This window comes from Pelobates fuscus, chromosome 5 (assembly GCF_036172605.1).
Source record: "Pelobates fuscus isolate aPelFus1 chromosome 5, aPelFus1.pri, whole genome shotgun sequence".
Classification (NCBI taxonomy): Eukaryota; Metazoa; Chordata; class Amphibia; order Anura; family Pelobatidae; genus Pelobates; species Pelobates fuscus.
The window spans coordinates 1,932,084-2,076,262 of record NC_086321.1 but is presented as its reverse complement, the minus strand read 5'-3'; the positions used below and the strand labels follow the sequence as shown (position 1 = coordinate 2,076,262).

At 44.8% G+C, this 144,179-nt stretch overlaps 1 protein-coding gene across 1 annotated transcript; it reads left to right on the top strand.

Moving 5' to 3' along the window:
- The first annotated feature begins 22,699 nt into the window (after window positions 1-22,699).
- Window positions 22,700-125,675, top strand: LOC134610551 (inter-alpha-trypsin inhibitor-like). The gene is made up of 7 exons (XM_063453525.1): window positions 22,700-22,729; window positions 38,347-38,557; window positions 76,361-76,558; window positions 88,306-88,482; window positions 118,797-118,850; window positions 121,970-122,048; window positions 125,333-125,675. The coding sequence occupies exons 2-7, from the start codon at window positions 38,482-38,484 to the stop codon at window positions 125,382-125,384; spliced, it is 636 nt and encodes a 211-aa protein (XP_063309595.1). The 5' UTR covers window positions 22,700-22,729; window positions 38,347-38,481; the 3' UTR covers window positions 125,385-125,675.
- The last annotated feature ends 18,504 nt before the right edge of the window (window positions 125,676-144,179 follow it).

Sequence of the window (144,179 nt, the reverse complement as noted above, 5' to 3'; positions counted from 1 at the left end):
ATACTCGATATGGCCACTATGAATATACTGTTATGCCTTTTGGGTTATGCAATGCACCAGCTGTATTCCAGGATCTGATAAATGAGGTTCTTAGGGAATTTCAGCAAGATTGCGTCATTGTATACCTAGATGATATACTCATACATTCTAGTGAGATTGAGACTCATCACAAGCAAGTCAGGAGGGTTTTGCACAAGCTTCTCCAGCATGGCTTGTACTGCAAGTTGGAGAAATGTAGCTTTGATCAAACCCAGGTAACCTTTCTCGGCTATGTGATCTCTGGGGAGGGATTTAAGATGGATCCGGATAAGCTCCAGTCCATTCTAGAGTGGCCTTTACCCAAAGGTCTTAAAGCCGTACAGAGATTTATTGGTTTTTCTAATTATTATAGGCGCTTTATTAAGGGCTATTCTTCAATTATCGCACCTATCACTAATATGACCAAACAGGGGGCTGATACTAAGAATTGGACTACTGAAGCTCTTCTTGCGTTCAAAACTCTCAAGGAGCTTTTCGCTTCCGCTCCAATTTTAGTTCACCCCGACACTTCCCTGCCTTTTCTACTTGAGGTAGACGCATCAGAGACTGGTTTAGGTGCTGTCCTATCTCAAAGGTTGGGTGTTGATAAACCAATACATCCATGTGGATTTTTCTCTAAAAAATTGTCCGGTACTGAGAGCAGATATGACATTGGTGACAGAGAATTACTAGCGGTTATCAAGGCTTTGCAAGAGTGGAGACATTTATTGGAAGGTACATTACATCCTGTTACCATTCTAACAGACCACAAAAATTTGTCTTATATCGGAGAGGCCAAGCGTTTGTCCTCCAGGCAGGCTCGTTGGTCGTTGTTTCTTACCCATTTCAATTACGTTCTGACTTACAGACCTGGCTCAAAGAATTCTAAAGCCGATGCGCTATCTCGCCAATATGAGCCTTCTGCTTCAGTTGAACCACTTTTGTCCTCCATTGTACCCAAATGCAATATTATTGCTAATACCAGTCTCAAAATTCATTCTCCGCTACTTGACCAGATCTTGAAGTCACAACATCTAGCTCCCGGAAACACTCCTGAGGGAAGAAACTTTGTTCCCCCTGAACTCCAACTGGAGCTCTTACAATGTTTTCACGAAAGTAAAGTAGCTGGTCATCCTGGTATTCGCAAGACATACTCTCTGATATCCAAGGATTTCTGGTGGCCTTCACTACGAAAAGATATTGAGGAGTTCGTCGCAGCTTGTGAGACTTGTGCCAAGACTAAACAACCTCATGCATCTCCATGTGGTCTGTTACACCCCTTGGACATTCCTGAGAAACTTTGGTCCTGTTTGTCCATAGACTTTATCGTTGATTTGCCTGCTTCCAAGAGACAGACTGTTATTCTCACGGTGGTGGATAGATTTACTAAGATGGCCCATTTCGTGCCATTACCTAAACTTCCGACTTCTCCTGAATTGGCGGAGATTTTTGCGAGAGAGGTTTTTCGCCTACATGGGATTCCTTCGGAGATTGTTTCTGATAGAGGTTCTCAATTTGTCTCACGTTTCTGGAGATCCTTTTGTTCTCAAATGGGTATCAAATTGAACTTCTCCTCTGCCTATCACCCTCAGTCTAACGGAGCTGCTGAACGTACCAATCAAAAGATCGAACAGTATCTACGTTGCTTTGTTTCCGAACACCAGGACGATTGGGTCGGTCTGATTCCTTGGGCGGAGTTCGCACACAATAACCTTGTTTGTGATTCAACTCGCTCTAGCCCTTTCTTCATGAACTATGGCTTTCATCCTTCAATTTTTCCTTCGGTTTCCTCTTCTCAGGGGATACCGTCGGTTGATGATCATGTCGCCAACCTGAAGAAATTATGGGATCAGACTCGGCAAATTCTGTTACATAATTCCTCGTTGTTCAAGAAACACGCTGACAAGCATAGAAGAGCGGCTCCTGTCTTTGTTCCTGGGGATAGGGTGTGGTTGAGTACTAAGAATATTCGCCTAAAAGTTCCATCTATGAAATTTGCTCCTCGCTACATAGGCCCTTACAGGGTTCTCACTCGTATCAACCCGGTTGCGTATCGCCTTGCTCTGCCACCTGCCTTACGCATTCCTAACTCTTTTCATGTCTCCTTGTTGAAACCTCTTATTTGCAACAAATTCTCCTCTAAGGTTTCCTCACCTCGTCCTGTTCAGGTGGAGGGTCGGGAAGAGTACGAGGTCAGCTCCATCATTGATTCCAGAATTTCAAGGGGAAAATTGCAATATCTGGTCAACTGGAGGGGATATGGTCCTGAGGAGAGGAGTTGGGTACCTCAGGAGGACGTTCATGCTTCTCGCCTTCGCAGAGCATTTCACCTCCGCTTCCCATCTCGTCCCGGTTCCTTCCGCCCGGTGGGCATATCTGAGAGGGGGGGTACTGTCAGGGTACCTGAGGTCTCTACCTCTAAAAGAGGTAGAGACTTAGTAATTTATCCGTCCAAACGAGCTGTTTCCTTCGTTCCTCGCGGTTCATCCAGTCACTTAAACACCGACCGCGAGGAATCCACGTCCTTTTCTAGCGGGACGCTCAATACGTGACGTCATGGCGCTATCACGAGCGACCTGCCACTCAAGTGTCCGATATCCAATCGGTACTTGTCAGAGGCGTGTCCATCATCCGGAGCCAGGGTATTTAAGCTTACTTCTCACTTCAGCTCATTGCCCTGTCGTGGTTCTAGCTTGTCTAGTCACTCAGTGCTCTGGTATTCTAGTTTGCTCATTTGGTTTTGACTCGGCTTGTTGTACTACCCTGCTTCTCTGTTATCCCTTGACCCGGCTTGTCTCTCGCTTATCTGTCTTCTCGTTCCCTCGACCTCGGCTTGTCTCTGACTATTCTCTATTACTCTCGGTACGTTAGTCCGGCCATTCTAAGGCCCGGTATACGTACCTTTCCACTCTTTGTACCCTGCGTGTTGGATCCCTGTCCCGATCCTGACAGCGTCTGACAGCTGGCTTGTCCGAACTATTAGCCCGCCAGCTTTTACCATACAAACTGGTATGAGTCTGAGGCGTTCAACAAATTTGTAGCTATTGGGACACCGCAGTGGAAGGTACCCGGCCGAAATTTCTTTTCACAAAAGGCAATCCCCAACCTGTACTCGATTGTGCAAAAGGAAGTAATGGCATGTCTGGCACACAGTGTTGGGGCAAGGGTCCATCTGACCACTGATACCTGGTCTGCAAAGCATGGTCAGGGCAGGTATATCACCTACACTGCACATTGGGTAAACCTGCTGACGGCTGCCAAGCATGGAATGCATGGCTCTGCAGAGGAGTTGGTGACACCGCCACAACTTGCAGGCAGGCCTGCTGCCACCTCCTCTACTCCTCCTACTCCATACTCTTCCATAACCTCCTCGGCTGAGTCCTCTTCTGCTGCTGCGTCTTGCTCCACATCAACGGCACCCCCCAGCTCCCCAGGTACTATTCCACATCCCGGATACGGCAGTTTCACGCCGTCTTGGGTTTGACTTGCTTGAAAGCAGAGAGACACACCGGACAAGCACTCCTGTCCGCCCTGAATGCACAGGTGGAAAAGTGGCTGACTCCGCAGCAACTGGATATCGGCAAAGTGGTTTGTGACAACAGAAAAAAATTGTTGGCGGCATTGAAGTTGGGCAAGTTGACACATGTGCCGTGCATGGCACATGTGTGTAATCTGATCGTACAACGCTTTGTGAATAAGTACACAGGCTTTCAGGACGTCCTGAAGCAGGCCAGGAAGGTGTGTGGCCATTTCAGGCGTCCCTACACGGCCATGGCGCAATTTGCCGATATCCAGCGGCGAAACAACATGCCAGTGAGGCGCTTGATTTGCGACAGCCCGACACGTTGGAATTCAACACTCCTAATGTTCGACCGCCTGCTCCAACAAGAAAAAGCCGTTAATGAATATTTGTATGACCGGGGTGCTAGGACAGCCTCTGGGGAGCTGGAATTTTTTTGCCACGTTACTGGACGCTCATGCGCAATGCCTGTAGGCTCATGCGTCCTTTTGAGGAGGTGACAAACCTAGTCAGTCGCACCGAAGGCACCATCAGTGACATCATACCATTTGTTTTCTTCCTGGAGCGTGCCCTGCGAAGAGTGCTGGATCAGGCCGTAGATGAGCATAAAGAGGAAGAGTTGTGGTCACCATCACCACCAGAAACAGCCTTATCAGCATCGCTTGCTGGACCTGCGGCAACGCTGGAAGAGGATTGTGAGGAAGAGGAGTCAGAGGAGGAATGTGGCTTGGAGGAGGAGGAAGACCAACCACAACAGGCATCCCAGGGTGCTCGTTGTCACCTATCTGGTACCCGTGGTGTTGTACGTGGCTGGGGGGAAGAACATACCTTCATTGACATCACTGAGGAGGAGGAACGGGAAATCAGTAGCTCGGCATCCAACCTTGTGCAAATGGGGTCTTTCATGCTGTCGTGCCTGTTGAGGGACCCTCGTATAAAAAGGCTGAAGGAGAACGACCTGTACTGGGTGTCCACGCTACTAGACCCCGGTATAAGCAGAAAGTGGCGGAATTGTTACCGAATTACAACAAGTCGGAAAGGATGCAGCATTTGCAAAATAAATTAAAAAGTATGCTTTACACAGCGTATAAGGGTGATGTCACAGCACAACGTGAATCTAACAGGGGGAGAGGTGGAAGTCATCCTCCTCCTCCCACGACCACGCCGGCAAGGACAGGACGCTTTAAAGACGTGTTGTTGATGGAGGACATGCAGAGCTTTTTAAGTCCTACGCATCGCCACAGCCCTTCGGGATCCACCCTCAGAGATTGACTCGACCGACAGGCAGCAGACTACTTTGCCTTAACTGCAGATATCGACACTCTGAGGAGCGATGAACCCCTTGACTACTGGGTGTGCAGGCTTGACCTGTGGCCTGAGCTATCCCAATTTGCAATAGAACTTCTGGCCTGCCCCGCTTCAAGTGTCCTGTCAGAAAGGACCTTCAGTGCAGCAGGAGGTATTGTCACTGAGAAGAGAAGTCGCCTAGGTCAAAAAAGTCTAGATTACCTCACCTTTATTAAGATGAATGAGGGATGGATCCCGAAGGGACTGACACTGGGCGATACATTCGACTAAAAAAGGCCTGATGAGATGAGCTGCCTTGGGCTAAAAATGGTCCACACGCTGCTGTATTTTAGCTCTGAATGCCGGTTGACTTGCGTGACTTATCCGCCACCAACTAGGGTTCAAGCCGCAATGTTTTAGGGCACTTTCTGCCTGGGAAACAAACATACATTTTTCTGGCCGCTGCTACAATACCTAATTTTTCAGGCATGTGTACATGCCTAATTTTCCGGCCCTCTGGTGCTGCACTGTGGCTTTGAAAACCAAACCAAAAAAAAGGCACATAGTGACCCTATGTAGGGGGAACAGTCCCTATTCTGCTCTGTGTCAGTGTGTATCAGGGATTTGACTATCTTTATTCAGATTCCAAAATTACAATTCCAGGAAAAATGTAACAAACATTTACAAGAACATGTTATGCACATCATAGAAACAACGTGAACCTCTTTAAAGCCACAAACTTAAGACAAAAAATACGTACACACAATGTGTAAGGGTTTGAAAGAATATTCTGAATCCTTACATGTTTACTTTATCGTTTGTTTGATTTTTGTGAACCATATATAAACTACAAGCAGCGTGAAAACTATAAAAACTCAAGTGGCCATGCTGATCAAATTAAATAGTATGATTTACACAGCGTATAAGGGTGATGTCACAGCACAACGGGAATCTAACAGGGGAAGAGGTGAAAGTCATCCTCCCCCTCCCACGACCCCGCCATATCTGCCAAGTGACCCTATGTAGGGGTAACAGTCTCTATTCTGCTCTGTGTCAGTGTGTATCATGGTCTCTGAGGACGGAGAACAGTCTCTATTCTGCTCTGTGTCAGTGTGTATCATGGTCTCTGTGGACGGGGAACAGTCTCTTCTTCTCTGTGTCAGTGTGTTTCAGGGATCCTTAGGATAGGTGTCAATCCATACCTGCCAAGTGACCCTATGTAGGGGGAACAGTCCCTATTCTGCTCTGTGTCAGTGTGTATCAGGGGCTTTGAGGACAGGTGTCAATCCATAACTGCCAAGTGACCCTATGTAGGGGGAACAGTCTCTATTCTGCTCTGTGTCAGTGTGTATCAGGGATCCTTAGGATAGGTGTCAATCCATATCTGCCAAGTGACCCTATGTATGGGGAACAGTCCCTATTCTGCTCTGTGTCAGTGTGTATCAGGGATCCTTAGGATAGGTGTCAATCCATATCTGCCAAGTGACCCTATGTATGGGGAACAGTCCCTATTCTGCACTGTGTCAGTTTGTATCAGGGATCCTTAGGATAGGTGTCAATCCATACCTGCCAAGTGATCCTATGTAGGGGGAACAGTCCCTATTCTGCTCTGTGTCAGTGTGTATCAGGGTATCTGAGGACAGGTGTCAATCCATATGTCAAGGTGTCAATATGTCATATGTCAGGTGTCAATCCATATCCATTGTGATTTAGGAATGTTAGGTGATTTCTGCCCTTTATGGATTAAAACCAGACTCTGCATCAACTGTGTAATTTTCCATGGGAGTTTTGCCATGGATCCCCCTCCGGCATGCCACAGTCCAGGTGTTAGTCCCCTTGAAACAACTTTTCCATCACTATTGTGGCCAGAAAGAGTTCCTGTGGGTTTTAAAATTCGCCTGCCCATTGAAGTTAATGGCGGTTCGCCGGTTCGCGAACGTTTGGATTTTAGGTTAGGTTTGGATTAGTAGGTTCCGAGACATTTGAAGCTGACCACTAGTGATGTACCGAACTGTTCGCCGGCGAATAGTTCCCGGCGAACATAGCGTGTTCGCGTTCGCCACCGCGGGCGAACACATGGGCGGTTTGATCCGCCCCCTATTCGTCATCATTGAGCAAACTTTGACCCTGTGCCTCACGGTCAGCAGACACATTCCAGCCAATCAGCAGCACTCCCTCCCTTCCACACCCTCCAACCTCCCTCCCAGCATCCATTTTAGATTCATTCGGAAGCTGCATGCTTAGTGAGAGGAGGGAAAGTGTAGCTGCTGTTCATTAGATAGGGAAATTGATAGCTAGGCTAGGGTATTCAGTGTCCCCTACAGTCCTGAAGGACTCATCTGATCTCTGCTGTAAGAACAGCACCCCAAAAAGTGTCTGCTGTTTTTTTTTTTGTTTTTTTCTGTGTAATGTAGTTGCAGTTGCCTGCCAGCTTCTGTGTCAGGCTCACAGTGGATACTGTGCCCATTTGCCCAGTGCCACCACTCATATCTGGTGTCACAATAGCTTAAGCTTGACATTTAAAAAGAAAAAAAATGTTTTCTCTGTAATAGATTGAAGAGCAGTTAGTTGTCTGCCAGCTTCTGTGTCAGGCTCAGTGGATACTGTGCCCATTTGCCCAGTGCCACCACTCATATCTGGTGTCACAATAGCTTAAGCTTGACATTTAAAAAGAAAAAAAATGTTTTCTCTGTAATAGATTGAAGAGCAGTTAGTTGTCTGCCAGCTTCTGTGTCAGGCTCAGTGGATACTGTGCCCATTTTCCCAGTGCCACCACTCATATCTGGTGTCACAATAGCTTAAGCTTGACATTTAAAAATATTTTTTTTTTCACTGTAATAGATTGAAGAGCAGTTAGTTGTCTGCCAGCTTCTGTGTCAGGCTCAGTGGATACTGTGCCCATGTGCCCAGTGGCACCACTCATATCTGGTGTGACTATAGCGTGCCTTTAAAAACAAAAAAAGTTTTTCAGTGTAAGCTAATAGCAGTCAGTGTCCTTAAAGCGGGTGTCAGGCCTTCAGCGTGTGCTCTGCCAACCTCAGCAAGTGTAATTTGCCACTCATATCTGGTGTCACAATAGCGTGCATTTAAAACCCAAAAACTTTGTTCACTGTTATAGATTGAATAGCAGTTAGTTGTCTTCAAGCGGGTGTGTCAGGCCTACAGCGTGTACTCTGCCGACCTCTGCCACTGCACAGTGCCACTCATATCTGGTCTATGTCTCAGGCAGGCAGCATTACACACATGGACGTACGGTGTGATGATGATGATGTTGTACCCGCTGCTGCTTCCTTTGCTGAGTTGTCAGATACAAGTGAAGCGGTTGATGATGACGATGCGTCCATGGATGTCACGTGGGTGCCCGCTAGAAGAGAAGAATAACAGGGGGAAAGTTCAGATGGGGAGACGAGTTGGAAGTAGGGGGAGGTCGTCGCAAGGAGCTAGTGGCATAGTCAGACAGCATGCATCGGCACCCGGGGTCAGCCCGACAGCACGCCAATCAACGCATGCTGTGTCCACCACCAGAATGCAGTCATTGCAGAGCTCAGCAGTGTGGCATTTTTTTTGTGTGTCTGCCTGTGACAACAGTGATGCCATTTGCAACCTGTGCCAAAGGAAACTCAGTCGTGGGAAGTCCAACACCCACCTAGGTACAACTGCTTTGCGTAGGCACATGATCGCACATCACAAACGCCTATGGGATCAACACATGAGTACAAGCAGCACACAAACTCAAAGCCGCCATCCTCCTCATGGTCCAGCATCTTCAACCACGTCAACCACTGCTGTCCTCCTTGCCCCCTCTCAACCATCCGCCACTCAGTCTCTCGCCTTGAGCAGTTCCCGCTCATCTGCCCACAGTCAGGTGTCTGTTAAGGACATGTTTGAGCGTAAGTGTTATGGTACCCTCAGCATGAAATGTACATCCCGCCGTTTAGTGAATGTTCCCCGTTCGCAATAATGTAGACTGCATGCATACTCACTACAATCATGCGAACCGTAAGTAAGGGAACATTCCAAACTCCCGAACGGTCCTCGTATGGTCTCTTCCCTCCACGAGCTCTAAGCTCACGAACCGGCAGTATCAGCCGAACGCCAATATCTCCCAAGCGGCAAATAAGTCCAATGAGCAGTCTCTATTCGCTGGTAATAGCAATCCCCCCAATAACGAGACCAAGCTCCGCATTGAGGGTAAAACACGAACTGAGTTTACTGTGGGCTACCCGCCCGTATTTATGCAGGTCTCCCACTTGGTGGACACTCCCCTAGGGGACCAAATGGGAGACTGAAATAGCAGAAGGACATATGGTATTTCAGGACATACAGTCACACAATATTCCCAGCATACATCACAGTTTCCTCCCCTCTGCTTGGGAGATAATTGGGAAGTAATTCAATTATCTCCCAAAGCAGAGGCAAATCACCATTTTAAATGTAAACCACAAAATACATAAAAATGCATAACTTTATAAATGCCGATTATTTCTCATTCGTGTAACACATCCCCAGATAGCCTGGATCTGAGTGCATATTATTGGCGAATAGCGCTCAGATCCCATACGCATAGTTCAATCGCCATGGAGTCAAAGTCTTTTGCAGCTCTTCGGTATGCGATTGACTCCATGGGACGGTTATCTAGGGTAAGTCCATTTGTGTCTTTAAATCTCCCGAACAGCCGGTCTTCGCACACTTCTGTCGACTGAGAAGGGAGGTCGACGGCTTCAGCGGTGTTCGGTTGAAAAAGTGTCCGTTTTCAGTTCCATGACTTTAGTACCGAACACCGCTGGTCTTTCACATGGTTTAAAATAGTCGCCGCCTCGTGGTCGACATACGAACGACGACCGCCCTGTATTCGGTTTTAATTGAGAAGTGTCTGTGGTTAACCGCAACATTCTAATTGGGCTCAATAGGTTAACCAGCAGCACACTTCTCTTCTGGGTGGCCGTCCGTTCGGCAGTTTTGTTCGTTAACAAAGTCAATTCCATTAGATCCAGGCATAAGAAATAGGCGAGTTTGTGAAACAAGCAAACAGATGAATCCAGCAATCTTAGTCCATACAGATGGGTCTGTCACACGGCTCCCCCTTTGTGGAACACTCCGGCAGACCCGGCTTGACCCTTTGGCGGGTCAACTTGGGGATGACCGGACTAGGAGGGAATAGGGACGTCTGTTTGCCGGGATAACCCATCTGCATTCCCGTTCTGCTTACCGGGTCGGTAGCTGATGGTGAAGTCGTAAGGCTGTAGTGCCAAACTCCACCTCGGCAGCCTGCCATTATCCCCTGAGACCCGGTTAAGCCAGACAAGGGGATTGTGGTCTGTTATAAGAGAAAATTCTTGTCCGTACAAATAAGGGCTCAGTTTCTTCAGTGCCCAGACCAGGGCTAAGCACTCTTTTTCCACTGCCGCATAACTCACTTCCCGAGGTAGTAACTTTCTGCTGAGATATGCGACAGGGTGCTCTCCTCCATCGTCCCCAACCTGGCTCAGCACAGCCCCCAGTCCATACATGGAAGCATCTGTATGTACGAGAAAACGTTTGTTAGGGACTGGGGCAGCCAGGACAGGTGCATTTACAAGAGCTTGCTTCAGGGCCTGAAACGCGGCTTCACAAGCTGGAGACCACAGGACCTGCTTAGGTAGGTTCTTCTTAGTCAGGTCAGTCAAGGGCTTAGCGACAGTACTGTAGTCGGGGACAAAACGTCGGTAATACCCTGCTGTTCCCAGGAAGGCCAGCACTTGGGTCTTGGTAATAGGTGTGGGCCAGTTAGCTACCGCTTCCACCTTGGCTGGTTCTGGTCTCTGGCTCCCACATCCTACCCGGTGACCCAAGTACTGCACTTCTGCCATGCCTAGATGGCACTTGTCCGGTTTCAAGGTCAGGCCAGCGGCCCGAATCTTGTCCAGAACCACCCCTACGTGTACCAAGTGTTCTTCCCAGGACTCACTGTAGACCGCAATGTCGTCCAGGTATGCACATGCAAATTCCTGGAAGCCATCGAGGAGCCTATCCACCATGCGCTGGAAGGTAGCCGGAGCATTCTTCATCCCAAATGGCATGACCTTAAACTGGTACAGACCAAATGGGGTGACGAATGCCGACTTAGGGATAGCATCCTCGGCCAGGGGGATCTGCCAATAACCTTTACACAGGTCGATGGTAGTCAGGTAGCGCCCCCTGGCAATGCGGTCTAATAATTTGTCTACCTGGGGCATCGGGTAGGCGTCAGTGGTGGTCCGCTCATTGAGTCGCCTGTAGTCCACACAGAACCGGGTGGTCCCATCCTTCTTAGGCACCAGGACTACAGGGGAGGCCCAAGGGCTGTCTGAGTGTTCGATGACACCAAGCCTAGTCATCTCCTGGATCTCCTTCCGCATTCCTTCTCGGACTGCTTCAGGGATACGGTAGGGGGGTTGTCGTAGGGGATTCTGTCCGGGTGTCTCTACCTTGTGCACAGCTAGGGTAGTGTACCCGGGTTCTTGGGAGAACGTCGCCTGCTTCTCCCACAGAAGCTGTCTTGCCTGTACCTTATCCACGGGGCTCAACCGGACCCCTAGCTGCACAAGACTAGTAAGGTCAGTCTGGGGATCCTTCTCTAATAAGTCAGGCAAAGGTAAATTCTCGGGGTCATCAGCGGCCGGGGCACATACTGCCGCCACATCCTCTGGTCTCTCCTGATACTCCTTCAGCATGTTCACATGAAAGGATCGCTGAATCCCTTCATCTGAACAGCTGGCTATAAGATAGGTAGTATCACATATCTGAGCTAACACTTTATACGGGCCCTGCTTGCATCTTGTTTGCCTTCACAGGCTTGAGCACTAGAACCTTTTGCCCAACCTGGAAGACCCGCTGTCGGGCATCCCGATCGTACCACCTCTTCTGTCTCCCCTGGGCCGCCTGGAGATTCTCCCTTACCATCAGGGACAGTTTCTCCATGCGGTCCCGGAGTTCCTTTTTTTCTTTTTAAAGGCACGCTATAGAGACACCAGATATGAGTGGCACTGTGCACTGGCAGAGGTTGGCAGAGTACACGCTGTAGGCCTGACACACAGACGCTTGTAGACAACTAACTGCTATTCAATCTATTACAGTGAAAGAAATGTTTTTGTTTTTAAATGCAAGCTATTGTGACACCAGATATGAGTGGTGGCACTGGGCAAGTGGGCACAGTATCCACTGTGAGCCTGACACAGAAGCTGGCAGGCAGGCAACTGCAATTAGATTACACAGGGAAAAAAAAGCAGACTGATGTTCTAGCCCTAAAAAGGGCTTTTTGGGGTGCTGTCCTTACAGCAGAGATCAGATGAGTCCTTCAGGACTGTAGTGGACACTGAATACACTAGCCTAGCTATCAATTTCCCTATCAAATGAGCAGCAGCTACACTTTCCCTCCTCTATCTAAGAATGCAGCTTCAGAATGAATCTAAAATGGATGCTGTACAGGAGGTGGGAGGGTCTGGAAGGGAGGGTCTGCTGCTGATTGGCTGGAATGTGTCTGCTGACTGTGAGGCACAGGGTCAAAGTTTACTCAATGATGACGAATAGGGGGCGGATCGAACCGCGCATATGTTCGCCCGCCGTGGTGAACGCGAACACGCTATGTTCGCCAGGAACTATTCGCCAGCGAACCGTTCGGTACATCACTAATCTGGAGATACGTTGAATGTGGGGGTTCCATTTGGTATATTTGGAAATATGTATTTTAATGTGTTTTTACTATTATTGTAAAATGGGGATATTCTCTATCCCTGGAGGTAATTGAGTTAGTTCAAGCACTTAACCCAATTATCTCCAGAGTAGAGAGGAGGAGTTGTATGGTTTGTGTGGGAGTGTTTGCATTCTGTACTTGTAGATGATGGTTACTGTAAAAACTGTCTCAGTCTTCCACAAGGTTCCTATGGGAGTATCCCTTGCTGGAAGACCTGCATAAAAGGCTGACATGTAGCCCTCATTAAATAGATCCTGCTTGACCCTCAATACAGAGCCTTGCCGCGTGTTTGGGGGGGATAATTTGTACGATTCCTGTTCGGCGCTTTGGAGTGTTCGGTAGCTGACTTCGCATTCGGGAAAAAGAACAGCTTTGGCGGCGTTAACCCCTTCACCTACTTGGGGTGCTGTTACTGTGTGTGTATAGAGATAGAGAAAGAGAGAGATACATGTATTTATAATGTCATGTCATTCGAAATGTATTTTGAAGTAATATGTATATTAATATCAAAATACAGTCAGAACAAATTAAAAATGGTATATACTTTAAAAAAAAATTTTTATATATTAAAATATACACTTATTAATGGTTTGTGTACGTGCATATAAAAGTACTTAGATTTTGCATTAGGGGAACTGCCTAAGAGCTCAGGCAGGCACTGCATAAGCTGGTTATTCCAGCCATCTGATCACAAAGACGGAGGGGCCCGGATTGGGCTGCTTGAGCTCCTAGGCAGACCCCAGGACCGCGACCGCTGGCGTGGGATCGGCAGGGACGTTCTACGCTGCCCACCGGAGTTTAGGAAATTAGAGATCGGTTCAATACCAATACCTTCCGAGAAAACCTGCAAGTCACCCAAGGATGGCAGAAAAGGTGGTATGACTGTAGCGGAGCTCCGATACAATGACTAGGTACCTCTGCTGTTCCTTCCGGTAAGCAGTAAGAAGCACTGTAGTGATTAAAGCCTTTCCCACAGCAACTAGATGACACATTGTTCTGGGAGTCAACTGATGTTTATTTGGTCTTCTTTCGGGGGTTCCCATACGAACACCGTCTAATGTTTCCCCTGGCTTTTAGGGAGCGAATGCTCCCCATGTTTGGTAGTTCCTTTTTCCCGAATGCCATTCTCCTAACTGGTCGGGAAGTTGAACAAGCAGCGATACAAGTTTCCCAGGTGTTCGCGTAGCTGGCATACAGTTCCATACACTCGACGACCATGTACCGCTACCTGCGTTCGGGAGACAAAATGGCTGCCAATTCTTGAAGCACGTGTGTTCGGTTATACAAAAGGCGGGCACACAGGAAAAGCACTTGAACTAATTTCTCATTTGTGGTAAACAGCCAGGGGTCGTCAGTGATTATGAGCTGTTAACAATGGGACCACACAGAGTTTGTTCGGTAAACGAATAGATGGTGTACAAACAGCCGAACAAAGGAATAAAAGTATATTAAAATGGATCAATTCCACTACACTGCTCCCCCTTAACCACAAGTTGGCATACACAGTCTGATCCGGCTTGGGGATGTCTGGGGAGTACTCACGGATCACTGTTCTAGTTCAGTTTTTTTATATAACCTGTCGGCATTGCCATTACGTTTCCCGGGTCGATAAATTTAGTGCACTGTGGCGGGACCGCTGCCTGTTCATGAATTGCTAGGTTATTCCCCGTGTTTTCCCCTATATGGTGTTCTATTCCTGTGTTTTACTTGCTCCCCATTCGGGAGAGCCAATACGAACGAGTTCCGTTCACCTCCTGAACGTGGACCACCACGAAACCTAATTTAGAATGTTGTCTTATAACATTCACACCTCGTAACGAGGGTGTCAAAACCACAAACTGCAAGGGAAGCCTTGGCATGTTTTGGTCCGTTCGTTAGATGAACGCCATCTAGTGGGAGCATTCATGGATTGCTTCCCACCTCGTTCGGTTCCCAAACGAGGACCTCCCCAGTGCCCCTTTGAATGTTCACACCAATCAATTAGAACATTGGCAACTTGCAACATAAGTGTAAAACTGCAAGGGAAGTAATTAATGAGTGCTTCGCTGGGCGGCCACCATTCGTATAGACTGCCAATGGGAACATTTGTACCCTGGTTTCACCCAGGGACCCCATGAGCGGAGGCAGTTACCATTCTGGGGGTCCCTGAGGTTGATGGGGACAATGGCAGTTTGGTGGGTTCTCTGTAGCTGGTAGTCAGAGGCGGGAAACATTCCCGTGCTGGACTCCCACTTACAGAGGCTCATGGGATAAAGAATCCCTGGTTCCCTCGCCACTGTGCACTGGAGAAGCCTGCTTGCCCTCTGACTATGGCCCGGGAAGATGTGGCCCTTTAATTACAAGATTTGGGCATAAGGGATTTTTGGTGTGCTGCTGCTGGCCCTTTAACATCCAGAGAAAGGGTTTGTACTTTTAAATTGGCACTTCGAATGCAGTCGAAGTCCTGAAGTAGTCGAAGTCGCCGCCATTCGAAAAACGAACACGTGGCGGCGGCCATCTTGGTTCAGTCCATGCGGTCAGCGGTATGTGTAGCCAAATTCATGGAACTGAAATCGGCTACACAGTTCCGCGAACACCGCTGAGCCTTACCGTCTCCCACGGTGATTTTGCAGCCGCAGAGACTAAGTCCCGTTCGGCAATTCGAACGCTCGTTCGAATGGGACTTAGTAATTTTTTCAGCCTGAAATAGACCGACTGCGCAGCCCAAATATATGGAACTGTTTTGGGCATGAAAATGTGCTTGCGGTCGGTCCTAAAGGACTTCCATATAACTTTTTAACCCCTGAACCGATTGCCCTAATTTTTTTAGTATGTGTTTATTTCTCGCATGCGGATTATGAAAATGTATGTTTTATGTTTGTGACATGTATATTTTAGAAGTTATAAATATTGTGTAAAAACTGTATTTCTCTGCCTGTGATAATGAGATTACCCATTGTGTTCAGTAATCATATCACAGGCAGAGGGGAGGATTTTGTGTGGGAGTCTCTGTGTGTATTGTACGGATTGATTGTTCTGTAAAACCCTGTGGGCTGTACTGTGGTTGTGGATTGGGAATAAAAGAGACTGTATGTGCCAGGACAGTCAGATTCTGCTTGACCTCAAAATGAAGTGTTGTCTCGTTATTGGGGGAATTGGATTGTATGCTGACTGCCAGGAGTGTAACCCTTTCGTATGGTTTTCCTGTTCAGATATTTCCAGGGTTCATGTGTTTTCAGTTCGGGAGATTGGTGCTTTTAGTAGCTGTCGGTGTATCTGGAAAGGGGAATGTCGCCTAAACAGTTTTTAACCTCTGGTGAGCAAAACGGTCCGTTACAGTGGGAAACCTTGAGAATGGGTGGCGGGAACTGGTGACAAAGGTACTGGAGTTCCGGTCACATGCACAGGCCCCTGGGTGGGGGAGGACCCTGGGAGGGAACCTTGTCATTGTGTGTGATCCACCGCTTGCATGCAGAAAGTATAAAGTTGGCCAATAAATTGTCGTCCGGTTACTGGGTGGGAAATGGGTCTCTGTATTATAGCTGTTTCCTGTCCAGGGAAGCTGTTTCCTGTCTGTGGCTGAGCAAGAACAACCGGTCAGGTTGTCGGCAGGCCCGCTACATGGACCACGGGTAACAAGACCGGTTACCTTCGCTAACTTCCTTCCTTCAGCTGATCAGGAACCATTTAAAATACAAAGAGACCCATCTTCCCCCAGTAACTGGACGACACAGTCCTGGAGGTACAACAACCACTTTATTGGCCACACACGGCTTTAATACATACCCCATGCAAGGGGTGTATCATACCAACATCCAGTGTCCCATCCCAAGATCCTCTCCCTCCCCGGGTCCCAAGAGCAGGAAGGGACTCCCTTCCCTTTGTCCTCTAAGTCCACCACTATATCCCCTGGGGTTCCCACATCAACCGCCAGGGGTCTTCTTCCCAAGATCCTCTGTGCCTGGGAGTAGAGCTAGTCTCTTTGTCCCTTGGGCTCATGAGAGCCCGCCAAACTCGCCAGTGCCCCAAGAGTGCCTACACCAATCTCAGGGACCCTCGCCTCTGTCCCTCGCTTACTGGTCTTCGTTCGTGAGGTCCTGGTGTAAAACCCAGACAAGGGAAGCATCTCCTTTTGGGGTATGAATGCTCACCCTGGCCGGCGTTCATCTGTACTAACAGCATCCACCCGGGGAAGCACCCATTATTTACTTCCCTTGCGGTTTCACACCTATGTTGCGAGTGCAAAAGTTCTGATTAATTAGCGTGAACGATCTAATGGGGCACCGGGAGGGCCCACGTTCGGAATACGAACGAAGTGCGAACCAATCCACGAATGCTCCCCTTGGGAGCGTTCTCCTGTACGAATGGCGGCCGGCCACCCAGAGAAATAATTTTTTAATCAAACAAACACATCTCTAGTTTACAATATAAGCCATTGTTGAGAAGTGTTCGTAAGACCTTGGAGACGTGTACAAGTACACTATCACGAACAAATGTATGACGTCTCTGAGGACGTCATTGATAAAATCTTGGAAAACCGCCAGAGAATTACATAGGCCAAAAGGCATGACTACATATTGATAATGCCAACTTCTGGTGTTAAACACGGTTTTCCATTTATGCCCCACTTTTATGTGTACTAAGTTGTATGCACCCCTCAGACCCAACTTGGTAAAGACAGAGGCAACTTTTAACCTGTCACAACACTCCGTAATAAGGGGAATAGGATACGCATTTTTGATCGTGATCTTATTCAACCCTCTATAGTCTATGCAAGGGCGTAGGTCTCCCTCTTTTTTGTACACAAAAAAGAAACCAGCCCCAGCCAGAGAGGAAGATCTATGTATAAAACCCTTTGCTAATGAATCTCTTATATACTCCTCCATGATGGTACTCTCCTGGGAAGACAAGGGATAAACCCTTCCTTTCGGTGGCATAGTACCAGGTAGGAGATCTATGACACAATAATAAGGCATATGAGATGGTAATCTGTCTTCTCCCTCTTATCAAACACCGCCTTAAGGTGTATGTAAGAGGAGGGTATGTCTGTAGACAGCGGTGGGGCAGTAGAGACATTAATGAGACGAACAGGAGTGACTTTTTTTTTTATACACATCTCCTGACACATATCACTCCATGAGATGATCTCACCCTGTCTCCAATCAATAGTAGGGTTGTGTAGACATAACCAAGGATAACCCAGTTCTACTGATGAAGAAGGGGAGGTTGTGGCAGACCTCTCTGCCTTTGGATTATTATTTAAAACCTGATTTGTCTGTTTGTTTGGTTATTGCCGGTTGTTCGTATGTTTTCTGTTTGCATTCACGCAAATACGAACTGTAATGATCTTACCTTGAGAGTGGGAGTCAACAAGCAGAGTAAAGGCAGCCTTTGCAATTTTACACAAACCATAGGGACTCAAGGTAGAAATCCCCAAGGCTGTGAAATAGTGCACTGGGGCTGATAATAACCAGTGCTTCCAGGAACGAGGTACAGGCAGGGAAATCCAAAAGCGTAGTCAGGGACGGAACCAATAGTCAGGACAGGCAGCAGACAGGCAAAAACGAAGGACGAGCAGAGGATCAAAAACTAGGAGTCAGATGAACAGCAGTAATACCAGAAACAGGAACAAAACGATCTGACAATCTGCAATAGCCAAGGCGGGGTTTATATAGGAAGGTATCAGCTACATATAAGGAGCAGGTGTGCATAGTCCAGGCGGGGAGACATGCGTATGGCATGATGACAATCGTGACACCATCCTCCCCTCAAAATCACCATAGGCGAGAAGAGGAAAGCTCACACACAGACCGGATGGTTTCTTTTTGTACTTCTTGGATTTGGAGCTAGCAGCATGAGCGAATTCGATGGCTTGCAGTCCCCTTTCAAAGTCTTGTAAGTGCTCTGTAAACACTAGAGTCCCATCAGATCCGCAAGTGTAGCAAGGAGAAGGATCTTTCTCCACAGAACAAGTAGCAGAGGTGGCATATTCCTTCTTAGAAGCTGATTCTTCCATCGGTATAGGTTTATCAGGTTTCACCGTGACAGGTTCTTGTAGGACTTCAGGAGCAACAGCCGCAGGAGTGTGAGGAATGGTCGGGGTGCCCAAGCACGGACAAGTAACATGTCGGCATACAGGCCTCATAGGGTACGTGTGTGTAGCCAGAGGTGTATTTTGGATTTGTGCACGACTAAATTCGGGCACCCCCAAAATCTAAATATGCCCCCACCCCCAATTCGTGTCAAGGCCATTTTTTTGACTGATAGACACATGCCCTCATTGATACATGCACTGATATACACTCACTGACAGATACACAGTCATTGGCACACACATACAGTCATTGGCACACACTGTTTTACCAACACACACTTTCACTGACAGACACACACTGACACACCCACTCACTGACAGGCACACACTTTCAGATACACATAAAATGACATACACACACTGACACACACTCACAGGCAGGGGCATATTAGCCGCGAGGCAAACAAGGCATTTGCCTTTGGCGGCATTTTCCAGGGGGCGGCAAAAAAAGACGCCCCCAAATGCCCAAGGCAAATGTCTTGTTAGCCTTGCGGCTAACAGACATGCTGGGCTGCCGGCGGGCTGCTGGGCGGTCGGGCGGCGCTGGTGGGTGGCTGGCGAGGGAGCACTTTCTCTGAGCTGTCTGCTCAGCTCCCTCGCGCGCCGCAGAGTGAGGCTGGGAGCTGGAATATGACGTCATGTAAAGTAAAGGCAGCCTTTGCAATTTTACACAAACCAAGGGGAAATGTTGGGGAAAATATTATATATATCTGTTTAATATGTGATTGATTAAGTCTGTGTGTATGGAAGGTCAGGATTTATCTTCAAAGGGAGATTCTGTTTAGATAGTTGGACATTCTCTAGGCCTGGAGGTAATTGTGTTACTTCAAGCACTTAACTCAATTATCCCCAGGATAGAGAGGAGGAGTTGTACTGTTTTGTGGGAGTGTTTGCATTCTGTACTTGTACATGATTAGCTAATGTAAAAATTGTCTCAGTCATCCACAAGGTCCCTATGGGAGTGTCTCTTGCTGGAAGACCTGCCTAAAAGGCTGACATGTAGCCCCCATTAAACAGATCCTGCTTGACCCTCAATACAGAGCCTTGTCTCGTACTTGGGGGGATAATTCATATGATTCCTGTTCGACGCTTAGGAATGTTCGGTTTGGGGAAAAGAACAGATTTGGCGGCGTCAACCCTTTCCCTACTCAGGGTGCCGTTACAATTGGTGGCAAGAGGCGGGATGATTCTCCCATCCCAGAAGGACAGCTACAAGGCGACCTAAGCAAATGGAGGCACAATATTAGCAACTAAAGCGATCTACCCTCAAGGATTTGCTGGAGAACTGGGGTCGACCGGCTAGTAACCGCAAAAAGAGGGATATTATTGCTGAATTGCTAGAGATGGATCGAGACGAAAGGATTGCCAAACCAGAGAGGACACCCGATGAGGCGAGTTTTGACCAGGCCGTTTAAATAAGATTGGCACACTATGGACCGAATCCCCCAAGTCATAGCGGCCATGGATGCTAACTGGCGCCAGACTCAGCAAAGAGGAGGACCCTGTGACTACTCGTGCCCAGACCCGTGCTGCTGGAACCGGCCCACCTGCTGCAGAGACCCAGGTAAGACCACCTACCCCGACGATTACCTTAGAACAGGCCCCCTAGGCTGGGATACCCCAGAGGCATTTGGGAAAGAGACCCGGGAAGATCCAACCCTGCAGAAATATAGGGCCAAGGCATACACCCAGGAGAGGGGAGCAGGTGGGGTACTCTATGAGTGGGTGGGGGGATAGGTTGTATCAGATCCCCCAAAAAATCCACAACAGGTAAGACCCCAGGTAGTACCTAAGAAATACCAGCTGGAGATTCTGCGAATCGGGCATGATGTCCCCCTAGCAGGACATCCTGCACACCCAGTTTTAATAAGGACGTGCAACAATATTGTAGGACTTGTGACATGTCAACGGGTAGGAAATTAGGGGGACCACCCTAAGGCGAGACTCATGTCAATGCCTATTATTGGGGAGCCCTTCTATCGCATAACTGTTGCCATTGTGGGTCCTTTAACCAGACCTAGTCCATCCGGGAAGAAATACATACTTACCGTGGTGGACTATGCCACACCTTACCCAGAGGAAGTAGCTATGTCCAACATCGAGGCAGAGACTGGGAGAGATTCCTGCCTCATCTGTTTGCATACAGGGAGGTACACCAGGAGTCTACAGGGTTCTCGCCCTTCGAGCTGCTCTGTGGGAGAAGGGTGTCACGGGTGGCGGTCCGGAGACCGGGACCCCTGAGTGCCTGATAAGTGGGAGTCTTCAGCGTGAGAGTGGATTTATCAGGGCCTGGTGCAGGGCAACCGCACGCCCCCTGGTGTTGAGCACCAGCGTTTGTGTGGCCACATACCAGGTCCCTGATACAGCTACTGCGGATCTCAGGAACTAGAAGATATGCAGACCTCCCAGGAACTGGATAGGGAGGCTCTGCAGCAAGAATGTATCCAGTACAGAAAACAAGGCAAGACTAGGATAGTCACCAAACATGAAAACAAGACAGAACTAATAGAACGCAGAACCAGAGAAGGATAGGAAGCTAAACCCAGAACATGTACACAATACATAAGGGAACCATTGACTAAACAGGGGCAGGACAGGACTGTACATGGACTGGGTATTACAAAATAAAACAAGACAAGATAGAATAGGCAAAACAAGAGGAGACATAACTAAGCACTATATATGAAAAGTATGGGGATTTAGTTACACTATATGATCATACATTGCATAAGCCTGCCAACAACGGCAATGTACCCTATATCTGGCAGGACCTACACTGCCTAATGTATACTAAAAGAACCATACTAAACCACAATAGCACTAACCTGCAAGAAAGGGCAGAGACTTGAAACACTGCTGCAGGTCCAGACTGAAACAAACGGGTGTGGCAACATAACACAAACATATAAATTAATTCAGGAGACTGTGAATTCCAGGGACGGATTACAGGAATGAACCCAGAAACCCAGAAAAAGAAAACCAGACATAGAATAGAAAACCAACAAAACCAAGAAAAACTAAACAAGAATTGTAAAAAGAGTACTGGATACCAGAAGCCAAGGTCAGACATCTCCACAGAACAGGACATGATGTGACAAAGGGTCCGCGGGCCCTTAGAGCTCATTAGTGGACACTGGGAGGGAGAGACAGAACTGGAGTGGAACCCCCATTGTGCCATACATGCTGGAACTCCGGGACCGCATGGAGCAGCTGTCTCTGATGGTAACAGAGAATCTCCAGGCAGACGGGGGAGACAGAAAAGATGGTACAATCGGGGTGCCAGACAGCGCACTTTCCAGGTTGGGCAAAAGGTCTCGGGCATCTTGGCAGGGCCCCTATAAAGTAGTGGCCCAACTCTGTGATACTACCTATGTTATTTCCAGCTGTGCAGATGAAAGGATCCAGTGATCCTTTCATGCGAACATGCTGAAGGAGTATCAGGAAAGGCAGAAAGATATCACTGCAGTATGTGCCCCTGCTACCGACGACTCTGAGAGCTTAGCCCTCCCTGACCTATTAGAAAGGGATCCCCAGACTGACCTCACTTGCCTAGTAAAGTAAAGAAACCGAGCAAGCTAAACAGCTTCTGTGGGAAAAACAAGCTACCTTTTCCCAAGAACCGGGTTACACGACCATGGGGTAGAGACCCCCGGACAAGCACCCCTCAGACAGCCACCCTACCGTATCCCTGAAGCAGTCCGAGAAGGAATGCATAAGAAGATACAGGAGATGACTCGGTTAGGAGTCATTGAGCACTCTGACAGCCCCTGGGCCTCACCTGTACCTAACAAACGTTTCCTTGTTCACACAGACACTTCCATGTTTGGACTGGGGGCTGTGCTGAGCCAAGTCAGGAAGGATGGAGGAGAGCACCCTGTCACATATCTCAGCAGAAAGTTACTACCCAGGGAAGAGAGTTATGCGGCAGTGGAGAAGGAATGTTTGGCCCTGGTTTGGGCACTTAAGAAGCTTACCCCATATCTTTATGGACAAGAATTTTCACTAGTCACCGACCACAACCCATTGGTCTGGCTTAACCGGGTCGCAGGAGACAATGATGGGTTGCGGCGGTGGAGCTTAGCCCTGCAACCCTATAACTTCACCATCAGCTACCGACCCGGTAACAGAATGGCTATGCCGGTGGGTTGTCCCGGCAAACAGAAATCACGCCAGCTTCCTAGTTCTGGACATCCCCAAGTTGACCCGAGAAGGATCAAGCCGGGTCTGCCGGAGTGTCCCACAAGGAGGGAGCCATGTGGCAGACCTCTCTGCCTTTGGATTATTATTTAAAATCGCATTTGTCTGTTTGTTTGGTTATTGCCGGTTGTTCGTATGTTTTCTGTTTGCATTCACCCAAATATGAACAAACTACCGAATGGCAGGCCCACCCAGCCGGGAAGTGTGCTGATGTGTATTAGAGCACACCGTGTATAGAGGATGTGTTACGGATTTTATTAAAGACCCGGAGGCTCCTATTATGCTGCACTCTTTCTTTATTTCCCTCAGCAGCAAAGAAACATTATTGAAAAAAAACATTAAAAACAGGTATGAACTTCATATAGGCAATGTCTGTCTAGCAACATGACCATCCAATCAGTGTCATCCTTTCCATATAGCAGGCGGAGCGTTGATGACCATTTCCTCTTTCTTTGCTGCTTTCCTTCAGATAATTACAACCCTCTCAGCTTCTGGCTGTTGGATTCTGTATTTATTATGATTAAATGCTCACTATATATATTGAATGCTAATTTTTATATGTATGCTAATTATTCATGACATTTTTTTCTATGTCTGCCATCCTACTGTAATATAATTGTTTTTGCCTTACTTCTATTGTGCTACGATAGGCACATATGCTTTTCAGTTTCAGACTTTATTCTGACCCCAATGCTGAATTTCCTTTTGTGTCTGCTACTCCCTAGGATTCTACAAGTCCTAGGGAGGTTTTTCCTGTGAAACCGCCGCGGTCGCGGCTCCCGGTACTGCCCCAATCAGCCGTGCATGCGCATCCCGTCAGGGACGCCTCCGGCGGCCATCTTGCGGATAGGCTGCTGTGTCCGCGCTCGGGATTTTCGTTAACCGAGCGCGGTCTCAGCCGCAACCAACTGGACAATTACTCTAAAGAGCAACATATTCTTCTGCCGCCTCGCGGCCAATGTTTGAAGCCGCGGCAAGCTTTTCAGCCGGAATTTCACCGGCGGCCATTTTAAATGGCGCTTTCGCGCCCTTTTCCTCCGCAACACGCCCACTCCATCCCTTGAATCGGAGTTGGTGTCCAGTGTTGTGGCGGACGGTCCCCCCTTTCTCCTGCTCCCATAACTTTGATATTAATTAGTGAGTACTACTATTTGCCTGCTTTTCTACAATAAAACTTGTGTTCTAAAGGTCCTTGCTGGGTTACTTAATCCTGCTTACCACTTCTAATAAAAGTTGCCTTTGCCAATTTTGCCTGTTATTTTAATTATAGTATGCAATCCTCTAGTGACTTGCCTGGTCCCTCAGGGACACAAGCTAACCCTCTAACTGTCTTGGGTATTCCCCCTGTAGCTTCTGGTGATGAGGTGTATTTCCCAGCATCAGAGGAAATCCAAGCCATCATGGATACTACTGTGTCCAAATCTGTATCCAAAGCCTTGGCATCTGCCATGGACATTATATCCTCCTCTATTTCCAAATCATTTACCCAAGCACTAATACAGGCCCAATTAATGGTCCCTCCGACCGCTACGCCAGTCGCGATACCATCCATTCATCAACCCCCATGCCCCAGCCGCAAAGCCTCGGCAAAAGTCAAGCACTCCTCCTGTGGCGAAACCAACTTCGCCACTGTGAACTGGAGAAGCCTGGTTGCTCGCCTGCTGCCTTTGGATTATGGACCGGCAGCTAAAGGGTTAATTTTACTGTGCAGAAGGATTTATTTCTCCCTTTCTGCACAGCAGTTCGGTAGATTTGCAGCCGTTCACCAACCTCCCCAGAGCCGTGGGAAGCCGGCCGGCGCGGTTAATTGGCCACCCAGAAGCTGGAGTGTGCTGCCAATTTACCTCCCTGAAGCTGCGGTTAACCACAGTTTAATTGATTGTTACTGGGTGGTCACGGTTACACTTAGCGGCCACTGGATGGCGGTGTTCTGGAGCTCCCCGGGCAGCCAGCGCTTTTCTGCCCGGCTTTCATGCACCAAACCCGGACACTTTTACGTGCAGGCACCGCTGAACCTCCAGCCCCTGGTTCTAATTCGTATGGATTTGGTGAATGCATGGAAATTCGGTAGTTTGTTTTATGTGAATGCTTTAACCCAGATAGCTACGAGCCTGTTCGTGTAATTAAAGACTTTGGCTCCATGGCAATTGAACTGTATTCATGTGGTCTGAGTGCCATTCACCTAATAATGTGCACTCAGACCTGGGCTATCTGGGGATATGTTACATGTCTGTGTTTTATGTATAAAATGTGTCTTTATGTATTTTAAAGTGATAGTCTGTCTTTGTGTCCCCACGTGTGTAATGGAGTTTTGCATTGTCCTGGGAGATAATTGAATTACTTCTCTAATTATCTTCAGGACAGAGAGGAGGAAGCCAGGGTGCATTGTGGGAAAGTATTGTGGCTGTGTGTACTAAAGTGATGCATGTCTGTGTGCTGTTTCAGTCTCCCATTTGGTCCCGTAGGGGAGTGTCCACCAGGTGGGAGACCTGCATAAATACTGGGCAGGTAGCCCTCAGTAAAACAGTTCCTGCTTAACCCTCAAAGCGATGTATCGTCTCGTTCTTTGGGGGAATTGGATTGTATGCTGACTGCCAGGAGTGTAAGCGGATTGTATGCTTTTCCTGTTCGGCTGATTCCAGGGTTCGTGTGTTTGCAGTTCGGGAGTTGGTGAATTCGTACAGTTTGCAGTTCGGGAGATTGGTGATTGCAGTAGCTGCTGGTCTATGGGAACCTAAACGGTTTTTATCCCCTTCTGAGCGAAATGGTCCGTTACACCTCCAAACTAGTGATGGACAGCATAACACCTGTCATAGATGGCGCGAATATTGAACCACCGCGCAAAAGAGCCTCTAGCCGGGCAAAAACGGCTAGACACTGGAAGACCTGATACCACTGAGTCAGAACTCAGTTCAGATGAGGAGAGTTCCCTTACCCTAGACTCAGATCAGTCTAACGATTTGTCTGACTTAGATTCGGAGTACGGAATGGCTAAGGAGTGTAATCCCTCCAATAAAATACTTACCACTGGCATGCCCAGTTCTGACTTACACAAAGAGGGTAAAATCCTTGACCCACAGGGTGAACCGTTGTTCGGACCCGATGACTTACGTCACCCCCGCTCTGCGGAATGGTCACCGGCTGAGCAATACGTTGCATCCCGGGTCCGTAAGCCTTTGGACAAGGCAACACGTAACAAGCTAAGGGTCGAATGCCCACGCCCCACCGTACCAGACGAAGTCTGTAAGGTTAACCGCAAAATCATACAATTTTTAAGTAAAACTGGTTGGAAACCTAAGAAAGGTCTAGACTTCTCACTCTATAATTGCTTGGATATTCTAGGTCCAGCGACCAAAATTTTTGAAGCCGTAGAGGAATCCTTGGCGCAAGACGAAGCCTTAGATCGCCTCACTATTAGAGGTTGGATTCAGAGAGTGATATGCCTCATAGGCAATGCCAATACAGCTCTTGCTACAGAGCTCCGTAAATCTATTTTAATTAAAATAGAACCCAAACTTGAAAATATGGCAATTACTGAGCCAGGAGCCCAAGCAAAAGGGTATCTTTTTGGAGAGTCTTTTGTAAAACACCTGGGCTCCTATGTCCAGACATTCACAGCCTTGGACAAGGCACAATCAAATCTAAAACGGGTGTTCCACCCAAAGGTTTTTGATGGGGCCGGCAGAGCTAGGGGCCGTCTGTCCGGCAGAGTCAATAGAGGTTCGCGCCCGAACCGAGACTCCTATATGGGGATACCCCCCTTTCCCGACCAGAGGTCCGCTCTGACCTTCTTCCCCCATCGAGGCAGACCTTGGGTGTCGAGAGGTGCACGAGGCACTCCTTCCGGAAGACGTCCTTACGGTAAGCTACCTTTCTCAATTTTCTTCACATGTGGCGATAGGGGGCACATTTTTCCCATGTCTGGGCTCTAATTACATCAGATGCTTGGATTCTCATTATTATTCCTGCAGAGCTCTGTTATACACTCAGACACATTACTCGGAGTATTAGTCCTGTGGAGCTCTGTTATACACGTAGACACATTATTGGGAGTATTATTGCTGTGGGTCTCTGTTATACACTCAGACACATTACTGGGAATATTATTGCTGTGGAGCTCTGTTACACATTATTGGAGTATTATTCCTGTGGAGCTCTGTTATACACTCAGACACATTACTGGGAGTAGTATTACTGTGGAGCTCTGTTATACACTCAGACACATTACTGGGAGTATTAGTCCTGTGGAGCTCTGTTATGCACTCAGACACATTACTGGGAGTATTAGTCCTGTGGAGCTCTGTTATGCACTCAGACACATTACTGGGGGTATTATTGCTGTGGAGCTCTGTTATACACGTAGACACATTATTGGGAGTCTTATTGCTGTGGAGCTCTGTTACACATTATTGAAGTATTATTCCTGTGGAGCTCTGTTATACACTCAGACACATTACTGGGAGTATTATTCCTGTGGAGCTCTGTTATACACTCAGACACATTACTGGGAGTATTATTCCTGTGGAGCTCTGTTATACACACAGACACATTACTGGGAGTATTATTCCTGTGGAGCTCTGTGATACACTCAGACACATTACTGGGAGTATTATTGCTGTGGAGCTCTGTTATACACTCAGACACACTACTGGGAGTATTATTAATGTGGAGCTCTGTTATACACTCAGACACATTACTGGGAGTATTATTACTGTGGAGCACTGTTATACACTCAGATACACTACTGGGAGTATTATTAATGTGGAGCTCTGTTATACACTCAGACACATTACTGGGAGTATTATTACTGTGGGGCTCTGTTATACACAGACACATTACCGGGAGTATTAGTACTGTGGAGCTCTGTTATACACTCAGACACATTACTGGGAGTATTATTACTGTGGGGCTCTGTTATACACTCAGACACATTACTGGGAGTATTATTCCTGTGGAGCTCTGTGATACACTCAGACACATTACTGGGAGTATTATTGCTGTGGGGCTCTGTTATACACTCAGACACATTACTGGGAGTATTATTGCTGTGGGGCTCTGTTATACACTCAGACACATTACTGGTAGTATTATTACTGTGGAGCACTGTTATACACTCAGATGCACTACTGGGAGTATTATTAATGTGGAGCTCTGTTATACACTCAGACACATTACTGGGAGTATTATTACTGTGGGGCTCTGTTATACACTCATACACATTACTGGGAGTATTATTGCTGTGGGGCTCTGTGATACACTCAGACACATTACTGGGAGTATTATTGCTGTGGGGCTCTGTTATACACTCAGACACATTACTGGGAGTATTATTGCTGTGGAGATCTGTTATACACTCAGACACATTACTGGGAGTATTATTGCTGTGGAGCTCTGTTATACACTCAGACACATTACTGGGAGTATTATTGCTGTGGAGCTCTGTTATACACTCAGACACATTACTGGGAGTATTATTGCTGTGGAGCTCTGTTATACATTCAGACACATTACTGGGAGTATTATTGCTGTGGAGCTCTGTTATACATTCAGACACATTACTGGGAGTATTATTGCTGTGGAGCTCTGTTATACACTCAGACACATTACTGGGAGTATTATTGCTGTGGAGCTCTGTTATACACTCAGACACATTACTGGGAGTATTATTACTGTGGGGCTCTATTATACACTCAGACACATTACTGGGAGTATTATTACTGTGGGGCTCTGTTATACACTCGGACACATTACTGGGAGTATTATTGCTGTGGGGCTCTATTATACACGCACATTACTGGGAGTATTATTACTGTGGAGCTCTGTTATACACTCATACACATTACTGGGAGTATTATTGCTGTGGGGCTCTATTATACACGCACATTACTGGGAGTATTATTGCTGTGGAGCTCTGTTATACACTCAGACACACCAACAATATGGAGAAAAGAGGGACATTAGGAAGAAAAGAGTGGCAGAGGGATTTGTGAACAATAGAGGGACTTTCCCCCTAAACAGGGACACTTGGGAGGTATGCACACAGGTTGGTCATTTCCAGAAAGATAAAAGCTGCCTCCTGGACAAAAGACACACCTTGAAGATAAGAGGTTAATGATACCGCTGAGGATTCCGGGTAATGGACAATCTCTCCCATTTCTTATCTTTGTGTAAGCTATGGGTGTGTTGACTTGTTCTAGGCTCCTTTGATCTGTGTCACTAGGTTCACTATCACCTGTTGGGATCTACTGAGCAAAGTTTAATGTAAATAAAGTTGTAATTCACATATCAGTTTGAGTACGTATGACTATTAAAATATATGAATCATTATGGAATGCTCAGAAAGGCTGCTTGAACCAGCCCTAGCTATGCAAATCAAATTTTTATCATTGCTCTATGATGGGTGGTATCGTATCATTGCCCCATAATGGGTGGTATTGTATCATTGCCCCATAATGGGTGGTATTGTATCATTGCCCCATGATGGGTGGTATTGTATCATTGCCCCATGATGGGTGGTATTTTATCATTGCCCCAGGATGGGTGGTATCGTATGATTGCCCCATGATGGGTGGTATCGTATCATTGCCCCAGGATGAGTGATATTGTATCATTGCCCCAGGATGGGTGGTATTGTATCATTGCCCCATGATGGGTGGTATCGTATTATTGCCCCATAATGGGTGGTATTGTATCATTGCCCCATAATGGGTGGTATTGTATCATTGCCCCAGGATGGGTGGTATCGTTTGATTGCCCCATGATGGGTGGTATCGTATGATTGCCCCATGATGGGTGGTATCGTATCATTGCCCCATGATGGGTGGTATCGTATCATTGCCCCATGATGGGTGGTATCGTATCATTGCCCCATGATGGGTGGTTTCGTATCATTGCCCCATGATGGGATGTTTCTCTTGCACTGGAATCCGTTAATAAAGTGGGCTTACACACTGGCCACCATTAATGTCCTTTCCAAGTCCACTCAATCCTTCTGCAAACTCTGTAGAGTCTGTTTAACATCAACAAGCTTTCCCAAGTCCCTTCTATCTAAACAGTGGGCTTAATACTAAACCAACACAGATACACAATAGGGATGGTTCGCCATTAACTCCTTCATTACCAAACACACGTTTGCATTCTGTCAGCAATCTTTAATTAATAAATGCCTTCCCGTGCACACCATTTGTGCATTTACTCTCATTGCCCAATGATGGGTGGTATCGTATGAGTGCCCCATGATGGGTGGTATCGTTCCATTGCCTCATGATGGGTGGCATCATTTATTTACCCCATGATGGGTGGTATTGTATCATTGTCCCATGATGGGTGGTATGGTATGATTGTCCTAGGATGGGTGGTATCGTATCATTGCCTCATTATGGGTGGTATCGTATCATTGCCCCATGATGTGTGGTATCGTATAATTATCCCATGATGGGTGATATTGTATCATTGCTCCATGACAGGTGGTATCGTATCATTGCCCCATGATGGGTTATATTGTATCATTGCTCCATGACGGGTGGTATCGTATCATTGCCCCATGATGGGTTATATCGTATGATCACCCCATGATGGGTTATATCGTATGATCACCCCATGATGGGTGGTATCGTATGTGTGGCGAAACCAACTTCGCCACTGTGGGCTGGAGAAGCCTGGCTGCTAGCCTCCTGCCCGCTGACTATGGCCCCTGGACATATTGCACTCTAAAGACTATATTTGGGCATGTAATAATTTATATTGCTGCTACTGGCCCTTTAAAATCAGCGATGGACATTTTGGGACTAATGTCCCTTTAAGACTTTGTAACATATCACAGTAATACTATCTTAAATATTATGTAGGTATTTATGTGTTCAGTTAAACTGGGGATATGTAGAAATGTGTGTTTTATGTGTTAATTGTATCAGTATGTAATTTTATGTCTTTTACTGTCTTTTTGCAACCATGTGGTTAATGGAGTCTGACTCTAGTCCTAGATAATTGGATTACTTCTCCAATTATCTCCAGGGCAGAAGGGAGGAAGCCGGGATGCATTGTGGGGGATGTTTTACTTCTGTTTGGGCCAAGCAGGGCCCAAAAGATACTTTTAGTAACTTTTAAACCCCTGGTCGGATTCATGCAATTTTTTAATATGTTGTTCCCCTGAATGGATTGATTGTGGATATGTATTTTTATGTGAATGTGATGTATGGTTTTAAAGTTATGAAAGTTGTGTAAAAGTATATTTTACTCTGTATGCATAATGGGATTATGTGTCACACTAAGGGGAGGGGATGTGTGGGAGGTAACATCTATGTCATTGGTTCTTTTATGCCTCCCCCTGGGTGTGGCCTGTATGTGTGAGTTGGAAATAAAAGCCAGACTGGGTGTCCCAGTCTAGAGTTCCTGCTTAACCCTCAAAATGAAGTGTCGTCTCGTTCTTGGGGGGGATTGGATTGTAAGCTGACTGCCAAGAGTGTAAGCCGATTGTATGCTTTTCTTGTTCAGCTGTTCCAGTTCGGAGTGTTATTTCGTATCCAGATCGGGAGTGTGGTGTTCTGCAGTAGCTGTGCCTGTATCCAGAAAAGGGGATTATCGCCTAAACGGATTTTTCCCCTTTTAGGCTGAAACGGTCCGTTACAATTGGTGGCAAGCGGCGGGATCGTTCCTACAACCAGAGGGACAGCTACAGACAACACCATTCCTGGATTACAAAGTGAGGGCAACGCCAGTACCCGTACAGCGCCCCTATCTACAAGGAACCAACTGCAGCAGAGCAAGCATGGCACCCAGCTACACTCAAGAGGCGTATGACAGAGAGGTCACCAAGATACTGGCTTTATGCGGACCCAACCCCTCAGAATATAGAGTGCAGCGTGTGAAGCAAGCAGTGCGAGAGTACTTGCCGTGGGAATCAGAGCGGGCCAGGGGGTTTGCAGACCTCCCTCCCCAGCGGCAATGTGTGCCCCAGGGAGCTGATGGTGTCGTCTATCCTCCCCAGCAGCCGTGTGTGTCCAAAGGAGCCGAAGGTGCAGTCCTTCCTCCCCAGCGGCAGGCTGAGTTACAGGGGGCAGAGGTTGTTGTTCCTGCCCCCCAGCAGCAAAGTGATATGCCAAGAAGGCAGTGTGAAGGGAAGGGAGAGGAGAGCAGCGTCCTCCCTCCCCAGCGGCAATGTGTGCCCCAGGGAGCTGATGGTGTCGTCCATCCTCCCCAGCAGCCGTGTGTGTCCAAGGGAGCCGAAGGTGCAGTCCTTCCTCCCCAGCGGCAGGCTGAGTTACAGGGGGCAGAGGTTGTTGTTCCTGCCCCCCAGCAGCAAAGTGAGATGCCAAGACGGCAGTGTGAAGCGAAGGGAGAGTAGAGCAGCGTCCTCCCTCCCCAGCGGCAGTGTGTGCCCCAGGGAGCTGATGGTGTCGTCCATCCTCCCCAGCGGCAGTGTGTCCTGCAGGGAGCAGAGACAGTCAGTCTCGCACCCCAGCAGCCGGACAAGAGAATGAAAGGGGAGACAGCTGGTCCCCCTTTCCACCAGCAGAGAGAGTGGCAGGGAGAGGAGCCTGCTAACCCCCCTCCCCAGCGGCAGTTTACCGTCCAGAGAGAGGAGCTTGTTACACCCTCTCTCCAGCGGCAGCCTAACCCACCAAGGGGAGATGTTAAGCCCCACATCTGTGCAGATGGGACCGTAGTCTCTGCACTTACAGCACAAGGGATAGGGACGGTCGGTCCTGTCCCCCAGCCACAGAGCGATATATCTAAAGGGGAGACAGTCGGTCTCCAGCAGCCAGGCTCCCACCAGACTACTCCCGTGGTAGTGCTGGCAACAGGACAGAGTACCGCTGGTCTCTGCCCCCTCAGCAACCCACCAAGGCAGCCTATCAGTCTCTCACCCAGCCGTGGGGAGGCACCTGAACTTGGACAAAATTCTCCCTCACCCAGGTGTGGTAACTGTTTATTATGGGTGGGCTGCTCTACTACTTCTGTTCTGTGGGTGGGTTGCTGGACTAACCAGGGCACTGACCGGCAGGAGGTCAGATACCCTGTTAGTCTAATTGGTAAAGGGGAGAATTGTGGCGAAACCAACTTCGCCACTGTGGGCTGGAGAAGCCTGGCTGCTAGCCTCCTGCCCGCTGACTATGGCCCCTGGACATATTGCACTCTAAAGACTATATTTGGGCATGTAATAATTTATATTGCTGCTACTGGCCCTTTAAAATCAGCGATGGACATTTTGGGACTAATGTCCCTTTAAGACTTTGTAACATATCACAGTAATACTGTCTTAAATATTATGTAGGTATTTATGTGTTCAGTTAAACTGGGGATATGTAGAAATGTGTGTTTTATGTGTTAAATGTATCAGTATGTAATTTTATGTCTTTTACTGTCTTTTTGCAACCATGTGGTTAATGGAGTCTGACTCTAGTCCTAGATAATTGGATTACTTCTCCAATTATCTCCAGGGCAGAAGGGAGGAAGCCGGGATGCATTGTGGGGGATGTTTTACTTCTGTTTGGGCCAAGCAGGGCCCAAAAGATATTTTTAGTAACTTTTAAACCCCTGGTCGGATTCATGCCATTTTTTAATATGTTGTTCCCCTGAATGGATTGATTGTGGATATGTATTTTTATGTGAATGTGATGTATGGTTTTAAAGTTATGAAAGTTGTGTAAAAGTATATTTTACACTGTATGCATAATGGGATTATGTGTCACACTAAGGGGAGGGGATGTGTGGGAGGTAACATCTATGTCATTGGTTCTTTTATGCCTCCCCCTGGGTGTGGCCTGTATGTGTGAGTTGGAAATAAAAGCCAGACTGGGTGTCCCAGTCTAGAGTTCCTGCTTAACCCTCAAAATGAAGTGTCGTCTCGTTCTTGGGGGGGATTGGATTGTAAGCTGACTGCCAAGAGTGTAAGCGGATTGTATGCTTTTCTTGTTCAGCTGTTCCAGTTCGGAGTGTTATTTCGTATCCAGATCGGGAGTGTGGTGTTCTGCAGTAGCTGTGCCTGTATCCAGAAAAGGGGATTATCGCCTAAACGGATTTTTCCCCTTTTAGGCTGAAACGGTCCGTTACAGTATGATCGCCCCATGATGGGTGGTATCGTATCATTGTCCCATGATGGGTGGTATCGTATCATCGTCCCACGATGGGTGGTATCGTATGATTGCCCCATGATGGGTGGTATTGTATCATTGTCCCATGATGGGTGGTATCGTATCATTGTCCTATGATGGGTGGTAACCTATCATTGCCCCATGATGGGTGGTAACCTCTCATTGCCTCATTATGGGTGGTATGGTATCATTGCCCCATGATGGGTGGTTTCATATGATTGCTCCATGATGGGTGGCATCGTATCATTGTCCCATCATGGGTGGTATCGTATTATTTCCCCCAAAAAATGATGAAAAGGGAGCATGAAGAGGAGAGCAAAAGACAATAAGGATAGGTTGACACGTGAAGGGGAATGTTTTACATACACACTCCTACAGTCACACACATACACTCCACAAATATACCTCTACATTCTCATACACACACTCCACAAATATACCTCTAGATTCACACACAAACACACCACAAATATACCCCAAAATTCACACACCCAGTCCACAAATATACCCCAACATTCACACACCCTGTCCATAAATATACCCCAACATTCACACAGACACTCCACAAATATACCCCAACATTCACACACACTCCACAAATATACCTCTACATTCACACACAAACACACCATAAATATACCCCTACATTCACACACAAACACTCCACAAATGTATGATGGTTTTGTTAGATAATGTTTTGGCTCCTTACCATGCAGGGTGCTTTCCCCCTTTGATATAGAAGTTAACCTAACCAACGCCCAATAATCTCAATCATAAATACGATTATGTTCTAATGGGAGATCGATCATATAAAGACTAGATGTTCAGTAAGGTTCATACAGTAATGGCAAACATTGAATGAGAACCAGCATGTTTTAAAATATAGAGCGTGCAGTTATTCTGCATAGACCTCACTCATGCCTACACATATCAATGTGACTCAATATGGAATTCTCCCCATCGCCCCATTCATCAGCTGGAACCGTGGGTGGGACTGGCCTGTACACAAACACACTGATAAACACACATTTATTGGATTAATAAGAAAGATCAACAAACAGGATTGTTCAAACAAAACCAGTATGTTTTGCGCAGGAATACGTTAATAAAGTGGGCTTACATACTGGCCACCATTAATGTCCTCTCCAAGCCCACTCAATCCATCTGCAAACTCTAGAGTCTGTTTAACATCAACAAGCCTTCCCAAGACCCTTCTATCTAAACACTGGGCTTAATACTAAACCAACACAGATACACAATAGTGAGGCTTCACCATTAACTCCTTCATTACCAAACACACGTTTGCTTTCTATCAGCAATCTTTAATTAATAAATGCCTTCCCGCACACACCATGTGTGCATTTACTCTCTGCCTACAGTTATAAAGGTTAATGTAATAGGTCCCATTCTTGTGGTGTTATGGTTGTATTGGTATTGTTATATGTTATGGTCAATTGTGGTGAAAAATGCTGAATTCTAATACAGTAAACTCAGATTATATCACACTGAGCCAGTGAATTCTAATATAGTATCTCAGATTATATCACACTGAGCCAGTGAATTCTAATATAGTAAACACAGATTATATCACACTGAGCCAGTGAATTCTAATATATTAAACACAGATTATATCACACTGAGCCAGTGAATTCTAATATAGTATCTCAGATTATATCACACCGAGCCAGTGAATTCTAATATAGTATCTCAGATTATATCACACTGAGCCAGTGAATTCTAATATAGTATCTCAGATTATATCACACTGAGCCAGTGAATTCTAATATAGTATCTCAGATTATATCACACTGAGCCAGTGAATTCTAATATATTAAACACAGATTATATCACACTGAGCCAGTGAATTCTAATATAGTATCTCAGATTATATCACACTGAGCCAGTGAATTCTAATATAGTAAACACAGATTATATCACAGAGGCAGTGAATTCTAATATAGTAAACACAGATTATATCACACTGAGCCAGTGAATTCTAATATATTAAACACAGATTATATCACACTGAGCCAGTGAATTCTAATATAGTATCTCAGATTATATCACACTGAGCCAGTGAATTCTAATATAGTAAACTCAGATTATATCACAGAGGCAGTGAATTCTAATATAGTAAACACAGATTATATCACACTGAGGCAGTGAATTCTAATATAGTAAACACAGATTATATCACACCGAGCCAGTGAATTCTAATATAATTAATACAGATTATATTACACCGAGCCAGTGAATTCTAATACAGTAAACACAGATTATATTACACTGAGCCAGTGCATTCTAATATAGTAAACTCAGATTATATCACAGAGCCAGTGAATTCTAATATAGTAAACACAGATTATATCACACTGAGGCAGTGAATTATAATATAGTAAACTCAGATTATATCACACTGAGCCAGTGAATTCTAATATAGTATCTCAGATTATATCACACTGAGTCAGTGAATTCTAATATATTAAACTCGGATTATATCACAATGAGCCAGTGAATTCTAATATATTAAACTCAGATTATATAACAGAGCCAGTGAATTCTAATATATTAAACTCAGATTATATAACAGAGCCAGTGAATTCTAATACAGTAAACACAGATTATATCACACTGAGCCAGTGAATTCTAATATATTAAACACAGATTATATCACAGAGCCAGTGAATTCTAATATATTAAACACAGATTATATCACACCGAGCCAGTGAATTCTAATATAATTAATACAGATTATATCACACCGAGCCAGTGAATTCTAATATATTAAACTCAGATTATATCACACCGAGCCAGTGAATTCTAATACAGTAAACACAGATTATATCACACCGAGCCAGTGAATTCTAATATAATTAATACAGATTATATCACACCGAGCCAGTGAATTCTAATATAATTAATACAGATTATATCACACCGAGCCAGTGAATTCTAATATAGTAAACACAGATTATATCACACTGAGCCAGTGAATTCTAATATAGTAAACACAGATTATATCACACCGAGCCAGTGAATTCTAATATATTAAACACAGACTATATCACACCGAGCCAGTGAATTCTAATATATTAAACACAGATTATATCACACCGAGCCAGTGAATTCTAATATAATTAATACAGATTATATCACACCGAGCCAGTGAATTCTAATATAGCAAACACAGATTATATCACACCGAGCCAGTGAATTCTAATATAATTAATACAGATTATATCACACCGAGCCAGTGAATTCTAATATAGTAAACACAGATTATATCACACTGAGCCAGTGAATTCTAATATAGTAAACACAGATTATATCACACCGAGCCAGTGAATTCTAATATATTAAACACAGACTATATCACACCGAGCCAGTGAATTCTAATATATTAAACACAGATTATATCACACCGAGCCAGTGAATTCTAATATATTAAACACAGACTATATCACACCGAGCCAGTGAATTCTAATATATTAAACACAGATTATCACACCGAGCCAGTGAATTCTAATATATTAAACACAGACTATATCACACCGAGCCAGTGAATTCTAATATATTAAACACAGATTATATCACACCGAGCCAGTGAATTCTAATATATTAAACACAGACTATATCACACTGAGCCAGTGAATTCTAATATATTAAACACAGATTATATCACACCGAGCCAGTGAATTCTAATATAGTAAACACAGATTATATCACACCGAGCCAGTGAATGCTAATATATTAAACTCAGATTATATCACACCGAGCCAGTGAATGCTAATATAGTAAACACAGATTATATCACACCGAGCCAGTGAATTCTAATATATTAAACACAGATTATATCACACCGAGCCAGTGAATTCTAATACAGTAAACTCAGATTATATCACACCGAGTCAGTGAATTCTAATATAATAATTACAGATTCTATTATTTACAGTTAGCTCTGTTAGTTCATGTTCTGGCACACATTATATTCTTGGCAGCTCAGCTAAACAGTGATATTTTTCTAATTCATTAGATTTGTTGCATTGTAGAATTTATAGGCTTTGGCAGTTTCTCCTTCTTCCTACATTATTTCTGATTTTGAGCAGAATTGAGTTTACAATATGACACAGTTCTCCCAATTCTCCATTATTTTTTAAATCATAGGGAATTGCTGAATGTTTCCAATAATAGCTTTTATTGCATTGTGTAATGTCTTGCTCTTGTGATAGTACCCAATAAATACCTTTTGGCAGTTTCGCAATAGACTAACTGACCGATTGGTGATTACTCAGAACGTGTAGTTGTATCAATAACAGTTTCTTTTTTGTTTGTCCTGGCAGGGCGGGCTGTGTCTCTGCTGTGTTTTTAGCTCTTCATTATCTCAAATTATGATTCCATAAATCATAACTACCCTCCTCTTTTATTGCGTTATCTCTTCCTCTTACAGAAACTCCAAAGATCACGGTGTCTTCGACATAACACGCGTGACAGAGAGAGAACTGCTGACCAGCTCCCATTCCATATCCAGTTCTTCTTCATCATTCCCGCGAAAGGTCATTAATTCCGGGGCTGATATCTGCTAATGGACTCCAGCGTGAGCTCTTTTTGGCTGATTTTATTCGGACTTCTCCTGCTGAGTTCAAACGCTTTATCCCAAGGTGAGTAAATGGTTAATTTTCCAGATTAGGTAACTGTTGACTAAGCCACCTGCATTGTATTTAGCTGTATACTGGACACGATGACGGTGACTCTATACTGGACACGGAGTATACTGGACTTGATGCCAGTGACTCTGTACTGGACATGATAACGATTACTCCATACTGAACACAGTGATGGTGACTCTATACTAGACATGATGACTCTATACTGGACTTGATGCCAGTGACTCTATACTGAACACGATCACGGTGACTCTATACTGGACACGGTGACTATACTGGACACGATGACGGGGACTCTATACTGGACATGGGGACGGGGACTTTATACTGGACATGGGGACTGGACACAATAATGGGGACTCTATACTGGACACAGGGACTGTGACTCTATACTGGACACGTATATGGTGACTCTATACTGGACACGATGATGGGGACTCTCTACTGGACACGATGACTGTGACTCTATACTGGACACAATGATGGGGACTCTATATTGGACACGGGGATGGTGACTCTATACTGGACTTGATGCCAGTGACTCTATACTGAACACGATGACGGGGACTCTATACTGGACATGGAGACTGGACACAATAATGGGGACTCTATACTGGACACGGGGACTGTGACTCTATACTGGACACGTATATGGTGACTCTATACTGGACACGATGATGGGGACTCTCTACTGGACACGATGACTGTGACTCTATACTGGACACAATGATGGGGACTCTATATTGGACACGGGGATGGTGACTCTATACTGGACACGATGACGGGGACTCTACTGGACACGGGGACTGTGACCCTATACTGGACACAATGATGAGGACTCTATATTGGACACGGGAATGGTGACTCTATACTGGACACGATGACGGGGACTCTCTACTGGACACGGGGACTGTGACTCTATACTGGACACGATGACGGGGACTCTATACTGGACACGATGACGGGGACTCTATACTGGACACGATGACGGGGACTCTATACTGAGCACAGTGTCGGATAACTAACCTGGACACATTTAATAAATAAATTAATACAGGGCTTTAATAAAACAAGCAGTTCCCTTCTGTTGCACTTGGGACAGTTCCCAGGTTTCCGTAATTGTGGGAAACAAGGAAACCAGCCTGAAGGGTTAGTTTGTATTTGTATATCCCTGTATAACTAACCACTAACTCGCTTCACTTTCTCTCATCCAACTGTGTTATCTAATGATTGAGATTTTATTGTACATTTTTCTTGTAATCTGCTTTTTCTCTGTATAAAATACTGTTTGTGTAATTATACCCCACTCCCCTTGAGCAGGGACCTCAGCACTTTCTGTTCCTGTGCATCCAACTTGTATTGTTGCAACTATTGGACTATTAGTCCACGTAGTGTAGAGCGCTACGGAATATGTTGGTATTTTATGATGAATAATACAACCTGTCTCCAGGTTCCATCTCCCCTCTTAGGTTCCTGGCAGTTTTGTTGTGCATGTGAGACTGTAAGGAGCTGTTAGCACCGCGTCATTAGTAACTCTGCGTCATACACGTACATTAACTGTGCACTGGGTCCCTATCTTAAAAACTGCCTCACTCACACTTACTCAGGACCAATGGAGCAACCATGGTGGGCTTCTGTAGAGTGATTTGGCCCAGGGCAACTGCTCCTTTCACTCTGGGCTAAATATGGCCACATGCAAGTTGCCAGATAAATGTATCATGTTCTGGTGGTCCTACAGAGGAGTACCACAGTACTATAACGCTCTCCTTTAGCATCATGAGTGTGTTAATAACTGTAGCACACTGCTGACTGAGTGTGAAAGATGTCTGATGATCTGTGCCCAGCGGGCTGTTGGCTCAGCTTGATGAGATTTGCAATAGGTTGGGGTTAGACAACAGTGATGAATGATTGGTGGTGGGGATGTTCCACACAACAGATGGAAAGCACACCCCCAAACAAAATAAGAAGTTACTTCCATGGTGGTCTGTGTAGACCCATTCAGTGGTGGTTTCCAGTAACAAGATCATCAGCAGTAATAGTCTCAGTGTGGATGGAGACTGTGCCGGCAATGGAGAAAAGGTGCGTATACGTTTATGAACACAGAGGGGCACAAGATCTAAAACTACTGTCTCACCGTGCCATCCAGATGTGGTTGCCCCAGAAGTGCCCAATAAGGGATTTGAACCTGGGGCCTTCTGCTTCCTAAGCCTGAGTTCCTGCCTCTGAGCAACTTCTGAACTTTGGTTCTAACCTTGTTGTCCTGACATTGCCTGCAGCACTAGGGGGGCTGGACATCACCAGTGGCTTCTATCTGTCCATCTAAGTTCACATGAGGCAGTTTACTCATTAGCTGGGCATAAATCACTGCCCCTCCCTGAGAACATTGTCAGTTCATGTTTCTTGTATCCTGTTTCCTAAGACTGACTTGGCTTGTGACCCTTACTGTTTGGATTATTCGTTATTGCCTGTCTGCTGACTTTTGGAACCGTGTCTGACTAGTCTTCTGGATTTGCTCTTGTCTGTTTCCTCGTACCCGGTTACTGTTCCTGCCTAAGCCCCCGTGCACAAATTCACAGCCCAGGTAGCTTCTGATCTGGTTACCGTGGGCTGTGTTTATCTGCAAGGTTGAGCACAAATCTCTGCCTACCGGACTCCCAACTAAGGTAAGCTTTGCTGGGACTTATCAACTCCAACCCTCACAAAACCATAGTAGCTTCTGGTGAAATGTAAAGTTGGTGGGTCATTGTCTCTGAGGACTCTAAAAGCTATGTACTCAGGCCCTAAGTTAATGAGATGTCACACCCTGTTCAAACCCATAAACATATAGATACACATGTTTAGGAATTAACATCCAGCTAAAAGTCGACCTAGATGGCAGCTTAACAACGCAGAACAATACACTGCATTGCATTTAAGGGCGTCCACGACCTGACAGCCCCGTTCAAAGTCAGAAATTTCTAATGGTCTACACATAGCAAATGGGCATTTTTAAATATGCCAATATATTGATGTGATTAATTGCACAGCATCTCAAAAGCACCTCCAGCTATTAATAAAGGAGGAGGGGTGAAAACTGCCCATATAATCCTGATAGATAAAACTTTTTTTTTATTGAGAAAACACCTTTAGGGGAAGGTGGGGAGGCCAGCTTCCAGTGGAGTAGGGTTATTCAATAAACATGGAAACATAGAATGTGACGGCAGATAAGAACCATTCGGCCCATCTAGTCTGCCCATTAGTCCCTGGCCTTATCTTATAGTTAGGATAGCCGTATGCCTATCCCACGTGTGAAGGATACCCTGTATTCACCCATATCCATTCGGCTATTTCCTCTCCCTGCTCTCTAAGTACTTGGAAAGCATTCGTTTTATTTGTTCAGTCGGTAAATTGTTCGTTTTACTGAACAAGGACCACCCTGGGTAACAATTAGAACTTGGAACACTATGTAACCACACGAAACCGCAAAGTAATCGGATGCTCCTGGGTGGCCGCCATTTCGTTCATATGAACGCACGTGGTGAGAACAATGGGGTGAGCCATCTTAAACTCCCGAACGCAGCCAGCGGGACTTGGTCGTCATGTGCCTGAAACTGTTTTCGGCATGGCACTCACACAAACACCCGGTCCCCATGGAAGTCCCGTCTGACCTATTTCCACTCACAGCACAAGAACAGCGTTCGTGAGTTCCAAAAAACCGAACGAGGGGAGCATTCTCCACGAACCATCTGCATGCCAGCTATAGTAGTTTTCGTGTAATTTTATCTGAACGGAGACCGACTCTTACTACTAATTCCGTGGAACTCTGAATCGGATACAACCGCATGGCGAGCCGGTCAAACTTCCACACGATGCGACACGAAAACTACCGAATGGATTTTCGTGAAATTTGGATATGTTACTCACAGTATCCTCAGCTATCCAGCTATCCAGGGATCATATTTATATTTATATTGCTTTGTTAGGTATAAAGTATAATTTTAAAAATTGTGACAAATAGTAATTTTTCTGGCCAGCAGATATTGAGTTAAGTATGTTACTGAAACTCAATTATCTAGTCTGGCCCAGAGGAGGAGCTTGTACTGTATACATTGAATGCCTGTTGCTTCCATTAAATCAGTCTTGTTCCAGCATTAAGCCTTGGCTCATGTGTGGATTATTTTGCGATACCAGCGATATTTGTTCCTATGGATTATTGAAGTTATTTTAATATTGGGAAACGGAAATACTAGATGGTGATACAGATTACTACCGTCACACCACACATGCTTAAACTCCTTTATTGTGTTGAAGAGATGGAGAATGCAGGCATCGATCCAGCTACCTCTTACATGCTGAGTGAGCTCTCTACCATTTGAGTTAATCCGCCAACACAGTATTTGGTCCAAATTCTGTGACAATTACCAGATTCCAACTGAACTGAATTCCAAACTGAAACAAATAGTTTGGAGATTAAAACTCTGAACCCGATTTTCACTACCCGGCCCAGATTTAAGCCGTCCAGCAGACAAGCTGAAAGCAAGACACAACTTTGTTCTAAAGTCTGAATGTCCCCATATGGAACTAGATGTTCTGTTTGAGTACGACCTTTGGAATTAGTGAATAACCTAAGATGTCTGCAGTTGCCTTCCTGGGCGGTCTCTGCAATATTTCATCATACAAGTTTGGTAAAATTGTTTTATTCATTGCTTTGGATCCATCTGGTCCTATTGCCTATTCTCACCAGTCTTCTGGGGGAGACTCTGAAAAGGGTTGATCAAGCAAATGTTTTATAAAATGCGTATCATCTCTTCCATTTACTTAAAGTCTAGTTATAAAGGCCTCTGACTGTGGGATCAGCCCTGGAGAACACAACCTACATTATCCATTCCTCTTTCCATCCAGTCTATGGAGGTCATTCTAACAAGCTCATCTCCATGTGTGCCTAGCGTGAAACCCCCCGCCCCGCCCCCAATAGCCACTGTGTCATCTCCCAGTTTTATCCCCGTATTGTATCTCTTTTCATATTTCCTGTTCTGGCAATTCTTTCTGGGAGCGGCCACTTTGATGATTTCCCTTTTTCTGTGTATTGACTCAGGAGGCTTTTCCTCTATCTATGCCTGTAGAACAACAGGGGGCATCCGGTCCTTTATCCCGAGCCACCATCTATGGGGCCTGTAAAATAACAGGGGGGTGTGACAAGACCAATCTCGCCACATTGCATGGAGGAGCCTGGTTGCCCGCCTGTTGCCTCTATCTTGACCCCAAAATAGCAGTCAGAGGTCTCCTTGGATCAAGCAGCTATTACCCCACTAATTAGAAATGATATCCCTGTATGTTATGCTTTTGTAAGTATTTATCCAATTGCAGTTTAAACATCTGTATAGACTCTGACAAAACCACCTCTTCAGGCAGAGAATTCCATATCCTTATTGCTCTTACTGTATAAAAACATTTTATTTGCCTTAGATGAAATCTCCTTTCTTCCAGCCTAAATGTGTGACCTCGTGTCCTATGTATAGCCCTGTTTATGAATAGATTTCCAGATAATGGTTTGTACTGGCCCCATATATATTTGTATAATGTTATCATATCCCCTCTCAGGCGCCGTTTTTCCAAACTAAACAGATTTAATGTTTTTAACCTTTCTTCATAACTAAAATGCTCCATTCCTTTTATCAATTTTGTAGCTTGTCTCTGGACTGTTTCTAGTGCTATGATATCCTTCTTTAGAACAGGCGCCCAAAATTGCACAGCATATTCAAGGTGTGGTCTTACCAGCGATTTATAAAGAGGCAAAATTATATTTTCATCTCGAGAATTTATGCCCCTATTTATACATGACAAAACCTTACTGGCTTTAGCAACGGTAGATTGACATTGCATATTGCTACCTAATTTGTTGTCTATAACAATTCCCAAATCCTTCTCGTGTGTGGTTATCCCTAATTCACTACCATTTAGGGTGTAAATTGCTTGTGCATTCTTAACCCCGAAGTGCATAACTTTGCATTTCTCTACGTTAAATTTCATCTGCCATTTTAGTGCCTAGCCCCCCAATCTATCCAAATCCCTCTGCAGCAAAGCAATATCCTGCTCACATTTTATTACTTTACAACGTTTTGTGTAATCTGCAAACACTGATACATGGCTTTCAATGCCTATTTCAAGATCATTTGTAAATATGTTAAATAGAAGTGGTCCCAAAACAGAACCCTGAGGGACACCACTTACCACTTTTGTCCAGCCTGAAAATTTTCCATTAGTTACAACTCGTTGTACTCTATCCTTAAGCCAATGTTCTACCCAAGAACAAGTATATTCATCTAGACCAATTTCTTTTAGTTTGAAGAATAACCTATTGTGAGGAACCGTATCAAATGCCTTGGCAAATCCAAGTAGATCACATCCACTGCAACACCCTGAGCTATACTTCTACTTACTTCTTCGTAGAATGCAATTCAGTTAGTTTGACATGACCTATGTTTCATAAAACCATGCTGATTATTGTTAATAACAAAGTTCTTCCCAATGAATTCCTGAATATTATCCCTTTAATAGCCCTTCAAATATTTTCCCAGTTACAGAAGTTAAGCTCACAGGTCTATAATTTCCAGGCAAGGATTTTGAACCCTTTTTAAATATAGGAACAACATCTGCCTTCCTCCAATCCTCCGGTACAACACCTGAAACAAAAGAATCTTGAAAAATTAAATACAGAGGTTCACTTATTTCCCCACTTAGCTCCTTAAGTACTTGTGGGTGAATACCGTCAGGCCCCAGACCTTTATTAACATTAATTTTCTTTAATAGCTGTAGCACCTTGTCTCGAGTTATACAATCACAAGTTATCTGCAAGTTTTTTGCAGCAATCGTTTGCATATCTCTTGCCATAGGATCCTCATTAGTGATGTCCCAAACTGTTCGCTGGCGAATAGTTCCAGGCGAACATAGCTTGTTCGCGTTCGCCACGGATGGCGAACACATGCGCTGTTCGGTCCGCCCCCTATTCGTCATCATTGAGTAAACTTTGACCCTGCCTGTACCTCACAGTCAGCAGACACATTCCAGCCAATCAGCAGCAGACCCTCCCTCCCAGACCCTCCCACCTCCTGGACAGCATCCATTTTACATTCATTGTGAAGCTGCATTCTTAGTGAGAGTAGGGACAGTGTAGCTGCTGCTGATTTCATAGGGAAATTGATAGCTAGGCTAGTGTATTCAGTGTCCACTACAGTCCTGAAGGACTCATCTGATCTCTGCTCAGCACCCCAAAAAGCCCTTTTTAGGGCTAGAACATCAGTCTGCTTTTTTTATGTGTAATGTAATTGCAGTTGCCTGCCAGCATATACTGTGCCCACTTGCCCAGTGCCACCACTCACTCACTGGTGTCACAATAGCTTGCATTTAAAATACAATACAAAAAAACAACAACTTTTTTGACTGTAATATAATAGCAGTCAGTTTCCTTCACGAGTGTACGTTTCAGGGCCTGCCCAGTGCCACCACTCACTCACTGGTGTCACAATAGCTTGCATTTAAAAAACAATAAAAAAAAACAACAACTTTTTTGACTGTAATATAATAGCAGTCAGTTTCCTTCACGAGTGTACGTTTCAGGGCCTGCCAGGGCACAGTGTCACACCAGTGCAACTCATATCTGGTGTAACAGTAGTGTACATTTTTTTAACAAAAATACAATTTTGACTGTAATAGATTGAATAGCAGTTAGTTGTCTGCCAGCGTGTGTGTCAGGCTCGCAGCATATACTGTGCCCACTTGCCCAGTGCCACCACTCATATCTGGTGTCACAATAGCTTGCATTTAACAAAAAAATAACTTTTTGGACTGTAATATAATAGCAGTCAGTTTCCTTCATGAGTGTGCGTTTCAGGGCCTGCCAGGGCACAGTGTCACACCAGTGCCACTCATATCTGTTGTCACAGTAGCTTGCACGCATAGTACCACTAATCGAAAAAAAAATGACAGGCAGAGGCAGGCCACCCCACAGGGGCCGTCGTGGTCGTAGTGCTGTGATTCCCTTTGGCCCTAGAATAATGCCCAGTGTTCAGAGGCCACGTACCCTGAACTTGAAAAGTTCTGAGGACATAGTTGACTGGCTAACACAGGACACCCAATCTTCTACAGCTTCCGCTCGGAACCTCGACGCACCATCCTCCTCCAGCTTAGTTTCGGGCACCTCTCAAGTTACCACTCGCCCGCCTGCCGCCACCACCAACACTAGCACCACAGCCGCTTCACTTGGTATGTCAGAGGAGTTATTTACACATCAGTTGGAAGAAATGAGTGATGCGCAACCATTTTTGCCAGAGGATGTAGATAACAGGGATATGTCTCAGTCAGGCAGCATTACACACGTACGGTGTGAGGATGATGTTGTACCCACTGCTGCTTCCTTTGCTGAGTTGTCAGATACAAGTGAAGCGGTTGATGATGACGATGCGTCCGTGGATGTCACGTGGGTGCCCGCTAGAAGAGAAGAAGAACAGGGGGAAAGTTCAGATGGGGAGACAGAGAGGAGGAGGAGGAGGAGACGAGTTGGAAGCAGGGGGAGGTCGTCGCAAGGAGCTAGTGGCACAGTCAGACAGCATGCATCGGAACCTGGGGTCAGCCAGACAGCACGCCAATCAACGCATGCTGTTGCCACCACCAGAATGCCGTCATTGCAGAGCTCAGCAGTGTGGCATTTTTTTTGTGTGTCTGCCTCTGACAACATTTGCAACCTGTGCCAAAAGAAACTGAGTCGTGGGAAGTCCAACACCCACCTAGGTACAACTGCTTTGCGAAGGCACATGATCGCACATCACAAACGCCTATGGGATCAACACATGAGTACAAGCAGCACACAAACTCAAAGCCGCCATCCTCCTCCTGGTCCAGCATCTTCAGCCACGTTAACCACTGCTGTCCTCCTTGCCCCCACTCAACCATCCGCCCCTCCGTCTCTCGCCTTGAGCAGTTCCTGCTTATCTGCCCACAGTCAGGTGTCTGTCAAGGACATGTTTAAACATAAAAAGCCAATTTCACAAAGTCACCCCCTTGCCCGGCGTCTGACAGCTGGCTTGACTGAACTCTTAGCCCGCCAGCTTTTACCATACAAGCTGGTGGAGTCTGAGGCGTTCAAAAAATTTGTAGCTATTGGGACACCGCAGTGGAAGGTACCCGGCCGAAATTTCTTTGCACAAAAGGCACTCCCCAACCTGTACTCAATTGTGCAAAAGTAAGTAATGGCATGTCTGGCACACAGTGTTGGGGCAATCTGACCACTGATGCCTGGTCTGCAAAGCATGTCAGGGCAGGTATATCACCTACACTGCGCATTTGGTAAACCTGCTGACGGCTGCCAAGCATGGAACGTGTGGCTCTGCAGAGGAGTTGGTGACACCGCCACGACTTGCAGGCAGGCCTGCTGCCACCTCCTCTACTCCTCCAACTCCATCCTCTTCCATAACCTTCTCGGCTGAGTCCTCTTCTGCTGCTGCGTCTTGCTCCACATCAACGGCACCCCCCCAGCTCCCCAGGTACTGTTCCACATCCCGGATACGGCAGTCACGCCGTCTTGGGGTTGACTTGCCTGAAAGCAGAAAGTCACACTGGACCAGCACTCCTGTCCGCCCTGAACGCACAAGTGGATCAGTGGCTGAGTCCGCACCAAGAAATTTGTTGGTGGCATTGCATTTGGGCAAGTTGACACATGTGCCGTGCATGGCACATGTGTGTAATCTGATCGTCCAACGCTTTGTGCATAAGTACCCAGGCTTACAGGACGTCCTTAAGCAGGCCAGGAAGGTATGTGGCCATTTCAGGTGTTCCTACACGGCCATGGCGCACTTTTCCGATATCCAATGGCGAAACAACATGCCAGTGAGGCGCTTGATTTGCGACAGCCCGACACGTTGGAATTCAACACTCCTAATGTTTGACCGCCTGCTCCAACAAGAAAAAGCCGTTAACGAGTATTTGTATGACCGGAGTGCTAGGACAGCCTCTGCGGAGCTGGGAATTTTTTGCCACGTTACTGGACGCTTATGTGCAATGCCTGTAGGCTCATGCGTCCTTTTGAGGAGGTGACAAACCTAGTCAGTCGCACCGAAGGCACCATCAGCGACATCATACCATTTGTTTTCTTCCTGGAGCGTGCCCTGTGATGAGTGCTGGATCAGGCCGTAGATGAGCGTGAAGAGGAAGAGTTGTGGTCACCATCACCACCAGAAACAGCCTTATCAGCATCGCTTGCTGGACCTGCGGCAACGCTGGAAGAGGATTGTGAGGAAGAGGAGTCAGAGGAGGAATGTGGCTTTGAGGAGGAGGAGGAAGACCAACCACAACAGGCATCCCAGGGTGCTCGTTGTCACCTATCTGGTACCCGTGGTGTTGTACGTGGCTGGGGGGAAGAACATACCTTCAGAGAGATCACTGAGGATGAGGAACAGGACATGAGTAGCTCGCCATCCAACCTTGTGCAAATGGGGTCTTTCATGCTGTCGTGCCTGTTGAGGGACCCTCATATAAAAAGGCTGAAGGAGAACGACCTGTACTGGGTGTCCACGCTACTAGACCCCCGGTATAAGCAGAAAGTGCCTGAAATGTTACCAAATTACGGCAAGTCGGAAAGGATGCAGCAGTTCCAAAATCAATTCAAAAGTATGCTTTACACAGCGTATAAGGGTGATGTTACAGCACAACGGGAATCTAACAGGGGAAGAGGTGAAAGTAATCCTCCTCCTCCCATGACCACGCCGGTAAGGACAGGACGCTTTACAGACGTGTTGTTGATGGTGGACATGCAGAGCTTTTTAAGTCCTACGCATCGCCACAGCCCTTCGGGGTCCACCCTCAGACTCGACCGACAGGTAGCAGACTACCTCGCCTTAACTGCAGATATCGACACCTTGACTACTGGGTGTGCAGGCTTGACCTGTGGCCTGAGCTATGCCAATTTGCGATAGAACTTCTGGCCTGCCCCGCTTCAAGTGTCCTGTCAGAAAGGACCTTCAGTGCAGCAGGAGGTATTGTCACTGAGAAGAAAAGTCGCCTAGGTCAAAAAAGTCTAGATTACCTCACCTTTATTAAGATGAATGCGGGATGGATCCCGAAGGGACTGACAGTGGGCAATACATTCGACTAAAAAAGGCCTAATGAGGGGGACTACTTAACACACCACTCCTATCTGGTGGCACATTAGATTGCACGCGCAGTGCCCCAAATTTGAAGTAGGAGGACTGACCAAGCATCTTTTTCCATCTCCCGCTTCCTAAAATCGATGCCTTATATACACGTCCCCTGATAGGGGACGTAACAGGGATTAAACTTATAGGAATAGTACTACTTAACACACCACTCCTATCTGGTGGCACATTAGATTGCACGCGCAATCTAATATCCTAGTGACATGGGGACACTGGGAGAAATGAGGACACTGGGAGGCATGGGGACTGGGCGACATGGGGACACTGACACTGTGATACATGGGAACACACCGAGACATGGGGACACTGGGAGAAATGGTGAGACTTGAGAGACTGAGACACTGGAAGCAATTCATCTATACAGCAGAATCAAACTGTGAGTAGTTTGTAGGTGATTTTACAGAATTTTCTCTTATGTCACTCCTTGTGATTTACATCATGTGATGTCACTCATAACTAATTAATTATACAAAGGCTGGTATTTTTTTCCAAGAAAGTTGACAACCCTAACTACTGTTCACATACTCTTGCTTAACCCCTTAAGGACACATGACATGTGTGACATGTCATGATTACCTTTTATTCCAGAAGTTTGGTCCTTAAGGGGTTAAAGGAACACTATAGGGTCAGGAACAATCATGTATTTGTGACCCTTTTCTGTAAAAACCACCTTCTAGCCCCCTAAATATAGTAAAATCTTACTTGTATTCAAGTCTGCAGCTGATGGCTCTGCCTCTGAACTGACTGTCTGCTGACCTAATCTGAAGTGGTGGTCTTACAATGCTTCCCCATAGGATTGGCTGAGACTGTCAACTAGGCAGATCAGGGGCAGAGCCAGCACAAGTCCAACATAGCCCTGGCCAATCAGCATCTCCTCATAAAGATAAATTGAATCAATGCATCTCTATGAGGAAAGTCCAGTGTCTGCATGCAGAGGGTGGAGACACTGAATGGCAGTGCTGCACACTAGGCAGTACTGCCCTAGGAAGCACCTCTAGCAGCCATCTAATGAGCGGCCAGTGGAGTTATTTTCTCTGAAAAGACAGTGTTTACTGCATAAAGTCTGAAGGGAATGATTCTACTTACCAGAACAAATACAATAAGCTGTAGTTGTTCTGGGGACTATAGTGTCCCTTTAATTTTGGAAGCTTAAGAGGGATGTATGGCAACAAAACCTGTGCGGACTAGCTGACAATAAAATGAGTTTAGATAATGCAGACTTTGGTTTATCTAACACTGTGGCATGTCCCCTTTCTTCTACACTCACTACATTCACTACATACACCTTTACTCTGTCCGAGACTGTATACCAGGAACTTCTGCCTGCTAGTAAGACAACAATGAGAAAAGTGGACATGTGAGTGCTAGGGGACAGTCCTTAGAAAGCGTGGAGTAGGAGCATCATTTGATGCATGTATGCCAAGTTCAGGGTGCTGCCTGCATAGTATGCCCTTAGTTGGACAGCCTGCAGGATTGGCAGGCAGCCTGACATGCATTCATGCCAGGCTGGCCTTCCAATTCTTTGGACAAACAAACCCCCTTTTTGGGCATGTTCACTCCTTTTGGCAGGTCTGGTCAGTGGCCCACCCTTTTACCCCGCCCATTGACTTCCTGCTTCACTGGACACTGCTGTTAGGGGGTATGGATTTACTTGAAAGATGAAAACATAAATTAGAGAGTGATTAGCACAGAGTATGTGTTTTTGTATAGCTGCATCCTTTCCCTCCATCAGATACATGACGCTTGGGAGGTATGGTTGTTTCAGTGTTTTTGGTCGATAAGATTCGGTAATTAGGCCCATCATAATTGTCAGCACCAGGCCCACTGGGCTCTTAATCTGGCCCTGCCTGCAAGAGCCTCCTGTATGTGATTAAAGTTCAATTTAGAGATTGAGATACAATTATTTAAGGTAAATTACATCTGTTTGAAAGTGAAACTGATACCGGAGAAACTGACGGAAGCCAAGCACAGAGAGATGGACACAGGTTTCTTCAGGAAGGAAGAGATTCTTTATTGGATCACCGATCGGGACTCAGAGGGACTAGCGTCACAAAAATACAGCAAAGTCTGAGTACTGAATACATAGAGTACATTCCTTATATAGCACTGTAGCTCCTCCCACAATTAACTACACCCACACATACCCTTAACCTATTTAATAAATAGAGTCTAAACTCATCCATCCGGTCTAACCACGTGGCTCATCTGATACAAAGGAGAGGGACGCGTAATTCCAGTTCTTACATTCCTGCACCTGGTCAGTACAGTGATGACAGTATCTTAGCTACGTGTTATTAACTAACTGATACTACAAACACATATACATACATATGCCTTGTGGCAATCTTAGCCTGCTAAACTTGTATTTTACTGGAATTACATCACATTCCCCCCTTTGATGCCTCTGATATTTCACAATTACTTGAGGCATCACTTAACCTTGGTTTGCATATACCTCAGGTTACCATGAACCAGACCAGACTTATCTTATGATGTGAATCTTTTAACACTCATCTTCCTGCATTGGTTCTCCTTGATCTAGAGCCTTATACTTATATATCGCCATTATCTGTGCAGCAGCCTTCCTCTCTGCTATACTTCCTATCAGGCTTTGCACAGACCTAACTACTAAGGGTATAAGACACGGTAGGAGTAGACACAACAGTAAAATCAGTAGGACTCCACCTACCACTGCCTTAAGCCCTCCAAACCACTCATACCAGCTACCAAACCAACTACTTGGATTGTACCCTTTCCATACCTGAGTAGGCACATGCACTAGTTTAACCATATGGCTAGTAAGCTCAGCTATTGCTTGCCCTTCGTCATCTATTTGAAGACAGCAATTACTTAGGTTAAACTTCCCACATACACCTCCCTCTACTGCCAAAAGGTAATCCAAGGCTAATCTATTTTGGTACACTGCTGTCCTCATCCTGGTATTATGCTTCGCTAGAAGATTGAGTGCTTGTGAGGTCTCATTAGTAATAATCTCAACCACCGCCTGTAATCTTATAATACGGTTGAGCATATAAATTGGGGTTCTATAACCAAAGGTACCATCTTCTGCCCACGTGGCTGGCCCATAGTAATCTATAATACGCTGGGGAGGCCATTCATCATCTTCCCAGGCGCCTATCTCTATGGGTCCCCTTTTCTTCCTATGATTCACATCATACACTTTAACACCTAAAGTCTCACCTGTTTCAATCGGTAACAAGAAGAAGGATGGTTTGAGCATACCCAACACACATGCCCCTTCCCAGTCCTGTGGCAACTCCGAATAGGCTTTCTTACCACAGATCCAGTACAAATTTGCTGGGGCTCTCCAGGTAGATGTGATGGATAGATCAAACCACACATCCTTTAAATTGGCATATCTAGCAAACGGGTTAGATGGTTCTGAGACATTTGAAGCCGACCACCAAGTTGTATTTTTAGTATCATCATCATAAGCTTTTTGCCCTAGACAAGTTAATTCTCCTACAGAAGTATTATACATTATTCCTTTCCTTGCTATGCAAACATAACCTATGATGGAGGTCTTTAATCTCCACTCAGATTTACCTCTAACACTCAAATGATAATCGGCTTGTGTAGATATTAGTTGGTCAACTGCCTCAGAACCGGACATTACCTCCTTTGCTTCCCAAGGCCATTGGTCTCCCATGTTAGTACCTCCACACACATAGCAGTTGGTAACATTAAGACTACCGGCAATACTTTCAGCTAGGTCAATGAACAGGTTTTTAGCGTTATGGGGGATCTTATTATCTATACTCATCTCTTCATAAAAGGAATGGTATACTTGATGAGTCTGGGAGGATACCGTATCAGTCTCTATTCCTATAAACAATAATGTCCCAGGATCTAAACCCGTCCCGTATATCTGAAACCCAAATAAATTTCCATACTTATCTAGGAACTTGTCGGGGTTATTAATAAGTATATGGACTGGGTTGCATTCCATAGACTTACAATAAGGGCTAGTCGGCAACTTAGTCACTATCATGTCTTTATCTACTGTCTGTCCCCAAGTCGCCCACCCCACACAAGACCAATATGGACAAAAGTTATAGTCTTTATTTGGGCATCTAGGACTCACATATTTATTTTTACTACTGGGACAAATATATTTATCATTAGACCCATACGTCCTCTCCCATCTAAGATCCCCACATACATTCCACGGTTTTCTACCACTTGATATCGCCTTACATGCATCAAATAGCAGAACACCCGAAGAATGTACGGATTCTAACACCGTCTTATTAATTAGGGTCCCCTGAGGATCTCCATTCCTGAGAGTCAACCAAATTGTACGAGGTTGATACTCTGGACTGAAGCACTTAGGTTCTCCTACTCCTAAATGGCACACACTATAGTCTATATTTAGGTATCTACATCTTGATACCTCTCCTTTACATTCGTATTGTGAATGCCAAATTAGGGTTTGGGAAATATGGTTACCTGTTCTCGTAGTCTTAATGCATACCTCACAGCTAGGAGTGTCGGTACCTCTACCTTCCTGAATATAAAAACACATATAAATAAACACAATCAAAAGCACATCTTTCGCCGTCATCCTCAGTCTTCGTCCGTGCGATGGAACCTCAGCTTCCAGGATGTGAGGGCTGCAGGGAATGGAGTTCTGCTCATCTTCACAGGTGTCCCTTCGAGACTTTCCTGGCTTATACACTATGTGATGGTAAGCGGACAGGCTTTATTATGGCCTTCTCACTCACACCTGTAACAATAAAATTTGTAATCCACAATAATTCCTCGTTACTCCGACTGAGTAGTGCGTTTCAACCGGATCTTGCAGGGATTCTCTGGATCTGCTGTAATTTGCCAAGAATCGACTGCTGCTGGTTTAACCCTGGAGTGATGTATCCACGGAGTTACTTCGGCTACTTTTATCGCTGTAGGGGTAGACAAAAGAACAACATAAGGACCTCTCCACTTGGGCCCTAACGGTACATTATTCCACTCTTTAATCCACACTTGGTCTCCTGGATGATAACTATGAACAGGGGGATAAATATTCACAGGTAATCTATCTTGTACCCATTTCTGTACCTCCTCCATAGTCTTACCCAACTCTACAACCTGCTGCCGGGTAATTCCTTCTCCCAACTGACTCAAGTCCCCCCTTAAGTTACCAAGTACGGGAGGTGGTCGCCCATACATGATTTCAAAAGGAGAGAGGCCCATCCTTCTGGTAGGGGTACTGCGGATTCGCAATAAAGCTATGGGTAAGAGAACGTTCCACTTAAGTTGGGTTTCCTGACACATTTTAGCCAACTGGTTCTTTATAGTTCTATTCATTCTCTCTACCTTACCAGAACTCTGGGGTCTATATGCAGTATGAAGCCTCCACTTTATACCAAGCATATGAGTCAGTTGTTGTAGGCACTGATGAACAAAAGCTGGACCATTGTCCGATCCTATAGAACAGGGTAGTCCATATCGGGGTATTATTTCTCGTAGCAGGAATCTTACAACTTCTCCTGCTTTCTCTGTACGAGTAGGACATGCTTCTACCCAGCCTGAATAGGTGCACACAATTACCAACAGGTAACGATGTCCACCCGATTTAGGCATTACTGTAAAGTCTATTTGTAGATCGGACATGGGGAGTCCCCCCATAAACTGGACTCCTGGTGGCTTTACTGGTCCTTGTCTTGCATTATTCTTAGCACACGTTACACATCTGCGTACAATGGCCTGAGTCAAGTTGGACAATCTTGGTATGTAGAAATGTTTCCTGAGAGATTCTTCAGTACTGTCTCTCCCAGAATGTGTCCCGTTGTGATAATTTTGGACAATTTCTACCGCTAGTGATGCTGGTATGACTATTCTTCCATCTTCTAGCTGATACCACTTGTTCTCCAAATACTTTCCCGGTTCAGTCTTTAACCACTCCTCTTCTTGAGCTGTATAAACTGGAGTCCATTGGGACAGTGGAGTTGGTATAAGAGCAGCTATATGCCCCACATACTCCTGTCTTCCTGATTCAGCAGCACGCTTAGCTGCACTATCTGCCATCCGATTTCCCTTGGTTACATCACCATCTCCTCTCAGATGCGCTCGACAATGTATGATACCGACTTCTTTCGGCTCCCACACTGCTTCCAATAGTTGTAGGATTTCAGCTGCGTACTTGATTTCTTTGCCTTCTGAATTCAGTAGTCCTCTTTCTTTATACAAAGCTCCGTGGGCATGAGTGGTTAAAAACGCATACTTAGAGTCCGTATAGATATTTACTCTTAAACCTTCAGCCAATTGTAACGCTCGTGTTAGTGCTATTAATTCTGCCTTTTGTGCTGATGTTCCTTTCGCCAGTGGCCGAGCTTCTATCACCTTGTCTATTGTTGTCACTGCATATCCTGCATAGCGGATCCCTTCTTTCACATAACTACTGCCGTCGGTGTAATATTGAACATCGGGGTTCTGGATGGGAAAATCACGAAGATCTGGTCTACTTGAAAATACTTCATCCATTACTTCCAAACAATCATGTTGACTTTCAGTAGGTTGCGGCAAAAGGGTAGCTGGATTTAAGGTGTTTACAGTCTCTAAATGCACTCTTGGGTTTTCACACAACATTGCTTGATACTTGGTCATACGGCTGTTACTAAACCAATGATTTCCTTTGTAATCCAACAACGTCTGTACTGCATGTGGGACTCGTACATAAAGTTCTTGACCCAGAGTGAGTTTATCGGCTTCAGCTACTAGCAGGGCGGCTGCAGCTACGGCTCTTAGACAAGGTGGAAGTCCGCTGGCCACTGCATCCAGTTGCTTAGACATGTAGGCAACAGGTCTTTGCCATGATCCCAAGTACTGTGTCAATACTCCCACAGCCATTCTTCTTTGCTCGTGTACATATAAGTAGAATGGTCGTGTGTGATCAGGTAGACCTAATGCTGGGGCACTCATCAAAGCCTTCTTCACATCTTCAAATGCCGTTTGCTGTTCTTGGGTCCATAAGAAGGGGTCGTGCTCTGTACCTTTGATAGCTGCGTACAGAGGTTTTGCCAGTATCGCATAGCTGGGAATCCATATCCTACAGAAGCCTGCTGCCCCCAAGAATTCTCGCACTTGTCTTCTATTCTTGGGTATTGGTATTTGGCAGACAGCTTCTTTTCTCTCTGGCCCCATAATCCTTTGACCTTCAGAGATATGGAATCCCAGATACTTGACAGTTGGCAAACACAACTGAGCCTTCTTCCTGGACACCTTGTATCCTGCCTTCCAGAGAATATGTAGTAGATCGTGCGTTGCTTGCTGACATTTTTCTTTTGTAACTGCTGCTATCAACAAGTCATCTACATATTGTAACAATACACATTCTCCTGGGATAGACTCGAAATCCAGTAGATCTTGACTTAGAGCTGAACCAAATAGGGTAGGTGAATTTTTAAACCCTTGGGGCAGTCTTGTCCAAGTCATTTGGCGTTTTGAGCCCGTTACAGCGTTCTCCCATTGGAAAGCGAAAATACATTGGCTTTCTGCGGCAATTCGGAGGCAAAAGAAGGCATCTTTGAGATCTAAGACTGTGAAGTAAGTAGCCCCGCCCGGAATTAAAGCAAGCAGGTTATATGGATTGGGTACAACTGGATGTATGCTAACAACCGCATCATTGACTGCTCTTAAGTCCTGTACAGGTCGATACTCATCTGTACCGGGCTTTTGAACAGGCAGCAATGGGGTGTTCCAGGGGGAAGTACAGAATTTTAGGATACCATACCGTATGAACTTATCCAGATAGGATTGGATGTTCTTCTTAGCCTTCTGCGGAATGTGATATTGTCTTAGGCTCACTGGATAAACCCCATGTTTCAGTTCAATTTTTATTGGTGGAATATTGCGGGCCAGTCCTGGTGGGTTGTTCTCTGCCCAAACTCCTGGTATGTTAAACAATGTCTCATCACTCCTAGGGTTTTGGCTAGTCAACACTGTATAAAGTCGCCACTCTTCTTCCTTTGGTACGGATAAAGTCATAATACCTGAAGGTCCATTAAACTTTAAGGATGTTGTTCCATTTGGTAGGAACGTAATCTGCGCTTGTAATTTTGATAGCATATCACGTCCCAGCAATTGGACTGGACATTCAGGCATATAAAGGAATTGGTGTTTTACTACGTGGCCTCCCAATGTACAGAGTCGACTTTTAAGAACCGGTTTTTCAGCACTTCTTCCAGTTGCTCCTATCACAGTAATAGTCCTTCCAGATGGAGGAGCAACTAGATTAGTCACCACTGAATGTTCAGCACCAGTGTCGATCATGAACGCACTCCTTTTCCCCCCTATTGATACATCGACCATAGGCTCCGCTCGACCAAGGGGGATGGAGCCCGGTCGGTATCAATAGTCCTCCATGACAGTGTCAGCCAATCCTACAAAGTCCCTACCTTCTCTATCGCGGGACCTTTGCGCTGCTGGAATATACCTGTCTTCCCTAACACTTCCTCTGTTCCCATTACTCCCTCCGGGGCCTCCTCTACCTCTCGCTCTACCTCTAAAGTTTCCGTAGCCTGCCCTGGGTTGGTCTCTCTCGTACTGCTCTCTTTGCGGACATTCGTTCCTCCAATGCCCTTCTTCCTTGCAATACGCACACTGATCCCTACTCAAAGGCTCCCTACTCCATCTATTATTGCCTCTATCTGGGCCCCGTTTATCTACGCCTGCGATCGCTACCGCTAGCATATCAGCCTTTTTACGCATCTTGCGCTCCTCCTCTTTCTTGCTTTCTGTTTCCCTATTCATATAGACCTTATTAGCTACCTCCATTAGTTGGGAGATTGACATACCTGCAAACCCTTCTAACTTTTGTAGCTTGCGCTTAATATCTCCGTATGCTTGGCTGACAAAGGCGGAGTTAACCATTCGGGAATTGTCTGCGTCTTCCGGATTAAAGGGGGTATACAAGCGGTATGCCTCCAATAATCGGTCATAAAAGACACTGGGCGCTTCATCGCTTTTCTGGATCACCTCAACTGTCTTCGACATGTTAATGGCTTTCTTTCCTCCGGCTTTCATGCCAGCAATTATAGCGTCTCTATAGGCTCTGAGTTGAACCATATCAGCACCATTTACGTTCCAATCGGGATCGGTGTTGGGATAGTGTGTCGCGGCCCATGCTGCTGGATTGGCTTGGTTCAAAGCACGGGCTCTATCCTCTAATGCTTTAATGGCTGCTTGATTTATTCTTGTCCTTTCCTCATTGTTAAATAAAGTCATTAGTAACTGCTGGCAATCAGCCCATGTCGGATTATGCGTCTGTACTATTGAGGTGAACAGATCAGTCATAGCTTGTGGTTTCTCAGTATACGAGGAATTATGGGTCTTCCAGTTTAAAAGATCGGTTGTGGTAAATGGGACATATACGAAGACTGGGTCAGCGTGTGCCATTTGACCTGCGGCATCGATATAAGCTGACCCGGGATTCAGACGAAGAGGCATCTGATAGTGCTTTAATTGTTGGGCACCAGTCAACTGTCGGGTTTGGATGGGGCTACGTAGAGAGGCGTCAGTCATGGGTTCCGGTCGGGGAGAGATAGGGTATGGGGATGTGGGAGGTCGGTTTTGGGAAAAGGTCGTAAATAAAACACTTCGAGCCGAGCTAGATGAAGCTTGACCGGAAGTCTGAAGTGGCGCCAAATCAGGATATTCGTTTCTAATGGAGGTTGGTCTATCTGGTTCCGGAAGGGGGGATTTAGTACGAGGGGGGGTGGATCCTGCACTGGAGGAGGAAGCGGAAGTGGATGAGGGTAATGAGGGAAGGGTTACAGGACTTCCTGTATTTGCGTCACTTCCTCTTACCGAAAAGTAAGGGGGCGGCAAAGGGATCTCGGACTCAGGGGGCGTGTCCAAAATGGGCCTAACACCAGTCCTAGTGGACGAGCAAGTCCTAGCTACCATGAGGCGACACTGCTCCTCGTGGCATGTCTGGAGCCATTTTGGCGAGTCATTTACGGCCTGTCTCCAACAGTCAATATAAGGAAACTGGCCGTAAAGTTCAGGCCTACCCGATACAGCCACGTGTAAGCGCTGTACCAGAGTTGGATCCAAACTGCCACGTGGCGGCCATGCCGCAACCAAAGTAGGCCACTCCCTAGTACACAAAGTGACCAAACGTACAGGAGACATCTTTACCCCAAAATCACAAACTTTGAATCCCTTTTTAAAATTCTTAACCATACATCCTAAGGGATCCGGAATCGTTGACTGCGACGCACCCATACTTAACAATGGAACGTCGTCGACAACGAATACTATACACGCGTACTATTCAACAGTCACACCCGTTTCCTCTGGCAACAGCACCACGTGGTACGGTTACCAAGTGAAACGTACACAATAACAATAAACACTCAGGGAATTCCCGTACACACACAGCTGTTACACCAGTCACTATATAATCAATATTATGCCCTTTGGCGTAACTATACAGTCACCCACGCTATAATTCTCTATATACGAATTACCCGTCTATAACACACCCCAGTAACATCGTCTTTTACAAATAGCGGTTACAGTACGGTTAGCATAGGTCAAAGCACAAGTTAAGGTCACAATACAATTATTAGTGGTTATGGTGTTAAACATGCAATGGACGACAATGATTAGTACTTATTATATAATGTCAGTAAATATACAGGGTTATGGTACCGTGCACTATAATACAGCAACACACTATTAACACTCTCGCTAGACGGCTGAGCTCGCGCTATCTAACAAGATATACACTTTACTAAAACAATCGTTAACACATTTACAATTCCCAACTAAACTATTGGCCAGTACCTTGAATGGACTACCTAAAACTATATACACCCGTTTTGGTTAGCCACACTGCCCAATCACCACATATACATAGCGAGCTAGAGAACCGAATTTACACAGGCGCCTCTTAGTCGCACTATACAACGAGCTAGAGATCCGAATTTACACAGGCGCCTCTTAGTCGTACTATCAAAAGTCTAGTGGGTTCCAAATTTACACGCCTTCCCACTTAGCCCAGATAGGATGAGAACTAGCGAACCGAATTTACACAGGCGCCGCTTAGTCTCCCGGTCCCTCCGACCTAGCGAACGTAATATACACCCTAGAACGCTAGTCTAGACAAGACACCGGTGTCCGGCTAGGGCTATTTACACCAGGACCCCGCCTGACTAACCAAATCAAACGGTCTGACTAAAGAGCGTTCGATCGAGCGGTGCGCCTTCGCTCCTTCCCTCCGACAGAGGGGGCAGATACACAGATTCAAAACCCCTTTGGGCCTACCGCACAATCGGTATACCCCTAGTGGGTCCTGCCGTCTAAAACAGCAGTTGTCTTACCTCCTCGTTCCTGAACCTGAGTTCACACTCATCGACGGGGACACCCCAGCACTTCTCACGTAGAGGCCGATGATCTCCTGGACAACAGACCAGTGGCGCCGAGACGAAGGGAGGTCCACGCAGAAGTTCAGGGGTGCAGCCGTAGAGAACGTGGGCAAAGATAGACCGTCTCACGCCTCTGCCTCTCAGCTACCGTTGAACGATGAGCTTCCCGGCCAATGCACCAAATGATACCGGAGAAACTGACGGAAGCCAAGCACAGAGAGATGGACACAGGTTTCTTCAGGAAGGAAGAGATTCTTTATTGGATCACCGATCGGGACTCAGAGGGACTAGCGTCACCAAAATACAGCAAAGTCTGAGTACTGAATACATAGAGTACATTCCTTATATAGCACTGTAGCTCCTCCCACAATTAACTACACCCACACATACCCTTAACCTATTTAATAAATAGAGTCTAAACTCATCCATCCGGTCTAACCACGTGGCTCATCTGATACAAAGGAGAGGGACGCGTAATTCCAGTTCTTACATTCCTGCACCTGGTCAGTACAGTGATGACAGTATCTTAGCTACGTGTTATTAACTAACTGATACTACAAACACATATACATACATATGCCTTGTGGCAATCTTAGCCTGCTAAACTTGTATTTTACTGGAATTACATCACAAAACCAGTTTTTTTTTCATGCAGGCTCTGTCAATCATAGCCAGGGGAGGTGTGGCTAGGGCTGCATAAACAGAACCAAAACCGGCCTGTTTTTGCGATGTTTGTACGTTAAGGACCAGAGCAGTTTTAACACTTTTGTGGTGTTTGTGTTTAGCTGTAATTTTCCGCTCTCTCATTTACGGTTCCCATACAAGTTATATATTGTTTTTTTCACGACGAGAAGGGCTTTCTTTACATACCAGTATTTATATTATGTCATATATTGTATTTAAAAAAAATAAGAAAATATGGTGAAAAATAAAAAAAAAACATGTTTTTGGACTTTTACTTGAAAAATCTTTTACTTATCTACAAAAGCTAATGAAAAAAACTGCTAAATAGATTCAAAATGTTGTCCCGAGTTTAAAAACACCCAGTGTTTACATGCTTTATTGCTTTTTTTTGCAAGTTATAGGCCTATAAATACAAGTAGGAAATTGCTGTTTCAATATATATATATTTTAAATGTATCAATAGTGACCTTGTAACACCGTTATCTGTCATAAATCCCTGAAACACACCTTACATGTACATATTTTTTTTAAAGTAGACAACCCAGGGTATTCAAAATGGGGTATGTCCAGTCTTTTTTAGTAGCCACCTAGTTACAAACACTGGCCAAAGTTAGCATTTATATTTGTTTGTGTGTTAAAAATGCAAAAAACGCTAACTTTGGCCAGTGTTTGTGACTAGGTGGCTACTAAAAAAGGCTGAACATACCCCATTTGCAATACCTTGGGTTGTCTTCTTTTGCAAATGGTATGCCATCATGGGGCTAATTCTCATTCCTTGGCTACCATACGCTGTCAAAGGCAACCTAACCAATCTGACAAATTTCAATAAAAAAAAAAAAAAGTAAAATCAAGCCTTATATTTGACCCTGCAACTTTCACAAACACTATAAAACCTCTACATGTGGGGTACTGTTATACTCAGGAGACTTCGCTGAACACAAATATTAGTGTATCAGAACAGTAAAATGTATCACAGCAATAATATCCTCAGTGAAAGAGCTGTTTGTGTGTGAAAAATGCAAAAAACTTCACTTTCACTGACAATATCATCGCTGTGATATGTTTTACTGTTTTGAAACACTAATATTTGTGTTCAGCAAAGTCTCCCGAGTAAAACAGTACCCCTCATGTACAGGATTTAGGGTGTCATAGAAAGTTACAGGGTTAAACACAGTGCGATGCTGGATTTAAAGGTGTACCCCCTGTTTTTGGGGTACATCCAGAACTTGGCTGGAAAAGTGTACCGGATAATTGGGGTTAATGTTATCTGAGGGGAGGGGATGTGTGGGCTGAACCATGTATGTGATTGGTTATTTTATGCCTCCCCCTGGGTGTGGACTGTATGTGTATTATTGTAATAAAAGCCAGGCTGGATGAGCCAGTCCAGAGTTCCTGTTTTACCCTCAAAGTGATGTGTCGTCTCATTATTGGGGGGAAGGATTTATTGCATGCTGTTCCAGTTGACTGCTAGGAGTACAAGCCTATTCGTATGGTTCCTATTCAATGGTCTACAGCATTCATATGCTTGGGAGAATTTAAAAGGTTTCTCGGATTCGGTGATTGTGGTGTCTGCCAGAGTGCTTGGAGTCCTCAGGAAGCGCTAGGAGCATCCATTAACGGAGGTACTCAGTCGGGGTGCCAGGTGATCCGTTACATATATATATACATATTATATTTTTTTTTACACTGATTGTTTTTTTTTTTAACTTTATTTTATGATTTTACACTTGCAGGGAGACTGCCTGTCAGCACAGACAGTCCCCCTGCAGGCAGATACACAGACACCTATTGCGGTCATGTGATCGAGTGATCACATGGCCGTGGGGTCCTGATCTGCCGAGGGGGGACTGCCCGGGCAGACAGGCAGTCCCCCTGGACCGGGAGGAGAGCTGATCGCCGCCGTGGGACCGACGGCGATCAGGTAAGTTGCCCAAAACCGTTATGACGGTTCAGGACCATCAGCGGTCCAAACGCACGTTTTACCGCTGACGGTCCTGAACCGTCAGCGGTCCTTAAAGGGTTAAGGACACATGACATGTGTGACATGTCATGATTCCCTTTTATTCCAGAAGTTTGGTCCTTAAGGGGTTAACTCCTAAATGACAGTGAATTGAGCAGTGAGATTGCAGGGGAATGATCTATACACTAAAACTGCTTTATTTAGCTGAAGTAATTTAGGTGACTATAGTGTTCCTTTAAATAGGATGCCTCTGATTTGTCCGATTTAAATGCCCTTTGTTATTTTTAATCTCTTGTTTTACTTCTCTACTAAGCCACATTGGTTTTAATGTGTTTCTTTTATATTTATTACCCAATGGTACATACTGAGAAATGTACCTTTCTAATATGTGTTTGAATAGTTTCCACTTATCCTCAGTGTTTTTTATTACTAAGGCGTTCATGCCAGTCGATATGTTGTAGAGCTGCCCTAATCTTATTGAAATTGGCTTTTTTTAAATTATACGTTTTAATATACCCCACGTGCTTTTTTGAGTTTATTTCAAAAGTTACCATATTGTGATCACTATTTCCCAAGTGCTCACCTACTTGAATGTTGGTTAAAAGATTAACATTGTTTGTTATAACGAGATCCAGACAAGCATCCTTTCTAGTTGGTGCTTGTACCAGTTGTGACATAAAGGTGTAATTTAACACATTCAAAAACCCGATTCCCCTAGCTGAAGTACTAGTTCCTCTATCCCAATTTATGTCCGGGTAATTAAAATCTCCAATAATTAATGTGTTCCCCCGATTTGCAGCTTCACCAATTTGCTCTAACAGCAGTTCTTCCTCATTAATATTTACATTTGGTGGTTTATAACATATCCCAACCAATAACGTATTTCCCTTTGTTTGCCCCAAGCAGATATCTACCCATAAAGCTTCCACATTTTCCTCGTCACACTCCACATGCCTAAGATTTGACTTGAACTCATGGCTGACATACAAACATACCCCACCACCCTTCTTGTTTTTCCTATCCTTCCTAAATAACGTTTACCCATTTAAGTTAACTGCCCAGTCATGTATCTCATCCCACCATGTTTCAGTTATGCCTATTATATCATATTGTTTAGTGTATGCTATTGCCTCTAGTTACCACATTTTGTTATTTAGGCTCCTTGCATTAGTAAGCATACATTTAATATTACCATGAGTCATTTGTACTTTTTGTGAATCAATATTACATAGCTTCTCTGTTCTGAGCTCCCCCCTCCCCCATCTCCACCCCCATTGTTCTGAGCTAAAGCCCATCTCCTTTCTATCCTATCTCCATTTTCTAGATTGCTATGACCCTCCCCCCCCTACTACTAGTTTAAAATCTCCTCCAACCTTCTAGCCGTCCTATCCCCCAGCACAGCAGACCCTCTTCCGTTTAGGTGCAATCCATCACGACTATACAGGTTGTACCCAAAATCGGCCCAGTGCTCTAAAAACCCAAAACCCTCCTTCCTGCACCAAGACTTCAGCCACGCATTGACCTCTCTAATCTCCCGCTGCCTTTCTGCTGTAGCGCGCGGCACAGGTTATATTTCTGAAAATATTACCTTGGAGGTCCTATTCTTTAGCTTACTTCCTAGATCCCTGAACTCACTCTTTAGGACCTTCCATTTTCCTCTGACTTTGTCATTGGTACCAATATGGACCATGACAGCTGGGTCATCCCCAGCCCCTCCCAATAATCCCTCCACTCTGTCGGCAACATGCCGTCCCGAGCACCCGGGAGACAGCAAACTTTCCGGTTGAGTCGATCAGAGTGGCAGATTACCCTATCTATTCTCTTAATAATAGAGACCCCTACCACCACAACCTGTCTAGACTTCCTTACCCTCTCAACCCCACCCGTACTAGAGGGGCTGTTCCCACGGCTGTTAGAAGGAACAGCTTCCTGCAGTACAGCTACTCCTGAGCTGATGCACCCAACATCTTCACTCAAATGGGCAAATCTGTTAGGCTGCACAAGATCAGGACTAGCTAAACCTTTCCCCTTCCCTCCCCCTCTGCTTCCTCGCGCCACAGTTACCCAGCTATGTGCCTCTTCTCCAACTGTCTCATCTCCACTACCTGCACCCACTCGCAGACTCCTCTCAAGATTATCAATCTCCCTCAGTGTTGCAATATGCCTCTCCAGATCTCCAATCCGAGCTTCCAGAAGCCACTCGCTCACACCCACCACAGAGGTATGGACCCTGGACAGATGTATCCATGCATGCATACATGGAACACGATGTACACTGAGTAAAACTTGTAATCTTGCTAGCACTCATCCCCAGTTACTAAATAACACAAGTGAGCAAAAACAATATTTATCCTCTTGGTATAAACTCCCTTGTAGTTTCAAATCCTGTTGTTTTAACTCCTACTTGAAATAGCCTACTTCCAAGCAAACTCCAGTGAGCAAGCTCTGTGAGTCAGTAGTGGGTTTATATTGGCAATACAAATCCCACACAGGTGGAAATTAAGGGGCACTCCCCCTAATTAGCTCAGCAGCAGCAGCTCCCACAAGGAGGAGGGGAATAGAAAAAACGAGAGGAAACAAAAAAAAAAAAGGGAAACGTTTTAAATAAAATCAGCAAGGAGAAAAATATAGAAGAAAAAAAAGGGACAAAGTTTAAATAAATACAGCAAAAAATATATATATATAAATATGAAAAGGGGAAAAAAGTTACAAAAAATTAAAATAAATCAAAACAGCAAGGGGAAAAAAAGGGTAAAAGTAAAAAAAAATACAAAACACAAAATACAAAAATACAAACATTTTAACCTGCTTTTTTCCCACTTGGTATTAACTAATACCAACCACAGTCCACCAGTTCACCAACAAACTCCTGTTGTTTTAACTCCTACTTAAAAGAGACTACTTTATATAGCCTACTTTCAAGCAAACTCCAGTGATGTTGTAGCTTTAAGGCTATCTGAGCTGGGTATATTCACTTGTCTATATTTGATGCGAACGAGAGCATTCGTATGCTGGCGGCACGAAAGCCACCAGCATTCATACAGTAGTTTCACGAACAGTGAATTTCAACACTGTTCGTGAAACAAACAAACTACCGAATGGGAGACCACACACAGGAGGTTGTGTGGCTCCCATTAAGTAGCGCAACATTGTTTCTCTCGGTAGTTAATAGATGTTCAGGGTGGCCGCCATTCGGATACCGACAACGCGGCGGTCAGCCATCTTGAAACCTTTGTTAGCCCAGCGGTATTTTGTCATCCCCTACTGTACAACCCCTGTAATGTCAGTAAGGAAACCCCTTGCATGGGGAACCACATAAATACTGTGACCTGTGATTAAAACCTCAGTTGACTCCCAGCCTATGTGTCGTCTAGTTCTTGGGAAGGAAGGATTTATACAACGCTACCGGGATTATTGTATGCTGTACTTATTTTAACTGGATTATTCTATGCTGTTCCTGTCTACCAGCGGAGATATTGTGGATTATACTACCTCTCCGCTACAGGCTTCATCACGGCTGTGTGGGGTACGAGTACTCCGGATCTGTGGGTTGCTGAGTGGGCAGAGACCAGCGGTACTCTGCCCTGGTGCCAGCACTTCAGCTGGAGTAGTCTGGTTTTATGGGTAAGATGGGGAGGGCTTATGTTGAAGCCACTGCGATTGGCTACTGTCCAATATATTGTACAGTCTTCCACAAGGTCCCCTAGGGGAGTGTCCACCTTGTGGAGACCCGCATAAATACCTGGCAGGTAGCCCCCATTAAACACATTCCTGTTTGACCTTCAAGATGGAGCTTGGTCTCGTTTGTGGAGGGATTTATTATTGGGACAGTACTTTTCGTTATTTCTAGCGGTGAAAGGACTTCAACTGAATTGCTGATCGGGAGTTGCCGCGTTCGTATGCTCCGTTCGGGAGTTTGACGATCGGCTGGATAAAAACTGCATTTCTGAAGAAAGGGGATTATTCACTAAACGGCGGCTTCGTTCCCCTGGTGGTGAGTGTCGGAACAGTACTCAAGTAGTCTTACCCGCTCCCCTCCGGGTTGGTCTCCCAGAAACGGCATCCGCCAGGCCATTTGTTCATGCAACTGGTATGCGACACCAGGAAGGCGCTGCTGCCGTTGATACTGGACTTCCTCCAGGGCATCGTACCATAATTCTTTCCGGGCATTATCTCTCCATTCCAATTCACTCTCTTCCTCAGGTGTGTGTGCTGCCCAGGGGTCCACCTCGCACTAGGACGCCATCCCACCGCTTGCCACCAATGTAACGGATCTCTCCTTCAGAGAGCAGGACAGGAACAAGCTCTTACAAGAGCTTAGTAGTATGGCAGGGAGTATGGCAAGCATAGCAATCCCTTGTAGCAGATTCCCCCAATAACAGACGGCACTCCAAATTGAGGGTGAAGGAAAACTGACAGAGCTGTGGGTTTATTGTTCTTATATACACATTCTTACACATTAGTACCACCCACAGGGTTTTGTAAAACAACCAATAAACACGTACAATACACTCAGACACTCCCACACAAAATCCACCCCTCTGCCTGTGATTACCTTACACAATGGGTTAATATAATTATCACAGGCAGGAAAATACACAGTTTTACAAAATATTCATAACTTTAAAAGTATGCATCACATTCACATACATTTTCAGAATACTATAAAAAAAAACATACGTCAAAATCATACAAATTGGTCCAGTGGGTCAAAAGATAGATCGACGTCCTTTGTGATCAAATGAAGCATGGCTTTTCTGCCCAAAACCAGTTCCACAGAGTCTTCTATCCTGGAGATAATTGGAAAGTAATCCAATTATCTCCAAGGACAGAGGCAAAACTCAATTAAGCACATGGCAGCAAAATACAATAAAAATACATAAAAATATATAACTGTGCAGCTATTGCATAAAACAGGTACATTCAAGATATCCCCAGATAGCTTAGATCTGAGCGCACATTATTACTGAATGGCGCTCAGATCACATACATACAGTTCAATTGCCATGGAGCCAAAGTCTTTCACATAGTCTTTCGTTATACGAATGGGCTCCATGGCATAGCTATCGGGGGTATCACTGTTCAAATAGGGCAAGTACCAAATGACCCGGCTTTCGAGTCTTTGCAGGGGAAAATCAAGCATTTCTGATACCGGAGAAACTGACGGAAGCCAAGCACAGAGAGATGGACACAGGTTTCTTCAGGAAGGAAGAGATTCTTTATTCGGTTCACCGATCGGGACTCAGAGGGACTAATGTCTCCAAAATACAACAGGTTCTGAGCCCCGGACAATAGTGCAGGCTCCTTATATAGGCACATAACTCCTCCCATATTAAGCTCCGCCCGCACATTCTCTTCACCAATCAAAACAAATAAGAATTAACTTCCTGCTTGACCGCATGGCTTGTCCAGCACAATGGAGGAGGGGAATACTACATCCTGTATTCTCGCACATGCTCCGTACACTACTGATCGTATCTTGCCACGTGCAACCAACCGACCGATACATCAGCATATGCACGTACACATGCCACGTGGTAATCTCGGCCTACTAAATTTATTTCTACCGAGATTCCACCACATTTCAACATGGGGCCATAGTCACAGGGCAGGAGGCTGTCAATCAGTCTTCTTCAATGCCCAGTGGCGAGGCTGGTTCCGCCACAGGGAACCACATAAATACTGGAGCTTGTGAATAAAACCACAGTTGACTCCCAGCCTATGTGTCGTCTAGTTCTTGGGAAGGAAGGATCTGTATAACGCTACCGGGATTATTGTATGCTGTACTTGTTTTACCTGGATTATTACATGTTGCTCCTGTCTACCAGCGGGGATATTGTGGATTATACTATCTCTCCGCTACATACTGCCCCTGTCCTGCCATCTACAGACCATATTCCCCCTCTAGAGTGTCTGTCTCCCGCTCTACAGATCCTGCCTTCATTATACTGCCCCTGTCCCCCTCTACAGCCCCTGCCTCCATTATACTGCCCCTGTCATCCCCTCTACAGCTCCTGCCTCCATAATATTAGCTCTGCCTCCCTCTACAGTCCCAGCCTTCATTATACTGCCCCTGCCCCCCTCTACAGCCCCTGTCTCCATTATACTCCCCCTGTCCTCCCCTCTACAGCCCCTGCCTCCATTATACTAAACGATACGGAATCTGTTGGCGCTATATAAATGGCAATAATAATACTGCCCAAGTCCTCCCCTCTATAGCCCCTGCCTCTATAATGCTACCCATGCCCCCCCCCCCCCCGGATGCCCCTGTCCCCCCTCTACAGACCCTGTCTCCTGCCTCCATTATACTGCCGGTGTACCCCCCTCTGCAGCCCCTGCCCCTGCTTCCCCCTCTACAGCCCCTACCTTCATAATACTGCCCCTGTCCTGCCCTCTACAGACTCTGTTCCCCCTCTAGAGTCTCTGTCCCCCGTTCCACAGATCCTGCCTCCATAATACTGCCCCTATGCTGCCCCTTTTCACCACCTCTACTGCCCCTACCTCCCCCTCTACTGCCCCTGCCTCCATTATACAGCCCCTGTCCTCCCCTCTACTGCATTTTAGGCAGCCATGACCCAGGGAGGATCTCTAACAGCCATCTGAGGAGTGGCCAGTGAAGTTATACTAGGCTGTAATGTAAACACTGCATTTTCTCTGAAAAGACAGTGTTTACAGCAAAAAGCCTGAAGGTAATGATTCTACTCACCAGAACAAATTCAATAAGCTGTAGTTGTTCTGGTGACTATAATGTCCCTTTAATGTCTAAACCGATGGCAACAAAAGTGAGTACACCCCTAAGTGGAAATGTCCAAATTGGGCCCAATTAGCCATTTTCCAACCCGGTGTCATGTGACTCAAGGTCTCAGGTGTGAATGGGGAGCAGGTGTGTTAAATTTGGTGTTATCACTCTCACACTCTCTCATACTGGTCCCTGGAAGTTCAACATGGCGCTTCATGGCAAAGAACTCTCTGAGGTTCTGAAAAAAAGAATTGTTTCTATACATAAACATGGCCTCGGCTATAAGAAGATTGCCAAGATCCTGAAACTGAGCTGCAGCACGGTGGGCAAGACCATACAGCGGTTTCACAGGACAGGTTCCACTCAGAACAGGCCTCGCCATGGTTGACCAAAGAAGTTAAGTGCACATGCTCAGCGTCATATCCAGAGGTTGTCTTTGGGAAATAGAAGTATAAGTACTGCCAGCATTGTTCCAGAGGTTGAAGGGGTGGGGGGTCAGCCTGTCAGTGCTCAGACCATACGCCACACACTGCATTAAATTGGTCTGCATGGCTGTCATCCCAGAAGGAAGCTGTTACGGTACACCCAAGTATAAAAGGGGTTAATACCGCTGAGGACGTTCACCTTCCGAATGGAGAGACAGCTAACGAAAGCTCCAATCAGCCGAGCAGGAACCATACGAAATCCTTCACGTATCAAACAGCCGAACGAGTAAACCATACGAATCCAATACCACTAAGTATGAGACCAAGCTCCGTGTTGAGGGTTAAGCAGAGATCTGATTTATTGAGGGCTACCTGCCCGGCATTTATGCAGGTCTCCCACCTGGTGGACACTCCACAAGGGGACCAGATGGAAGCCTGGAACAATATGGATATTGTAGCCAATCACAGTGGCATAAGCATAAACACTCCCCTTTAGCTGACAACAACCCTCCTCTCTATCCTGGAGATAATTGGGAAGTAATCCAATAATCTCCACGGATCGAGGCCAAACTCCATTTTGTACATAATAAAAATACATAAAAATCAATAACTCCAAAATTACACAAATAGAATAACCACATTTAACGTATCCCCAAATAGCTTAGATCTGAGCACACATTATTACCAAATGGCGCTCAGATCCTATACACACAGTTCAGTCGCCATGGAGCCAAAGTTTTTCACATTGTCTTTCGTTATACGAACGGGCTCCATGCGATGGCTATCTGGGGTAAGTCATTTCGTGCAAAAAAGTACCAAACGGACCGGCGTTCATATGCTGGAAGGCAGAGAAGGGAGGTCGGCAGTGTCAGCGTTGTTCAGGAGAAATAGTGTCCATTTTCAGTTCCAGGAAATCATCGATGAACACCGCTGATTATTTGTGAGTCCAAGATGGCCGCAGCCTCATGGTCGGCATACGAACAACGACCACCCAGCATACCGTTGATAATTAGGAGGTGTCTGCGGTTAACCACAACGTTTTAATGAGGCCAAGAGGTTAACCAGCAGCACACTTCCAGGCTGGGTGGCCAGCCGTTCAGCAGTTTGTTTGTGAGTTTAGGAAATAAATGAATGAGGGGTACGGACAGGCAATTAACCGAAAAACAGACAAACCCAGCGGGTTATAGGCACAGTTCCAAGACAGAGGGATCTGTCACAGAACCCTCTTCTAAAGATGATGCACAAGAAAGCCCGCAAACAGTTTGCTGAAGACAAGCAGACTAAGGAAATGGATTACTGGAACCATGTCCTGTGGTCTGATGAGACCAAGATAAACTTATTTGGTTCAGATGGTGTCAAGTGTTTGGCGGCAACCAGGTGAGGAGTACAAAGACAAGTGTGTCTTGCCTACAGTCAAGTATGGTGGTGTCATGATCTGGGCCTGCATGAGTGCTGCTGGCACTGGGGAGTTACAGTTCATTGGATCCCCTTCCTTCGGAGTCTGGGTCGCAGGGCAGTATTCCAACATGGTAACAACCCCAAACACACCTCCAAGACAACCACTGCCTTGCTAAAGAAGCTGAAGGTAAAGGTGATGGACTGGCCAAGCATGTCTCCAGATCTAAACCATATTGAACATCTGTGGGGCATCCTCAAATGGAAGGTGGGGGAGCGCAAGGTCTCTAACATCCACCAGGAGTGGAGCAGTGGAAGAGGACTCCAGTGGCAACCTGTGAAGCTCTGGTGAACTCCATGCCCATGAGGGTTAAGGCAGTGCTGGATAATTATGGTGGCCACACAAAATATTGACATGCCCAATTTGGACATTTCCACTTAGGGGTGTACTCAGTTTTGTTGCCAAGGGTTTAGGACGTTTCTGGAGTTTATGTGAAACACTGAGATTCATTCAGATTCATACAGCAGGTTTATGTATATACAATGCTTTTATAACCAACTCGTTTATTTCTATGTTTTGCTAATAATGTTAACTCCTAGGAGAAGGAATTTATGCAGAGGGTAGACACCAACAGCTTATTTATTAACATTCGAACTGTTAGGAATTCAAAGTGAATTTCACATTTTAGACCAAAGTAGGCCAACTGAAAGCATAGCTTGGATATTTTTTTTTGGTTGGCTATTTTGGCCTTAAATTTTAAATTCACTTTAAAGTAGGGATCGACCGATTATCGTTTTTACCGATATTATGGGCCGATATTCGGTATTTTCAGTAATATCAGTATCGGCCACTAAACATACAGATATTGCCGATAATACATACCAGGACTGCCGGGCCCATGACAAGCCCGGTGGTCCTGGGGGGGGGCCCGCAGGTAGCTGTTACTTACCTTCCCAGCAGCTCCTTCAGCTCCCTGTCTAAATCTCGCAAGTCCCGCAGCCGCCAGAGCGTTGCCACGGGTTACCATGGCAATGCTCGGCGCGGCACGCTGACTGCGAGATTTACACTGGGAGCGGAAGTAGGTGCTGGGAAGGTAAGTAACAGCTACCTGTGGGCCCCCACTGCTCAGTCCATGCCACTGGACCACCAGGGAATGTACACAGAAAATTCTTCATGGTACAAAGACATGGCGAACACAGTGTGGGACCTGCTTGTCTTTGTGAAAAGGATACATTGTGTTGCCTTTTTTTTTATTGAAATTTAAATCAGCAAATCGCTTGGTGATGCTGTTAGCACAGCCCTCCAAAATCAAACTGTGTTCTGTCTATCCAAAAGAGACGGTTAGTAAGTTATGTAAGAATTGTAACCTAGCAGATCACTTCCACAAGAAATGAGGAAGCTCTGCATTGATTACCACTGTAATATAGTAAATGCAGATATTTCACCTGATTATTAAACATGTGAACTATTGCATCAATATGTGGTCTAATTAGCAGTCTCAATTGTGTAGTGCAGTGGTTGGCAATCATCTGTACTCCAGATGTAATGTACTACATCACCCCTGGCCAAGTAAAAAATAGGGAGGGGTTTACGCACTTTACGCACACTACACACACACACACACACTGCATTCACTATACACACACACACACACACAATCTGCATTCACTTTACGCACACTACACACACACACAATTTGCATTTACTATACACACACAATCTGCATTCACTTTACGCACACTACACACACACACACTGCATTCTCTATACACACACACTGCATTCACTATACACACACACACACTCTGCATTCACTTTACGCACACTACACACACACACACTCTGCATTCACTATACACACACTTCACACACACTCTGCATTCACTTTACGCACACTACACACACACACACACTGCATTCACTTTACGCACACTACACACACAGTGTATTCACTATACACACACATACTCTGCATTCACTTTACGCACACAACACACACACTGTATTCACTATACACACACACTCTGCATTCACTTTACGCACACTACACACACAGTGCATTCACTCTATGCACACTAAACACACACTGCATTCACTCTATGCACACTACACACACACTGCATTCACTTTACGCACACTACAAACACACTCTGCATTCACTTTACACACACTACATACACACTGCATTCACTATACACACACACACAATCTGCATTCACTTTACGCACACTACACACACACACACAATTTGCATTTACTATACACACACATCTGCATTCACTTTACGCACACTACACACACACACACACACAATCTGCATTCACTTTACGCACACTACACACACACACACTGCATTCTCTATACACACACACTGCATTCACTATACACACACACACACACTCTGCATTCACTTTACGCACACTACACACACACACACACTCTGCATTCACTATACACACACTCTGCATTCACTTTACGCACACTACACACACACACACACTGCATTCACTTTACGCACACTACACACACAGTGTATTCACTATACACACACATACTCTGCATTCACTTTACGCACACAACACACACACTGTATTCACTATACACACACACTCTGCATTCACTTTACGCACACTACACACACAGTGCATTCACTCTATGCACACTACACACACACTGCATTTACTCTATGCACACTACACACACACTGCATTCACTTTACGCACACTACAAACACACTCTGCATTCACTTTACACACACTACACACACACTGTATTCACTACACACACACACACACTGCATTCACTTTACTCACACTACACACACACTGTATTCACTATACACACACACTCTGCATTCACTTTACGCACACTATACACACACTGTATTCACTATACACACACACACTCTGCATTCACTTTATTCACACTACACACACACTGTATTCACTACACACACACTGCATTCACTACACACACACACACACTGTATTCACTATACACACACACTCAGCATTCACTTTATTCACACTACACACACACTGTATTCACTATACACACACACACACTCAGCATTCACTTTATTCACACTACACACACACTGCATTCACTTTACGCACACTATACACACACACACACACACACAGCTCCCCTGTCTAAACACACTGCATCCAGTGCATGTGGCATGTATATTTTGTGCATTTACCTTTAGAAATAATTTATTTTTTCAAAATGGTAAATGTACAAAATATCGGCAAGTTATCGGCTATTGGCCTGAAAGTTCACAGATTATCGGTATCGGCTCTAAAAAATCAGTATCGGTCGATCCCTACTTTAAATTCTCACCTTAGTAAATATGCCTGACAGTGTGATGAACACAGAGGAAGGATGAATTCTAATATAGGGCTGTCACAAGGTACACAGTCTGCTGTGTGAATACTGACCTCTAGTGGCGGTAGATACTAACCAGGCAGATCTGTTTGGGCAAATTATCGGAAACGATTTATAGTTAGGCACAGAACTGAAACATAGTCCATGATCTGACAGAATGAATTTAATGTGGTGCCTCAGTAAGGCTGTAAGCCCCCTGTGTGGTGTGGAGGCCCCCAGACACTTTAGATCGATGTTTTGGCAGGAACTCCGTACCTCTCAGAATGTCCCACATTAGATATTGCAGCCCATGAAATAGACTTCTTTTCTCATTTACTTCGATGCTTGCCACTTGATCCAAGATGGTGCTCGAGCTCCTTCTATTCCTTGCCACCCGAGACATCATCTTCCCACGTTGGACACCTTAACCAATTCCTTTCCAAAATAACTATCTTCTCTCATTACGTGGATTCCTTTCCCAAACCCAAATCCATCGAACAATCTGGCCTTTCTACTGACACCCACTGTCATGTCCCTGGAAATAAACTAGGTACTTATTGTACAGCGCTGCGGAGTACGTTGGTGCTATATAAATAATACAACTCTCTGTATATGCTGTTTATGTACCAGCTCTCCCTCTATTTTCAGATAATGTCTGTGATGACCCTCATGCCGTACAGGGATCAGGAAAAGATAAGTTAATACGATGGTCCTATGACAAGACCCAGGATATCTGCAGTACCTTCCTGCAAACCGAATCTGGGAGAAGTCAGAACAGTTTTGTTTCAGAGGAGGAATGTCTAAGGCGATGCTCCGAGCGGTATAGCGTGCTGTATCCTGACGGGGGTAAGAACACACATTGCATATGGCATAATTAACCCTACGCACCCTCATACCCCCAACATTTCACATGGACAAAGGGGGGCACTTTTAGGGGTGTAGCCCTAGGTGGGGCTGTTCCAAGTGTGAGTGGGGGGTTGGCAAGGGGTGGGGCTTAAGTGTGTACTAATTTCTCTCATTTTCAAGTATGTCCTGGGTCCACAAACACTGCATTGTTACAATATGGTACAATATAATATTACAAATACAAAGTAAAAATAAACACACGTATATAAATGTAACACGTAACAGGTACTAAACATATTCAACCATGACATGTGCATTCTGTGCAAAGATTTTAGCATGAAAGAAGATGTGACTGTGTCCCTGACCACCCCCAGGTTAGCCCCCCCCCCCATCCCCCCATCCCCCCATATTGAGAATTTTAACAAAAGATTATTCCATTTGTTAGATCAGGTTAGATCAACCATTTCGTTGTCCATGAGGTTATTCCGTAATTGGGGTGCTCTGTAGGTAAAGGAGGATCGAGCCACTTTATTTTTGTATTGCGGTATGCTAAATAAAGTGCTGATACTGGATCGGAGGTTATAGGAGGTGGGAACAGCCGGGGAGAGCATTCTACTCAGGTAGGGAGGGAGCTTCCCAGAAATGCTCTTATGTACAAGGCTGGAAAGATGAAGAGTGTATCGGGATTCCAGCAACAGCCAGTTTAGCTCTTTTAACATGTCATAGTGGTGGGTGAAGTAATTACATTCAAGTTCCAAGTGGCAGAATGAATTATATAACGTATTAAGTTTATGAAGGTGGGTTTGCACGCAGGTGCATACACTACATTTATAGGACTAAAATGTAATTTAGAAGAACAATGTATCTTATTTCCAAAGACTGGTTTTTAAACACATTAAGGACTTATTACTGTGGGGCTCTGTTATACACTCAGACACATTACTGGGAGTATTATTACTATGGAGCTCTGTTATACACTCAGACACATTACTGGGAGTATTATTGCTGTGGAGCTCTGTTATACACTCAGACACATTACTGGGAGTATTATTACTATGGAGCTCTGTTATACACTCAGACACATTACTGGGAGTATTATTGCTGTGGAGCTCTGTTATACACTCAGACACATTACTGGGAGTATTATTACTGTGGAGCTCTGTTATACACTCAGACACATTACTGGGAGTATTATTACTGTGGGGCTCTGTTACACACTCAGACACATTACTGGGAGTATTATTGCTGTTTGGCTCTGTTATACACTCAGACACATTACTGGGAGTATTATTACTGTGGAGCTCTGTTATACACTCAGACACATTACTGGGAGTATTATTGCTGTTTGGCTCTGTTATACACTCAGACACATTACTGGGAGTATTATTACTGTGGAGCTCTGTTATACACTCAGACACATTACTGGGAGTATTATTACTGTGGGGCTCTGTTACACACTCAGACACATTACTGGGAGTATTATTGCTGTTTGGCTCTGTTATACACTCAGACACATTACTGGGAGTATTATTGCTGTGGAGCTCTGTTATACACTCAGACACATTACTGGGAGTATTATTGCTGTTTGGCTCTGTTATACACTCAGATACATTACTGGGAGTATTATTGCTGTGGAGCTCTGTTATACACTCAGACACATTACTGGGAGTATTATTACTGTGGGGCTCTGTTATACACTCAGACACATTACTGGGAGTATTATTACTGTGGGGCTCTGTTACACACTCAGACACATTACTGGGAGTATTATTGCTGTTTGGCTCTGTTATACACTCAGACACATTACTGGGAGTATTATTGCTGTTTGGCTCTGTTATACACTCAGATACATTACTGGGAGTATTATTGCTGTGGAGCTCTGTTATACACTCAGACACATTACTGGGAGTATTATTGCCGTGGAGCTCTGTTATACACTCAGACACATTACTGGGAGTATTATTGCTGTGGAGCTCTGTTATACACTCAGACACATTACTGGGAGTATTATTGCTGTTTGGCTCTGTTATACACTCAGATACATTACTGGGAGTATTATTGCTGTGGAGCTCTGTTATACACTCAGACACATTACTGGGAGTATTATTACTGTGGGGCTCTGTTACACACTCAGACACATTACTGGGAGTATTATTACTGTGGGGCTCTGTTACACACTCAGACACATTACTGGGAGTATTATTGCTGTTTGGCTCTGTTATACACTCAGACACATTACTGGGAGTATTATTGCTGTTTGGCTCTGTTATACACTCAGATACATTACTGGGAGTATTATTGCTGTGGAGCTCTGTTATACACTCAGACACATTACTGGGAGTATTATTACTGTGGGGCTCTGTTATACACTCAGACACATTACTGGGAGTATTATTGCTGTGGAGCTCTGTTATACACTCAGATACATTACTGGGAGTATTATTGCTGTGGGGCTCTGTTATACACTCAGACACATTACTGGGAGTATTATTGCTGTGGGGCTCTGTTATACACTCAGACACATTACTGGGAGTATTATTACTGTGGGGCTCTGTTACACACTCAGACACATTACTGGGAGTATTATTGCTGTTTGGCTCTGTTATACACTCAGACACATTACTGGGAGTATTATTGCTGTTTGGCTCTGTTATACACTCAGACACATTACTGGGAGTATTATTACTGTGGGGCTCTGTTATACACTCAGACACATTACTGGGAGTATTATTGCTGTGGAGCTCTGTTATACACTCAGATACATTACTGGGAGTATTATTGCTGTGGGGCTCTGTTATACACTCAGACACATTACTGGGAGTATTAATACTGTGGAGCTCTGTTATACACTCGGACACATTACTGGGAGTATTATTGCTGTGGAGCTCTGTTATACACTCAGACACATTACTGGGAGTATTATTACTGTGGGGCTCTGTTACACACTCAGACACATTACTGGGAGTATTATTGCTGTTTGGCTCTGTTATACACTCAGACACATTACTGGGAGTATTATTACTGTGGGGCTCTGTTATACACTCAGACACATTACTGGGAGTATTATTGCTGTGGAGCTCTGTTACACACTCAGACACATTACTGGGAGTATTATTACTGTGGGGCTCTGTTACACACTCAGACACATTACTGGGAGTATTATTGCTGTTTGGCTCTGTTATACACTCAGACACATTACTGGGAGTATTATTGCTGTGGAGCTCTGTTATACACTCAGACATTACTGGGAGTATTATTGCTGTGGAGCTCTGTTATACACTCAGACACATTACTGGGAGTATTATTACTGTGGGGCTCTGTTATACACTCAGACACATTACTGGGAGTATTATTGCTGTGGAGCTCTGTTATACATTCAGACACATTACTGGGAGTATTATTGCTGTGGAGCTCTGTTATACACTCAGACACATTACTGGGAGTATTATTGCTGTGGAGCTCGGTTATACACTCACACACATTACTGGGAGTATTATTGCTGTGGGGCTCTGTTATACACTCAGACACATTACTGGGCGTATTATTGCTGTGGGGCTCTGTTATACACTCAGGCACATTACTGGGAGTATTATTACTGTGGAGCTCTGTTATACACTCAGACACATTACTGGGAGTATTATTACTGTGGAGCTCTGTTATACATTCAGACACATTACTGGGAGTATTATTACTGTGGAGCTCTGTTATACATTCAGACACATTACTGGGAGTATTATTCCTGTGGAGCTCTGTTATACACTCAGACACATTACTGGGAGTATTATTACTGTGGAGCTCTGTTATACATTCAGACACATTACTGGGAGTATTATTACTGTGGAGCTCTGTTATACATTCAGACACATTACTGGGAGTATTATTACTGTGGAGCTCTGTGATACACTCAGACACATTACTGGGAGTATTATCGCTGTGGGGCTCTGTTATACACTCAGACACATTACTGGGAGTATTATTGCCATGGAGCTCTGTTATACACTCAGACACATTACTGGGAGTATTATTGCCGTGGAGCTCTGTTATACACTCAGACACATTACTGGGAGTATTATTGCTGTGGAGCTCTGTTATACACTCAGACACATTACTGGGAGTATTATTACTGTGGGGCTCTGTTACACACTCAGACACATTACTGGGAGTATTATTACTGTGGGGCTCTGTTACACACTCAGACACATTACTGGGAGTATTATTGCTGTTTGGCTCTGTTATACACTCAGACACATTACTGGGAGTATTATTACTGTGGGGCTCTGTTATACACTCAGACACATTACTGGGAGTATTATTGCTATGGAGCTCTGTTACACACTCAGACACATTACTGGGAGTATTATTACTGTGGGGCTCTGTTACACACTCAGACACATTACTGGGAGTATTATTGCTGTTTGGCTCTGTTATACACTCAGACACATTACTGGGAGTATTATTACTGTGGGGCTCTGTTATACACTCAGACACATTACTGGGAGTATTATTGCTATGGAGCTCTGTTACACACTCAGACACATTACTGGGAGTATTATTACTGTGGGGCTCTGTTACACACTCAGACACATTACTGGGAGTATTATTGCTGTTTGGCTCTGTTATACACTCAGACACATTACTGGGAGTATTATTGCTGTGGAGCTCTGTTATACACTCAGACATTACTGGGAGTATTATTGCTGTGGAGCTCTGTTATACACTCAGACACATTACTGGGAGTATTATTACTGTGGGGCTCTGTTATACACTCAGACACATTACTGGGAGTATTATTGCTGTGGAGCTCTGTTATACATTCAGACACATTACTGGGAGTATTATTGCTGTGGAGCTCTGTTATACACTCAGACACATTACTGGGAGTATTATTGCTGTGGAGCTCGGTTATACACTCACACACATTACTGGGAGTATTATTGCTGTGGGGCTCTGTTATACACTCAGACACATTACTGGGCGTATTATTGCTGTGGGGCTCTGTTATACACTCAGGCACATTACTGGGAGTATTATTACTGTGGAGCTCTGTTATACACTCAGACACATTACTGGGAGTATTATTACTGTGGAGCTCTGTTATACATTCAGACACATTACTGGGAGTATTATTACTGTGGAGCTCTGTTATACATTCAGACACATTACTGGGAGTATTATTCCTGTGGAGCTCTGTTATACACTCAGACACATTACTGGGAGTATTATTACTGTGGAGCTCTGTTATACATTCAGACACATTACTGGGAGTATTATTACTGTGGAGCTCTGTTATACATTCAGACACATTACTGGGAGTATTATTACTGTGGAGCTCTGTTATACACTCAGACACATTACTGGGAGTATTATTCCTGTGGAGCTCTGTTATACACTCAGACACATTACTGGGAGTATTATTCCTGTGGAGCTCTGTTATACACTCAGACACATTACTGGGAGTATTATCGCTGTGGGGCTCTGTTATACCCTCAGACACATTACTGGGAGTATTATTGCTATGGAGCTCTGTTACACACTCACACACATTACTGGGAGTATTATTCCTGTGGAGCTCTGTTATACACTCAGACACATTACTGGGAGTATTATCGCTGTGGGGCTCTGTTATACCCTCAGACACATTACTGGGAGTATTATTGCTATGGAGCTCTGTTACACACTCACACACATTACTGGGAGTATTATTGCTGTGGAGCTCTGTTATACACTCAGACACATTACTGGGAGTATTATTGCTGTGGAGCTCTGTTATATACTCACACACATTACTGGGAGTATTATTGCTGTGGGGCTCTGTTATACACTCAGACACATTACTGGGAGTATTATTGCTGTGGAGCTCTGTTATATACTCACACACATTACTGGGAGTATTATTGCTGTGGAGCTCTGTTATACACTCAGACACATTACTGGGAGTATTATTGCTGTGGAGCTCTGTTATATACTCACACACATTACTGGGAGTATTATTGCTGTGGAGCTCTGTTATATACTCACACATATTACTGGGAGTATTATTGCTGTGGGGCTCTGTTATACCCTCAGACACATTACTGGGAGTATTATTGCTGTGGAGCTCTGTTATACACTCAGACACATTACTGGGAGTATTATTACTGTGGAGCTCTGTTATACACAGACACATTACTGGGAGTATTATTCCTGTGGAGCTCTGTTATACACTCAGTCACATTACTGGGAGTATTATTACTGTGGAGCTCTGTGATACACTCAGACACATTACTGGGAGTATTATTGCTGTGGAGCTCTGTTATACAAAGACACATTACTGGGAGTATTATTCCTGTGGAGCTCTGTTATACACTCAGTCACATTACTGGGAGTATTATTGCTGTGGGGCTCTGTTATACCCTCAGACACATTACTGGGAGTATTATTACTGTGGAGCTCTGTTATACATTCAGACACATTACTGGGAGTATTATTACTGTGGGGTTCTGTTATACCCTCAGACACATTACTGGGAGTATTATTACTGTGGAGCTCTGTTATACACTCAGACACATTACTGGGAGTATTATTGCTGTGGAGCTCTGTTATACACTCAGACACATTACTGGGAGTATTATTACTGTGGGGCTCTGTTATACACTCAGACACATTACTGGGAGTATTATTACTGTGGGGCTCTGTTATACACTCAGACACATTACTGGGAGTATTATTGCTGTGGAGCTCTGTTATACACTCAGACACATTACTGGGAGTATTATTACTGTGGAGCTCTGTTATACATTCAGACACATTACTGGGAGTATTATTACTGTGGGGCTCTGTTATACACTCAGACACATTACTGGGAGTATTATTACTGTGGAGCTCTGTTATACATTCAGACACATTACTGGGAGTATTATTGCTGTGGAGCTCTGTTATACACTCAGACACATTACTGGGAGTATTATTACTGTGGGGCTCTGTTATACACTCAGACACTTTACTGGGAGTATTATTACTGGGGAGCTCTGTTATACACTCAGACACATTACTGGGAGTATTATTACTGTGGAGCTCTGTTATACACTCACACATTACTGGGAGTATTATTGCTGTGGAGCTCTGTTATACACTCAGACACATTACTGGGAGTATTATTACTGTGGGGCTCTGTTATACACTCAGACACTTTACTGGGAGTATTATTACTGGGGAGCTCTGTTATACACTCACACATTACTGGGAGTATTATTACTGTGGAGCTCTGTTATACACTCAGGCACATTACTGGGAGTATTATCGCTGTGGAGCTCTGTTATACACTCAGACACATTACTGGGAGTATTATTACTGTGGGGCTCTGTTATACACTCAGACACTTTACTGGGAGTATTATTACTGGGGAGCTCTGTTATACACTCAGACACATTACTGGGAGTATTATTACTGTGGAGCTCTGTTATACACTCACACATTACTGGGAGTATTATTGCTGTGGAGCTCTGTTATACACTCAGACACATTACTGGGAGTATTATTACTGTGGGGCTCTGTTATACACTCAGACACTTTACTGGGAGTATTATTACTGGGGAGCTCTGTTATACACTCACACATTACTGGGAGTATTATTACTGTGGAGCTCTGTTATACACTCACACATTACTGGGAGTATTATTGCTGTGGAGCTCTATTATACACTCAGACACTTTACTGGGAGTATTATTACTGGGGAGCTCTGTTATACACTCAGACACATTACTGGGAGTATTATTCCTGTGGGGCTCTGTTATGCACTTAGACACATTACTGGGAGTATTATTGCTGTGGAGCTCTGTTATACACTTAGACACATTACTGGGAGTATTATTGCTGTGGAGCTCTGTTATACACTCAGACACATTACTGGGAGTATTATTGCTGTGGAGCTCTGTTATACACTCAGACACATTACTGGGAGTATTATTGCTGTGGAGCTCTGTTATACACTCATACACATTACTGGGAGTATTATTACTGTGGGGCTCTGTTATAAACTCAGACACTTTACTGGGAGTATTATTGCTGTGGAGCTCTGTTATACACTCAGACACATTACTGTGAGTATTATTGCTGTGGAGCTCTGTTATACACTCAGACACATTACTGGGAGTATTATTGCTGTGGAGCTCTGTTATACACACACACATTACTGGGAGTATTATTACTGTGGGGCTCTGTTATACACTCAGACACTTTACTGGGAGTATTATTGCTGTGGAGCTCTGTTATACACTCAGACACATTACTGGGAGTATTATTACTGTGGGGCTCTGTTATACACTCAGACACTTTACTGGGAGTATTATTGCTGTGGAGCTCTGTTATACACTCAGACACATTACTGGGAGTATTATTACTGTGGGGCTCTGTTATACACTCAGACACTTTACTGGGAGTATTATTGCTGTGGAGCTCTGTTATACACTCAGACACATTACTGGGAGTATTATTACTGTGGAGCTCTGTTATACACTCAGACACATTACTGGGAGTATTATTGCTGTAGGGCTCTGTTATACACTCAGACACAATACTGGGAGTATTATTACTGTGGGGCTCTGTTATACACTCAGACACTTTACTGGGAGTATTATTACTGGGGAGCTCTGTTATACACTCACACATTACTGGGAGTATTATTACTGTGGAGCTCTGTTATACACTCACACATTACTGGGAGTATTATTGCTGTGGAGCTCTGTTATACACTCAGACACTTTACTGGGAGTATTATTACTGTGGAGCTCTGTTATACACTCAGACACATTACTGGGAGTATTATTCCTGTGGGGCTCTGTTATACACTTAGACACATTACTGGGAGTATTATTGCTGTGGAGCTCTGTTATACACTTAGACACATTACTGGGAGTATTATTGCTGTGGAGCTCTGTTATACACTCAGACACATTACTGTGAGTATTATTGCTGTGGAGCTCTGTTATACACTCAGACACATTACTGGGAGTATTATTGCTGTGGAGCTCTGTTATACACACACACATTACTGGGAGTATTATTGCTGTGGAGCTCTGTTATACACTCAGACACATTACTGGGAGTATTATTACTGTGGGGCTCTGTTATACACTCAGACACTTTACTGGGAGTATTATTGCTTGGAACTCTGTTATACACTCAGACACATTACTGGGAGTATTATTACTGTGGGGCTCTGTTATACACTCAGACACTTTACTGGGAGTATTATTGCTGTGGAGCTCTGTTATACACTCAGACACATTACTGGGAGTATTATTACTGTGGGGCTCTGTTATACACTCAGACACTTTACTGGGAGTATTATTGCTGTGGAGCTCTGTTATACACTCAGACACATTACTGGGAGTATTATTACTGTGGAGCTCTGTTATACACTCAGACACATTACTGGGAGTATTATTGCTGTAGGGCTCTGTTATACACTCAGACACATTACTGGGAGTATTATTGCTGTGGGGCTCTGTTATACACTCAGACACATTACTGGGAGTATTATTGCTGTGGAGCTCTGTTATACACTCAGACACATTACTGGGAGTATTATTGCTGTGGGGCTCTGTTATACACTCAGACACATTACTGGGAGTATTATTGCTGTGGAGCTCTGTTATACACTCTGACACATTACTGGGAGTATTATTGCTGTGGAGCTCTGTTATACACTCAGACACATTACTGGGATTATTATTGCTGTGGAGCTCTGTTATACACTCAGACACATTACTGGGAGTATTATTACTGTGGAGCTCTGTTATACACTCAGTCACATTACTGGGAGTATTATTGCTGTGGGTCTCTGTTATACACTCAGTCACATTACTGGGAGTGCTATTGCTGTGGAGCTCTGTTATACACTCAGTCACATTACAGGGAGTATTATTGCTGTGGAGCTCTGTTATACATGCAGACACACCAACAATATGGAGCTCCTAGAAAAGAGGAACATTCAAATAGGAAAGAGGGATTTGGGACCAATATAGGGACTGTCCCTCCTTAATAGGGACACTTGGGTTGGTATGCACACAACAAAGGCACTCAATGAGCAGACACTGAGGAGGTAAATCTTGTTACCAGGGTCCCAGGGACCCCCACACTGCCACCCAAACAGTGTCTCTCAGATATTAACCCTTACACTGCCACCCAAAGCATGGCTCTCCCCTATTAACCCTCACACTGCCACCCAAAGCGGGGCTTTCTGCTATTAACCCTCACACTGCCACCCAAAGCGTGGCTCTCTACCCTCACACTGCCACTCAAAGCGTGGCTCTCCCCTATTAACCCTCACACTGCCATCCAAAGCATGGCTCTTAGCTATTAACCCTCACACTGCCACCCAAAGCATGGCTCTTAGCTATTAACCCTCACACTGCCATCCAAAGCATGGCTCTTAGCTATTAACCCTCAAACTGCCACCCAAAGCATGGCTCTTAGCTATTAACCCTCACACTGCCACCCAAAGCATGGCTCTTAGCTATTAACCCTCACACTGCCACCCAAAGCATGGCTCTTAGCTATTAACCCTCACACTGCCACCCAAAGCATGGCTCTTAGCTATTAACCCTCACGCTGCCACCCAAAGCGTGGCTCTCTGTTATTAACCCTCACACTTCCACCCAAAGCATGGCTCTCTGCTATTAACCCTCACACTGCCACCCAAAGCATGGCTCTTAGCTATTAACCCTCGCACTGCCATCCAAAGCGTGGCTCTCCGATATTAACCCTCACACTGCCACCCAAAGCATGGCTCTCTGCTATTAACCCTCACACTGCCACCCAAAGCATGGCTTTTAGCTATTAACCCTCACACTGCCACCCAAAGCATGGCTCTCTGCTATTAACCCTCGCACTGCCTCCCAAAGCATGGCTCTTAGCTATTAACCCTCGCACTGCCATCCAAAGCATGGCTCTCCGATATTAACCCTCACACTGCCACCCAAAGCATGGCTCTTAGCTATTAACCCTCACACTGCCACCCAAAGCATGGCTCTTAGCTATTAACCCTCACGCTGCCACCCAAAGCGTGGCTCTCTGTTATTAACCCTCACACTTCCACCCAAAGCATGGCTCTCTGCTATTAACCCTCACACTGCCACCCAAAGCATGGCTCTTAGCTATTAACCCTCGCACTGCCATCCAAAGCGTGGCTCTCCGATATTAACCCTCACACTGCCACCCAAAGCATGGCTCTCTGCTATTAACCCTCACACTGCCACCCAAAGCATGGCTTTTAGCTATTAACCCTCACACTGCCACCCAAAGCATGGCTCTCTGCTATTAACCCTCGCACTGCCACCCAAAGCATGGCTCTCCGATATTAACCCTCACACTGCCACCCAAAGCATGGCTCTTAGCTATTAACCCTCACACTGCCATCGAAAGCGTGGCTCTCCGATATTAACCCTCACACTGCCACCCAAAGCATGGCTCTCTGCTATTAACCCTCGCACTGCCACCCAAAGCATGGCTCTCTGCTATTAACCCTCGCACTGCCACCCAAAGCATGGCTCTCCGATATTATCCCTCACACTGCCACCCATGGCCTTTTTGCTTGTTTGATGCTTGCTTGAAATCTTTGAGAATTTCTGATCACTTTGTACAATCCATCAGATTTTCAGCAGATATTGGATTTATTGAATATTGAGAATATCTATTTAAATAAAGGTTTTTAAACCCAGATGTGATTGTGAATTGAATCTAATAGTGTTATTGTATCGCCCCTACAGAAGCAGTGTGTAACCTACCCATGGAGTCGGGCCCCTGCTTGGCGATCATATTAATGTGGTATTATGACCAGAAACAAGATGTATGTGATTCCTTCCTTTATGGTGGCTGCCAAGGCAACGGGAACAGATTTCACACAAAGAGCAACTGCAGCCGCACCTGTGTCAGCGCAAAGAAAGGTATGTTTGCCCTTAAGTAATTGTATTTACAGCTTCAATTAAGAAATAAGCGGCTAATTCATTTAGTCAGTTAGCGGTGGTGGTATTGGCATAGTTAGTGGTGGTGATATCGGCAGAGTTAGTGGTGGTAGTATTGGCATAGTTAGTGGTGGTGGTATTGGCATAGTTAGTGGTGGTGGTATTGGCATAGTTAGTGGTGGTGGTATTGATACCGGAGAAACTGACGGAAGCCAAGCACAGAGAAGTGGACACAGGTTTCTTCAGGAAGGAAGAGATTCTTTATTCGATTCACCGACCGGGGCTCAGAGGGACTAATGTCACCAAAATACAACAAGATCTGAGCCCAGAACTGACTGTGTAAATGCATGATATAGACATATAGCTCCTCCTATAGTTAACTCTACCCACATATATTCTTTACACAATCAGCTGAACAAAGCCTAACTTCCCTTACCTGTTAGACCACATGGCTCACCCAGAACAATGGAGGAGGGGAAGTGTTTTCAGTTTCTGCATTCCTGCATTTGCTCAATACAGTGTTGATTGTATCTTAGCTAGTAAATTTATTTTTACTGAGATTCCACCACATTCCCCCCTTTGATGCTTCTGATATTTCACAATTCCAGATGCATCACTTAACCATAGTTTGCTTACACCTCAGGTTGCCATGAATCAGAACAGACCTCGTAAGCATCTTAGCATCCTTACAAATTCCTTTAGCACTCCTCATTCTGAATATATTATCTCTGGGCTAAGGGTTCATACTTGCAAACAGCCATTACATGCGCAGCTGGTTTCCTTTCTGTCGTGCTCTCTATGACACTCTGTATGGACCTAATTACCAATGGAACCAAACATGGTAGAAAGAGACACACTATAATCAACATGACTCCTCCTACCAATGTCTTGATCCCTCCAAGCTGCTCGTACCTACTTCCAAACCAACTACTAGAATTGTACCCGTTCCAGGCTTAAGTCGGTACATGCGTCAGTTTAGCCATGTGGCTTGTGAGATCAGCCACTGCCTGCCCTTCATCATCTATGTGCAGACAACAGTTGCTGAGATTGAACTTTCCACATACACCTCCTTCTATTTGCACTGGAAGTGAATGGAGGACTTTATCAACAGCCCAACTGGTTTACCTGGTAAGAAGGCTATGTGCTTTACAGAGGAATCCATAATTGCCTAATGGTAGAATGAGGCTTGAATCCCTGTATTAGAATACAATAACACTTCATGGGCATACGGTTTGGCTGTTAACCAGTTCCCTCACATATTACATCCCTCCTATTGGCAATGAAGCGCGCTAAGGTAGCCAGTGCCACTCATTATCTTCCCAGCTACCTACATTCAAGGATGCTAGCTTCTTTTTATGATTCACATCATAAACTTTAACTCTCAAGGTCTCTGCTGTTTCAATTGGCAACAAGAAGAAGGATGGTTTGAGCATACCTAATACACATGCCCCTTCCCAGTCCTGTGGTAACTCCGAATATACTTTCTTACCACAGATCCAGTACAAATTTGCTGGGGCTTTCCAACTAGATGTAGCAGATAGGTCAAACCACACATCCTTTAAATTGGCGTATCTAGCAAACGGGTTAGATGGTTCTGAGACATTTGAAGCCGACCACCAAGTTGTATTCTTCGTATCATCATCATAAGCTTTTTGCCCTAGACAAGTTAGTTCTCCTACAGATGTATTATACATTATTCCTTTCCTTGCTATGCAAACATAACCTATAATGGAGGTCTTTAATCTCCACTCAGATTTACCTCTAACACTCACTTGATAATCAGTTTGAGAAGATATTAACTGTTCAATTGTCTCAGAACCGGAATACATTACCTCCTTTGCTTCCCAGGGCCATTGGTCTCCCATGTTAGTACCTCCACACACATAGCAGTTGGTGACATTAAGACTACCATCAATGTTTTCGGCTAGATCTATAAATACGTTTTTAGCGTTATGGGGGATCTTATTTTCTACACTCATCTCTTCATAAAAAGAATGGAAAACCTGATGAGTTTGGGATGCTACGGTATCGGTCTCTATCCCTATAAATAATATTGTCCCAGGATCCAAACCCGTCCCATATATCTGGAACCCAAATAAGTTACCGAACCTATCTATGAATCGTTCAGGATTATTTATGAGTATATGGACTGGGTTACATTCCCTAGACTTACAATATGGCTTTGTAGGCAACTTAGTAACAATCATATCCTTATCTACTGTCGGTCCCCAAGTTGCCCACCCCACACGAGACTAATATGGGCAAAAGTTATATTCCCTATCTGGGCATTTTGGACTTACGTACTTGTTCTTACTATTGGGACAAATATATTTATCATTAGACCCATACGTCCTCTCCCATCTAAGATCCCCACATACATTCCACGGCTTTCTACCACTTGATATCGCTTTACATGCATCAAATAGCAGAACACCCGAAGAATGTACGGTTTCTAATAGTTTTATTAATTAGGGTCCCCTGAGGATCTCCATTCCTGAGAGTCAACCAAATTGTACGAGGTTGATACTCTGGACTGAAGCACTTAGGTTCTCCTACTCCTAAATGGCATACACTATATTCTATATTTAGGTATCTACATCTTGATACATCTCCTTTACACTCGTATTGCGAATGCCAAATTAGGGTCTGGGAAATATGGTTACCTGTTATAGTAGTCTTAATGCAAACCTCACAGCTAGGTGTGTCAGTACCTCTACCTTCCTGAATATAAAAAGACACAAAAATATACATTATCAAAAGCACTTCTTTCGACGTCTTCATCCTCAGTCTTCGTCCGTGCGATGGCACCTCAGCTTCCAGGATGTAAGGGCTGCAGGGAATGGAGTTCTGCTCGTCTTCACAGGGGTCCCTTCGAGACTTTCCTGGCTTTTAATAACACGTTGGTGAGCGGACAGGCATTATTATGGCCGTCAAAAACACTCACTTGTAGATCTTTGTTGATGTTCCCTTTTAACAATATTATCTTCGCAAAAAAAACACTTTTAATCCAACTCGGTCACACGCTTCAACTGGATCTTGCAAGGATTCTCTGGATCTATGGTAGCTTGTCAGGAATCTGCCACTGCTGGTTTAACCCTGGAGTGATGAATCCACTGAGTCACTTCTACAACCTTTACAACTGTTGGGGTAGATAAAAGAACAACATAGGGACCTCTCCACTTGGAACCTAATGGAACAGTGTTCCATTCTTTTATCCACACTTGATCCCCTGGATGGTAAGAATGAACAGGTGGATAAATATTCACAGGTACTTTACACACTTATCCACATAGGTTTGTATATTTTCCTTAGCCCTCTATAATATATGGTACTAACTAAAGCTAACAGGATACGCTCCAAGCTTTAATTCAATGTGTATTGGTGGAATATTGCGAGCAAGTCCTGGAGGATTATTCTCTGTCCATATTCTTGAAATGTCAAATAAGGATTCATCACTCTTAGGGTCTGTATTTTTTATTATAGAGTAGAAGTGCCATTCTTCTTCCCTTTGCACCGATACTGATATTATGCCTGGTGATCTATTAAACTTCAGAGACGTTGATCCGTTGGGTTTAAAAGTTATCTGGGCCTGAAGCTTTGATAATAGATCTCGTCCTAGAAGCTGAACTGGACACTCCAGCATATACAGGAACTGGTGCTTAACCAAATGGCCTCCTAGAATACAAGTATGACTCCTGAGAATTGGTCTAGCAGCGCTTTTCCCAGTAGCTCCTAGTCTTCCTGAAGGAGGAGCAACTAGGTTAGTTACCACAGAGTACTCAGCACCAGTGTCAATCATGAAAGAGCTCCTCTTTCCCTCTATTGATACATCGACCATAGGCTGCACTCGGCTAAAGGGGGATGGAGCCCAGTCGGTATCAATAGTCTTCCATGACAGTGTCAGCCAGACTGACAAAATCTCTATCTTCTCTATCCCTTAATCTCTAGGTAGGGGAATAGTATACTACTGTCATTCCCTCCAAGACTTTCTCTATGGCCACCTCTGTAACCATCTCGTAACCTTCTCTCTTGTCTTATCTATAACTTGCTTTATATTCCCTCTGTGGGCAGTCACTTTTCCAATATCCTTCCTCTCTACAATACGCACAGTGATTCCTACTTCCTCCCTTACTCAGCCTATTCTCAACTCCTCTATTCACCTCCCTTCCCTGTCTCTCTACACTTATGATAGCTACAGCTAGCATATCTCCCTTCATCCTCATTTTACGTTCTTCCTCCTGCTTTGTTTCAATCTCCCTGTTCATATACACCTGACTTGCAATTTCCATTAACTGTGATATGGACATTCCTACAAATCCCTTTAACTTTAGCAATTTTCTTTTGATATCACCTTGGGTCTGGCTGACAAATGCCGAGTTGTTCATTCGAGAGTTCTCAGGGGCCTCTGGATTAAAAGGAGTATATAATCTATATGACTCCAGCAATCTCTCATAGAAAGCACTAGGTGACTCGTCGGCTTTCGTAAAGGAATTATGGGTCTTCCAATTAAACAGATCAGTCATGGTAAAAGGGACATAAACAAATACCGGGTCTGCCAACTGTAATTGACCATTAATATCAATGTGTGGTGGACCAGGGGTAAGCTGCAGTGGCATTTGTAAATGTCAAAGTTGGAGGGCACCGGTCATTTGTCAGGTTAGGGTGGGACTTAGATAGGGTTGTTTAGTCATAGGTTCCGGTCGGGGAGTGGTGAGGTAGGTGGAAATGGATAAATTAATTTTACTGGTCAGTAACTCGGTTAACAAAATGTTTCGGACAGGGCTAGGAGGAGCCTGACCAGTAACCAAAAATGGTAAAAGTGTATTCCAGCGTCCTATACCATTGACCATTTCATCCAGTTGTATTTCAAAACTAATTTACTGTTACTAAAGGCACACAAGGCTCAGTAATTATAGTGTTATGTCAGTGGTTATGGTGTTTTCAGTGATTATGGTATTATCAGTGGTTATGGTATTATCAGTGGTTATGGTGTTTTCAGTAGTTATGGTGTTTTCAGCGGTTATGGTGTTTTCAGTGGTTATGGTGTTTTCAGTGATTATGGTGTTTTCAGTGGTTATGGTGTTTTCAGTGGTTATGGTATTATCAGTGGTTATGGTGTTTTGTAATTGCTGAGAATTATCTGATTTCAGTGGATTCAGTTACTGTTATTAAGAATTCTCCTCACAATTTTGACTGCTAATAATAAAACTGAATACAAAGAACCAGTTGGGGGGGTAGGTAGGCACAGAAATAGGAGGGGACAGGCATCTGAGAGCCAGAGACAATTAGAGCACAGGGGGACATACCAGCTGCACCAGTTTTTGATAAAGAATTTAGTTGAGGGATGGTCAGATGGGTCAGATTCCATTGAGGATGGACAAACCAGTTTTTTAGTAACCATCTAGTAACACAAACTGTGTTAACAGTCAAAAACTGGTCATTCTCTACTACATAAGGTAGTCCCCAAAATCACACACATTAAAGTTATTTAGCATACATTCTAAAGGATCAACAATCTTTAAATTCCGGCGCTGCCATACTTAGCAACGGAGCGTCTAATTCAAAGAAACACAACAAACACACCTCTAACAGTCACACTCGTTTCCCTGGCAACAGCGCCATGTGGCACAGTTACTAGGTCAAACTCATACAACAAAACATACAGGGAATTCCCGTACACACACAGCTGTTACACCAGTCACTAAGTAACTAATACTGTGCCCTTTGGCGAAACTATACAGTCACCGACGCTATAATTCCTATATATGAATTACCCGTCTATAACACACCCCAGTAACATCGTCTTTTACAAATAGCGGTTACATTACGGTTAGCACAAGTCAAAGCACAATTTAAGATCACAATACAATTATTAGTGGTTATGGTGTTAAATATGCATTAGACGACAATGATTAGTACTTATATACAGTGTCAGTAAATATACAAGGTTATGGTACCGTGCACTATAATACAGCAACACACTATTCACACTCTCGCTAGACGGCTGAGCTCGCGCTATCTAACAAGATATACACTTTACTAAACAATCTTTATCACATATACAATTCCCAACTAATCTATTGGCCAGTACCTTGATGGACTACCTAAAACTATCTACATCCGTTTTGGTTAGCCACACTGCCCAAGCACCACATATAGCGAGCTAGAGGACCGAATTTACACAGACGCCTCTTAGTCGATTACTCTATCAAAAATCTAGTGGGTTCCAAATTTACACGCCTTCCCACTTAGCCAAGATAGGTTGAGAGCTAGCGAACCGAATTTACACAGACGCCGCTTAGTCTCCCGGTCCCTCCGACCTAGCGAACAAAATATACACCCTAGAACGCTAGTCTAGACAAGACACCGGTGTCCGGCTAGGGCTATTTACACCAGAACCCCGCCTGACTAACCAAATCAAACGGTCTTACTAAAGAGCGTTCGATTGAGCGGTGCGCCTTCGCTCCTTCCCTCCGACAGAGGGGGCAGATTCCATACACAATTCAAACCCCTTATGGGCCTACCGCACTATCGGTATACCCCTAGTGGGTCTGCCGTCTAAAACAGCAGTTGTCTTACCTCCTCGTTCCTGAACCTGGGTTCACACTCATCGACGGGGACACCCCAGCACTTACTACGTAGAGGCCGATGATCTCCTGGACAAAAGACCAGTGGCGCCGAGACGAAGGGAGGTCCACGCAGAAGTTCAGGGGTGCAGCCGTAGAGAACGTGGGCAAAGATAGACCGTCTCACGCCTCTGCCTCTCAGCTACCGTTGAACGATGAGCTTCCCGGCCAATGCACCAAATGATACCGGAGAAACTGACGGAAGCCAAGCACAGAGAAGTGGACACAGGTTTCTTCAGGAAGGAAGAGATTCTTTATTCGATTCACCGACCGGGGCTCAGAGGGACTAATGTCACCAAAATACAGCAAGATCTGAGCCCAGAACTGACTGTGTAAATGCATGATATAGACATATAGCTCCTCCTATAGTTAACTCTACCCACATATACTCTTTACACAATCAGCTGAACAAAGCCTAACTTCCCTTACCTGTTAGACCACATGGCTCACCCAGAACAATGGAGGAGGGGAAGTGTTTTCAGTTTCTGCATTCCTGCATTTGCTCAATACAGTGTTGATTGTATCTTAGCTACGTGTAACTAACTAACTGATACAACATTTACACATATGCCACATGGCAATCTTGTCCTAGTAAATTTATTTTTACTGAGATTCCACCACAGTATTGGCATAGTTAGTGGTGGTATTGGCAGAGTTAATAGTGGTGATATCGGCAGAGTTAATGGTGGTGATATCGGCAGAGTTAGTGGTGGTGATATCGGCAGAGTTGGTGGTGGTATTGGCAGAGTTAGTGGTGGTGGTATTGGCAGAGTTAGTGGTGGTGATATCAGCAGAGTTAGTGGTGGTGATATCGGCAGAGTTGGTGGTGGTATTGGCATAGTTAGTGGTGGTGATATCGGCAGAGTTAGTGGTGGTGGTATTGGCAGAGTTAGTGGTGGTGATATCGGCAGAGTTGGTGGTGGTATTGGCATAGTTAGTGGTGGTGGTATTGGCATAGTTAGTGGTGGTGGTATTGGCAGAGTTAGTGGTGGTGATATCGGCAGAGTTGGTGGTGATATCGGCAGAGTTGGTGGTGGTATCGGCAGAGTTGGTGGTGGTATCGGCATAGTTAGTGGTGGTGATATCGGCAGAGTTAGTGGTGGTGGTGATGGTATTAACAGAGTGGTGTTTGTGGCGGACCGCCTGGCACACTGACTGGTGCCTCCGCAAATCGATACTTCCTAGTGCTCACCGAGTACTCCAAGCACTCCACCAGACACCATAACCCCCGTAAACCCCACAGCCACCATTACAGCTATGTTGGGGTCTCGCTGACCTCCACCCACCCTGGCCCAAGACCAGGATCCAGCTTCCAGTGGGTGAACCTCTCCCAATCCAGAAAGTAAAGCAGGATAGCTCTCACAAGAGCTAGTGATTATAATCCAAGGGAGTATGAGTATAGCAATCCCCAGAGTGAGGCTCTATGTTGAGTCCCCATGCAAGGGGTTTTCCATGACATATTTCAGGGGCATTCCTCACTGGACCTGAGAGGGACTATGACAAAGTACACACTGTAATGACATTGGCTCCCACACAAAAAAGGATAATCCCTCCCCTTTGTCTGAGGGATAATTAAATCAGGAACTGTACTAAACTCAATTATCTCCAGGCACAGAAAACTTAAATTTTACAATATCCCAAAAGTACCCTTAAACCACATGGAAACCCCACAAAAGTCAAATCCCTTGATAGCCCCGATCAGGGAGACCAACATATCCAAAAAAATCACCCAGATCGGTTCAGGGGTTCGGGATTTCCATGGAAGTCATATTTTTGACCGATTGTGCACATGGTCCTATGCCCAAAACAGTTCCAGGGAAACATAGAAACATAGAATGTGACGGCAGATAAGAACCATTCGGCCTATCTAGTCTGCCCAGTTTTCTAAATACTTTCATTAGTCCTTAGCCTTATCTTATAGTTAGGATAGCCTTATGACTATCCCACACATGCTTAAACTCCTTTACTGTGTTAACCTCTACCACTTCAGCTGGAAGGCTATTCCATTCATTCACTACCCTCTCAGTAAAGTAATACTTCCTGATATTATTTTTAAACCTTTGCCCCTCTAATTTAAGACCATGTCCTCTTGTTGTGGTAGTTTTTCTTCTTTTAAATATAGTCTCCTCCTTTACTGTGTTGATTCTCTTTATGTATTTAAATGTTTCTATCATATCCCCCCTGTCTTGTCTTTCCTCCAAGCTATACATATTAAGATCCTTTAACCTTTCCTGGTAAGTTTTATCCTGCAATCCAGTTTAGTAGCCCTTCTCTGAACTCTCTCTAAAGTATCAATATCCTTCTGAAGATACGGTCTCCAGTACTGCGTACAATACTCCAAGTGAGGTCTCACCAGTGTTCTATACAATGGCATGAGCACTTCCCTCTTTCTTCTGCTAATACCTCTCCCTATACAACCAAGCATTCTGCTAGCATTTCCTGCTGCTCTATTACATTGTCTGCCTACCTTTAAGTCATCAGAAATAATCACCCCTAAATCCCTTTCCTCAGATGAGGTTAGGACTCTATCAAATATTCTGTACTCTGCCCTTGGGTTTTTACGTCCAAGATGCATTATCTTGCACTTATCCACATTAAATGTCAGTTGCCACAACTCTGACCATTTTTCTAGTTTACCTAAATCATTTGCCATTTGGCTTATCCCTCCTGGAACATCAACCCTGTTACATATCTTAGTATCATCAGCAAAAATACATACCTGACCATCAAGACCTGCTGCAATATCACTAATACAAATATTAAAGAGAATGGGTCCAAGTACAGATCCCTGAGGTACCCCACTGGTGACAATCCCAAGCTTCGAATATACTCCATTGACTACAACCCTCTGTTGCCTGTCACTCAGCCACTGCCTTACCCATTCAACAATATTGGAATCCAAACTCAAAGATTGCAGTTTATTGATAAGCCTTCCATGTGCAACAGTGTCAAAAGCCTTACTGAAATCTAGGTAAGCAATGTTTACTGCACCACCCTAATCTATTATTTTAGTTACCCAATCAAAAAAATCAATAAGATTAGTTTGGCATGATCTCCCTGAAGTAAACCCATGTTGTCTCTGATCTTGAAATACATGTGTTTTTAGATGTTCAACAATCCTATCCTTTAACATGGTTTCCATCACTTTCCCCACTACTGAAGTAAGACTTACTGGCCTAGAGTTGCCCAACTCCTCCCTACTACCTTTCTTGTGAATGGGCACAACAAGCACTAACTTCCAATCTTCTGGGACTACTCCCGTTAACAATGATTGGTTAAATAAATTCATGGTTTTGCTAGTACACCACTAAGCTCTTTTAATAGCTTTGGATGTATTCCATCAGGTCCCATTGACTTTTTTGTCTTTACTTTTGACAGTTGAAATAGAACCTCTTCCTCATTTGTCCTTTTTCCTAACTGAGGTCCCTTTCCTTCATTTCCATCTGTAAATACTGAACACAAATATTCATTGAGACAGTCAGCTAGACTTTTTATCCTCTTCTACATACCTTCCTTCTTTTGTTTTTAATCTAACCAATCCTTGTTTTACTTTTCTTTTCTCATTTATGTATCTAAAAAAAAGTTTTGTCCCCCATTTTTACCTACTGTGCTATTTTCTCTTCTGTGTGTGATTTGGAAGCTCTTATAACTTGCTTAGCCTCTTTCTGCCTAATCTTATAGATCATTCTGTCTTCCTCACTCTGTTTTTTTTCATAATTACTAAATGCTAACTTTTTGTTTTTTACTATTTTGGCCACATCTGCGGAGTACCACAGTGGTAATCCCATTTCTCTAGGACTCCATTTAAATTGCTCCAGTCTGATAATGACTCCTTTACACATATTCTAATTTTAGAAAAGTTTGTTTATCTAAAATCTAAAACTTTTGTTTTTGTGTGGTGTGACCCAGTCACTGTTCTTATATTAAACCACACTGACTGATGATCACTGGATCCTAAACTTTCACCTACAGTAATATCGGATACCAAATCTCCATTTGTTAACACTAAATCTAGTATGACCTCTTTACGAGTTGGCTCCTCAGTGACTTGTTTTAGAGACAATCCCAGTAGGGAGTTTAGAATATGTATGCTCCTAGCACAAGCAGCTATTTTTGTTTTCCAATTCACATCAGGAAGATTAAAGTCACCCATGATGATAACTTCCCCCTTCATTGTCATTTTAGCTATTTACTCAACTAGTAGATTATCTAACTCTTCTGTTTGCCCTGGGGGCCTATAAATCACACCTACACGAGTTACTGTGTGATTACCAAATTCTAACGTAACCCAAACGGACTCTATGTTCACCTCACTAACCTTAATTAGGCTAGATTTTATGCTATCCTTCACATACAGGGCCACCCCTCCCCCTTTCTTGCCTTCCCTGTCTTTTCTATATAAAGAGTACCCTGGTATTGCTGGTAGAGCTAATGGTCGGTCTCTCTTTCTGGAGTACAAAAGTACATAAAGCACATAAGTTTTTAAAGGGCCCATAGTCTTTTGGTTAGAGGCTTGCCAGCAGGTGTCTCCAAGAGCCCGTGGCGAGGTTACTTTCGCCACCATGATGTTGGTGGTATTGGCAGAGTTAGTGTTGGTGATGGTATTAACAAAGTTAGTGGTGGTAGTACTGGCAGAGTTAGTGGTGGTGGTGGTGGTATTGGCAGGGAGAGTTAGTGGTGGTAATGGTATTGACAAAGTTAGTAGTGGTGAAGGTATTGGCAGAGTTACAGGTGGTGGTGGTGGTATTGACAGAGTTGTTGGTGGTATTGACAGTTAATGGAGGTGGTATTGGTAGAGTTATTGGTGATTGTGGTTGTATTGACAGTTAGTGGTAGTGATGGTATTCACAGTTGGTGGTGGCTTGCAGAGTTAGTGATGTGCTAGAGCTAGTGGTATTGGAAGTTACTGGTGGTGGTATTGGAAGAGTTAGTGACAGTGGTTGTATTGGTAGAGTTAGTGGTGGCGGTATTGAATTGGGAAAGTAAGTGGTGGCATTGGCAGTTAGTGGTGGTGGTATTGGCAGAGTTAGTGATGGTGGTGATATTGGCACCAGTGCCTCTGCCAATCAGTGCTTCCTAGTAAGCCTTTAGTACCATAACCACTGCACCGGACACCATCAGCACTGTAGACCCTTAGCCACCGCAGCTTGGCTGGAGTCTCGCCGTCCTCCACCCACCTTGGACCCAAGACAATGATCCAGCTTCCAGTGGGTAGACCTCTCCTACTCCAGAGAGCATAGGAGGATAGCTCTTACAAGATCTTGTTATATTGCTCTCCAGGACACTCCACATAAAACCAGATAATCCCTCCTCTGTGCCTGGGAGATAATTGAGTCAGGGACTGTACTAAAGTCAATTATCTCCAGGTACAGAAAACATACCTAAAACATACATTTTTACAAAAACACCAAAATACCTTAAAACACACAAAATCCCCACAAAAAGTGACATCCCCTGATAGCACTAATCTTGGTGACCAACATAATCACCCAAATCGGTTCAGGGGTTCAGGAATTTTCTGGAAATCATAAATTGACTGACTGCACGCATGGTCCAATGCCCAAAACAGTTCCAGAGAATCAGGGCTTGCGGTCGGTCTAGTTCGGTAGTTTGAAAACCAAACAAACTACCGAACATAGTCAATGTTCTTACCCTTGTTCACCTTGTTCGTGGTAACAATTCCACCAAACAGTGCAGAACCGAACGCAGGCTATCCTGGAAGTCCAGCGGTGTTCGGGAGTTTCAATGTCCGAAAACAGTTCCATGAACTCGAAAAGCAAACACCGCTGCCTGCGTTCGTGGGAACAAGATGGCCGCCACCTCGTGGTTGTTCATGCGAACTGCGGCCACCCAAGCAGACAATTGTAGCTTATGCTAATTTTAGTGTACCTATAATCTTAATTTTATTAATGACAGGAGGCTTCATATTTGCTTAAGTCTCTCTTTACTAGAACTCCACAGCAGCAAATTAACACAGAGAAAATTCAACCAATCAGAAAAAAGTGAGATACAATAACACTCCCCTCCCCACACCTCTTTCAAGCTGCAACAAAACAGAAGCAAAAGGCAGAAAAACAATGTAGAGAAACCGAAGTCCTAGAATACAATTAATGCAACGACGTCATCAATCCAAGAAGAAATGTCAAACATGGGACCACGGACGGACTGTAAACTGAAACGAGAGAAAAACAGAATTGAAAGGACTGGTTTGATAATGAAATGCACTCTGGATAAAACATGTGGGTCCCTTGTGTAACAACCAATATTACCGAAATATACCCTTTAAATAAAAAGCTGTAACATGAACCAGCGACAGGGAGCCGAAACAACAAGCAGAGTTGCATACATACCTGATTACCCCAACTACTGGCAACAAGCCAAACAAGGGAGGGATGGAAAATGGGTGGGAAATATTTGCCTCCTGTCATTAATACAATTTAAGATTATACGTACACTAAAGCTAGCATAATCTGCAATTTTATAATATGACAGGAGGTTTCATATTTGCTGTTTTAACGCTCAGGCAACAACTAGAACGATGCTTGTGTCGCTGGCAAATAATCCGGGAGATAAAAAAATGTGACGAGACCAATCTCGCCACATTGCATTGGAGGAGCCTGGTTGCCCACCTGTTGCCTATGGACTATGGCCCTGGGAGATTGGGCCCTTTAAAAACAGTATTCGGCCATACCAGAGTGTATGTCACTCATTCTGGCCCTTTAAAGACTGTGGGGAAGGATTGACACTTTTTATATTGTGGGGATATTTATGGGATAATAATAGTAAACAGTCGAGAATTGCCCACTATTTCAATTCTCTAGATCCCAAAGATCGTTATCATGTAACTGAAATGCATTCCATATAAATAAAATCACAATTTGTTATAAAAATAGATATCATATATTGTGACAAATAAAATAATAATAATGTGTAACATGCGTGATAATAATCAATGAATATTTAGTATAACATAGTATGCAATACAATGGCAATGACAATACACATTCCAATGGTTAACACAGTAAAAATCTACAGCACCAATTGATTTATGAGGGTATCTCACACAGAGACAAAAAAAGTTTCCTTTCACACAGCGCAGCAAAAGGCCATAAAACTTTGGCTAGCAGTTAACTAATAACCCTTTCAATGCTGGCTAGATCCTCCTAGGCATATAATACCTATTCTCATTAAATTTTAGTTAAAATAACATCTAAACCAGCTCATTAATCATTTTCTGGAACCATCCAATAAGAGTAATCTACCAGATTCTATAAGCCGAATTTTAATTTGCCTAAAAAGATATCTTATCTTAATTAGAGCAAATCAATACACCTGGATAAAAACAGCGGTATGCTAACACGTGATAATATCACACTAATATATAATTATCCTTAATTCCACCTGCAGAATGGAATGTTTATAACTATATATTCTTTAGTTAACTAAGATTTCTAAATATTGAAATCTAACCGTGATTTATCCAGTCATATATCATGCTATTAGATTTTTAATTAATTTAGATTAATTAAATAAAACCAGCATAATTACCAGTTAAGTAGATGTTCTCATCAGATGAGTAGGTAGTCCCAGGATTGGTTGTATGCGTGTATGATTGATTGCATGGAGGTGTGTAAGTAATAGTGAAAATAGTGTTGCTTAGAAAGTAAGAGTAAAATTCTAAGTGTTTCTTGAGTTGGGTCCAAGAGAGTTTGAATGTTAGTTAGTCCCAGAGTGAATATCTGTCATAGATTTCTCTGCATGTCTGAATCTGAAAGCCTAACTTTCTCTTTCAACTTCGACTGACTCTTCTCTGACTCACTTGCTTTCTCACTTAGCCTGCGATCCTCACTTTTAAAGGGAAAGATTCTCTGTACGTCATCAGTTGATAAGACCAATAGGAACTGAAGGTGGGTTCACCCTGCATATAGCAATTTAGGTATTTGGTCCATAGAGGGTAGTATCGCCTCACTAAACTTTCTGATGACGATTTTGACGTAATTTGGCTTATCTAAAGAGACCACCACAATTTAAGTTTACTTGTCAGTTCAAAGCATTTGCCTCAGTCTTTGTGTCGGCAATTTCTGTCGTAATTTCTAAAACTGACAGTTTAAACTCAGTCTCACCTTTCACTTACAATGAGAACTTGTTAATTTAGAAAGTAAAATTAAATAATTTAATCTTCTCTGTCACTAATGTCTGGGTTTAGAATTATTTCTATTCCATTAACATCTAGGCAGAGCATCCATCCCCCTGTCTCATTGTATCACTTGGTTTGTTTATATAATGCATTTCTTAGTTCAGGCTAGTGTTTAGTTACAAAAAGGATAGAAATTTGTGTCTCTTTGTTAGCCTGTAGAAGCAAAATGGAGTCTGCTCTGTTCTGAGTGACTCAGGCAATATTCACTTTTAATTTCTATCATAGCACAAAATGTCTGCCGACATAAATATCCTGACAATATGTCACTTCGGATGCAGCCGAAGTGCCGAAGTTGCGAAGTCGTCGAAGTGGCCGCCATTCGACAAAGGAACACGTGGCGGCGGGCATTTTAATTTAGTCGAATGTGTTACAATGTGCTATTTGCACGAACGGACCCGTTCATGCATTCGAAGGGGACTTAGCCGTTTTTCTGCAGGAAATTGACCGACCGCACAGCCCAAATCTATGGAACTGTTTTGGGCAGGAAAATGTGCTTGCGGTCGGTCATAAAGGACTTCCGTCTATCTTTTTATCCACTGGAGGGATTGGTATGATTTTTGAGAGTGTTTATGTTTAAAGTATGCTGAGTTCAAATATGTAAATATTTTATGGAGATTGGATGTATGGTTTTAAATTTACAGGGTATGTACAAAAACTGTATTTTTACTGTCTGTGATAATTATGTTAAACCATTGTGTAACATAATTATATCACAGGCAGAGGGGAGGATTTTGTGTGTAATTGCTGGGAGTGTCTTCTGTAATGTACGTGTATGATTGGTTGTTTTGTAACACCCTGTGGGTGGTCCTACCTAAGGGAAACTGTCATAAAAGAAGGTTCTTTTGGTGCCAATAAACAGACCACTGCTTGACCCTCAACACGGAGCTCTGTCTCGTCTTTGGGGGGATTTACTGTATGCTGTTAGAGACTGATTGCCAGGAGTGTAAGCTGATTGTCTGCTTTTCCTGTTCGTCTGCTAACAGCTATTCGTGAGGTTCCAGTTCGGGAGTTGGAGTGCTATTTTGTATCCAGTTCGGGAGTTTGGGGTTCTGCAGTAGCTGTGCCTGTATCTCTGGAAGGGAAAGATCTACTAACGGCTTTAAACACCTTTTATGCCCGGGGTGCCGTTACAATAAATAAATCCCGAATGGACCTTACAACCACGAGATATGGCTGTTGAAGAAGCTGCCAGTCATTGATGAGCTTCAAGGTGCGGACAAAACTCAATCAGTAGTTAGATTCTCAGTACTTGGGTGTCACGTATTCATCCGCTTATAGAAATGTGGTTAATGACATTTACTGTCCACACAGGAAAAGTTGTGCTGAGCAGCAACCTAATCCACAGAAGGGTTAATGCTGAGCAGCAATTATGCAAATGAAACCTGGTAACTGACTTTGGGGTCAAAGGCCGGTTACAGCCTATCAGAACTAAAGGAGGGGTATTTAGGCCCAGTTCTCATCCTGCTCAGTGCCCTGTTGTGGTTTCCCTTGTGGTTGTCCGAGAGCGCGTTCCTGTTTATAGTTTTCTGCCTGTTTTTTGACTTTGGCTTTGTTTATTGACTTCTCTATATTCTGGTATCCTGACTCCTGGCTTTCCTCATCGCTGCGTCCCTTTCTGTGTTCCCTGACCTCGGCTAGTATTTTTGACTATTCTATGTACGTTAAATCCGGCCATTCTAAGGACCGGTAATGCGTTACTTATTTGTCATCCGTGCTATACAGTTCTACGTGCTGGATCAAACAGTAATCCTGACATTGGGAAACTGTGATCCAGTTCCATCAAAACGGTTGATGTATAGTAATGTCAACACAAAGTCCATACACAGCCAGACACAATAGTTTAAAGTGCACTGGCGGGCTTGGGCTTGCGAAAGAAACTGCTCATCCAAGGGTCGCGCCTTTAGTTCTCCAACCTCAGGAATCATGTCTGAGTCCACGATAAAGCTTGGGGCAGGACCGAATGGAGCCCATCTGTTCCCCCTTGATCTACGCAGTGAGTGGTTTGCATCCGAGAAAAGATCTAACACGCTGGCTTGTGTGCGAAGGGGCATCCGGTTGCACCCCAGATGTCTCCAGTATTCAAAGCGGATTGAGGAACCCGTGACTGTGGTAGACAAAGAACTCTTAAGGGTGCTGTGGCGGCCTCCCCGATGAGAAGAGTAGTTTCACCGCCAAATATGTTCTTTTCCCCCTAGTGGGAGGGATGCTGTAGAGCAGAACAGGAACAGGTCTTAGAAACCCCACTAACATTATATCCCCTGATAACATATTCAAAGATCACCCAGATCAGTTCAGGGATTCGGGATTTCCATGGAAGTCACATTTCAGTCTATTTCGGGAATACATTGTGGCGAAACCAACCTCGCCACGTGTCCTTGGAGGGGGCTGCTTGCCCGCCTCCTGCCTGCTGACTATGGCCCCTGGGAGATTTGGCCCTTTAAATACAGTATTTGGGCATATTGTATTTTATTGTGCGGCTACTGGCCCTTTAACCCCTTAAGGACCAAACTTCTGGAATAAAAGGGAATCATGACATGTCAGACATGTCATGTGTCCTTAAGGGGTTAAGCACAGTGAATGGACTTACTGAAACTTTTTGGACACTTCCTCTTCCCCTCCCCCGGATCCATTGTTCTCCAGCAGGGTGTTGTCCCAGGGACACTGCCAGACCTGTGGGAACTGGTCTGAGCAGGAAAAGCCATGCTTGCAAGTGAAAACAAAGGACTTCGACCTAACCGTTAAACCCCTGAACCTATTCAAGTGAATTTTGGATATGTTTGTCCCCAAGTTATACTGGTTAAAATAATATACGTTTTATTCGTATGTGATGTAAAATCAGGGAGTTAAAAAAATGATATAAAAGTGTAACTTTTCAGCTTGGAGATAATTGAGTAGAGACAGTAATTGACTCAATTATCTCCTAAGCAGAGGGGAGGAATATGCTGGGTGTGTTTCTATTGTCCCATTGTGTCTGATTGGCTGCTGTACTTGCATTGTATGTGTTGTAATGTGTTTATTGGTTGTTCTGCAAAACCCTGTGGGCAGTACTATGTTTTGTGGATGGTAAATAAAAGATCCTGTATGTGCCAACACGAGTTCCTGTTTTAACCCTGAAAGTGAAGTGTCATCTCATTCTTGGGGGAGGATTTATTGCATGCTGTTTCAGTTTGACTGCTAGGAGTGCAAACCTATTCTTATGGTTTCCTATTCAACTGTCTACAGCATTCATATGCTTGAGAGGATTTATATGCTTCTTCGGTTCAGTGATTGTGGTGTCTGCCAGAGTGCTTGGAGTCCTCAGGAAACGCTAGGAGCATCCTTTAACGGAGGTACCCAGTCGGGGTGCCAGGTGATCCGTTACATACATGAAATAGTCAAAATACAGAACGTAAGAGTTCGTGGGGATACTTAGTCTATGTATTTGGTTCGGGAGCTTTTTGCTGTTGATCCAATAGTCTGAAGTGCTTCCAATGTTGTAACAAACTAGGAAATAAATTCCTTCTTGACCCCAAAATAGCAGTCAGATGTCTCCTTGGATCAAGCAGCTATTACCCCACTAATTAGAAAGTGAATCCCTGTATGTTATGTTTTTGCAAGTATTTATCCAATTGCAGTTTAAACCTCTGTATGGCCTCTGATAAAACCACCTCTTCAGGCAAAGAATTCCATATCCTTATTGCTCTTACTGTAGATGAAATGTCCTTTCTTCCAGCATAAATGTGTGGCCTTGTGTCCTATGTATAGCCCTATTTATGAATAGATTTCCAGTTAATGGTTTGTACTGGCCCCGAATATATTTGCATAATCTTATCATATCCCCTCTGAGGGGCTGTTTTTCCAAACTAAAGAGATTTACATTTTTTAACCTTTCTTCGTAACTAGTGTTACGAACTAGACTCCACTAGTGTTACGAACTAGACTCCATTTCTTTCATCAATTTTGTAGCTCGTCTCTGCACTTTTTCTAATGCCATGATATCCTTCTTTAGAACAGGTGCCCAAAATTGCACAGCATATTCAAGGTGTGGTCTTACCAGCGATTTATAAAGAGGCAAAATTATATTTTCATCTCGAGAATTTATGCCCCTATTTATACATGACAAAACCTTACTGGCCTTAGCAACTGCAGATTGACATTGCATATTGCTGCCTAATTTGTTGTCTATAACAATTCCCAAATCCTTCTCGTGTGTGGTTATCCCTAGTTCACTACCATTTAGGGTGTAAATTGCTTGTGCATTCTTAACCCCGAAGTGCATAACTTTGCATTTCTCTACGTTAAATTTCATCTGCCATTTTAGTGCCCAGTCCCCCAATCTTTCCAAATCCCTCTGCCGCAAAGCAATATACTGCTCACATTTTATAACTTTACATAGTTTTGTGTCATGTGCAAACACTGATACATGGCTTTCAATGCCTATTTCAAAATCATTTATAAATATGTTAAATAGAAGTGGTCCCAAAACAGAACCCTGAGGGACACCACTTACCACTTTTGTCCAGCCTGAAAATTTACCATTTATGACAACTCGTTGTACTCTATCCTTAAGCCAATGTTCTACCCAAGAACAAGAATATTCATCTAGACCAATTTCTTTTAGTTTGAAGACTAACCTATTGTGAGGAACCGTATCAAATGCATTGGCAAAATCCAAGTAGATCACATTCTCTGCAACACCCTGATCTATACTTCTACTTACTTCTTCGTAGAATGCAATTAGGTTAGTTTGACATGACCTATGTTTCATAAAACCATGCTGATTATTGCTAATAACACAGTTCTTCCCAATGAATTCCTGAATTCCTGAAGCCCTTCAAATATTTTCCCAGTCACAGAAGTTAAGCTCACAGGTCTATAATTTCCAGGCAAGGATTTTGAACCCTTTTTAAATGAGGGGCACACTCCACACACGGGTGGTCTGGTCGTTCAGTAGTTTGTTCAGCAGGGGAATAAAATTAGGAATAAACAAAATAGAAGGCAATGTCCCGAACTCACAGGGGAATGAAATGAAGGGGTTTTCAGTCCAGGGACAGGGTGATCCTTCACCATGGGCGTAGGAACTGGGGGGATGGGAGGGGAGCCCCCCTCATGCTGCAGCCGCCCGAGCGCTCTGCAGAGAGCCTCAGGCGGCTGCAGCTTTGCCCGGGCTGGTGCGTCCATGAGGGCCACCGCCTGGGCGCAGCATGAGGAGAGGGGCTGACAGGAGGGAAGGGGGAGAAAGAGAGTGACAAGGGGGGAGAAAGAGAGTGACAAGGGAGGGAGGGGGAGAAAGAGAGTGACAAGGGAGGGAAGGGGGAGAAAGAGAGTGACAAGGGAGGGAGGGGGAGAAAGAGAGTGACAAGGGAGGGAGGGGGAGAAAGAGAGTGACAAGGGAGGGAGGGGGAGAAAGAGAGTGACAAGGGAGGGAGGGGGAGAAAGAGAGTGACAAGGGAGGGAGGGAGGGGGAGAAAGAGAGTGACAAGGGAGGGAGGGGGAGAAAGAGAGTGACAAGGGAGGGAGGGAGGGGGAGAAAGAGAGTGACAAGGGAGGGAGGGGGAGAAAGAGAGTGACAAGGGAGGGAGGGGGAGAAAGAGAGTGACAAGGGGGGGAGGGGGAGAAAGAGAGTGACAAGGGAGGGAGGGAAAGAGGGGGAGAAAGAGAGTGACAAGGGAGGGAGGGAAAGAGGGGGGGAAAGAGAGTGACAAGGGAGGGAGGGAGGGGGAGAAAGAGAGTGACAAGGGAGGGAGGGGGAGAAAGAGAGTGACAAGGGAGGGAGGGGGAGAAAGAGAGTGACAAGGGAGGGAGGGAGGGGGAGAAAGAGAGTGACAAGGGAGGGAGGGAGGGGGAGAAAGAGAGTGACAAGGGAGGGAGGGAAAGAGGGGGAGAAAGAGAGTGACAAGGGAGGGAGGGGGAGAAAGAGAGTGACAAGGGAGGTAGGGGGAGAAAGAGAGTGACAAGGGAGGGAGGGGGAGAAAGAGAGTGACAAGGGAGGGAGGGGGAGAAAGAGAGTGACAAGGGAGGGAGGGGGAGAAAGAGAGTGACAAGGGAGGGAGGGGGAGAAAGAGAGTGACAAGGGAGGGAGGGGGAGAAAGAGAGTGACAAGGGAGGGAGGGGGAGAAAGAGAGTGACAAGGGAGGGAGGGGGAGAAAGAGAGTGACAAGGGAGGGAGGGGGAGAAAGAGAGTGACAAGGGAGGGAGGGGGAGAAAGAGAGTGACAAGGGAGGGAGGGGGAGAAAGAGAGTGACAAGGGAGGGAGGGGGAGAAAGAGAGTGACAAGGGAGGGAGGGGGAGAAAGAGAGTGACAAGGGAGGGAGGGGGAGAAAGAGAGTGACAAGGGAGGGAGGGGGAGAAAGAGAGTGACAAGGGAGGGAGGGAAAGAGGGGGAGAAAGAGAGTGACAAGGGAGGGAAAGAGGGGGAGAAAGAGAGTGACAAGGGAGGGAAAGAGGGGGAGAAAGAGAGTGACAAGGGAGGGAGAGAGATTGACATCCATCACACACACACACAGAAACACACAATGCATTCCTTACACACACTCAATGCACCCGGTACACACACACACACACACACAATAGGTGTAACCGCGACCACCCAGTAACAATCAATTAAGCTGCGGTTAACCGCAGCTACTGGGTGGTCAATTGCCGGCACACGCTTGTTAAGCCGCGGTTAACCGCGGCTTCAGGGAGGTCAATAGGAGGCACACTCCAGCTTCTGGCTGGCCCATTAACAACGCCGCCCACGGCTCTGGGGAGGCTGAAAAGAAGCTGATTGTTCGGTAGATAGAATCTACCGAACGGCTGTGCAGAAAGGGAAAAATAAACCTTTCTGCACAGTAAAATTAACCCTTTAGCTGCCGGTCCATAGTCCAGAGGCAGCAGGCGGGCAACCAGGCTCCTCCAATACAATGTGGCGAGATTGGTTTCGTCACACGGGTTCAGGCCGCTGCTTTACACACCCCACCCGGTGTCCCAAATACTGGACTTTGGCCATGCCAACATGACACTTGTCTGGTTTCAGGGGCCCGACTCTGATCCTGTACTGTCCCTACGTGTTCCAAGTGTTTTTCCGAGGACTCACTGTAGATCGCAATGTCATCCAGGTACGCACAGGAAAAGTCCTAGAAGCCATCGAGGAGTCTATCCACCATGCGCTGGAAGGTGGCCGGGGAATTCTTCATCCCGAATGGCATTACTCGAAACTGGTACAAGCCAAACGGGGTGACGAAGGCCGACTTGGGGATAGCTCACTCGGCCAGGGGTATCTGCCAATAGCCTTTGCACAGGTCTGTGGTGGTCAGATAATGTCCCCAGGCGATGTGATCTAACAGTTTATCTATTCTGGGCATCGGGTACGCGTCTGTAACAGTCCGGACGTTTACTCACCTGTAGTCATAGAAACATAGAATGTGACGGCAGATAAGAACCATTCAGCCCATCTAGTCTGCCCAGTTTTCTAAATACTTTCATTAGTCCCTGGCCTTATCTTATAGTTAGGATAGCCTTATGCCTATCCCACGCATGCTTAACCCCTCACTGTGTTAACCTCTACCACTTCAGCTGGAAGGCTATTCCATGCATCCACTACCCTCTCAGTAAAGTAATACTTCCTGATATTATTTTTAAACCTTTGTCCCTCTAATTTAAGACTATGTCCTCTTGTTGTGGTAGTTTTTCTCCTTTTAAATATAGTCACCTCCTTTACTGTGTTGATTCCCTTTATGTATTTAAATGTTTCTATCATATCCCCCCTGTCTCGTCTTTCCTCCAAGCTATACATATTAAGATCCTTTAACCTTTCCTGGTAAGTTTTATCCTGCAATCCATGAACCAGTTTAGTAACCCTTCAAGTGAGGTCTCACCAGTGTTCTGTACAATGGCATGAGCACTTCCCTCTTTCTACTGCTAATACCTCTCCCATTACAACCAAGCATTCTGCTAGCATTTACTGCTGCTCTATAACATTGTCTGCCTACCTTTAAGTCATCAGAAATAATCACCCCTAAATCCCTTTCCTCAGATGTTGAGGTTAGGACTCTATCAAATATTCTGTACTCTGCCCTTGGGTTTTTACATCCAAGATGCATTATCTTGCACTTATCCACATTAAATGTCAGTTGCCACAACTCTGACCATTTTTCTAGTTTACCTAAATCATTTGCCATTTGCCTTATCCCTCCTGGGACATCAACCCTGTTACATATCTTAGTATCATCAGCAAAAAGACATACCTTACCACCAAGACCTTCTGCAATATCACTAATAAAAATATTAAAGAGAATGGGTCCAAGTACAGATCCCTGAGGTACCCCACTGGTGACAAGCCCAAGCTTCGAATATACTCCATTGACTACAACCCTCTGTTGCCTGTCACTCAACCACTGCCTTACCCATTCAACAGTCCATGAAGAACCGGGTGGTCCCATCTTTCTTAGGTGCAAGGACTACCGGGGAGGCCCACGGACTGTCAGAGGGTTCGATGATGCCTAATTGTAACATTTCCTGTATCTCCTTCCACATTCCTTCTTGGACTACTTCAGGGATATGGTAGGGAGGTTGTCTAAGGGGAGCTTGCCCGGGGGTTTCCACTTTGTGGGTAGCTAACGCTGTGTACCCTGGCTCTTGAGAGAAGGTCTGCTGCTTATTTTCTAATAACTGACGGGCCTGTCCGTTCTCTGTTTCCGTCAACCTCTCTCCTAGCTTCACCTGACTGATGAGGTCAGTTTGCACTTCTCTTTCTAGAAGATCGGGGAGGGGGAGACTGTCAGGGTTATCCGTAACCTGGGCACATACAGCGGCCTTCTGTCCTTCTGCCTCTCTTGGTACTCCATCAGCATATTAAAATGAAATGATCGCCGTATCCTCTCATCGTTGCAGCTGGAGACTATATAAGTGGTGTCACAGAGCTGTTCCACCACATGGTGGGGACCCTGCCATGCTGCTTGAAGCTTGTCCTGACTGGTAGACTGCCTGGTAGACTTTAATACCAGGAATTTTTGCCCCACCCAACGTATGCTGGTGCGCATCCCGATCGCACCAAACCCTCTGTCGCCCCTGGGCTGCCTGGAGATTGTTGTCAGGAATTGTATTAATTTATTACTGGCCCTTTAAGACAGCATGGAAGTACACACCCCTTTGGCTATTTAAACTCCAATCTCCAACACCTCAGGGCACATTTAATGTGTTAATCTGATTGATTGCATCAACTTCCTTCCTAATCCTTTGGATCACTCTTAGAGAGACCGTGTGTTCTATCACCGGATCCCTTCTGAATCTCCTCTTCATAGACAAATCACCTAAACTTCTATTTTCAAGGACTGTCAGTTTTTCTCTCTGCTTTGCTGCCCCATCAGTTTGCCATGCTGAAACTGCATCGAAATAAAAAGTGAGTGGTTCTTATTTTTTTGTTTGGCATTTGTTAAAGAAAAAAACATGACAATTGTCTTTTACCAACCTAGCAAACTGCTCCATGCGGTCCCGGGGGTTCCAGGAAATATGGCACATTGGGGGTCCCTTCGTGTACTGTTTCCCCTTCCAAGTGTTCCCTAATGAGATCAAGGGGGCCTCGCACCTTCTCCCATAAAGCAACTTGAAAGGGGAAAACCCAGTAGATTCCTGCGGCACCTCTCTGTAAGCAATCAAGAGGTGAGGCAGGAACTTCTCCCAGTCTCCAGGAAGCGTCGGTAAAGGTCCTTAGCATCTGCTTAAGGGTAGCGTTGAACTGCTCACAAAGAGCATTAGTCTGGGGGTGGTAAGGTGAACTATATATAGGCTTAATACCACAGACTTTCCAAATTTGTTGGGTTAGGTCTGCGGTGAATTGGGTTCCTTGATCGGAAATTATTTCCTTAGGGAACCCCATTCTAGAGGATATCCGAACCAGAGCCTCTGCATGGATATTTGATAGAGCAATCGCTTCAGGGTAGTGGGTAGCGTAGTCCACCATGGTAAGGATGTCCGCCTTACTGGATGAACTGGGCCTAGCTATGGGACCCACTAGGTTGACTGCTATCCTGCTAAAAGGCTCCTCAATAATGGGCATAGACAGCAGTCGAGCTTTAGGGGGATCACCCCCTTTCCCTACCCGCTGACAAGTGTCATAGATTTTGCAATACTGTGGCATATCCCTAGAGACTCCTGGCCCAAAGAAGTTCTATGGGTATGTCATGCCCAATCCAGAGATGCTCCCACCAGAACTTCCTGGGAACTACCAGTTGGTGCTTCTGGGATGGGGCTACCCCTTCACCATAAACCTCAGTTAGTCTATATAGCCTATCTTGCTCCCAGGTAAACCTCTCGCCCCCTACTTCCCCTTGCTCAGTATCTGCCTTGACTCTGTATTTGGATAAAGTGGGGTCCTCCCGGGTTTCCCTCCCAAACTCCTCTGGGGTATCCCAGGCTAACAGGGCTGAGTCTAGGGATAGGGCTGAGTCTCTTACCTGAGTCTCTCTGGCATCTGAGTCGGCTTCTGCAGTCCTCGCTTGCAGACGTGTAGGGACGTGTGGGCTTCAGCAGGTTCGTTGGGGATGTAGGCTGGGGGACCTAGGTTGTTCCCCAATAGAACTTCAGCAGGTAGGGACGTGTGGGCTTCAGCAGGTTCGTTGGGGATGTAGGCTGGGGGACCTAGGTTGTTCCCCAATAGAACTTCAGCAGGTAAGTCTTTCATAACCCCCACGTTTACGGTGCTGGATCCTGCTCCCCAATCTAGATAAACACGGGCAGTGGGTAGGTAATATACAGCTCCCCCAGCTACCCAGATGGCCACAGTTTGTCCGGTGTGTCCTATGTCTCGTACCAGGTGGCACTGGACCAAAGTCAGGGTAGCTCCTAACAGGGTGTCTCTTAATCCACGGACGATTGCCCGTCTATCAGCACAATTTGCCGGTGATGTTGCCGGTTATCCCGGGTAGCTGCTTGTATCAGATCAACCTCATGCAGTACTTCACCATTTTTCTCGATGGTAATTTCCGTTTCCAAGCAGTGTGCAGCTGTGGTTTGGGCGCAGGATGTTGCAATGTTGGGGCAGCCCCATGTAGGTCTGGGGGGCTCCAGTGGACAATCACTCTTAACATGTCTAAATTGCTTGCAACGCAAGCACCGTACCCCGTTCCTGGGTGGGATGGGTTGTTTTCTAGGTGGTCCCCGGTAAGGTACAGGGGCACAGAATTCAGGGTGAGGGAGAGATGGTCCACTTTCCTGGAGTCGGTATATTTGTTGGCCAGACGAGCTGCTTCAGGCAAGGTGAGCGGTCACCGATCTCCGATCCATTCCCGTATCTCCGGCTGCAGGGTATTGAAGAAATGTTCCAATAAAAAACGCTGTAATACAACCTCTCCCGATGTGGCCTGACAACCGGCAATCCAGTGGGATGCTGTTCGGTGGAGACGGCATGCCCACTCGGTGTAGGAATCTCTGCTGTGTTTTTTGGGATTCCCGAAACCGCCTCCTGTATGCCTCTGGGGTGACTGAGTACCGGGCAAGAAAAGCCTCCTTGCCTACAGGGTAGAGAAAGATCTCATTGTCAGATATAGCTCTAAAGGCTTCAGCAGCTCTACCGGTTAACTTTCTGGCCAGAATGGTGACCTATTTGTCTGTGGGTACCTTGTGTAAGGCACATTGCCTTTCAAAGTCCGCTAAGTAGCTGTCTATTTCTCCCTCCGATTCTTGGGAATTATTAAAAGCTGCGAAGGGTATCTTTTTCCGCTCTGTTGGGGCTGGAATGTGCTCCACAGCTGGGCTCGCTGGTCGCTGGATCTCCGCCAGGCGCAACTGGTATTGTCGCGTCTCCCGGTCCTCAGTGATAGCGGAGTTCATCACCTGGGAAATGATGTCTGCAGGAGGATTGGGACCATACAACGCCAACCGCATCCAAATGGTCTTCATCAACTCATCTTCCAGGTTCGGGGCTACTGCTTAAGTCATACCGTCATTAGGGTACATTTCCATCAGCTCAGCAAGTAGTTCCTTTTTGGTACGGTTATTTGCCAGTCGGCCACGGTTCTCTAACAAATCCTTTAATGTTGACCTCTTCAAGCCTCCATAGCAATTCTCCATCCGCTCATTACGTTCTCGGATCCAGATGCAGCATCTCCTGTAAGGGAAAAGAACCATCCCACCGCTGCCCCCAGATTTTGCAGCCTCCCCAATGAGAAGAGGAGTTTTTCCGCCAGAGATGTTCTTTTCCCCCTAGTTGGAGGGATGCTGTAAAGAAACAGGAACAGCTCTTAAAAGAGCTAGTGATTAAGCACTCCAAGCAGAAGAGAGAGAGAGAGAGAGAGAGAGCTGTTATAGCTTTCTCCCACAAACATAAGACAAGGCTCTATGCTGTGAGATGACAGAGTTTAATGGAGCCACACACAGCCTTTTATGTCAACCCCCATGCAAGGGGCACTCCCCTCTGGACCTGAAAGAAGACTACAGTACAGACAATCATACAATGACATTGGCTCTCAGGTCCAGGACACTCCCATTTACAAACAATGTAATCCCTCCTCTGTGCTTGGGAGATAATTGAATCAGGTACTGTATTCACATAATCCAATTATCTCCAAGCACAGAAAAAATATACTTTTACATAGTATCCTGAAAATACCCCCAAATCTCATGGAAACCCCACTAAAGTTATATCCCCTGATAGCCCCGAACTGGGGGACCAACATATCCAAAGATCACCTAGATCGGTTCAGGGTTTTGGGATTTCCATGGAAGTAACATTTTGACATTTCGGGTATACATGAAATACAGAACGTAAGAGTTTGTGGGGATACTTTAGTCAATGTATTTGGTTCGGGAGCTTATTCCTACTGAACGACGCTCTTTTTATATGAATCCAGACGAACATAGGAAGGTATGGAAGTCCCAGCGGTGTTCGTGCCGTCGAGTGTCCGAATATAGTTCCATGCACTCGACGACCAAACACTGTTGTATGTATTCGCAGCTAAATATGGCCGCCACTACGTGTTCGTATACTGAACAGCCTTGCGAAGCCCGTGTGTCTGACCTTGGCTTCTGGTATCCAGTACTCTTTTTACAATTCTTGTTTAGTTTTTCTTGTTTTTTCTAATTTTCTATTCTATGTCTGGTTTTCAATAAACTGCAATCTTTAAGTTTGGATTCCAATATTGTTGAATGGGTACGGCAGTGGTTATAGGGAGAGGTATTAGCAGTAGAAAGAGGGGAGTGCTCATGCCATTGTACAGAATACTGGTGATACCTAACTTGGAGTATTGTACGCAGTACTGGAGACCGTATCTCCAGAAGGATATTGATACTTAAGAGAGAGTTCAGAGAAGTGGTGGTGATGGTGGCAGTTAGTGGTGGTGATGGTATTGGCAGAGATAGTTAGTGGTGGTGGTATTAACAGTTAGGGGTGGTTGTATTGGCAGAGTTAGTGGTGGTATCGACTTTTAGTGGTGGTGGTGTTGGCAACGTTAGTGGTGTTGATAGAGCTGTAGTTAATTTAAGAGTTAGTAGAAACTACAATGTTTCCACTAGAGGGTTAAACACAGCTCTTTTGCTGACGAAACTGGAGGTGCCTGTAAGACTGTGAGTCAGACATGGTTCTAAATCAAATCCTTCTCATACAGAACATGGCAGAACACAGCGATTTGAGCACTAGTCTCCAATAATTTCCAGTAGCGAAGCATTGGATTGGTTGTGATTATCAATCTTGACAATCTCAACCAGGGAGTCAGAGCGGCTGTGGTGACCAATGCAGCAAGGGAATAAAAGGAAGTAAAACTCACCATTTGAACCCTAAACAGGGATTGTGGGTAGGTAGATTATGGAGTAGATTAACTCACTGCAATGTAAATACATTTTGTAGGGCTGCACATTCCTGGAATATCACCTTTTGAAGATATAGTTACCAACCATTACTGGGAGTAATCAAAGACCCTAAAACCAACCAGTCCAGAATAGAAAAGTCTTTGACAGTAAATGGAATTGTGACGAGACCAATCTCGCCACATTGCATTGGTATAATACAGTATTTGGGCATATTGTATTTTATTATGCTGCTGCTGGCCCTTTAAGAACCATCTGGGGACATTCTGTGACTTTTGGGAACAATGCCCCTTTAAGACTATGGCCCTTGGAAGATATTGCCTGTTAAATAATATTTTAGCAGATTGGATTTTAAAACACTTGCTGCCCCTTTACATTGTATTGGAGCAGTTCTGCAGCTTTAAATTGGCACTTCGGATGCAGCCGAAGTGCCGAAGTAGTCGAAGTGGCCGCCATTCGACAAAGAAACACGTGGCGGCGGCCATCTTTGTTCATTCAAAAGAGGTCAGCGGTATGTGTAGCCAAATCCATGGAACTGAAATTGGCTACACATTTCAACGAACACCGCTGACCCTTACCTTCTCCTACACTAAACTTTCAGCTGCAGAGACTAAGTCCCGTTCGACAGTTTGAACTCACTGCTATACTAAGCTAAATGCACGAATACACCGACCGCACAGCCCAAATCTCTGGAACTGTTTTGGGCAGGAAAATGTGCCTGTGGTCGGTCATAAAGGACTTCCAGCTAACTTTTGAACTAATGGAAGGATTTGTCTGATTTTTGAGTATGTTCATATTTCAAATATGCTGATTAATAATGTGTTTTTTTATGAAGATTGGATGTGTGGTTTTAAACTTATAGTACATATGTAAAAACTGTATTTTTACTGTCTGTGATAATTATGTTAAACCATTATGTAACATAATTGTATCACAGGCAGAGGGGAGGATTTTGTGTGTAAATGCTGGGAGTGTCTTCTGTAATGTACGTGTATGATTGGTTATTTTGTAACACTCTGTGGGTGGTCCTACCTAAGGGAAACTGTCATAAAAGAAGGTTCTTTTTACGCCATTAAACAGACCACTGCTTGACCCTCAACACAGAGCCTTGTCTCGTTCTTGGGGGGATTCACTGTATGCTGATAGAGACTGATTGCTAGGAGTGTAAGCCGCTTGGAAGCTTTTCCTATTCGTCTGCTAGCAGCAATTCGTGAGGTTCCGGTTCAGGAGTTTGGAGTGCTATTTTATATCCAGTTCGGGAGTTTGGAGCATTCCTTTGTATGCGGTTCGGGAGGTTGGTGTTTTACTGAAGCTGCCTTTATGTCTGAAAGGGGAATATCGCCTAAACGGATTTTAACCCCTTGTGTGCTGAAACGGTCTGTTACAGGAATAAATAGTAATTTTAAAATCAATGCACTGCACTTCCCTTAATAAGATAAAGTCGGTTTTAAATTCCTGAAATGTGAAATGTTATGGTAACTCCAAGGGCATTCATATCCTCGGATATTAAGAGTGACCACTTCTGAGATGGCTGAAGTTGATATGGCACAATAACAGCCAATGCCAATCCGAGATATTCGAAGTTCACAGTTTCTCGAGGCATTTCACTTGAGTGAGCTCCTTCTCAGCATCTGTAGAAACATTTCAAGGAGGTAACTTCTCCATGACATATCAAGACACTAAAGAAATGTATTGTTTTATCTCGTTTTTAGGACGGTTTGGAGGTGCTGAAAGTGAAGAACCCCCTCCATCAGAAACAGATTCTGGTAAGAGATCCCCCAATAGCCCATCATACAAATCTCCCCATATTGAACCTGCACAATTAACCATGTGGTCCCTGCACACCTAGCCATGTGGTCCCTGCACACCTAGCCATGTGGTCCCTGCAAACCTAGCCATGTGGTCTCTGCACACCTAGCCATATCGTCCCTGCACACCTAGCCATATCTTCCCTGCACACCTAGCCATGTCGTCCCTGCACACCTAGCCATGTCGTCCTTGCACACCTAGCCATGTCGTCCCTGCACACCTAGCCATATCTTCCCTGCACACCTAGCCATGTGGTCCCTGCACACCTAGCCATGTGGTCCCTGCACACCTAGCCATGTGGTCCCTGCACACCTAGCCATGTGGTCCCTGCACACCTAGCCATGTGGTCCCTGCACACCTAGCCATGTGGTCCCTGCACACCTAGCCATGTCATCCCTGCACACCTAGCCATGTGGTCCCTGCACACCTAGCCATGTGGTCCCTGCACACCTAGCCATGTGGTCCCTGCACACCTAGCCATGTGGTCCCTGCACACCTAGCCATGTGGTCCCTGCACACCTAGCCATGTGGTCCCTGCACACCTAGCCATGTGGTCCCTGCACACCTAGCCATGTGGTCCCTGCACACCTAGCCATGTGGTCCCTGCACACCTAGTCATGTGGTCCCTGCACACCTAGCCATGTGGTCCCTGCACACCTAGCCATGTGGTCCCTGCACACCTAGCCATGTGGTCCCTGCACACCTAGCCATGTGGTCCCTGCACACCTAGCCATATCTTCCCTGCACAACTTGCCATGTCGTCCCTGCACAAATAACCAAAAGATCCAGGCCCGGTGCAGGGCCCTCCCTTGCACAGACATGCGGCTGGGGAGGAAGGGATAGAGGACCCAGCAATACTCTATCTTGCAGCTCCACTGGGTTCTTCTTGCCATGGCAACACCCCCGATCTCGCGAGCATGAACTCTAGCCCCATAGGCTAGAGTTCACTCACCACTGGACCACCAGGGATGGCAGCAGCACAGTCCCTCCTCCCAGGCTAACGGTAAAAAGGGAGGAGGGACACATCACCCTCACACACACTGCACCCCTCACATACACACACATAACCCCCCAAACACACTGCGCCACTCACACACACACATACACACAATACTTCCAAACACACACACACATATATATATATATATATATATATATATACACTACAGCATCCCTCACACAAACACTGCACATACATACTGCATCCCCTATACACACATTCTCTACAGCCCCTACCCACATATGCATTACATTACACCACAAACACAACACAACTAAAACCTATTTACACAATATCACACCACAATCAGCTCACTCTGCACACACACAATAACACAAGCAGGCTCCAAACACATGCACAATACTCTTTCCTGGCCCTTCTGTCTCCTGGTATCCATTTATAGAGACACCAGAGACAAGTTGCAAGGAAACACAGTGCAAGCATGTTATTAAATTTACTTGCGCTGTGCAGAACAAATACAGGGCTTTTTACTCATGCTAGAGCTCTTCAGCAGAGCTCTGCACATGGTCTGCCCTGGAAGAGCATTGAACCAACATGCTCACTTTGAGAGGGGCGTGTTTGTCATTGGTGAACACACCCTCTCTGCCCCGCCCCCTTCTTAGTGGGCCGCTGTGATTAAAAAATGCCCGGAACAATTTTTTTATTCCCAGTCCGGCCCTGATATCGTCCCTGCGCAACTAACCATGTCATCATCCCTGCGCAACTAACCATGTCATCATCCCTGCGCAACTAACCATGTCATCATCCCTGCGCAACTAACCATGTCATCATCCCTGCACAACTAACCATGTCATCATCCCTGCGCAACTAACCATGTCATCATCCCTGCGCAACTAACCATGTCATCATCCCTGCGCAACTAACCATGTCATCATCCCTGCACAACTAACCATGTCATCATCCCTGCACAACTAACCATGTCATCATCCCTGCACAACTATCCATGTCATCATCCCTGCACAACTAACCATGTCATCATCCCTGCACAACTAACCATGTCATCATCCCTGCACAACTAACCATGTCATCATCCCTGCGCAACTAACCATGTCATCATCCCTGCGCAACTAACCATGTCATCATCCCTGCGCAACTAACCATGTCATCATCCCTGCGCAACTAACCATGTCATCATCCCTGCGCAACTAACCATGTCATCATCCCTGCACAACTAACCATGTCATCATCCCTGCACAACTAACCATGTCATCATCCCTGCGCAACTAACCATGTCATCATCCCTGCGCAACTAACCATGTCATCATCCCTGCGCAACTAACCATGTCATCATCCCTGCGCAACTAACCATGTCATCATCCCTGCGCAACTAACCATGTCATCATCCCTGCGCAACTAACCATGTCATCATCCCTGCGCAACTAACCATGTCATCATCCCTGCGCAACTAACCATGTCATCATCCCTGCGCAACTAACCATGTCATCATCCCAGCACAACTAACCATGTCATCATCCCTGCACAACTAACCATGTCATCATCCCAGCACAACTAACCATGTCATCATCCCTGCGCAACTAACCATGTCATCATCCCTGCGCAACTAACCATGTCATCATCCCTGCGCAACTAACCATGTCATCATCCCTGCGCAACTAACTATGTCATCATCCCTGCGCAACTAACCATGTCATCATCCCTGCACAACTAACCATGTCGTCATCCCTGCACAACTAACCATGTCATCATCCCAGCACAACTAACCATGTCATCATCCCAGCACAACTAACCATGTCGTCATCCCTGCGCAACTAACCATGTCATCATCCCTGCGCAACTAACCATGTCATCATCCCTGCACAACTAACCATGTCATCATCCCTGCGCAACTAACCATGTCATCATCCCTGCACAACTAACCATGTCGTCATCCCTGCACAACTAACCATGTCATCGTCCCTGCACAACTAACCATAACGAAGCTACAGATATCTATAACATTACATGCTGCAGGTAGATCCCCGTGGGCTCTGTACTAGATTACTCTATATAGTGTTTGACAGTATACTCTGCAGCTTGTTGTTTTGTCATCCACAGGTCTGATTGTGGGAATTGTATGCGGCTGTGTGTTTGGTGTTGCGTTTTTGGTCACACTTGGGCTGTACCTGGTCCAGAGGTAAGTTTCCTGTTCACAAATATTTCTTAGAGTTAAAAACGCAAATATTTAAATGAATGGCGTCAATGCATAGCTGTTATATAGAGAAAGAATAAACTACTCATGTCAAACAATCAACGTCTTATTTTACACCATGAATCAATGAGCGTCTATTTATTATCTTCTGATTAATGTCCCTGAAATGCACGACGTCACAACAATATCAATCTTCTCCATAAGAAGCACCTCAAATGACCACTCCTTACTATTTCTTATAAACCATATAACAGAAAATGTGTGCATTATCCACAACTCAATAACTGAATCTGAATAAATCAATAACCAGGTTAATAGATCTGGAGCTGGATAAATCAATAACTCGGTTAATAGATCTGGAGCTGGATAAACCAATAACTAGGTTAATATATCTGGAGCTGGATAAATCAATAACTAGGTTAATAGATCTGGAGCTGGATAAATCAATAACTGGGTTAATAGATCTGGAGCTGGATAAATCAATAACTAGGTTAATAGAGCTGGAGCTGGATAAATCAATAACTCGGTTAATAGATCTGGAGCTGGATAAATCAATAACTCGGTTAATAGATCTGGAGCTGGATAAATCAATAACTGGGTTAATAGATCTGGAGCTGGATAAATCAATAACTCGGTTAATAGATCTGGAGCTGGATAAACCAATAACTAGGTTAATATATCTGGAGCTGGATAAATCAATAACTCGGTTAATAGATCTGGAGCTGGATAAATCAATAACTAGGTTAATATATCTGGAGCTGGATAAATCAATAACTCGGTTAATAGATCTGGAGCTGGATAAATCAATAACTGGGTTAATAGATCTGGAGCTGGATAAATCAATAACTCGGTTAATAGATCTGGAGCTGGATAAATCAATAACTGGGTTAATAGATCTGGAGCTGGATAAATCAATAACTCGGTTAATCTATCTGGAGCTGGATAAATCAATAACTAGGTTAATAGATCTGGAGCTGGATAAATCAATAACTGGGTTAATAGATCTGGAGCTGGATAAATCAATAACTCGGTTAATAGATCTGGAGCTGGATAAATCAATAACTCGGTTAATATATCTGGAGCTGGATAAATCAATAACTCGGTTAATATATCTGGAGCTGGATAGATCAATAACTCGGTTAATAGATCTGGAGCTGGATAAATCAATAACTCGGTTAATAGATCTGGAGCTGGATAAATCAATAACTCGGTTAATCGATCTGGAGCTGGATAAACCAATAACTCGGTTAATAGATCTGGAGCTGGATAAATCAATAACTAGGTTAATATATCTGGAGCTGGATAAATCAATAACTAGGTTAATAGATCTGGAGCTGGATAAATCAATAACTTGGTTAATAGATCTGGAGCTGGATAAATCAATAACTGGGTTAATAGATCTGGAGCTGGATAAATCAATAACTAGGTTAATATATCTGGAGCTGGATAAATCAATAACTAGGTTAATAGATCTGGAGCTGGATAAATCAATAACTAGGTTAATAGATCTGGAGCTGGATAAATCAATAACTAGGTTAATATATCTGGAGCTGGATAAATCAATAACTCGGTTAATAGATCTGGAGCTGGATAAATCAATAACTCTGTTAATAGATCTGGAGCTGGATAAATCAATAACTCGGTTAATAGATCTGGAGCTGGATAAATCAATAACTTGGTTAATAGATCTGGAGCTGGATAAATCAATAACTGGGTTAATAGATCTGGAGCTGGATAAATCAATAACTAGGTTAATAGATCTGGAGCTGGATAAATCAATAACTCGGTTAATAGATCTGGAGCTGGATAAATCAATAACTAGGTTAATAGATCTGGAGCTGGATAAATCAATAACTCGGTTAATCTATCTGGAGCTGGATAAATCAATAACTAGGTTAATAGATCTGGAGCTGGATAAATCAATAACTGGGTTAATAGATCTGGAGCTGGATAAATCAATAACTAGGTTAATAGATCTGGAGCTGGATAAATCAATAACTAGGGTAATATATCTGGAGCTGGATAAACCAATAACTCGGTTAATAGATCTGGAGCTGGATAAATCAATAACTCGGTTAATATATCTGGAGCTGGATAAATCAATAACTCGGTTAATAGATCTGGAGCTGGATAAATCAATAACTCGGTTAATCTATCTGGAGCTGGATAAATCAATAACTAGGTTAATAGATCTGGAGCTGGATAAATCAATAACCAGGTTAATAGAGCTGGAGCTGGATAAATCAATAACTCGGTTAATAGATCTGGAGCTGGATAAATCAATAACTAGGTTAATAGATCTGGAGCTGGATAAATCAATAACTAGGTTAATAGATCTGGAGCTGGATAAATCAATAACTAGGTTAATAGATCTGGAGCTGGATAAATCAATAACTAGGTTAATATATCTGGAGCTGGATAAATCAATAACTAGGTTAATAGATCTGGAGCTGGATAAATCAATAACTAGGTTAATAGATCTGGAGCTGGATAAATCAATAACTAGGTTAATATATCTGGAGCTGGATAAATCAATAACTAGGTTAATAGATCTGGAGCTGGATAAATCAATAACCAGGTTAATAGAGCTGGAGCTGGATAAATCAATAACTCGGTTAATAGATCTGGAGCTGGATAAATCAATAACTAGGTTAATATATCTGGAGCTGGATAAATCAATAACTAGGTTAATAGATCTGGAGCTGGATAAATCAATAACTAGGTTAATAGATCTGGAGCTGGATAAATCAATAACTAGGTTAATATATCTGGAGCTGGATAAATCAATAACTGGGTTAATAGATCGTGAGCTGGATAAACCAATAACTAGGTTAATAGATCTGGAGCTGGATAAACCAATAACTCGGTTAATATATCTGGAGCTGGATAAATCAATAACTCGGTTAATAGATCAGGAGCTGGATAAATCAATAACTAGGTTAATATATCTGGAGCTGGATAAATCAATAACTAGGTTAATATATCTGGATCTGGATAAATCAATAACTGGGTTAATAGATCTGGAGCTGGATAAACCAATAACTCGGTTAATAGATCTGGAGCTGGATAAATCAATAACTCGGTTAATAGATCTGGAGCTGGATAAACCAATAACTCGGTTAATAGATCGTGAGCTGGATAAATCAATAAGTCGGTTAATAGATCGTGAGCTGGATAAATCAATAACTGGGTTAATAGATCGTGAGCTGGATAAACGTGGACCTGTATAATGACTTCCTCACTTCCCTCTTGTGCTCTTTCTTTTGTAGGAAGAATCTGAAGAAGCAACACAAGCTCGTTCCAGCCGTGGAGATGAAATAAATTGAAAAGAGGCCACAAATTCCACCCAGGAGATTTAATACAAATTATGCCACAAATGAGTTTTGCCTAATTTAAAAAAAAAAATTGGTTTATTCATAAACTAACCAAATCGTCAGAATCAAAAACCTCTTAATCCACAACGTGAATGAATCAGTTTGCCGTTAAATTGTTCCCTTTGATTGAGGACTAAAAGGATTTCGATTCAGACGATTTGGTTTGTTTATGAATGAAGGGAAATTGAGCATGTCTCAGACATACTTTGTATCACACACAGTCATCACGACCCACACATAGCACACCAGTCATAGCTCTGTTAAAGCGGTGTGCACCATTAGATCAGCATGTACACCTTCTGTGCTTAACCTGCGCATGCACTCCACGGAGCTCGATAAATCGGGAGACAGAGCGAGAGAAATCCCAGTCATGTCAGCTTTTATGGAAAATATCTGCTCTTTTTAAAAAAAACATTTACTTGGAATGCGTTACATAGTGAGAGGGAATAAAATGCATTTTAAGTAATGGATATTGAGCATTTGGTTTTACAATCCCATTAGCTCGGCAGTTAGAAGTGTAAGCCTGTCTCTTTAAATCTCGGCTTGTCATTGACCAGGTCTAACAGCTATCTCGGACCCCGGATATCCAGTAAACATTACACACATGGATTTACTAAATAATTAATTTCACTAAACTAAAAAACAAATTGAAAAACCTAGGCCAAAATAAAATAGGCAATTAGGAAAAAATCGCCAATTTCACTATAAATAGACACAATTGGGGTATTTTAGCCTATATTTTGCAAATCAGTTTTACATAGTTACATAGTTACATAGCTGAAAGGAGACATGTGTCCATCAAGTGCAGCCTTCCTCACATTAGTTATTTGCTGTTGATCCAAAAGAAGGTAAACAAAAACGTTTTTAGCGCTTCCAATTTTGCAACAAACTAGGAAAGAAATTCCTTCTTGACCCCAGAATGGCAGTCAGATTTATCCTTGAATCAAGCAGTTATAACCCTACATTGAAAGATTATATCCTTGAATATTCTGTTTTTGCAAATATGCATCTAGTCAGGGCTGCCATCAGACACCTGACACAGCTCAAGATCTGGGCCCCCCGGTGCCTGCAACCGAGTCCGCCCAAAGTGCTGCCCCCCCTGAGTCAGCCCACAGGGATGCAGTGTGTATTGATTCTGGTGTGTGTATAGTGGATGTAGAATGTGTGTAGTGGATGCAGAGTTCGTGTGTTAAGTGGATGCAGATTGTACATTGTGTAATGTATGAGGTGTATATTGGATGCAGAGTGTGTGTTTGTGTAGTCAATGTAGTGTGTGTTTATAGTGAATGCAGAGTGTGTGTTTGTGTAGTGGATGTAGTGTGTGTGTGTAGTGACTGCAGAGTATGTTTGTGTAAGGATGTAGTGTGTGTAAATGTTTAGTGATTAGTTTGTGTGTATATGTTAGTGAATAGTGTGTGTAAATGTTAGTATATAGTGTTCCTCCTCCCTGTATCTCACCTGTGGCCATGGAGGGGGGAGATCACATTGGCTGGAGCCCTGGAGCCAGAGGTCCTGAGGCATGGTGCTGCCCCCCTTTCCCACCCCCCTTACCTGTATTCTGCAGGGGGCCCAGCACACTTGAAATATACTGCCCAGCTACTCTGCTCTGTAGAAGTCTCGCGAGCCGTGCGGAGCGGTGCCATGGTAAGAGACTTCAACAGAGCTGAGTAGCTGGGCAGTATATTTCAAGTGTGCTGGGCCCCCTGCAGAATACAGGTAGCGGGGGGCCCGCAGTGCACACATATATAACGTTAATCGCTATATGTGTGTTCAAATAGCTAATGTGGGGCCCGTGACGACCTGAGCAGTCCGGGCCCCCCAGGACCGCCGGGCCCATGATGGCGGTCCTGCATCTGGTTGCTGTTTAAACATCTGTATGGACTCTGATAAAACCACGTCTTCAGGCTGAGAATTCCACATCCTTATTGTTCTTAAGGTTTTCAATTTTAGTGACTGTCCGTTAGTGACATTGTGTATTTTACTGTATGACTGAGAGTGGGTCTGTGATTTACTGACTGTCAGATTGCAGCTTAAACATCTGTATGGACTCTGATAAAACCACCTCTTCAGGCAGAGAAGTCCATATCCTTATTGATCTTACTGTAAAAAAAAACTTTTCTTTGCCTTAGATGAAATCTCCTTTCTTCCAGCCTAAATGTGTGACCTCGTGTCCTATGTATAGCCCTGTTTATGAATAGATTTCCAGATAATGGTTTGTACTGGCCCCGAATATATTTGTATGTTATCATATCCCTTCTGAGGCGCCGTTTTTTCAAACTAAAGAGATTTAAGATTTTTTTACCTTTCTTCGTAACTAAAATGCTCCATTCCTTTTATCAATTTTGTAGCTCGTCTCTGGACTTTTTCTAGTGCCATATTATCCTTCTTTAGAACAGGTGCCCAAATTGCACAGCATATTCAAGGTGTGGTCTTACCAGCGATTTATAAAGAGGCAAAATTATATTTTCATCCCGAGAATTTATGCCCCTATTTATACATGACAAAACCTTACTGGCCTTAGCAACTGCAGATTGACATTGCATGTTGCTGCCTAATTTGTTGTCTATAACAATTCCCAAATCCTTCTCGTGTGTTGGTTATCCATAATTCACTACCATTTAGGGTGTAAATTGCTTGTGCATTCTTAACCCCGAAGTGCATAACTTTGCATTTCTCTACGTTAAATTTCATCTGCCATTTTAGTGGCCAGTCCCCCAATCTATAAAAATCCCTCTGCAGCAAGGCAATATCCTGCTCACATTTTATAACTTTACATAGTTTTGTGTCATGTGCAAACACTGAAACATGGCTTTCAATGCCCATTTCAAGATCATTTATAAATATGTTAAACAGAAGCGGTCCCAAAACAGAACCCTGAGGAACACCACCAGTTAAGTTTTTCTACTGTGGGTCTGTGTTCTTACTGACTGTCAGTGACATTGTATATTTTACTGTGTGACAGAGAGTGTGTCTGTGATTTCCTGACTGTCGGTGACATTGTATATTTTACTGTGTGACAGAGAGTGGGTCTGTGTTTTTCTGACTGTCAGTGACATTGTATATTTTACTGTGTGACAGAGAGTGTGTCTGTGATTTCCTGACTGACAGTGACATTGTGTATTTTACTGTGTGACAGAGAGTGTGTCTGTGTTTTTCTGACTGTCAGTGACATTGTGTATTTTACTGTGTGACAGAGAGTGTGTCTGTGATTTCCTGACTTTCAGTGACATTGTATATTTTACTGTGTGACAGAGAGTGGGTCTGTGTTTTTCTGACTGTCGGTGACATTGTATATTTTACTGTGTGACAGAGAGTGGGTCTGTGTTTTTCTGACTGTCAGTGACATTGTATATTTTACTGTGTGACAGAGAGTGTGTCTGTGATTTCCTGACTGACAGTGACATTGTGTATTTTACTGTGTGACAGAGAGTGTGTCTGTGTTTTTCTGACTGTCAGTGACATTGTGTATTTTACTGTGTGACAGAGAGTGTGTCTGTGATTTCCTGACTTTCAGTGACATTGTATATTTTACTGTGTGACAGAGAGTGGGTCTGTGTTTTTCTGACTGTCAGCGACATTGTATATTTTACTGTGTGACAAAGAGTGGGTCTGTGATTTCCTGACTGTCAGTGACATTGTATATTTTACTGTGTGACAGAGAGTGGGTCTGTGTTTTTCTGACTGTCAGTGACATTGTATATTTTACTGTGTGACAGAGAGTGTGTCTGTGATTTCCTGACTGTCAGTGACATTGTATATTTTACTGTGTGACAGAGAGTGTGTCTGTGTTTTTCTGACTGTCAGTGACATTGTGTATTTTACTGTGTGACAGAGAGTGTGTCTGTGATTTCCTGACTGTCAGTGACATTGTGTATTTTACTGTGTGACAGAGAGTGTGTCTGTGATTTCCTGACTGACAGTGACATTGTATATTTTACTGTGTGACAGAGAGTGTGTCTGTGATTTCCTGACTGACAGTGACATTGTATATTTTACTGTGTGACAGAGAGTGTGTCTGTGATTTCCTGACTGTCGGTGACATTGTATATTTTACTGTGTGACAGAGAGTGTGTCTGTGATTTCCTGACTGTCAGTGACATTGTGTATTTTACTGTGTGACAGAGAGTGTGTCTGTGTTTTTCTGACTGTCAGTGACATTGTGTATTTTACTGTGTGACAGAGAGTGTGTCTGTGATTTCCTGACTGTCAGTGACATTGTATATTTTACTGTGTGACAGAGAGTGTGTCTGTGATTTCCTGACTGTCAGTGACATTGTATATTTTACTGTGTGACAGAGAGCGTGTCTGTGATTTCCTGACTGACAGTGACATTGTGTATTTTACTGTGTGACAGAGAGTGTGTCTGTGTTTTTCTGACTGTCAGTGACATTGTGTATTTTACTGTGTGACAGAGAGTGTGTCTGTGTTTTTCTGACTGTCAGTGACATTGTGTATTTTACTGTGTGACAGAGAGTGGGTCTGTGATTTCCTGACTGTCAGTGACATTGTATATTTTACTGTGTGACAGAGAGTGGGTCTGTGATTTCCTGACTGTCAGTGACATTGTATATTTTACTGTGTGACAGAGAGTGTGTCTGTGTTTTTCTGACTGTCAGTGACATTGTGTATTTTACTGTGTGACAGAGAGTGTGTCTGTGTTTTTCTGACTGTCAGTGACATTGTGTATTTTACTGTGTGACAGAGAGTGTGTCTGTGATTTCCTGACTGTCAGTGACATTGTATATTTTACTGTGTGACAGAGAGTGGGTCTGTGATTTCCTGACTGTCAGTGACATTGTATATTTTACTGTGTGACAGAGAGTGTGTCTGTGATTTCCTGACTGTCAGTGACATTGTATATTTTACTGTGTGACAGAGAGTGGGTCTGTGATTTCCTGACTGTCAGTGACATTGTATATTTTACTGTGTGACAGAGAGTGTGTCTGTGATTTCCTGACTGTCAGTGACATTGTATATTTTACTGTGTGACAGAGAGTGTGTCTGTGATTTCCTGACTGTCGGTGACATTGTATATTTTACTGTGTGACAGAGAGTGTGTCTGTGATTTCCTGACTGTCAGTGACATTGTATATTTTACTGTGTGACTGAGAGTGTGTCTGTGTTTTTCTGACTGTCAGTGACATTGTGTATTTTACTGTGTGACAGAGAGTGTGTCTGTGATTTCCTGACTGTCAGTGACATTGTATATTTTACTGTGTGATAGAGAGTGGGTCTGTGATTTCCTGACTGTCAGTGACATTGTATATTTTACTGTGTGACTGAGAGTGTGTCTGTGATTTCCTGACTGTCAGTGACATTGTATATTTTACTGTGTGACTGAGAGTGTGTCTGTGATTTCCTGAGTGTCAGTGACATTGTGTATTTTACTGTGTGACAGAGAGCGTGTCTGTGATTTCCTGACTGTCAGTGACATTGTGTATTTTACTGTGTGACAGAGAGTGTGTCTGTGATTTCCTGACTGACAGTGACATTGTGTATTTTACTGTGTGACAGAGAGCGTGTCTGTGATTTCCTGACTGTCAGTGACATTGTATATTTTACTGTGTGACAGAGAGTGTATCTGTGATTTCCTGACTGTCAGTGACATTGTATATTTTACTGTGTGACTGAGAGTGTGTCTGTGATTTCCTGACTGTCAGTGACATTGTATATTTTACTGTGTGACTGAGAGTGTGTCTGTGTTTTTCTGACTGTCAGTGACATTGTATATTTTACTGTGTGACAGAGAGTGTGTCTGTGATTTCCTGACTGTCAGTGACATTGTATATTTTACTGTGTGACAGAGAGTGTGTCTGTGATTTCCTGAGTGTCAGTGACATTGTATATTTTACTGTGTGACAGAGAGTGTGTCTGTGATTTCCTGACTGTCAGTGACATTGTATATTTTACTGTGTGACAGAGAGCGTGTCTGTGATTTCCTGACTGACAGTGACATTGTGTATTTTACTGTGTGACAGAGAGTGTGTCTGTGTTTTTCTGACTGTCAGTGACATTGTATATTTTACTGTGTGACTGAGAGTGTGTCTGTGATTTCCTGACTGTCAGTGACATTGTGTATTTTACTGTGTGACAGAGAGTGTGTCTGTGTTTTTCTGACTGTCAGTGACATTGTATATTTTACTGTGTGACTGAGAGTGTGTCTGTGATTTCCTGACTGTCAGTGACATTGTATATTTTACTGTGTGACTGAGAGTGTGTCTGTGTTTTTCTGACTGTCAGTGACATTGTGTATTTTACTGTGTGACAGAGAGTGGGTCTGTGATTTCCTGACTGTCAGTGACATTGTATATTTTACTGTGTGACTGAGAGTGTGTCTGTTATTTCCTGACTGTCAGTGACATTGTATATTTTACTGTGTGACAGAGAGTGGGTCTGTGTTTTTCTGACTGCCAGTTACATTGTGTATTTTACTGTGTGACAGAGAGTGGGTCTGTGTTTTTCTGACTGTCAGCGACATTGTATATTTTACTGTGTGACAAAGAGTGGGTCTGTGATTTCCTGACTGTCAGTGACATTGTATATTTTACTGTGTGACAGAGAGTGTGTCTGTGATTTCCTGACTGTCAGTGACATTGTATATTTTACTGTGTGACAGAGAGTGTGTCTGTGATTTCCTGACTGTCAGTGACATTGTATATTTTACTGTGTGACAGAGAGTGTGTCTGTGATTTCCTGACTGTCAGTGACATTGTATATTTTACTGTGTGACTGAGAGTGTATCTGTGATTTCCTGACTGTCAGTGACATTGTATATTTTACTGTGTGACTGAGAGTGTGTCTGTGATTTCCTGACTGTCGGTGACATTGTATATTTTACTGTGTGACAGAGAGTGGGTCTGTGATTTCCTGACTGTCGGTGACATTGTATATTTTACTGTGTGACAGAGAGTGGGTCTGTGATTTCCTGACTGTCAGTGACATTGTATATTTTACTGTGTGACAGAGAGTGTGTCTGTGATTTCCTGACTGTCGGTGACATTGTATATTTTACTGTGTGACAGAGAGTGTGTCTGTGATTTCCTGACTGTCAGTGACATTGTATATTTTACTGTGTGACAGAGAGTGTGTCTGTGATTTCCTGACTGTCAGTGACATTGTATATTTTACTGTGTGACTGTAACGGCACCCCCAGGCATAAAGGGGTTAAACCGCCGTTTAGTAGATCTTCCCCTTCCAGATATACAGGCACACGTACTGCAGAACACCAAACTCCCGAACTGGATACAAAATAGCACTCCAACTCCCGAACTGGAACCTCACAAGTAGCTGGGAATTGCAGACAATCAGCTTACACTCCTGGCAATCAGTCTCTAACAGCATACAGTAAATCCCCCCAAGAACGAGACAAGGCTCCGTGTTGAGGGTCAAGCAGTGGTCTGTTTTAATTAACACTCACAGACTTTTATGCATGCAAGGGGACATCCCACAGGGAGGGACAACATGTAACCAATCCCGTACAGTAAAACATAAAACACACCCAGCACAAACACATAAAATCCTCCCCTCTGCCTGTGATATAATTACTGAACACAATGGGTTAATGTAATTTATCACAGGCAGGAAAAATACAGTTTTTACAGCATATTCATAACTTCTAAAATATACATCACATTCACATAAAAATTCTATATTCACAATCAATCCATTCAGGGGAACAACATATCAAAACATGGCATGAATCAGACCAGGGGTTCAGAAGTTAGTAAAGTATCTTTTGGGGCCTGGCTGGCACCATGGCTATCTGGCCCAAACCGGTTTTACAGAGCCCTCTATCCTGGAGAAAATGGGGAAAATAATCCAATTATATCCAGGGATAGAGGCAGACTCCATTGAGCACATGTTACCAGTAAAACACAAAAGGATACAAAAATACATAACTCCTATCATACTGAATTGAACGGGCCAAATCTCCCAGGGTCCATAGTCACAGGGCAAGAGGCGGGCAACCAGGCTCCTCCAATGCAATGTGGCGGGATTGGTCTCGTCACATCTCTCCCCTTTTCCAAACAGACTAACAGGGTATCTGACCTCCTGCCGGTCAGTGCCCTTGTTAGTCCAGCAGCCCACCCACAAAACAGAAACAGCAGTACAGCCCACCCACAATAACTGGTTACTACACCTGAATAAGGGATAAACTTGTCCATGTCCAGATGCCTCACCATGGCTGTGTGGGGGACTAGTAGGCTGCCTTGGTGGGTTGCTGAGTGGGCAGAGACCAGCGGTACTCTGCCCTGGTGCCAGCGCTACCATGGAAGTAGCCTAGTTGCTGGAGACAGACTGTCTCCCCTTTGGATACACCGCTCTGCTGCTGGACACCGACTGTCTCCCCTTTAGATGCACAGCTCTGCTGCCGGAGGGGGAGACCGACTGTCTCCCCTTTGGCTAAACAGCCCTGTCGTTAAGGGGCAGGACCGACCGTCCCTACCCCCTGTGCTGTAAGTGCAGAGACCACAGTCCCATCTGCACGGTTGTGGGGCTTACTGTCTCCCCCTAGTATGTTAAGCTTCTGCTGGGGAGAGGGGGTAACAAGCTCCTCTCCCATATATACTTCCAGCCGCGGGGGAGGGAGACCGACTATCTCTGCTCCCAATACAGAGTCCTGCTGCTGGGGAAAGGAGACTGGGCTCTCTATTCCCTGTAGGATACTCTGCCGCTGGGGAATGGAGACTGTGCTCCCAATTCCCTGCTTTATCTCCCGCTGGGATATGGAGACTGGGCTCCCAATTCCCTTGAATTCACTCTGCTGCTGGGGGAGAGAAGCAACTATCTCTGCCCCCTGTAACTCAGCCTGCCGCTGGGGAATGGAGACTAGGCTCCCAATTCCCAATACATCACTCTGCCGCTGGGGAGGGAGGACGCTGCTCTCCTCTCCCTGTACTTCACACTGCCTTCCTGGCATACCACTCTGCTGCTGGAGGGCAGGAACAACTACCTCTGCCCCCTGTAACTCAGCCTGCCGCTGGGGAGGGAGGACGCTGCTCTCCTCTCCCTGCACTTCACACTGCCGCTGGGGAAAGGAGACACGGCTCTCTATTCCCTGCAAATAAATCTGCCGCTGGGGATCTGGGCTGACCGCCCAGCATCCCTGTAGGGCCGGTGTAGAGACCTCAGTTCCATCTCCACCAGCCGCCTGGGGTTCCTCCCAGTAAATCTCTACAATATCTGCCCAGCTGAATGGGTCTGGATCTGGGTCTCCGCTTCCCTGCTGAGCCTTCTCACTGGAGTGGAACAGATTTTGGTAGCCCTGTTCCAGTTCCATCTCCCGGGTCACCAGGTGGACCAGGTCTTGCTCAATCTCATGAGTGTCGTCCCAGTCATATCTGCTCTCCCTCCACTCAAAGAGATCATGGAACCGGGCTTGTGTAGCGCTCCCTAACTCAGGCTCTGCAAAAGTCTCCCATAACAAGCCAGGACCATCAAACTCGTCTCCCTCTGGCTTGTCATGCTCGGCTGTTCAGGGAAGGTACTGTGCCCCATACCAACAGAGCGCCTGGTAGGCATCTTCCAGCCATATCTCCTGCCATACCCGGAGCACCAATTCCTTCACCCATTCCTCCAGGGGCTGCTCTCCCAGGAAGGGCATCCGCAGGGCTAGTCTTCCTTTGGGAGTCTCTCGCCCCACTGGTACTTCGCAATACCCAGTGCCTGGTACCAGATGCCTTTGTGAACTGCATCTCGGTCATCCATGGCACCCTCATCGTACTCCACTGCTGGTTCCATCCTGGTGCTGTCAGGGTCGCTGTACTCAGACATGCGTTGCCCTCAAATTGTAAAATCCACGGAATGGTGTCTCCTGTAGCTGTCCTTCTGGCTGTGGGAACGATCCCACCGCTTGCCACCAATTGCAACGGCACCCCCAGGCATAAAAGGTGTAAACCACAGTTTAGGAGATCTTCCCCTTCCAGAGATACAGGCACAGCTACTGCAGAACACCAAACTCCCAAACTGGATACAGAATAGCACTCCAACTCCCGAACTGGAACCTCACTAATAGCTGCTGTAACGGATCGCCTGGCACCCCGACTGAGTACCTCCGTTAATGGATGCTCCTAGTGCTTCCTGAGGACTCCAAGCACTCTGGCAGACACCACAATCACCGAATCCGAGAAACCTTTTAAATTCTCCCAAGCATATGAATGCTGTAGACCATTGAATAGGAACCATACGAATAGGCTTGTACTCCTAGCAGTCAACTGGAACAGCACTCAATAAATCCTTCCCCCCAATAATGAGACGACACATCACTTTGAGGGTAAAACAGGAACTCTGGACTGGCTCATCCAGCCTGGCTTTTATTTCCAACTCACACATACAGGCCACACCCAGGGGGAGGCATAAAAGAACCAATGACATAGATGTTACCTCCCACACATCCCCTCCCCTTAGTGTGACACATAATCCCATTATGCATACAGTGTAAAATATACTTTTACACAACTTTCATAACTTTAAAACCATACATCACATTCACATAAAAATACATATCCACAATCAATCCATTCAGGGGAACAACATATTAAAAAATGGCATGAATCCGACCAGGGGTTCAAAAGTTACTAAAAGTATCTTTTGTTCCTTTCTAGCTGGCAGAAAAACATCCCCACAATGCACCCTGGTTTCCTCCCTTCTGCCCTGGAGTTAATTGGAGAAGTAATCCAATTACCCAGGACTAAAGGCAGACTCCATTAACCACATGGTTGCAAAACAACATAAAACACTTTAAAATACATAAAGTCACATTTACACATAACACACAGACATTTCACCTATCCCCAGATAGCTGGGATCTGCACGCACAAAACTACCGAATAGCGCGCAGATCCTACTCACACAGTACAATTGCCATGGAGCTAAAGTCTTTCCCATAGTCTTTCATTATATGAATAGGCTCCATGGTATGGCTATCTGGGGTATCACATTCCCATAAAGTCTGGTCCATAGTCCAAAGGCAAGAGGCGGGCAATCAGCCCCCTCCAAGGACACGTGGCGAGGTCGGTTTCGCCACAGCTGCTAGCAGACGAACAGGAAAAGCAGACAATCAGCTTACACTCCTGGCAATCAGTCTCTAACAGCATACAGTAAATCCCCCCAAGAACGAGACAAGACTCCGTGTTGAGGGTCAAGCAGTGGTCTGTTTTAATTAACACTCACAGACTTTTATGCAAGTCCCCATGCAAGGGGACATCCCACAGGGAGGGACAACATGTAACCAATCCCGTACAGTAAAACATAAAACACACCCAGCACAAACACATAAAATCCTCCCCTCTGCCTGTGATATAATTACTGAACACAATGGGTTAATGTAATTTATCACAGGCAGGAAAAATACAGTTTTTACAGCATATTCATAACTTCTAAAATATACATCACATTCACATAAAAATTCTATATTCACAATCAATCCATTCAGGGGAACAACATATCAAAACATGGCATGAATCAGACCAGGGGTTCAGAAGTTAGTAAAGTATCTTTTGGGGCCTGGCTGGCACCATGGCTATCTGGCCCAAACCGGTTTTACAGAGCCCTCTATCCTGGAGAAAATGGGGAAAATAATCCAATTATATCCAGGGATAGAGGCAGACTCCATTGAGCACATGTTACCAGTAAAACACAAAAGGATACAAAAAATATCATACTGAATTGAACGGGCCAAATCTCCCAGGGTCCATAGTAACAGGGCAAGAGGCGGGCAACCAGGCTCCTCCAATGCAATGTGGCGAGATTGGTCTTGTCACATCTCTCCTCTTTTCCAAACAGACTAACAGGGTATCTGACCTCCTGCCGGTCAGTGCCCTTGTTAGTCCAGCAGCCCACCCACAAAACAGAAACAGCAGTACAGCCCACCCACAATAACTGGTTACTACACCTGAATAAGGGATACACTTGTCCATGTCCAGGTGCCTCACCATGGCTGTGGGGGACTAGTAGGCTGCCTTGGTGGGTTGCTGAGTGGGCAGAGACCAGCGGTACTCTGCCCTGGTGCCAGCGCTACCACAGAAGTAGCCTGGTTGGACCCTGGTTGCTGGAGACCGACTGTCTCCCCTTTGGATAAACAGCCCTGTCGTTGGGGGGCAGGACCGACCGTCCCTACCCCCTGTGCTGTAAGTGCAGAGACCACGGTCCCATCTGCACGGTTGTGGGGCTTACGTCTCCCCCTGGTATGTTAAGCTGCTGCTGGGGAGAGGGGGTAACAAGCTCCTCTCCCATATATACTTCCAGCCGCTGGGGAGGGAGACCGACTGTCTCTGCTCCCAATACAGAGTTCTTCTGCTGGGGAAAGAAGACTGGGCTCTCTATTCCCTGTAGGATACTCTGCCGCTGGGGAATGGAGACTGGGCTCCCAATTTTCTGCTGTATCTCCCGCTGCTGAATGGAGACTGGGCTCCCAATTCCCTGGAATTCACTCTGCTGCTGGGGGAGAGAAGCAACTATCTCTGACCCCTATAACTCAGCCTGCCGATGGGGAATGGAGACTGGGCTCCCAATTCCCAATACATCACTCTGCCGCTTGAGAGGGAGGACGCTGCTCTCCTCTCCCTGTACTTCACACTGCCTTCCTGGCATACCACTCTGCTGCTGGAGGGCAGGAACAACTACCTCTGCCCCCTGTAACTCAGCCTGCCGCTGGGGAGGGAGGACACTGCTCTCCTCTCCCTGTACTTCACACTGCCTTCCTGGCATACCACTCTGCTGCTGGAGGGCAGGAACAACTACCTCTGCCCCCTGTAACTCAGCCTGCCGCTGGGGAGGGAGGACGCTGCTCTCTTCTCCCTGCACTTCACACTGCCTTCCCGGCATACCACTCTGCTGCTGGAGGGCAGGAACAACTACCTCTGCCCCCTGTAACTCAGCCTGCCGCTGGGGAGGGAGGACGCTGCTCTCCTCTCCCTGCACTTCACACTGCCTTCCCGGCATACCACTCTGCTGCTGGAGGGCAGGAACAACTACCTCTGCCGCTGGGAAGGGAGGATGCTGCTCTCCTCTCCCTGTACTTCACACTGCCGCTGGGGAAAGGAGACACGGCTCTCTATTCCCTGCAAATCAATCTGGCGCTGGGGATCTGGGCTGACCGCCCAGCATCCATGTAGGGCCGGTGGAGAGACCTCAGTTCCATCTCCACCTGCCGCCTGGGGTTCCTCGTAAGTAAATCTCTACAATATCTGCCCAGGTGAATGGGTCTGGATCTGGGTCTCCGCTTCCCTGCTGAGCCTTCTCACTGGAGTGGAACAGATTTTGGTAGCCCTGTTCCAGTTCCATCTCCCGGGTCACCAGGTGGACCAGGTCTTGCTCAATCTCATGAGTGTCGTCCCAGTCATAACAGTCATAACAAGCCAGGACCATCAAACTCGTCTCCCTCTGGCTTGTCATGCTCGGCTGTCCTGGTAGGCATCTTCCAGCCATATTTCCTGCCATACCCGGAGCTCCAATTCCTTCACCCATTCCTCCAGGGGATGCTCTCCCAGGAAGGGCCTCCGCAGGGCTAGTCTTCCTTGGGGAGTCTCTCGCCCCGCTGGTACTCCGCAATACCCAGTGCCTGGTACCAGATGCCTTTGCGAACTGCATCTCGGTCATCCATGGCACCCTCATCGTACTCCACTGCTGGCTCCATCCTGGTGCTGTCAGGGTCGCTGTACTCAGACATGCGTTGCCCTCAAATTGTAAAATCCACGGAATGGTGTTTCCTGTAGCTGTCCTTCTGGCTGTGGGAACGATCCCGCCGCTTGCCACCAATTGCAACGGCACCCCCAGGCATAAAAGGTTTAAACCGCAGTTTAGGAGATCTTCCCCTTCCAGAGATACAGGCACTGCTACTGCAGAACCCCAAACTCCCGAACTGGATACAAAATAGCACTCCAACTCCCGAACTGGAACCTCACTACTAGCAGGAAAAGCAGACAATCAGCTTACACTCCTGGCAATCAGTCTCTAACAGCATACAGTAAATCCCCCCCAAGAACGAGACAAGGCTCCGTGTTGAGGGTCAAGCAGTGGTCTGTTTTAATTAACACTCACAGACTTTTATGCAAGTTCCCATGCAAGGGGACATCCCACAGGGAGGGACAACATGTAACCAATCCCGTACAGTAAAACATAAAACACACCCAGCACAAACACATAAAATCCTCCCCTCTGCCTGTGATATAATTACTGAACACAATGGGTTAATGTAATTTATCACAGGCAGGAAAAATACAGTTTTTACAGCATATTCATAACTTCTAAAATATACATCACATTCACATAAAAATTCTATATTCACAATCAATCCATTCAGGGGAACAACATATCAAAACATGGCATGAATCAGACCAGGGGTTCAGAAGTTAGTAAAGTATCTTTTGGAGCCTGGCTGGCAGCATGGCTATCTAGCCCAAGCCGGTTTTACAGAGCCCTCTATCCTGGAGACAATGGGGAAAATAATCCAATTATATCCAGGGATAGAGGCAGACTCCATGAGCATGTTACCAGTAAAACACAAAAGGATACAAAAATACATAACTCCTATCATACTGAATTGAACGGGCAAAATCTCCCAGGATCCATAGTCACAGGGCAAGAGGCGGGCAACCAGACTCCTCCAATGCAATGTGGCGAGATTGGTCTCGTCACAGTGACAGAGAGTGTGTCTGTGTTTTTCTGACTGTCAGTGACATTGTATATTTTATAGGCCGGCTGTTTGAGAGCTTGTTTTTTAAGGTGGTTGGCAGTAGCTGTAAATGAATGGGAGTGAGAACAGATTTGTGTGTTATCGTGTTTAAAAACGACACAATAGCTCAATGTAAAACAATGCTTCGGGCTCTACATTAACAAATCTCACAGATATTAATCACGAACAATATCCAATAGATTTTCTGTTTTTTGCGACCCCAGACTAAAAGCTGCCAGTGCTGCAATCTGGGGAAGGAAATAGGTATATTATAAAAATGCAGTGTCAATCTATATTATATAACAACTCGGTACAAAGAATAAAATAGGAATGGCTCTGTATTGAATCCAGAATATGATTAGCACACGATGAGATGGCAAACCAAGGATAAACCTGTGAGTAAATAAACAAACACCATTGATAGGGCACAAAAAGAATATAAAGTCTGTATACGTTTCTATAATCTGCCTTTAAAGGGACTCTACAGTCACCAGAACAGCTACAGCTTATTGAATTTGACTGAGTAGAATCATTACCTTCAGGCTTTTTGCTGTAAACACTGTCTTTTCAGAGAAAATGCAGTGTTTACATTACAGCCTAGTGATAACTTCACTGGCCACTCCTCAGATGGCTGTTAGAGATCCTTCCTGGGTCATGGCTGCCTAAAATGCATCCAAACATTCAGTATCTCCTCCCTCTGCATGCAGACACTGAACTTTCAACATAGAGATTCATTGATTCAATTTATCTCTATTAGGAGATGCTGATTGGCCAGGGCTGTGTTTGAATCATGCTGGCTCTGCCCCTGATCTGCCTCCTTGTCAGTCTCAGCCAATCCTATGGGGAAGCACTGTGATTGGGTAAGGCCACCACTTCTTTTGATGTCAGAGGACGTTCAGAGGCAGCAGCTTCAGACTTGAATACAAGTAAGATTGCACTATCTTTAGGGAGGACAGGGGACTAGATAGTGGTTTTAACACTATAGGGTCAGGAATACATGTTTGTGTTCCTGACCCTATAGTGCTCTTTTAAATCAATATCCGATTCTTGGATTTTCAAGTCACATGCCACATGCATGAATCAAGCTAAAACTATAAAATTTGCTATACACAACCATTCAGTGTTTCTCTGCTCCCGATTGCCATACCTTCCTGAATCCACAGCCAGCCCTTCCTCCTTCATGATTGGATTCTCTCGATATTCGGACTGGGACTTATTGCCTACACCAACATTCATATCAGACAGACTACACCCTGCCAGGATTAACACTTCCCAATACACATACAATAAAAATACAGTTTTTACACACACACTGTAACTTTAAAACCATACATTCAATTTCAATAAAAGATCAGAATCAGCATACATCAAACATAAACCCTTCCAAAAATCAGCCAAATCCCTCCAGTGGATCAAAAGTTAGCTGGAAGTCCTTTATGACCGACCGCAAGCACAATTTCCTGCCCAAAACAGTTCCATAGATTTGGGCTGTGCGGCCGGTCAATTTCATGCGAAAAAACGACTAAGTCCCATTTCGAACGGGACTTAGTCTCTGGAGCTGCAAATTCCGTATGGGAGAAGGTAAGGGTCAGCGGTGTTCGGCAGAATGTGTAGCCGATTTTAGTTCCACAGAATCTTTAGCATACACCACTGACCGCATTCGAGTAAACCAAGATGGCCGCCGCCACGTGCAATTAACCGGCAGTAACCTCACAGCCTGGGAGGTAAATTGCCTGCACCCTTTAGCTTCTGGGTGGTCCGCCTGTGTGGTACTTGGTTCAGTAAGCCCTATTTACTGAACCAAGTGGGGAAAGCCAGGAACAAGTTATTTTACAGGTCTGGGGACATAGTCTTAAAGGGGCATTGTTCAGCAAAGTCACAATATGTCCCCAGACGGTTCTTAAAGGGCCATACACACCAATAAAAGTTAATACATTTTCAGGGGCACAATCTTCCAGGGGCCATAGTCATGAGGCAGGAGGCTGGCAAATAGGCTTCTCCACAATCCAGGGAAGCAGGGCAATTTTCCATTTAAAGGGCCAGTTACAAATAACGATTTGTAACATGGGGTATAGTGACACAGTAACAGAGGGATTGAGGCCCTGCTCAGTGAGTTTACATGTTAGAGCGAGTGGGGTATAGTGACACAGTAAGAGAGGGATTGAGGGCCCTGCTCAATGAGCTTACATGTTAGAGGGAGTGGGGTATAGTGACAGTAACAGAGGGATTGAGGCCCTGCTCAGTGAGTTTACATGTTAGAGGGAGTGGGGTATAGTGACAGTAACAGAGGGATTGAGGGCCCTGCTCAGTGAGTTTACATGTTAGAGGGAGTGGGGTATAGTGACACAGTAACAGAGGGATTGAGGGCCCTGCTCAGTGAGTTTACATGTTAGAGGGAGTGGGATATAGTGACAGTAACAGAGGGATTGAGGGCCCTGCTCAATGAGTTTACATGTTAGAGGGAGTGGGGTATAGTGACACAATAACAGAGGGATTGAGGGCCTGCTCAGTGAGTTTACATGTTAGAGGGAGTGGGGTATAGTGACACAGTAAGAGAGGGATTGAGGGCATGCTCAGTGTGTTTACATGTTAGAGGGAGTGGGGTATAGTGACAGTAACAGAGGGATTGAGGCCCTGCTCAGTGAGTTTACATGTTAGAGGGAGTGGGGTATAGTGACAGTAACAGAGGGATTGAGGGCCCTGCTCAGTGAGTTTACATGTTAGAGGGAGTGGGGTATAGTGACACAGTAACAGAGGGATTGAGTGCCCTGCTCAGTGAGTTTACATGTTAGAGGGAGTGGGATATAGTGACAGTAACAGAGGGATTGAGGGCCCTGCTCAATGAGTTTACATGTTAGAGGGAGTGGGGTATAGTGACACAATAACAGAGGGATTGAGGGCCTGCTCAGTGAGTTTACATGTTAGAGGGAGTGGGGTATAGTGACACAGTAACAGAGGGATTGAGGCCCTGCTCAGTGAGTTTACATGTTAGAGGGAGTGGGGTATAGTGACACAGTAACAGAGGGATTGAGGGCCCTGCTCGATGAGCTTACATGTTAGCGGGAGTGGGGTATAATGACACAGTAACAGAGGGATTGAGGCCCTGCTCAGTGAGTTTACATGTTAGAGGGAGTGGGGTATAGTGACAGTAACAGAGGGATTGAGGGCCCTGCTCAGTGAGTTTACATGTTAGAGGGAGTGGGGTATAGTGACACAGTAACAGAGGGATTGAGGGTCCTGCTCAGTGGGTCTACATGTTAGAGGGAGTGGGGTATAGTGACACAGTAACAGAGGGATTGAGGGCCCTGCTCGATGAGCTTACATGTTAGAGGGAGTGGGGTATAGTGACACAGTAACAGAGGGATTGAGGCCCTGCTCAGTGAGTTTACATGTTAGAGCGAGTGGGGTATAGTGACACAGTAAGAGAGGGATTGAGGGCCCTGCTCAATGAGCTTACATGTTAGAGGGAGTGGGGTATAGTGACACAGTAACAGAGGGATTGAGGCCCTGCTCAGTGAGTTTACATGTTAGAGGGAGTGGGGTATAGTGACACAGTAACAGAGGGATTGAGGGCCTGCTCAGTGATCTTACATGTTAGAGGGAGTGGGGTATAGTTGTGGTGGAATCTCGGTAAAAATAAATTTAGTAGGCCGAAATTACCACTGTGGCGAAACCGACCTCGCCACGTGTCCTTGGAGGGGGCTGCTTGCCCACCTCTTGCCTTTGGACTATGGCCCTGGGAGATTGGGCCCTTTTACAAAACGTATTCGGCCCTAACAGAGTGCATGTCACTCATTCTGGCCCTTTAAATTCTGGCCCTTTAAACACAGTGGGGCCATTCGGTACTTGCCCTGTGTGAGCAGTGATACCCCCAGATAGCTATGCCATGGAGCCTAGTCATATAATGAAAGACTATGGGAAAGACTTTGGCTCCATGGCAATTAAACTGTATTTGTGTGATCTGCGTGCCATTCACCTAATAATGTGCACCTAGACCTGAGCTATCTGGGGATATGTTACATGTCTGTGTTTAATGTATAAAAAGTAACTTTATATATTTTAAAACAT

Coding starts and splice junctions, on each gene's coding strand:
- LOC134610551 (XM_063453525.1), top strand. CDS start 38,482: ATGGACTCCAGCGTGAGCTCTTTTTGGCTGATTTTATTCGGACTTCTC. Junction 76,559..88,305: donor CGTGCTGTATCCTGACGGGG/GTAAGAACACAC, acceptor TCGCCCCTACAG/AAGCAGTGTGTAACCTACCC. Junction 88,483..118,796: donor CTGTGTCAGCGCAAAGAAAG/GTATGTTTGCCC, acceptor TCTCGTTTTTAG/GACGGTTTGGAGGTGCTGAA.